Genomic DNA, 131,894 nt, shown 5'->3' on the forward strand with positions numbered 1-131,894 from the left:
CCCTGCTGCTGCGGAGCCGCTCCTGCTCCAGCACAAGCCCGGAGAGGGCTCCAGCTCCGCTCACAGCTGCTGTTCCCGGTGCGAGGCCGGCAGCGAGCGCCACGTGTGCCTGCGGCCACACGCCGCGACGCCCAGCGGAGAGGGGGTTCGCAGCGTTCCCGCCGGCCTCCAGCGGCGGCTGTTGCTCCTTGCGTCGGGGCTTGCTCTGCTTAGCTGCGGCTCGTCAATCGCCGCCGGTGGCGGCACACGGCCATGGCACACACGGCGGCGATCGTACACCCGGCGGCGACGGCACACACGGCGGCGATCGCACACAGCGCTAGCGCTGTCCCGGTCCCGGTCCCGGTCCCGGTCCCGGTCCCGGTCCCGGTCCCGGTCCCGGTCCCGGTCCCGCCCCTCAGCGCCCCGGCAGCTCTGCGCGGCTCCTTTAAGGGCGGCCCCGCCCCGAGCGCTCGGGCCGGCGGCGTGGGGCGGAGCCCGGCGCGCGGCGGCGGCCGGGGCGTTGGGCGGGCGAGACGCCGGGGCGGCCGTGGCGTGCGGCCGCCGACCTGCAGCGCCGGGACCGCCGGCACCGCCGCCCCCAGAGCCCGCCCGCCCGCCCGGTGAGCAGCAGCGCCGCGGGGCCGAGCCGGGGACTGCGCCGCGGAGGGGCCGGCGGGGCGCGGAGCTGGGCCCGCCGCCGGGGAGCCTGTGCTGGGCGGGGGCCGGGGCCGGGCGGCGAGGCAGGCGCCGGGCGAGGCGGAAGGTGTCGGCGGCCCTTCCCCGGGCGGCCCCCGCGGGGAGCAGGAAGAGCCCTGCGCGGCTGCGGCCCCGCACGGCGCTGGGAGTGCGGCGGGAGCCCTTCCCGGGCAGCTCCCTTACATAATGTCACCTGTGGTACCTGCGGCTCCCGCGTGTCACGACAGCGGGCGGTGGTGACGGCAGAGCCGGGCTTGCTCTGAGGTCAGCGGTCTTAAAGTGTGTGTTTTGGCGTGTGATTCTCTTGGTGCGGCGTGAACCTCTAGGATTTAAAACCCCCGAGAGTAACAGCAGATGAGCGTTCACTGCTGTCTTCTCTTTTTCCTGTAGCGGACCTTACGGGCGCGTAGGGAGACACAGGGAAAGTGGTGCCTGAGATGAAGGTGTTCATGGAGGCCCTGCTGCCGACCATTTAACGTGAGAAACTTTGTTAAGATTTCATCTTTGCTTTCTTCTTTATGGTGCTTTAACCGTGCCCAGAGGTCAGCCCTTCCCAAGCAGCTGCCTTTACACGTGTGCAGTGCTTAGGCTGAGCCTGCGCGGCTGCGTAAACAGATCTGTGGCAAATCCCCCGTGGAGGGGGACCTGGAACTCGAAAGTAGGCACGCTAGGCTTCTCAGAACTGAAAAGCAGTACTTCTTCTAAGTACTCCTAAAATTGGGTAGACTGTGAAAAAATACCATAATAAATAGCTCGTATTTCTAATATACTAATGGAAATAATGGCACAATTTTTCATCTTTGTCGTGTTCTTTTAAACAGATGAATGCAAATGCAGTAGTTTTAAGTGGGTGTTTTCTCAGGGGGGTTAAGTTATTGCGGGGAATGGACTCGATCTCAGTGTAGTAGTTACAGTAACACAGATTTTGTTGGGTGGAACGTAGTGAGAGGAAGTAAATATACAAATTGAAAATATCCTGAAGTTGTCTTTGGAATGGTCAGGAGCTAAGCTGAGCTGATGGGCAGAGAGGATTTTGCACTTGTCTGTGTGCGCTTCCTAGTGGCTTTTTGTGTGTGTTCCCATAAACGCTATTATGTAATGGTGCTCCTCTTGGCAGGAATGTATTGTCACCATAATGCCTGAGGTTTCTGGAGCAATGAAGCTTGTTAGGACGGTCGTGGTCAGAACAATGGGAAGAAAAGTCCTTAAGAAGAGGTTTTAACCTCTTTAATTTTTCATGCGGTAGGACTGAGCGCAGCACATCTGGATGTCTTCCAGACTGTCTTTGCTGTCCTCTGTTTGTTGTTCGACTCTCTTTCTCTTCTCCTGGGCTGCGCTGTAGCTGTTGGGCACCAGTTTTTACTGCTTACATCCTGCATCAGAGCTGGGAAAACATTGACTCTCTCCTTTAATAATATTTGTTTTACTTGGGTTTTGTTTTTTTTCCTTTTCCCCTCTGAACAGGAACAAAAGTGATACAGTTAGAGCACTTAACTGTTGCTTAGAAAAGAAAAATATCTAAGATAATGGAGAAAGGGGACTCTCCCAGTTCTCATCTCTAGTTCCAACTTGTCAGTGTACATCAAAGGGAGGCGAAACGCCTAAGCACAGAGGGAATTTACATATTAAATGCCAGTGCTCTTAAGGATCGGTGCTTTCCTGTCTGCAATTTATCGCTGATTTCATCCACCTCCTCTTCAAGTGTCTGCCATAGATCTCTTTGCAAGTCTACCTCCTTTTTTTCGCACCAGGCTATTTTTTTGTGGTACATTTCGATGCAGAGAGAATAATTCTTTCTAGTATTGTAATCTAGTGCCTGGTTGTGGCACTGGCAACTTTACAGATAACACTTTTGTCTCTTTGTAACTTTCATATTTTTTCTAATAGTGGTTCTGTAAGCAAAACCTGAGGAAGAAAAAAATTTTTTTCTGGCTTGGCGTTTCATCTGCCCTTCTGCATTGGCTTGTCCTGTTATTTAAATGCGTGTTTTATGGACCACTAGAGAAAAGAGTACCTACCATCTGAACGTAAGGAGGTGTGTTTCTTTAAGAGGCACTGGCTGAAGGAAATGTGCCTGAAAGACGTGCCTCCTAATCTAACTAGATTGTTAAATTTGAAGATCATTCTAAAGCACAGTACCACATGATAAGGGAGCCATAACTTCCTCTTAGACGAGTCATTGTCAAAAGCCAGGTACCTTTATATTCCCCCTTTAAAGGTTTTGGGTTTGTTAATATGTGGGTGATTCAGTGAAGTATGGGTCTGTGAAAGTACAGATGTTGAGGCACAAATTCCCCAACCACAAGTGGTTCTGTCCCCTTCTCTCTCTGCTTGTCATGCAAATGACCACCTGTAGTGTTTGAGGAGGGTCCAACGTCCTTGAGTTGTGCAGTGCACCGCTCACCGTGTCTCTGCTGAAACAGTTTCCGCACAGTTATCGGCAGTTCATATTTAGTGCAGGATATGAATGTGGAATGAAATGGCTGCTTGAGCTCACGAGCTGCCTGCGGAGTCAGCGAGCAATGATTGCTGAAGTCACTAAATGTGTGTTCTGCCAGTAGTGTAGTGGTTTTGATGGAATTAGTTCTCTTCTGTAATCATGGTTGTTTTCAGCTACTTTACCCCTCTTGGAAAATTGTTTCAACTCTCAGTAAGACAGCCTGCAATGGTCTTAACCTTAGCTGCGCAGCCTCATAGCTGCAGATTTGGGTGTCTGTGACTTTTCCTGTTGCATCACTTCTGCTTTTTTATCAGTGTACTTGCTCACACCACAGCCGTCTACTGCTCTACCACCCACATACGCCTCTTGCTTGCTCTGCTTTCGTGAGCAAGCAGATGTAAGTTGTTGGCCTCTGTCAGTCCCGGAAGGTTTGACAATATCTCAGAGTCTGTGTGAGGCCACTGCTGTCTTCTCTGTTTTTGTTTATTTTTGGCCCTTTGAAAATTGGATTTCATATTGCTAACCTGAGATACTCCTGGAGAAGCTCATTACCTACCAGTAAGTGCATGAAAGGTCAGTAGTTTGGAAGCCTTGCTCCACAGTTTGCCTACTGTGTCCTGTTGAGCACTTTGCTTGGCACAGGGACTCCCTGCAGCTGTCCTGTTCTCTGAGCCACCTGTCGCTGCTATAACCAGCTGATCCCAGCTGATCAGGCTTACCTGGGAGAGGGGCGTCTTTCACTGGCAACGTTGGTTCCACAACCTGCTTGCCTGAGGAACTGGGAGGAAGGGAGTAGAGGCAGCAGGGGTTGGATTCTTCTTTAGGAGTATGTAAATAGAAACATGAAGGTGTTTGCTAGAACAGGAAATGGGAAAAATTAACCCATGCATAGCAAAAGTGCTGATGTTGTGGTATTGGTTACAGTAGATTTCTTTTGCCAAAAATGCAGTAGTAATTGTGTTTATCTAGTCATCACAAATGTCATGTCCTTAGAAATGTCATCATACATGCTTAATCTCTGTCATGAAGCTAATCTGGGTACATACAGAATTACTCTAGATGTAACAATGTAGCCTCCAGCACAGTGGGGTCAGGTAGTTGTGGACGGGTAGGTGACTTCTGTGAAGCACTGTCTTTTAAGCTCATCTGTTCAAGTCATCTGGTTTTGCTGTTCTGAATTTACACAGATGGTATTTTCCTTGACTCTGCTAGAAGTCCTTTTTAAGCAGCTGCAAAAATTGATTTTAAGTTTAACCAGTAGGAATGCTTCCTATAAATGTCAGGAAGTGTGCTTTTGTATGTAGCAAAAACTGTGTTCATCTGCCATTCATATGCTGGCTCTTTTGTTACTGAGTAGTGGCAGCTACTGTTCTCTCACAGGACACTTAGTGCTCTCTCATGGCTTGCTGCCTAATGCAGTCTGCAAAGTGTATTTTCACACTAAGCCTGGTGATGCTAGTAAGGGACCAGTGAAAACCTGGCCTGTTGTTTGCTTGCTGATTATTTATTTTAAATGGATGATATTTGTATGTCAAAATTCAAGACTGTTTTTGAGGAACCTCGTGCTGAAGTGCTGCTGAACCAGAAGTTAGAGGTATAAAATCCCTACCTATTTCCCACTTGCCTGGATTGTCCCTTTCCCCCAGTTTCTGTCTCTCTCCCTGTGTGTTGAACAGTGGGCAGGCTCCAAAAGTGGAGCATACATTGAGAACCTTCTCTGCAGCACAAAGGATTGATGTGTCTCATGTCGCTCTGGTGATTCCCTGAGGGGTACTGCTATCCTGGCAACCAGCCCACCAGCAGTAAATTTGCTTCCTGGAATAAGTGAGTGTTGAGTGGAATGGGTTGGTCATCACCACTGCTGCAGTAACCTTGTGGGCAAGGTAAAAAGTACAGCTTTTGGAGCTGGTAGAGCAGGGTAAAGAGAAACTGGGTTCTGGAATCACTTTTATGTGGCAAATGTAACACTGCTTCATATTTGTGCTATAGACTAGAAGGGCTTTCATTCTTGCAGTGTACACTTGCCATAGAAATTACTTCCTTGTAGGTGATTGAACTTTACACGGCTGAAATGTGCACCATTTTAACCTCATGCTCAGAAGTGAACCAGTTTCAATACTCCGTGTCTGTCCACAGCTTCCTTAGCTTACACTTTAAAAGCACCAGAACCATTTTAAAAACTTCAAAGCTGTTTACATCTTTCCTCAACTAATTTTCCTCCCAGTTTGTAATTAAAAGTTGCTGTGATTTGCTGCTATTCCTGTTTTTTTCCCTGCATTGATTTAATGGAATTTTGTAATAAAATGAGTGGGAATTGAAAGAATCTCTGATCAAAACCAAGTTTGCATCTTGTTTGGGAATGAAGATAGAAAAGAAGTTGTTGACATATTGGGTCTCTTTCTGCAGGACTTTTATGGGAGCATAAGTTTTAAGAGAGCAAGCCTGTTGATATATTTATCTTTAAAAAAATGACCAAACAAACCAAAAACCACCTTTCTCAAACCCCAAATTTCTGTAAGTGAGCTTGAGAACTAGGCTCTTGCTCTGTATGAAAATACAGATCTCTAAATAGCTAAACTTGCAAATTGATGTCTAACAGTAGCTGTTAAAGGCTGTTTGCTTTGAAGGGAGCTGTAGTTTGTATACGTAGTGTTAAACATAAGTGAAATATTTTAATGACTCTGACGTATTTAAGCTGTTTGGGTTTTCTCTTCCCTATATACAACTTTTTAAAAGTCTTCAAGGATGATACATTAGTGTGTCCCACACTGATACAGTTATACTGGGGGATGTGCCAGAATCTCCTTTGGGTATTGGAGCCTATTTGTGCTGATCACTCTCAAAAGGCATTTTATTTATTAGACCCAGTAAGGGGCTCTGATGTTAATTAAAACACCTTCCTCACTGCCCCTTTTAAAGGAAAGGATACATACTGGGTGTGTGTTGCTCTCTAATGAGCCCAAACCTGCTGATGTGCAGTGAAGAAAACTCAGCGGTCATTGACCATTCTCTGCTGTGTGGATTCATTATATTTGAAGGTTAAGACAGAAACAGCCTGCAAAATAGTCTGTGTAGGTTATCCTTTGGTTTTGGTATGCACACAGAGAAGAATCCCTTCTGTGCCAAAATACCAGCCTGGAAGGGTGATTGACATCTCAGCTTTTCAAGGGAAATGTCAGAGTTGCAGAGCATTGCTCAGAGGGTATGAAACCTTCACTTCTCCATCTGCCGCCGCATATGCCACTGGTGAGCCAGTGGCTGTATGTGTGATCATCCTGAAAGCTTTAAAGCTAGCTTTTCTCCAAGGGCGTCTCACTCCTTCTGGAAGTCCAAAAAGGGCATGCTGGTGGCTTCAGGAGAAGGAGGCTCCCATTTTCCTCTTAGGAAAATTGAGTCTTTATAAAGATTAAGCATTATTGCAAAGAGCTGTGTGATCCTGAAATGCTGCAAACTGCTTCTGTGATGTGCAATAGGAGTGTGCTGGAGACTCATTGCAGGCTTTGCCTGGGTTTAGGAGTAGACTACAAAACCATACAGGCTCACTAACAGAGAGGTCTGTTAAAAAGCATTTCCTGGGCATGGGGAGCGAGGTTGTAAGATGAGGGGTTATGTCATATGAGAGATGCAAAGAGCAGCTTGCTGGGTTTACTTTTCATTTCATTAGCTGTGAGAACCTCCATCTCAAGTCTGTTTCTGGTTTCCTGTTTTGCAGGCCTTGTGCATGTCTGAGACTTAAAAAGCTGACATTTAAGTGTGACAATGAAATATTTAGCAACAAAGGATATCTTTAAGCAGGCTAGACAAAAATTCCTTTCAGCTGCATGGCTTTTACTTTCACTTGGATGACCAGTTTGCCCAGTTCTCAGTTTGTTGTTGTACCTTCCAAAATGGAGAAGGTTACCTTATTAATAACCATCTTTTTAAGTACTGGAATTTTTAGTACTAATGCTGAATAAAGAAGGTATATGGGGTGATAAGACAATAAAACATACCCATGCATTTTGGCACTGCAGAAATCCATTTCCTTTCTCCTGTGCTTATTTGGGAAGTTTGTAGTATTTGCACTCTCCAAAAGTTTATATGTGTGTATCTGATGGCTGGACCTAATGCAGTTTTAATGTGTGTATTTCAGGTAACTTTAGGGAAGTTTCTGTCCCATTTAAAAAAACCCAACAACAAAGCTTGAGTGCTGCTGCAAAATTATTTTAGTAACACTCTGCTTTGCTTGAAACTGTTCCCTTCTTATACTTGAGATTTTTCAATGGAGTATATGAGGGTAGTTTGCATGTTCTTTGATTTTGAGTAACTTCTGTAGTATATCTCAGACCCAGCTCTGAATTTTGTGGGTAATTTCAGTACCTGAAGCATAGCTGTGTGCCTATGTCCTAAAAATGTAAGAGAGCTACTTCTACCCCCTGAACCTCTTGCTCTTTTATTTGACAGTGCCATTCTCACCCTCTATATGATCACAGCTAATAGTTACTTTTTTGTGTAGTCCTAGATGTGTGAATCAACCTGTCCTCACTGAATCATCAGTTTAATCTCGCTAACTTGACAACCCTTGTATGCCAGCCTGTGTCAACACCAGGTAAGATGAATGCTGATACTGTTATATTGTTTTTCCTGAGACTTTACTTTTTAAAATCGCATTTTGTTCAAATGCCACGACTCTTCTGTGAACTAAAGCCAGCAAATGCTGCCTTCCATGTTCTCCACCTGCACAGAGACAGCCACTTGTGTTAGCATCTCTGGCTTCTTAAACAGGAAAAAATCTCAAGTGTTCTTAGGGTCTGATTCCTTTGTAGCCATGCCTTAGCATTGTCCCTTACACCTCTGTTAACCTCATTTTGTAGTGTTCCAATAACTCAAGCTGTGGTATTCTTCACTCCCTTACCTCTTGCCTGGTTTTGATGTAGAAACTGTTGGAAGTCCTTCCTGCCTTCCAGAGTTAAGCATGCATGAGTCACCTGCATTTGACCTTTTCTCTTGAACAGAAAATGTTTTTTGTTTTGATTTTTTTCCCATACCTGCTCCCAAATGTTACCTTTGAAAACCCATCACAGAGGGATCTTACCTTGTGTGTTTTAGAGATGGGATGTAGGCTGGAGGGGGGTGAAGCAGGGAGGAAATCCCTTTAATGCTTTCAACAAGGTTATTATCCACTGCTCTGAGGGAGTCCCAGTGCTGACAAACTAATGTGAGCCTTTGTTCTGATGCTAATCAAGATAAAGATTATTCTTCTGACTATGCCCCCTTCTCCTCAGATCCCTTTAGCAGTGATAAGGCATTAAGCTCCTTTGCTACTTCTCTTTTTGCTGTGTCTGCCTGTTGTCTTTGTTTTCTGTAACTGCTACCATGAGTGCAAAGGCTCTAGTTTTAAGAAGTTCTCATTGAGAATAATCATTTAAATATTTTGAGATTTTTGTGGGTGCTCCTGGGTGGTACTTGTACCTTTCAGTTTAATATATAACTTGGTGGCTCTGTGTGTGTTTACTTTTTGTATCATTACATAAACGCCCCCAATTTTCTGTTGGTCCAAGACACATTGGACTTGAATATAGTGGCATCTTTTGTAGCATGTTGGGACATGTCACCGAAAATTAGAAAGCATTTTTCATTCTGTTGCTTCTTGACCAAAGCAAACAAATACTGTTTCTCAGATGCTTTTGAATACTTCTTAAGAGACTAACTTCTGATCACTAGGCCAAAGAGCTCAGTAAGTTTACTAGGGTGTGTGCAACCTACATATTGTTTTGATTTATGCTGACGATGTGCTCTCAGTCTAAAGACAGTCTGCACAGCAGCAGCAGGGAGATGCACTGGAAGCCTGGATATATAGTGAAATATGACTCTGCATGTGGTATAACACAAAAAATAGAGCCTCTTCGCTGAATCTTAATTGTAGTTACAAGGAAAGGGAGTGAAAGTATGACTAGGTCTGATGTAAAATGCTTGTATGAGACAAAGCTGTTAAAAATGTCATGCAGATCAAGAAGAGAAGGGAAGGATTGTTCTGAGTGAGCCTCTTGAGCCTTTCCTTACCTGTAAGAAGCTCGTCCTTGTCTTTCTAAAAGCAGGTGTGCTAGTATAGCAGTGTGGTTTGTGATAGTGGGGCCTCTGAGGATAGATGGTGGCAATCCTTTTGGATAATCTGTCCTGGGTCTGGCTGAGCTGGCCTTCTGGTGAATTAGTAAGAAAGTTTGCTGTCTTTCACCTGTTCTCTGCAGGGTGGTTTGAGACCTTCTTTAGTATCCGTGCAGAATAAAGGGATAGGAGGGATTTAGACAAGTTAAAGATCTTCTCAAGAAGACAGAGATTGAGTGTGTCTACACATCTGGTGTGTGCATAACGGCACAATACTCTCATGTTTCACTTTGGTGGAGAGTGTGTTTTCCTAATGCACAATTGGAAAAGTCCTACAGTGATGATATAAAAGTCTGATCTCTTTGCAAACTGCATGATTTTTGCCTACATAGACATATATAATGTCCAGATAAGGTGAGCTGAAAAATGTGTGCAAAAAGGTAATCATGTGGAGGGAGAAAGGCTCCGTCAGAAGCCACTCATCTGAGGAGAGTGACTTGAAGTGCTTTTTGCCAGTGACTGTGCACAGATGGGGAGTGTGCATTTCAAAGGTAATCCAGTGTGGCTCCTTGATGGGAACCTGCATGGAAACATTAGCTGTGGAAGGGATTCATCAGCACCTCCCAACACTTCCAGTGTTGTTTTTTAAGGTTGATTATGTTGACAATATCCAGAAGAGACATCACTACCAGATGCAGTGTGACACATTTTATGTGGGTAGATTTATGGGCTAGGCATAACTGCCTTTGCCTTGTACTATTAACCCAACAAATGTCAAATCCCAGAAATGCTCATTTTCAGAGTGATGATTGCTTTTATGACCTGAAAGTAAAAATGGGAAGATGTAGGTGGTGTTGGTTTTATCTTTTCTCTACCCTTGATTTGCTTATGCCAGATATTTCCTGCAAATGGGTGCACTGTATTTAGTTACTCGTATTCTATCACTTTGCAACATCCTCCTTATCTTCTGAGATTGGAAACAGTGAATATTTTTACTGTCTTAGGTTTGGGGGGCATTTTTTGGGTTTGGGTTTTTTTTTTGGTCTGGGTTAGTGTGCAATTTTCATGTGGTGTGCTGTAGCATGAAACTCCAGGTGCATGTGGCATTTTTGGTACTAAAAATTAAGGAAATGGTACAGAATATTCAAAATGGGTGCTTTTCTCCACAAATACTTTCTTTCTGGTCCACTGATAGGAGGCCAGAGGGAACTTCCTTTGCCTGTTTCTTTATGTGTGGCCTGAGGTGTTGTGGTGTCTAGATGACAGTAGTTTGGGTTTTTAGTGGGAATTTTTGATGTTCCTTTTAAAGTAATTTGTAGGCCAGTTTTTAGCCCATGTGAGTATTTGGTTTAATCTCTGGTAGAGAGGAAGGAATTTGGGTTTTCGCCAGTCACCATATCCTGGAGACATCATATTTTTGCATTGAAGTGATGACAATTGCTTCTTTCCACCTCCCCCCAGCATTTTGTGAAACAGACACTTGTTGATTTATCCCTTATTGTGAAGGCAGAGGTTTAATTAGCATAGCTTAGTCATCAACTCACACATTGCAGAAAAGCTCTTTGACTTTTGATGTGACAAACAACTTGCTGTGTATTAGACTGGGAAGAAGATTCCCTCCTGCCCCACAGCCTTGTGCTCTGTGGCTGATTCCCCTCTGACTGGGTTACCTTAACAGCCAGCTGTGTTTACAGATAGATCTGAGCATCTTGGGGAGTGCTTGTGTCAAACCAGCTGGTGATCGGGTATCTCACCTCACCTTGGAGTGGCAGGCTGGAATACAGCACTGTGTGTGCACTGTGTTCCCTCTGACTGTGGTAGAGGATCAGGCTCTGACCATACGCTCCTAAAACAGTAGTTCAATGTGTCAAGCTTGATCAAACTGGGATGTATAGATTGAGGTATTCCTTCTTTGGATGGATCCTTCAGATGAAAATGAAGGCTTGCTTTAGGGAATGGGTGTTGCCAATGTCCTTAGTGTGGCTGTTTGAGGAAACTGGCAGTATAACTTCTCTGCTATCACACTTGCTGAAGTCCTCTCTTGTCTTTGCCTTTCCAACAGGAAAGACTGCAGTTTGTGACAGAAAGCAGCCTTTTCCAGTAAAACAAGACTATTTCAAGAGTCACAAGAAAAGCGTAATTTGTGGGCATTAGAACTGTTGATATATAACTTAGTTCTGAGACAGGAACTTGGGTTGGTAAAGTTGCAGTTTTATGTCAGCAAGAACCTGGGGTGAACTCATCAATATGAAATATTCATCTGAAAAAGAATTCACAGGTATGTCACCTGAAGATAGCCTAGTTGTAGTATAGGTTAGAATCTGTCAGTGCTTATTTTTTAAGTTTTAAATTATCCACAGAAATCGTCTAAATTTATCAGAACTGTTTGAGTGTGGAGTTTTTAAATCTAGAAACAGAGTGACCTTCATGAAGTGAACCAGAACAGGAAGTTGGGAAAGGAGATGTGTATTGTACTTTCAAGGCTTTTGGAAGGGCCTGAACACTGAATTTGGAAGAAATTGAAGCATTTAGGAGAGTGAATGTTAAGAGTTGGCACCAATATATTTCTGACCTCTGGCAATATGGCTGAGAAAATTGTTGCAGTTACCCGTTGTAAGTCAAACACTGTTGCCCTGGTTGAAATGAGTATGCCCAGTGTTTTTTTTCCACCATCTCTGACTGTGTACTGGTGTGTTGGTTGATGCTGACAAAGTGAGGACTTAAGTCAGAAATACTGCTTCTTACAGAGTGATGAACAGGCTGCAGCCTTTCCAGGCATTGTTCCAGGTTAGCCCTGCTGAATTTGAGATATGTGGTAAGATTTTTTTTCTCTGGGGTACTTGGTGACAGGCAACTGTGCCTGGTAAAGCAAGCTGGTATTTTATAGTCCTCCTCCACTGTGCATTTAGTTTCTGCATAACTGATTCCCACTGTGTCAAGCATATATTGATTTTGGTTTTTCATGCCAATTGTTTAACAGGCTCCCAGTACACAGGGGAATTTTGCACCATCTTTCTACTTAGTGTAGTACTTGGAGCAGTTGAGAGGGATTAGTCAGCTTAGACAACATAGTACTGTGTCTTAACCAGTGCATATCCTGACCTCTGTGAAGATACAGCTGGGCACTGTCTGGCTGCTCAGAGCAGTTCAAGGTAACTTTGTTCCCTTTTGGCACCTCACACTGACTGTTCAATTTGTTTAATCCCCATGAGTGGTGAATTTTATAGGATGAGTACAGTAACAGTGGGGATTTTTTGTCTTCCATGCCATGAAGATCAATATTAAATGTAGAATATGTAAATTTTGTCTAGATGTTTTTTCCTCTAGGACTCACAATTATCTTAGTCTTTCTTGTCTTAGAGTTCTTCTGTGCCACTCTTGGCTATGGAGCCAAAATGTACATGATAACGGTAAAATTTTCTCAAAGTGTAGAAGGTAGCCTGTTTTTCAAATTGAAAAAAGATATTTGGATGTAAATAAGGTTCAGGAGAAGCCAATAAGATATTTTAAGCAGGATTTTTGAAGCTGGCTTGATACATTAGTGTATGGGGATGATCCCATGAATTCAGTAGTTACTTCAGACTTGCACCATAAGGGTGATTGTTGTAACCCTCTATACCTGATGTTTGGAAGACTGCTGCAGAGATCTCCCCATTTTGGTGAAGAGAGGGAAAATAGCTCAAGAGTGTGTGCAATCCCTTGCAGAGTGTGACACTGTGCCTGCTACCTGGGAAGTGGGTACTGAGAAAGGTATTTGACTTGCACTGCCTGTGAGAACAGAGACTGATGGCTCTGGAGGCTGAGGCTCTGTGAGTCTCTCAGGAAAAAAGCAGGAGGTTGAGAAAAGTGATTAGTGTAGGCAGCATTAATGTAAGCCTTGTATAGTGCCGTGAATGTTATGTAGTTGTTGCCTGGGCTTCTCTGTGTGCTTGCACCCTATCAGAACATCAGCAGGAAATGGCACAGTACACTAGATGAGCCTGTTTTGGTCACCTGTGAATTTTTGCAATATGTGTGCAGTTTTTGAGGGTAGATCAGTTTCCTCAGCATGTGTTTGTCTGTAGTCGAGATGTAATCCACAGCGTGCTAGTCAGTGCTCCCAGGTGAGGACACAAATTGCAGTCAGAGGCTGGTAAGATGCAATGGAAGATGATGTGGTGAGGGAAAAAAGCACATAAAAACTTCATTAAAATCAAATTAGCTTGTTTCTTTTATGTGAAGTTATGCTTAAGAAGTTGATGATCTGAGTACCTTTGGGAAGACAAACTTTGCAACAATCTACCCGTCTCCTGGTGTCCAGGAACTAGTTCTTGGAATGAGATGAAGTCACTTAGCTTCTGTAAGGAAGAATTATTTGGCCATAGGTTTTTGCCTTTAGGCTGTGTTTGGCAGAAAAATGTTTTAGGTAAATTCAATCTATTGTGCTTTGTATTAGTATTAAAAGCTTAAGTCCCATTCTTTCTCCTGAGTCTTTCTGTGAAAAAGACACTGGAATAGTGAGACTTGCACTTGGATAACTTGTCTGTGTTCTATAGGTAACTCTCTGTAACAAAAGAGGTTTCTTTGATGTCTTCTGGAACAAGAAGAGCTGAAATAGCTAAGGTACAGAATCAAAAGCTCATAGAGTAAAAATTATATTTGGATTTTCTTCCACAATTAATGACTGTTTCCAGTGTAATGGAATGTAATGCAATGTGTGGCTGCTGCACGTCTTGTGCTGTGGTGTGCGACTTCATTATGTTGTGGTTTCTGCAGTGTGTGCCTGTAAGGTTGCCAAGCCTTGAGCTGCTGGTGCAGGGTTGTACCAGCCACACCTGGCACAAAGGGAGGTAGTGACCTTTTAAGTATGGGTGGGCCACAGAGAGGAAGAGAGTTTAGGTACTACATGGGGCAGGGTGGCAGGCCACTGTAGCTGGACACAGAAGCTTTGGTTCATTTAGTCATTCACTCTCAGGTAAGTGCCAAATATGGGAATACAGGGCTGCTACCTGGTAAAGAAAACAAAGTCTTAATGTGGAAATGCTATTCTCAGGTGGAAAATGTTAAGACAGAAAGAAACAGAGAGAGAGTCTCTGCTGTGAGATGTGTGGATCAGGACAATAATATACCTGGACTCAGACTAGAGTGTTTTAAAGGGATGGAGAGAGGAGGCTGGAACATACTGTGACCTGAGTGGATCTGGGAAGTAATGCTGGCAATAGTTAATCTGGCCTGTCATTTTCCATTTTATTTACTCCTGGCACTTGACTGTCAGAGTAGGCTTTTATACTGTGTTCTCTTTGTGCTTAGACTGCTCAGCACTGCTGCAAAATCCTTCTAATCCTTTTTGCTATCTGTCTCTTGCAACAAAAACTCTATTGACAGAGTGAATGCTTGAATTCCAGAGAGCAAGTGTGGATTCAGGCTTGGGGAAAAATGAAGAACCAGCAAACATGGCAAGATCTTATTGGGAATGAGGGACTCTTATAGAGGTGAATTAACACGTGTGCTATATCCTGACAGCTGTTGAGGGCCCTTGCTAGCACCAGGGTTTTTATCTGCTTTCACAACTAAATGGTACCCACCTACAGTTGTTCAAACAGAAAAAGACCTTACTGATCTGTTTGTTGTTTTTTTTTAAGAGAAAATGAGGATGTGTTAAGATTCTCCCTCTTGTCTTGTAACTTTGCTGCATGTCAGACTCATACTTGGAGTAGCATTGCTGAAGTGTAAGTTTTCTTAGCTAGTGTGCATGTGTTCTCCAGGATGTTAGAAAACATTGCTGCCATGTGTCTGGCCTCATATCTGTTGAAGAAAAATGTGTTTCTGTGTGTTCTGCCTGGAACCAACTGTGCTGGTTGCAGTTCTGAGCGGTGCATTCAGGGATTGAGGATGGCTTCACAACAATCGCAGCTGAGATTTACTGTGGTAACTGTGCTTACTGCTGCCAAATGCCTCGCAGCTCCAGAGTGTAACCGTAATCTGCTGGTGACAAAACTGGTCTTTCAGTGTTGCAGCTCTGACTGGGCTGTGGATAAACCAGGCTTAGGTTAGGACTAAGCAAAACTCCTACATGAGTGTTCTCATCCTCCTCTTTCTGGCATGAAAAGTGCCCTGAGCTTGACTGTCTGGGCCAGGATACTGACAGCACCAGTTCCTTGGAAAACCACATCTAGACAGGGAATGATGGGGCTGTAACAGGGAAGGGAACAGGCATTTTCCCTCTTAACTTGGAAGGAATGACCTATTACTTTTGCTTTTAAATATGAATGAACTCATTCTCCCTGCCTCAGATACTGACCATATGTTATTCCTGGTAAAAGTAACAGATGTTCCTCTCCTGCTGTGTTTTGCTTTGTTACACAAATTCTCTTTGTTTTCTTTCTATCCTGTCTACAGTGGGCTGTAATACTGTTTGTCTTCAGTCTATCAGGTTATTGCCCTGAATTTCTAAATGAATATTTACTAGTAAGTTAAGGGTGGCATGATATGTTGGTTGGGTGGTGGATCTAATGTATCTATGTGTATAGGTGGTAACTGAACCCTCTGTTCTGGTTCAGTATGCTCAGCTGAACAGCTTCTCTTTCTGTTTCACTTTACTTATGGCCTCTGCACTTTGTTCTTCATCATAAAACAGAATGTTCCACCCCACCTTCTTTGTAATAGTTTGCTTTGGTTTTGCTAGTGAATGCAGTTTCTTTGCAAATCTGCATCACTTTGTATCCCAGAGCAGTGTAGTTCTAATGAGAGAATGGGGAGATATTTGCATGTCAGTGGTTGTTTTCTTATGAGCCGCTGTTCCAGTTTGCTAAGGAAGAGTAGGCATATGGAGGTGGACTGCAGCAGACAGATGTCTGTGAGTGGTAGGGATTGCACCCATAAACAGTTGTCCTCTGTTGTGTCTTTGCATGGAATATGAAGGACATGACAAAATACTCAAACTTCAGTCCTTGCTGGTGATAATGACTCAGATGTTACTAACTCTCATTTCATGTATTCTTGGGAATCCTCCTGTGGAAAAGGGCACATTGTTTTGCCACTGGAGATCTGTTGCCCTAAGGCAGTGTCCGAGTCTGGCTGAGCCTGCACTGCCATGCTGACCAGTGTGTGTACTCTGTGCAGCTGCAACAGTCATGGTGATGAACCGAGCTGTTTTGTATGCTACTTGTCTGGGCATGGTTGAAAGGAGCTCCTTCCCTTTCCCTGTAAATGCCTATGGTCAAAATTCATTTCTTTCCCCTTTTCAGGGGTCCTGCCTGCTGGTTTTTTGTGTAAGTATAAGCACATGTCAGTATGGACGTGTTTACTAACAAGGGTTGCAAAGGGCAAGGTGGTAGTAGATTTTTTTAAGATTTGTATAATGAGAAGGATTTTCTGTTAGTATCAAGGAAGCTGCCATGATTTAGCAAACAAAATTTGTCCATAGTTCAGAGAGGTATATGTTCATCAGATTTCTTAAGATGAAGCAATTGTTAGCTTTGTCTTTCCTTTTTGAAAAATACAAATAGCAACTGTGGAACAGTTCAGAGTGTGTTTGGGTTTGTTGTGCTTCCTGGTTAATGCAGTAGTCACAAGAGGCACTAGCACAGGTCTTGTAACCAATCCGTGGATATATTGTCTTTTGCTTTACTTTGGGAGGCTTATCACAGTAATGTGGGTCAGTTGCCTTTTGGGGAAAGCCTGAGCCTCTAGAGGAGGGATTCTGTCCTTCTGCTGAAGAAAACCGAGGTGGGAGGTGCTGATCTCAGGGCTGGAGGGGTTTGCCTCACACTGTGCACTGAAGAACCCTGTGGTACAGAACTGCCCTTCCTGTGTTCAGAAACCACTAGGTCCTTTCTGGAAGACTTGTGGCTGAGTGCTCTTGGGCCTGTTTTCTGTTTGATGCTGTAAGTCACCTGTGATGGTGTGTTTGTCCTCTGTACTTAGCGTGTAAGGGCTTCTAGGTGCTACGTTCAGTGAGACAAGGTGGTCTCATAGGCAGCTGTAACTGCAAGAACTTAAGTGTGGTCCCTTGGCAGAGCCAGTCAACAAGTTCACTCTGTTTTAAGCATCTACTTGTGAAGGAGACTGAAACCTGGAGTACTCTGAGTGGTGGGAGGGAGGGTATGTTTGAGGACAGGAGGATTAATGGTAGAGTTATTCAGTCATGATTGATGGCTCTAAAATTTTAATACTGCTCTTAGTAGAAGACAAAGCCACAAGAGTGAAACCTGCTGATAGCTCTGTTTGGGAGCAGACCCAGGTTCCCTGAGAATCCCACTAGGCCCACTTACAAGGATGCAAGAAGGCAGTGTTTTCATCTTTATCTGGAATCAGGAGAGGAACAGTTGTACTGGGAGTGATAAAATGCAAGGAAGGACAGATAAATGCGAAGACATCAAGAAGAGCCAGGTTTCTTCATAATAGTCTCATTTGTATTTACAAAAGTTTCTACAGTCTTTGAGGTGCTTCCAGAATAGGCATCCTTTAAGCAACAACAAAAACAAGAATCTTAAACTCCAGTGGACAGGGTCAGTGCTCAGAATGACTGGAGTTGCTACATAGCAAACCTGTGTTCTCTGTCACACTGCTCTCAGTAGTTTACCCCACGCTGCCACTGCAGCACCGCATGGTCCGTGCTCCAGTAATGCTTTGGCTTAGTATGAAGCTCTGAAAGATATATTCAGCAGCAGCTCATGATCTCAGCCGAGGAGGGGATGTGTGCTTCTGTATAGGTTCTGTCTTAAGGAGGCATGACTAAACTGGGAACAGTTAAAAAAAATGACAAAATCAAAAAACTCCACACCACACTCCCACCCCTTCCCTCCCAAAACCAGTCTCCCCACCACAAAATCTGCACACTTCCTGAAAGTACATCTGGCATGGGAAAGGAGACAGTTTGCTGTTTTTCCTGGAGCAGGAGATTCCTGTGTTCCCAGTTGTGGTTGTTTCGAGAATGCTTTTGCAGGTATCTGTGGGGTGGTGATGGCCCCGTGCATGAACGAACACAGCTTCCCCTACCAGAATGCAGCTCTTCTCTACCCTGAGCTCTGCGAGGTGAGAGTGCTGCTCAGCCCTTGCTGTGCTGAGGGGGTGCTGTGCCCGCACAGGTCTCCTCACTGGATTGTGCTGTTGCTGCTGCTGCAGCCGCGCAGGACCTTACAAAATGCACAAAGTAACTGCCCTCAAAACCTTTAAACTCATTCCTGTCTGCCCAGGGGCGATTTTTCCCGTCATGAGCAGTCCTGCAGATATTGTTAATGAGTTCAGCTGAGGAAATAGCACAAGGAACTGTGGGAGGGGGAAGGCTCACTCTTCCCTGCGAAGTGTGAACTAGAATGTGTAAAGAGGGTAAGGAGGTGTGGTACTGACCTTAGGAGGGAATGAAAGAGGAATGGAAGCAGTGAGGTCATGTTAAGACTTGCAAACGAAGGGAAAGAGCTGAATACTGGAGAGTGTTCCTACTGGCAAAGAAAGTCTTAGTTTTTACTCCTTTCATAAATTTGGTTTTGTAAATCGGTAAGTATCAAGCTTATGTCAGTGTCACTACAAAAATAAAAAAGGGGTTAAATCTTTACTGATAAGAATCTGAGGGAAGCATGTGTTATGGGTTTTACCAAGTTGGCCAAGAAGTTAGGCTTTAAAGTTCAAACCAGGCCTGAAATTGTCAGCTGACTTCTTCTAGCCAATAATATTGTATTCCATACCATACTACATCATCTCAAAGGGTGTAAAATCCAGTGTGTGGAAGTGGCTTGGTTAGTTCCATCATGGCTGCACTAAGAGGAGGACATCTAGCAGCTCCTCTACTATGCTAGGCCCTGCTCCTGTTACCTCTGCTTGCATTTTGTTTGCATTCAGGGAAGTAGAAACATTTTTGTTGTTACTTTTTCTGTTTCTTGCTATGTGGCTCTTAGAGTACTTACAGATCTAGTGTGATAGACTTTGCTTTGTATTAATTGGGGAGTGGGAAGTTATTCCTTGTTATATATAACTTGTATGTGTGTTATATTGTAGTTTCCTCTTAATTTTCTCTTTTCTGTATAAACACATGTAGTTAGTTTCAGCATAAACCTGGTTTTGAGGGTTTTTCTTTCCTCTCCCTCTTCTTTTTCCCTTGGCTGGCTGGGGGGAGGAGGAACCCTTTCACCCTGTCCTGGACAGTTGGCGTTTTGCCAGCTCAACCCAGGACAGCATGTTTCTAAGCAGTTTTGCCCTTTGATTCTTGCTACTGAGCTAAATTATTGGCATGTTTAGGACAGGTCATGGATCTGAGTGACCTTTTAATTTCCTATTCAATCTTGTGAATCTACTGTAATGAGCAAAGAAAGCATTAAGAACAGACGTGGACCAGATTTTATTGTGTGTTTACAGTAGACTAAAGAGCTCTGGATTTCTCTGGGGGTGAGGTAGCAAGAACCCGCTGTGAGAGTTAGATACTGAGAACCAGTAGTGATTCAGATTAAAGAGGTGGTTTCTCTCCACGTAGTGGTAACTTGTGGTATATCCCTGTAGCAGTGGTCTTGTTTTGTTCTGTGTTTATAATCATCTAGCAGCATGGTCTGATTCGTAGATTTGTAGACTCCAGTTTTTGCCTCTTTGCCTTGCTAGTGCTAATGAGGCAATAAGTGCCTGTGAAGAGTTTTGTGGGGGTTTGTTTGTTTGTTTTTCTCCTGGTCACATAACCTGTCTGAAGCAAAAGTTTATCCTTTGGCATGTGCTCCAGGTTTCCTGTCTGCATCAATTCCCTTGCACAACTTCTGTAGTGAGTCACAACTACTAACTCTTATATATGCAAAAGGATGTAAAAAGCATGTGCTAAAGAGAAGGGCTAAGAAATGATCTTTTAGCCAAGAGGCTTTCGCTGAGTGAGGGGGATGAGGAAGGAGCATGCTGCGGAGGAGGAAGCAGCATGACGTCAGTGGGCTTTTTATGGCACAGCATGAAAAGATCCCACAACTAAAATCTAATCTAACCTTTGTTTCCTGTGTGTCTGACAAGAAATGTTGTCCATGTAAGGCAATGAGAGCCTGCTGTAAGGAAGCATGTGGCTGTCATTTATTTCAGAAAATGTGTCAGCATTCAACCATAGGAAAACAGACCAGAACGACCTGTGGTAGCTGCAGCCTTTATTCCTTGCCCACGTTTATGCTATTTAAAGACTAGTCTTTTCCAACTTGATTCTAGTGTAATAGCAGGCTTGACTTGCCTGAAGTCTACTGGCTGCTTGTAGGTGAGGAGACTAAGCCAAACGTTGCTGGGAATAGGCCTGATATTTCTCACGCCAACATACTCAGCTGATGGTGAACAGGCACCCTTCCAGAAGGCTTGTAAAGCTCTGGTTTGATTGTTGATAAACGATTTCTTATGCAAGTCACCTATACAAAGCCGCCTACAGTTCAGGTGTGGTTTTAAAAAGAAGTGTTGATTATGTTAATCACTTCTCTGAAGTTCTTCAAGACTGGTTTATTCCTAATACCCTTTTCCCCCTCATACTTCACTTGCAATACTGGAAGAAAAAAAATTCTATGTAGGAAATGTGGATTTAATAATTTCTTGGCTAAAGAAGCAAAGGATTCCTTTTGCATCTTGAAATGAAGGTGTTTGCAGACTTTGGGTTAATCTTAATATCTAAAAAATACTTTCAGCCCTTAACTTCAGCTAATTCCATGAACCAGACCCTTCTAGTATTGATGACATTAAGGCAGCAACACAGCATGTCTCCTGTTCCAGTCTCTTCCTCAGCTTTTTTTTAGGCTTGTAGAATTGAACTGGGACCCCCGTGCATGTTGTCATTTCTTGGTGATTGGTTTGTAGGAGAGCTCTGTAGGAATGTGGAGTGGGCATCGAATGTTGCTGTGTTCTGAAGTGACATGGCCCTCACAAGGCTGGTTCTTTCCTCTTTCTGCATTTCTTCATGCCAGTCAGATCACAAGTCCTTCTTGCAGTTAGGAAGTCAAGGTTATTTCCCCAGGAAAGAAAGCAAGAAAAAAATTTTGGTTTGGGCATCATGAAAGTGTCGATGACACAGACCATCACCTGCTCTGTGTTTCTCCTTGCAGGTGGGGGTACGTGCAGTGTTTACAAGGAATAATGTTCCCCTGATGATGGTGGTGTTGAGGGTGTATGTATAAATTCTCTTGAGTTTGGGAAGAGTAACTTTTTTTGGTCATGATTTCTGAGATTGAAACTTGCTATTGGTCTGGTGACATAATCCAACAGTTTTCTTTGGTTAGAAATAAAAATTTATCAATTGGAATGCTTCTTCAAGGAACTGAAAATCCTGCTCTATTACACCTATTTCGTAGCAAATATAAATAATAGCCTAAATATAATGAGCTTTTTCAGATTTGATTTGCCTGCAAGAAACTTGTGAAGGCTGTTGATGCCTTTGATGTAAATAAAGCACGGCTGTGCTTGGCAGAGATGATGAAACTTAACCTTGGTCTTTCAGAAGTGCATTGTTGGTCTCTGTTCTCACCAGCAGTAGCATTTCACTGGAATTTCTTTCCATTTGCAAAGGTGATGTGAAGCAGCCTTTGCCGTGATTTCCAGCAGCTATGCTCCAGTGCTTCTGAGGAGTGGTACTTGGAGGTGGTGGGGAGGCTGGAAAAGGAGGCAGAGGCTGTGACACTGTTGCTAGAGACAAAGGAAGGAGATGTGGGTATTGGAGAAAGCGCTTCTGATAGCTGTTGTGCTCTGTAGTGTGCTGTAAGGAGAGTGGTTTCCTCAAAATGTGCCTTGTAGCATCCTGTGGAGCCTCAGTGGAGCTATTTATTTTCCACAATTCAGGCTTCTCTTTGTCCTCCCCCACTTTCTGTGTGTGAAAGGGTGACTCTTGCTTCATGAGGATCGCACATCCTGAGGTGCAGAGGGAGGCAGGGGAGATAGTTTCTTGTCGAAAAGCAACTGTTGCTTAAGTCTGTTAAATGTCACGTTTGGCTTACCGGGAAAAGCAGTTTTAAATGAGTTACAATGTGTATAAAAGCAGGCAGAGGGTATCCTTTTCACAAAATGAAGCTTTTTTAGAAGATGCTGATGGAAGTCTGGATTGTTGCAAATGACAGATAACCAGCTCCTCTGGATACAGCCACTGTATATGACATTCACAATACAATCTTTTCCTCAGCTTTATAGGTGGAGCTACAGATGATATCTGATGTCTTGCTGGGTTTTTTAACTGTTGTTTCTCTGCTTTTAGTGAAGCGAGGTTATTAAAAATGGGTTTTGTTAGTTCCTGTGCAAGCAAAATTCTGAAAGCTCTGCATAATATTTTTTTCTTATGAATAAGAATGAGAAGCTCAGTTAACACGTGCATATGAGGCAGTTGATAGTCTGATGTTGATGTTTAGACCTCCCTGCAGGATACAGGGTTTTTTGTTTGTAAAGCATGCCTTAATTTAAATAGTTGCTCTGTCTCTGTTAAACAGTTGCACCAGTGTCATTTCTTTCCTGTTACTTCCTCTTGTCTCTTCAAGAGGTGACAGAGAATTGTTGAGCAAGTTTCTAATCCTGAGGTCAGACTGTTTGTGTTCCTCCACGTACATGAGGCATTTGTAGGAACTAATTTTATTTAAAATGTTTGGCTTTAGAGGAAAAGGAAATTGGTAACTCTGAAAGATGGTGCAAGTGGATTTACCCAGTTGTTTCACAGCAAAGTCTTAAACTGCAGAGGCTGAAGGAAAACAGCTTTGGTGAGGAGAACTGCTGACTCTTAAAAGACTAAATTGCATGTCAGATTGACCGAATGGGGAAAACAAGAGTACAGTAAAAAAGGGTGCATCCTGTTGGAGAAAGTCAGTTGAAAATAAATTAAATTATCATGAAAATCCTCTGCTGTTGAAAGTTTTAAATGATCTTCTTGATGTTTGGTGGGTCTTGCATATTAATTTCCTTATCCTCTAAGCTCTTGTAGCTGATCTCCTTGTGCTACTGCTTGGAGCGCTGTGTTACAGGTGAAAATGTGAAGAGCGTGATTGTTAAACTAGCTTGTTTTATACTAATTCTAATAACTTCTATTTAATCAATTCAGTCTGAGGGAACCTTGTTTCCAGAGACAGGAAATTGCTTGAGGATTACTGGCTGTCGCAGGACTTTCATATTTATTTGCAATATGTCTGGAAAAAAAATAATAATAGAATCAGACATCCCTTAAAGGCAGTTGAAACTGGAGTTGCTGTCCTTTCCCATGAGGCCGAGTAGAGGTCACTGTGAATTCTATGTTAGAGAATGTTTTTTTCTTGACAAATAGTTTTATGGCTTGGAGACGCATCAAAACCCCAAGAAAAGCAGAGTGACCTGTTTCCCAAGTGGATGTACTGTTCACTTAGCTGCTAATGGCTTGGCATTTCCTACCCTCAGATAGCAGAATTATATATGCCTGCTCTAAAATTCACTTTTTAGAAGGAATGGGGAAGATTTTCCACTTTTCAGCTCTGTGTGCAAGAGGAACATGGAGAAGAGGTGTCTGGCGAAGAAGCACGTGTGGTATCCTTCTTGGTCATGTGCCCAGCCTGTTGATATTTGAATAAAAGTAAAATGCAGAAATCCAGTGAAGACACTCTGTTCCTCTTCTTGCTTTTGTTTCATGGATGGTTGCCTGGTAGCTGGCCCATTCAGGAGTGGAGGACTGTGACTAGGACCAGTAGAGAGTCAGCCCCTGGGAGTGGGGGCTTGGCTGAGGGGGACAGTAGGCAGGGAGGCAGCTGCCCAGGTCACGAGCAGGATGCTTTATCTCGAGGTTCTGGACCCAGCTGTAAAGAGGTCTTGTCTGTGGCTTTATCCAGGGTTTGTCTTTGCACATCTGAGTATCATGAGGGAATCTGATCTTTGGAAGGGTTTTCCTTAGAGTTTTAAGGCAGACTGGGCAAAGCCCAGCTGTGCTTCTGCAGTCCTGCGTGATGTAGCAAAGCAGCCAAAGTGTAAGGTAGAAGGTTAAATCACCTGTATGCTCTGACTTTGGGTATATCCCCTTCTGACTTAGCGTTGGCATGTGTGAGATTCTTGCCTGTGGCAGCGCCACTTCGTAGTGTTTCTCCCTGTTGCACAAAATTGTAAGATATACTGCCAGAGCACTTTGCTGACTCTTGCTGTTCTGCTTTGTGTAACTGTTTCCCCTCTTTTGGCTTTGATTTCATTTTGACTTCCTCTAACCAAGCAAGCCTGTGTTACCTTTGGCTGTCATGGAGCATTCTCACCCAGCTTTCTGGCTTTTAATCTGCTTGGAGGCCAGGATACTGGAGCCATGATTATGGGGAAGGGTTTAGCTCTAGAGCATTTTTATGCATAGTACATTATTTCTTCCAACTTTAATGTGAATTGAAAATGGAGCTGGTTTCAGGAGCAAGAAGCCTGGGCAACTTCTTGGCCCAGCATGTTAGTCTGCTTGCTTAAGTCAGAGAGGAGTTTCACAAACTTAGGGCTTTGGCAGCAAAGCTGAGGTGGGAGTTACTTACCTTTCCCTGTCTGCTGCTTTCAGTGCCCCAGAGCTGTCCTGGTGCAGAGACCCAGTTTCCCTAAGAAGCTCCTGAAAGGTATATTGGCATTGTGGAGGGGATGTTTCACTATGAAGTGGGTGTGGCAGCAGCAGCGTGGGGTGTCCAGTCACCTGGGAGCAAGGAGTAATCCTTCAGCCAGGGTGGCAGCACAGTCTGTAAGTGCTTGGATGGTGGAGTGTCAGGCCTCAACCTCAGCTGGCTCTGCAAAGGGCAGATGTTGATGTACAAGAGGCAGACTATACTGCAGGTCAGTAAGGCTGAGGAACCATTGCTGCTATATAAACAAGGTGCTTAAAGCTGCTGGATGAGCAGTTACTATCAGGCACTGCTTCTTGGCTGTTGCCTCAGGGCCCTTTGCTTAACATCGTTTGAGTTTGGTAACAGCTGGGCAGAGGTTCCTCCTTGGGAAGCGAAGCAACGGCAAGTCCTCTGACACTTCAGGGGCAGTGCAGAAGATTGGTTGTGCTCCCCTTCCTGCTGCAGGTCAAAGCATCCTGGGTCCCACCTCTGGGTTACTCTAGTTCCAGATAACAGATTTATTTTTTTTAAATATTTTTCCACTAATAGCCCTGCTTTGTAAAGTCTAAATGTCACTGATTCAGGTGAGGGATAAGCTGAAGCTTCAAATTGACCCTCTGCTGAGATACAACTTACAGGTTTTATTTATGACAGGTTTTGTTCTGTGAACTCTTCCTTCTCTACACTTCTTTCTGGCATCCTTCTCTCCCACTCCAATTTAATGATGGAAATCTTAAGCACACAATCTAAATCTTTAGTACTGATTGATGGTTGTAGGTCTTGGGAAGGTGATCTGCCACTCTATTAGAAAGGGATCATCTCGGAGGTTCTGCTTGAAGCATTTGGTCTCCTCCTGGTGCCTGTGTACGTCCCCTTGTGACAGATAATGAGCCACCAGCCTTCTTGGAGTCTCCCTGGCTTGATGCTTCTAGCTTGTGCTGCTCCAATCGGAATGTAATTGTAACTGATCCCTTGTTAGAAAATCAAATTAGTCATAGCCTGTTGAGGGAAGCCAGTTAGAGGGAAAAAAACCTGCAAGGGTCTTCTGCATAATCATTTGTGCTCACTGTGAGATGGTATGTGAGAGTGATTTAAAAGCAAAGCAAACTCTTTGGCCTTCTGTTTCCCACCCCTTCTTCTCTTGGCCCTGGAGTACTGACTTTAGAGATTAATTTATGTCGCCTTGCCTGGAGTCTGAAATTCTCTGGTTGAGTGTTGGGACAGAGGCTGGTGTGCCCAGCTGGGGAACCTGCCTGAGACACCTCCTGCAGCTTCCCTGGGCTGCGGCCCCACAGAGCTGGGCTGTGTGCAGGCAGGGTGCTGGTCTGCTGAAGTTTCAATTGCAAGGGGGTTGAATGGGGATACAAAAATTTTCCTTTCTCACTTGTAACACTAACAAGAGTGATGTGATTCTGTGGGGTGAAATGTGCCCAATGCCACTGTGATGGGCCTGTGCCACCGTGAGTGTTTGGCAGTACATGTGCATCTGTGCCATTAGCACAGTGCATCTGAAATAGGAACAGCAAAAAAAAAAATCTAGTAACTTTGCAGCTACTGAAAAGCAAAGGTAAAGGGAAATAGTGAGCTAACAGGTAGCAAACTGAGCCATGGTGCTGAGACCTTTTGAAGGCTTGCTTTTTTATTTCACTCTAATTGAGATCTATTGAAGTCATTCTCCGCTGTGTTAGAATCCCAAATGCAATCTTGAAGTCAGAATCAGAATCTGAAACGGTGGCTTTTAACTTTCTCAGTTTGATCAATGATCTATGTTGTTGGAAGATGAAGTTTTATGAGGACTTAAGGGACAGTCTTATTTTTCAGAGTTTTTCTGTATTATGGGTTTATTTTTGAAAAGACCTTTGTACCAACAGGCATTCAGACATCAAGGATTTGTTAGCCTGAAATGCTCTGATACTACAACCTATCTCTTGCAGAGAACTTTCTGTATAAACTGTGATACAAATAACAAGCATGGTACTGCATTGGTTGTAATTTCTTGGAAGTGGCTGAGTAGGTGTTTTTGTATCTGGGAAACATAATCTTAAACCTGAGCTTTTTCTCACATCTCTGCTTTTAGGAATAAATGTAAGAGTTTCTCCGTCTTCTAGTATTGGTCCTTATTTAAATGTCAGACTGGTTCACTGAAGTTTATATTTTAGAGGAGTTTGATAGGAAGAAATCTTTCAAATTGATGTCCTCTTCAAATGGCTGTGCTGCCTGGTGGTGTTGCAGCTGTGTGTGTAGCAGGTGATGCTTTTAGCCACATGAGTTGAAATAAAAGCACAACAGATGTTTGGGATGGGGAGAAGCATGTTCTAGTAGTCAGGGATTATAAAGTAAGCCTTTCCTATACGTGGGCCTTGTGGGGCATACTCTGCAGCAGATTCACACAGCTGCATAAATGAGAATAGCACCCTGGATATACAAGTGACTTTACCAATCCAGTGCTGCTTTGTGAACTGTGTTATTGAAAGTAACATTTCAAGCTTGGATGTGGCTTCAAGAAGTTGTGCCTTTGCACAGCTTTTCTTTATTCTCCTTCCCTGAAGCAGTTTCAGTTTACTGTAAGTTTTCTTTTTTATGACTTATTATTTTTGGAAAGCGTTCTGGAACATTTTGTGCACATGGTCCTCTGTAAATGTGCTGTTGTACTCATTAAAGCTGAAAGTATGAAACCTAACTTTTCTGATGCAGTGTGGCAGGCAGGGGGAAATGCTGAAACAATAGTTTCCAAAGGGAATACTTTTCCAAATAAAGATGTTTAAAAAAATACCCAAACAACAAAAACTCACCCAAAAACAAAACTGGGAAAGATTGTGAGAGGTGTATTCTCCACAATCCTCCAGTCTCTACTTTCTTTCATAGATTGCATAGATGACAGTATATATAAAAGGAAAGAAAACCTTTAAACACATCCAGCAGGTTTTTTAATAACTGTTCTCATTCACTGCTAAGACCCTGCTGCTATAGGTGTTTTTGTAATAGTACAGAAATCTGCCATGCTTTAGAGTTGTGTGTGTTAACCTGTCTAACACTCCCCACTGCTCCTCCACAGCTCTGTTTTTCTTCTTACTGGTTCCTGGAAGTTCACAGTATGCTCATAACTAACTTCTCCTTCCTTGTTTGGAAGGACAGTTGGATTTTGATCTCTTATCTTCCTCTTCCCAAGTGAAACACAATAAGTTTCCAGTGAAATTCTGTGACTTTATAGGAAACTTGTTAAAATCTGGGGAGCTAATGATATTTAGGGGTTTTTCTTGGGCTTACTCAGGCAAGGAAAATCTGAATTTATTTGTTTTTAAAGTCATAAAATTCAAATCTTTTGTGACTGTGTCAGATGTGGCATGACAACCACTGTTTGTGGAAATGGGGAAGGATTGTTACAAAACTGAGACTTGTCTTTGATTCTGTTTCTAAAAGTATGAGTGATATTTGCAAGAATGAAAACCAAGCCCTGCTTGTTAGTTGTTGTTAATCCACAACTGAATTGAGTGTTTCCATCATGCAGTGGACAGTGAAAGGTCCTGAATGCCATCCCTTTTCCCCTTGGCCACTGTTATGGGTTTAGCCAGGTGGGCCTAAATTAGGCTTTAAAGTTCAGATTAGGCCTGAAATTGTCAGCTGACTTGAGCTGGGCTGAGCTAGCTAACAGCTGACTTCTTCTAGCCAATAATATTGTATTCCATACCATATTACATCATCTCAAAAGGGTAAGAGCTGGTGTGTGGGTGTGGCTTGTTCAGTTGCTTCACAGCTGTGGTGCCAGTAAGACACTCTGCTGTCCCAGGAGGGATGGGGAGGCCCAAGCCCAGAGCACCGGCTTAACATCATGTTATCTGAGGGAAGTAAAATGTTTGTTCTTAGCTTTTCTCTCTGCTTAAGTCTGTCTCTGAAGAACCAACTTCTCTAGAATGATTTGTAGTTAAAATGGTAGAATCTGTGTTTACTGGGAAGTGGGAAATTATTTGTTATACATGACCTGTGTAAGTGTGTGTTATATTGTAGTTTCCTCTTAATTTTCTCTTTTCTGTATAAATACATGTAGTTAGTTTCAGCATAGACCTGGCTTTGGAAGTTTTTTTTTTTCCTCTCTCCCTCTTCTTTACCCCTTAGCTGGTTGGGGGGAGGAGGAACCCTTTTCACTCTGTCCTGGACAGTTGGCGTTTTGCCTGCTCAACCCAGGACAGCCACCTTGCACCTCTTCTGTGCATTCCTTGAGAAGTCTGTTCCTTCCCTCCCACTTGCCTCTGAGGGTCTGTTGGAGTTGAAGGTTGTTTGGTCTGCTCAGGAAGACCTTTGAGCCTGCTGTCCTTTTGCTTTGGCCTGTAGCAGGGAAGAAGTTCATACATGTATAGGAGGGCTTGCACCAACTGCAGGCGTGGAAGGGGAGAAAATGGAAGAAGGAAGCGCTCCCTGCCTTTAGACCACAGGCTAAACACAGGATGACTTTTCAAGGAGCATCAAGTGGAGTAAGGATGCAATTAAGGGCAGAGTGCAGAAGCATGATATGGATACAAACAAGAGTTTAGACTGTGAGAGGAAGGATAGAGAAAAGGAAGATGGGGAATAAGCTCTGCAAATTGGTGAATCTTGAAGGATTATTCACTTGAAGTAGGAATGTTGGTGTGACTCCCAGTTGTAAGGGACTAGTTATCCAGTAGTGAAAAATCCAGTTCTCTGGTTTAAAGCTTGAGTGTGACTTAGTCAGAGATTAAAATGGAATTTCAGATTTCAGCCTGTCTACCAAGCTTCTCTCTGTGCAAACTCTAATGTTCCTTCCTGAAAATGGGAGTTCTGCATCACCCATAGTTGTTGTGTAACTGGGGGAGGGGGGTGTCTTTTTTTTTTTAAAAAGAAATGTTATAGAAACCTTCATGAGAGAGGAGGTAAAAGACATGTATGTGAAAGAGACAGCTGAATTTAGAAGTCATAGGCTAAACTTTTGTCACAGTTGGGGAATGAGGAAAGAAATTCAACAACTCAGGTTCCTCTTTATATTGCAGTGGGGTTGTTTGCACTCCAATGTCCAGAGTGAGCAGCTCAGTCTTTCTTAGTGATCCTTGTCTGTAGCTGGGAATACGTGCAGTTCAGTCCTCTGCTTTATGCTGGACTGTGCTATGCAGAAATCTGCCTTTCTATAATTCAAATAAGAAGGTGTAAAATGAAGCTACTAAGCACATCATCTGGTTACTGGGCAGGGAGTGGGGAGTGTCACATGGTGTTTGACTTTTCTTATTTCCTCTTTTCCAATTATCCTGAATAATTGAGAGTTGGCTGTGCTAAAGAGTCATTATTAAGATTTTTCTGAACTGCTTGCAGGTAACTTGGAAGGCTTTGGGTTTTTTACTGTGTGCCTGGTTTAACTGAACACTGTAACTGAGCTGTGATGCTAAGCAAAAATGTTAAAAATACAATTTTGTTTTTAAAAGCTTTCAATTAAACTGGTTTAACTACAGAAAGTAACTAGAATTAGGGGTTTCTTTGCTGACACTTGGACTTGATATTTCTGTGGGGTTTTTTATTTAGCATCCAAGAAGATTATGTCTTTGTTTTAAAGCTTAACTGCTCTTTGAAAGCAAACAAAATAAGGGTACAACAAAACCAGCAACGAAGGGTGAAGGTTAACTCCTCTGAACCACACTGCTTACATTCGATACCACTTTCAGTGTGACCATGAGGCAAGAACAGTGCTTTTGCTTAGCTTTTCAAAGGTGTGCACACCAATCACTCATTCCGTTGCTAAGATCTTTGCTGTGTGCATTCAAGAGTTAGCAAACAATTTTTGAGTATCATTCTGTGAGGGAGAAACTGTGTGGATAAAATACAGATTTCTGCTGTGCATGAGGATAGCTAATTTTCTTCTGGTAGGTTTCAAGTATGGTATTTAGAAACAGGCCAGTGGCATTCCAAACATACTGAACACTTTCCTAAATAAACTTTGAAGAATTCAGATTGAAGACCTGTTTTCCAGCAACAGTAACACAGGACATAGCTGTGCCAGGAATCTTGAGCCTTGGATTGTCCAGTCTCTGGTTCTCTTTCATGTCCTGAGCATGAGACTTCGAAAGGGCTTTTTCATGGGAGCCTGGGAGTCCAGCTGTGACAAAATAAGAAAAATAAGAAAATTAAGTCATAATCCTGTGAAAACTTGCACAGGCTTACAAAGGGATCTTGAATTGAGTTGGCAGCTTCTGAAGGTTTGGAAAATAAATGGTAAAGGTCTCCAAACAGCTTAGCTTGGAGGAAGTTCCTGCCATATGTGAGAGCATCATCTTTGGAAAGGGCTGATTGTGATTTAAGAGCAAGCAGGAGCTCTGGCCCCCATGCATGGTTTCAGTGGAAGCTTCAGGGAGTTCACATAGAAGCAAAGTGCTTGTAGTGCAAGCAGAGCTGGCTGTGCAGTGAGGGACTTGGGAAGTTTGCTTGATGCCGAGACTTGAAAAGAAGGAGCTGGGGATGGCTGTAACCTGGGAGCAGTGGGTACTTTTTTCCTGGTTCATAGCATCCCCTGAGAGGGTGTGTGACTATTGCCTTTGTGGATATAGAGGATGGTTTGTCTTATCCATATTTAGTAGGTGTTTTTCAAGGTTCACATTAAAAAGACAGCAAAAAACCCCCACCTTTACTGACCAACATACTTTCAACAGAGAAGAATCTCTTCTCCCCTGCTTACTCTATTTATGGGACATGCTGGCTATACTAAATATTATCTTTGAAAATATCTCTCTTTAGACTTAATCTTCACATAACCCTTCAGCCCAGGCTGTGGCATGTGAGATGGATCTGAAATGTGCTCGCTCTGCATGCTTGTGCCACGGGCAGCTTCTGCCTTGTTGTTTCTTGTAGCCAGCCCATTCCTTAATGCCGTGTGTACACGGGGTATTGCTTTGATCCTCGTGAACTCATGAATTGTTCAGCTGTGTCCCTGAAGAGTCTGTCTCTGACAAATGCCTGTGCTCTACAGTGCACTCAAGTTAACTTGCAGCAGTGGAGGCCTGGAGAGTTGTTAGGAAAGCTGCTTCCCCCTGAGCTGTAGGTATAAGGAATGGGTAAAAACAACAGTCAATTTTCAGAGTTGAATGTCTATCTAAATAGCTTCCAAACCATCATCTCTCCTCTGGTAAGAAAGTATCCTTTCTTATCTAGTCAGAATCTCTTTGCTCTTCTAATTTTGCCAAGTAACAGTAAAGGCTGGCAATAAGTTTTGTGACTTGGCTGAAGCCCAGGGGAGGATCCTCAAAAGCTGTGCTCGTGCCCATTGTCTGGTAACAATTCTGAGGGCTTTATCCATGCTGTTGTCCTTCGAATGGGCCAGCTGCCCTTGTGTCCCCTTCAGATCCCACACTGAACTGAATCAGTTTAGTGGGATGTTGCTGGAGGCACAGCAGAAGCAATTTACAGCATTCTTGGTGGAGCAGCCCTGGGCATCTGACAGACAGGATCCCTGATAACCTGGGATCTAAGTGACTTGGTAGCTGAAAAAAGATGGGGAAATCATGCCCACTTTTAAAAGACAGGAGAGAAACAGTGCTATGCTTTGGAGCAATCTGTTAGGGAGTTGAGAATAAGCAGTAATGGATTCCTTCTGAAGATGTTCTTGTTATCCAACTTGTTTGCTGTTCAGAGACCAGAACTGGACTGCTGAGTTACAGATGCAGTCTGTGGGAGAGGAAAACACCTCTGGGGCAAGGTAGGACACCTCAGGCTGCTCATGAAATTCTGTGATAATTGCATACCCTCTTCTCTACCTCTCCTGGCTGCTGCTATGTTGCCTGGCATGCACTGTTCCAAGGCCAGGGAGAGCCACCTTTAAAAGATACCTTGGCAAGATTTTCATAGTTTGTTATACTAATGATGCTTCATTAAATCGGAATGGGGAGGACAGACCTGTCTTGATCTAATCAGAAGAGCATTTGTTGAAGATGGTGCATTGCTTTGTGAGAGCTTTAATTTGGTATTGAGCAGTGACTCCTGGAAGAAAGCAGCCATCTGTTATCCTGGTGTATAGGACAGATGCTGGCTTCTTCCACTTGAATATGAACTTAAATTCCATGTGGGAGATCTGACTTGAGAGGAGGGGGCAGATGTACAGATTAACTGGCTTGGCTTTCTTTGCATAGAGTAGTTTTTCATTCCATGCTCTAATTGTTGCTAAAGGAATTCTAGCAGGTAAGTGAAAACATCCTTATTCTATTCTGTGTGGTGGGAGTTTAGTGAACAAAGCACTGGCTCCTTATCCATGGAAGGCATGAGAAATCTATAGGCCGTGCTACAGGCATAGTGGCATAGATTTGTTCCTTTTCTTCTCCCTCCAAATGAGGCAAGAAACAAAAGGGGCAGACAGAGTTTATTGTAGCAATAGCTCCAGACTTGCCACATGACACTTTAAATGTCATCTTGAAATGACATTTCAGGGCAGGATGTATGTAGACAAAGAATTCTTCTTTGATAGAGACTAATTGACTTGAAGGAGCCAAATTTTAAATATAACCCATTTGTGAAGTAAGTATGAGCATAGTAATGGCATGAACTAAGGAAAAATCCTCTTTTCACTAGGATGACTACCAGGTTTAATGACAAGTCTACACATTCCCTCCCGTAATGCAGCTCCTGTTTTGCCTGAGTAATTGGAAATGTGAGTTATGGTGGTTTGAGTGTGTGTTTCTCTGGTCAGTGGTGTTGTGCTACTTTCATCTCATAAGTACCTAAGAATGTGCAGGTCATACTGCCTTCCCCAGGTGTAGGAGTGCTAACCCAGGTGTCCCATCTGTTCTCACAGGGTGCAAAAGAGAACAGTATCCACCTCTGCCCTTCTTAAATCTGTTTGGAGTTATCCAGCAGTTTCTTTGGGAAACTTGTCCAAATAAAAAACCTAATCCCCCTTCAGTATGAATATTCTTTTCAGTGAAGAAGCTGGGGCTGAATGGGGTTTTCCTCAAAAGTAAATTATTCCTGTTGTCAAATGTAAAGAAACATTGATTTCTGCAACTTTGTTTTCACTTGAGAGCTTTAGATGTGTAGGGAATAACATGACAGAAGTGTTGAAATGTATTTCCATACGAGTTTTTGGGGGTTGGTTTTAGTTTGTTGGTTGATTTGTTTTTTAGTCTCAACTTGCTTTAATGGGTTTTGGATTTATGCATGGCATTGTTATTCATCCAGGTCCAAAGTTACCCCTGGAGGTCACGCAGGGTTGGTGGAATGTGTTCAGCTGGGCCTTCATTAAAAATAAGGGTTCAGCTTTGTGCTTTTGCTATTTCCCGCCTGTGCTTTGTTGTGTACGTGTCTGTTTATCCTGTGACAGTGTCTGTCAGGCTATTGGTGAATCCCTCAGTCCTCAGGTATGAGCAGTGTCATATCCTGCAATTTTAATTGCTGCACTCTGTACTGTCAGACATTATACCTGAGGTTTGCCAGTTGTTTTACATTCCTCCTCCTGAGTGTGTGTTTGCCTGCTGGTTGGCTCTCAGGTCTGCTGTACCTCTCCGGGTGGCTGAAGACTCATTTGATGTATTTATCCTACCTGTCTGGTACAGCCTGCTGTCTTGGAGACCTTCTGAAAAGTCATGGGGATGTAGGAAGACTGGCTCTCTTGCAGATATTTGGAGATAAATCCTCCAGATGCTATGTCCTCTGGGGCTGTCTTGAAAGGAAAAAATAAAATTAATTGTGAGGTAGGCAGTCTTCACAGCTGAAACATTAGAGGGTAAGTAAAAAGTCATAGTCTATAATGCAGCTCCTTTTAGTATTTCCTGTGTAGAAGATTCTTTCCTGCTCCTGTTACCTTATGAACTGTGAATACTTGATAAGATTCCTAAGTGCTAGAACATGTAAAAGGTTGCTTTTTGTTTCTAAATTTCCCTTTTCCCTCTCCAGGTATTGTAGGTGTTTGGCTCAATGCTTACTGTTTCTTGCTTTTCTTTGTTTTTTGTAGACCAAGGTGCTCTGATCAACCAGATCTTTCAGAATTTTTTTTTAAAAAGAAACTTTGGTGGGTAAAAGATGTGCCATGGAATGGTAGCACCAAAAAGCAACACAGGATCATCTCTTGCCTTGACTAGCCATGGGTTATTTCGTCTGCTAGTTCTCTTTGGTACCTTTATCTTGGAAGCACAGGCCACAGGTAAGTGAAACCTCTCTATATGCTGCAGGGGTGGGGAGACATATAAGTATAAAGATGGCCTTATGTTGTTTATGGGAAAGCTGGTGGTGGTTGGTACATTTGTACACATCTTTCAGTACTCACAGGAAAAAATTCCATCACTACTTGTTAAGCAGAATGTAGTGTCTGAACTGAACAAGTCTTGCATATTAGTAAGGAAATGCATGTCCTGTATCCCGTAGTTTTGATTCCCATGTCTTTTTTCCCCTTCTATTCTCATCCCTTCACTGTAGCTGGGGGCACTGGGACCATCTCAAGAGCACAGACCATGTTTAGGTTGAGTGAGATTCTCATGTAGGCAGTGTTATCTGTGTGCCCTGTAGCAACTGCTTATGTGAAGCAGTAGAAGCAGAGGCTGATTCAGCTCTTTGCACAGCTGATCGATGTTTCATGTTTCCTTGTGTGCAATCTTCTGACACCTCAATACCTGCTACCTGCACCCTTCTATTAGATCCTCTTTTCAGCTTAAGTGTGTCTTCTCTTTCTAAATTCTTGGTGTTCCTCTGATGGTTAAGTGTTGTGAAAAGTGTAAATAGCACTGGAATGGGATGATATGTAAAATGTCATCAGGGATGAGTTTTAGAAATGAGTGAAAGAAGAAAATATACTGGATACTTGAAAGGTAGTACATGATATGAAGTGTGTGCTCATTTACCAGTATATCCTAAGGTATGCCTTTTTTTTCCTCAGGCCAGCCATGATTTATTCTGTCTGTACACAGGTCACAGGTGGCATGAGATGGAAGGAATAACCTTGTGTGCTCTTACATACCCCAAAAGGCACATAGATTTGACTTCTGCAGCTGTTACAACGTGGAACAATAGCTTGACTTTGAGAAGAAAACCTCAGTTCTTGATGTAACTCTAAAAGGTCTTATTTATTTGATATATCATGACACCTGAAAAGGTTGCATGACCAACACTCTTCAACACCAGTGAAGATTGAATTGGCCTCTGTGTGGTAGAGCAGAATAAATGTCAACTGCCAGATGCACTCAAAGTTGAGGTGATCCTGTATGGAAAAGTCTGCTGGTGCTGAAAAGTGCTGGAGGTTGTTGATTTCTTTTAAGTATTTCTGAATCTTTGAGCTGGAAGGGAGAGGCTGCTGCAGTCAGATATCCCAGACTTGTGTGTCTTACTGGCCTGATTTTGGCTTTGTAGTGTTGAGGGATGGGAGAGACACACCTGGGAGAGTGACAAATTGGCATGAACAGTTTGTGAGAGTAGCAAAGGCACAAGGTCTTTTTGGATCTGATCTACCCTTGTTCTTTTTTCTAGCCATGCTGTTGTTGGTGCTGGTGTCTCTGCCTCACTTCAGGTGTAGGCCTGTCAGATATGCCTCCAAGCCTGGGGCTGGAGTGAACCCTCCACATCTCCCAGTACGTGCTGCAGCACCTTCAGTAGAGTCTGTAATCAGTATGCAAATACCTTGTGCTACATGTGGCTCCTGGGTGGGGAAACGCTGCCACAATTGGCAAGCCTTCTTAATATAATTTTTGAGGCATCTGGTCATATTACAAAAGCACTAGTTAAGCATGTCAGAAGACCTGAGAGTTATTCTTCCTTGTGTTTCCTTGGTGAACTGATCAAGACAGATCATCAGCTAAATAGGATTATAGTGGCCAGGCATGAACCACTTCCTGCAGGAGAAGTGAGAAAATGGAGGGGGGCAAGACTTGCGGGGGAAAAAGTCCCAGGGAAGGGCTTGCTGAGGGAGTGTTTCCATGTATGGGTTTTCTGAGGCTGGGAGGCAGCAACCCCAGCGCCAGTTGCTGGGAGGGATGGGGCGCTCAGCAATGCGTCACGGCCCGCAGAGCTGCACCTGCAGCAGCTCGCCAGCCATGAGTAACATTAATGAGCAGCCCAGAGCCAGATGGAGAAACAAAGAGTACTGTTGAGGCACTTGGAAAATCATCTCTCCCTCATCTTTGTCCCCCAGCCACCCTGCCATCCTCACTTTAGTACTTTACATAGCAGAGTCATTCAGAGCAAGCAGAGCAAAGCAATGTTAACATGAAGCAAGAGATTGTATTAAATCTCTTGGCAATAATGCCTATCTTGAATGTGGGGCCAATGTGACATGCTCAGAATTGCTACAAAAGCTGCAGAATGTTCTCATAAAAAGATAGACAAGCATGGAGACAATGGCTGGCTCAGCTCTGAGTGAGAAACCAGAACTTGTGATCTTATGTTATAAAACTAAATATTGTATTGCAATAATTTTGCTGATTAGAAATTCTATTGCTTGAGTTCCAGGAAGCTTAGAGATACATTCATGATCTGGGCAGGAACGTGTTCTCTTTGCTGTGTGGTTAATGCAGAGGGCACTCATTTTCAGTCAGCAAGCATCTGCTCTGTCCTCTGATAATGAACTGATTTTATTTATGCATGGATTTTTAAGAAAAATCCTCACCACTTTGTCTCAAGCAATCTATCCTAATATCCTCAAGTGCCATAAGTTGCTTAGTCACTGAACACACTGCAAAATTTGGGGAAACTACTTCCTTTTCACGGGAAGGTATCCACAAATATAAAAGTAACTGCTGCATATATTTTAACACAAAACAAATGCAGCATTTGGTGATGGGCAAGCAGTGAAGCTATGTCAGAAGAGAAGGATTTATAGAAACTTAAGTGCTGTTCAGAAATATTTTGAGCTTTATCACTATTGTATCTTTCGTCCCTGTCTGTCAAGTTCTCCAAAATTATTTGGGGGAAATACTGAAAGAATGAGCAGGCAAGGAGGCTTGAAAAACTTCTCAGTAATACTGAGGCTTAGTTCTTCACCTGCCTTTTCTGGTTTTTTTGAGGGTTCATCTGGAATGTAGCTAACAGCCAGGATGCTTAGTAGATAGAGATGGTGAAATTTTAAGTGTTACAGGCGCAGTGACAACCTTTTTGCCTGCATTTCCACAGATAATGCTTCTCCATTCTTTGTTGCTGTGATTTTTAAAAAAAAATTCCTCCCCGCCCCTCCCCACCTCCCTCCTGCCTCTGTCCCTTAAGGTTATTCTCAAACTCTCACAGGCCTTGTGTTTATATCTTATTCCCAATGAGATATATGTCTGGCCTGGCTATTTTTGGAAGAATGACAGTGGATCAGATGAAGTTGTTCATTAAATTTTAACATTTAGTCTCTAAAGTTCTGAATGCTTCCTATGATTTATGTTCCAAATGGTGTAATCTCTCTTGGATGCATAACCAGCTCTGTCAGAAATCTATCAAAACGTAGGTTGGACCCTTCATTATTGATAATAAAATCACCTGGTCCTGCAAAATGCAAGTAAATGGGTTGGTTAAAGTATTAAACATCCTGAATTAAGAAAATATCGATACCCATAAAGGAAAGAGTTTAAATATTAATCTTTAAAAAATAACAGTAATGCAGGCTTAGTGACTCTTAAGTCCATTTACAGTTTAGACACAGCCTGATTTTTGTTGACTGCACAGTTAGCTCTTTAATTTTTAGGTTTGCTGTGAAAGTCATAAACTGAGCTTGAATGAACTGAAACGACTTTGTTCCTGTGTGTTGTGTCTGACGCAAATGCAGCCAATCTGCTGCTTGCTGTTCTAAGGTCTTTTCAGTGCCAAGGTTATTCTTCACAGCAGCTCTTGGATACTGCTGGTATTTGTTTGCGTTGCATAGAACAGCTTGTTAGAGCACACTCCAGTCTTTGAGCAGATTCAGACTTGTTCCTATTCTCTGGGAATCTGTGCAAAGCAGAGGTTTTCTTTGTCTCTGATCATGCAGCTGAAAGGAAGGCATTAATACAGCTAGGGGCGAATTCAATGGTCATGAAAACAAGGACACTACAGCACTGGATGGCCAGACAGAAACGTGGGGAGGTGTCATGTGTGAACAGATCACGTTTCTAACTTGTGTGCTTCATATAAGTGTGGGTTTGGAGAAATTACAGGGTCAGCCCAAAGCAGTATGGTGTTCTCCACGGAGAGAATGGGGAGCATTTTCAGGTGCAATTCCTCTTTCCAGTCACTTTGGAGAGCTTAATAAGAGCAGAGTGGTATGGAAAAGCATGTTGAGGAACTGCAGAACAACAGCAAGGCCTAGAATTAGACTATTCAAATAATAATATTCACACTGCTACCACACTGATACAGGCAGTGTTATTTAACTATCTGCCTTGAAGGGAGTAATAGGAATCTCAAGAAGCCACATAACTTCTTTAATTTTAACCAGTTCTGGTAGTTGAAGGATGAATTAAATCTTTGTGATGCTTAGCTAACTGCTGGTTTAAGCCATGAGAGCAAAATAATAATCCTGAATTTTCCTTTTGTCTGTCCTAGATTGGCTCAGAAAATCCAAAGGACCTGCATGTGAGTAAACTTATATTCACTGCTGTACTGTGAGAAATGAGCGTGATATTTTACAGGTTAATGTAAGTGGCTGTGAGCAAGGATTTCCATTATACTTTGTGTTGGATAGGCTGAGATTCATCTCTGTGTCCCATTTCCATCTTTGACCCATGTACTTGGGAGGGGTGGCTGCCCTCAGTTTGAGAGGGAGATCAGCTTCATATGTTGCACTGTGCTTGAAGGAATCGCTGTGCTTTCTGTAGCTTTTACTTACAATGGCTCAAGAAAATAAATCGGAATAAATATTTCATTAAAATGGAGGGAGATGCTGCTTGTGAGAGTTTTTGAGGCCAGTAGAGTACTGAGAGGACAGGCAGGATAGGCTGAGGCAAAGAAAAAAGTTTTGTTTCCTTTAATCAGGAAAAGTGAGTATGTCATCACACACTGCGATTCTTGGTCTATTCCAGTGGATACTCCTGCTAACCTGTTGTTTCATGTGATCGGAAGAAGTCTAAAATATTTCCAGTGTCCATGTTATGGGTGTATGCAACTTTGGAAGGAGATTTGTTCTGTTTGGTCTGAACTTTCCCTCCTCCTCAAAAAAAGAAAAAAATGCAGGAATGAACTCTGAGGGGAATGGGTTCATAATGAGGAATTTAAAGGTGTGGGAAGGAAATAGGGAGATTTTAACACCTATCAAATTTTGGTCTTTAGAAAATGGGAGTTAAGAGCCGATCGAATCCTCTGAATCATTGATTTTTCTCCAGTGCCTGAATTTTACTCCTGAGAGAAAGAGTGGTATCACACACATGTAGTATTAAGGGACTTTGAATTTTTGGCCATGATTGCTTGCAGGAAAATAAGCTGGTTTTGGAAAACCCTCAAGAGTTGTCTAGTCCAATTACCATAGCTTTTTGGTTTAGACTGAGAATGATGGAAACTGCTAGGAGCTTCGTTGTGTAAAGAAGTAGGAGGGATGCTGAACATCATTTGTTCAAGAGGAACTACTTGTGAACTACAGTCCAGGTTCTGACTCATAGAATCATAGAATCGATTGAGTTGGAAAAGACCTCCAAGATCATAGAGTCCAACCCTTGGTCCAACTCTAGTCCATTTACTAGATCATGGCACTCAGCGCCACGTCCAATCTGCGTTTAAAAATCTCTAGGGATGGTGAATCCACCACCTCTCTGGGCAGCCCATTCCAATGCCTGATTACTCTCTCTGTAAAGAATTTTTTCTGATCTCCAACTTAAATGTCCCCTGGCAGAGCTTAAGCCCGTGCCCCCTTGTCCTATTGCTGAGTGCCTGGGAGAAGAGACCAGCCCCCACCTGGCTATAACTTCCCTTCAGGTAGTTATAGACAGTGATGAGGTCACTCATCACCATCCTGGTGTCCTTTGACTGCTGCCTGCAAGATTGAAGATGCAGACATTTGTCTTATGCTTCCTTCTTTCACTGAGGCCTTCCTCCTTATCTGCTTAAACCAATAATTTAGGAAGACTTTGAGTTTGTTCCTAATGTCATGGGAAAAGTTCTGCAGTGGGATAGAGGAAGGTTTGCTTGCTGTCACTTTCTGCCAATTGACCATTCTTTTCCTACTTCTGTTGCTTTTGATGCCTCCATTAGTTATCATTGGAACTGAGGCATTATGTTTTTAGGATCTATGGAATGTGTTTTATCTGTCTAACCCATGTCTGCTATTGCTTCTCCAGCCCTTATGTTTAGCTGTAGCACCACAAGCAGTGACCACCTCTTGTTTATGCCACCAACTGTTACTGACTCTGCAGCAGAGATGGCAGAGCAAGAGTTACATCTGCTCTGGGACTGTGGCAAACATCAGCCTGTGCTGAATACTGCTGGGGTAGCTGGTGTGTGGTGTGTAAAGCTGTGGATATGTCCTCATGCTGACATGGGTGATGAGGAAGAAACAAGTGGTAGGGCAAGGTGGGAAGCTGTAGGCTGTTGAGTCTTCAGCTTTTGTGGGTAAATCTGTGAAGGCTCTGTATTAAACCCAGCAATCTGTGTCCAGATGACAGTTCCTAAAACACAGCTGGTAACAAGCTGCTGATAGTCAGGAGTGAAAATAGGATACTAAAGGCTCTTGAACAGCAAGCTGTTTGTACCTTTCTGAGAGTAATTGGAACCCAGTGACAGGATTATGGCATTGTCTCAACAAGTTGTACCTACTTATCTGTGTGTGCTGATCTGCATCTAAAAACACACTTTGCTTTTAGTGAACTGAAACTTCTGGGGACTGCTTATCTTCCTCTGCAAACAGGAATTCCCCTGAGGCTCTGCTTCTGCAGTGTTGCATTGGAGGACTGTAGGTTTCTTGCTTCCAGATGTTGAAGGGATTTGAAGTAACCCTTTAGGTATGGGGCTGCTTAGATGAGTTACAGGATTTGCTGGGTGGATTGAGCTAGAGGGGGCTTGTTGCTAAACTCTTGAAGAATAAAGTGAGCTTTTGGCCCGGCCTGTTACAGTGATGTTTCTCTTATGGAAGAGGGAGAGGACCTTCTGTGCTGAGAAGACTCTGCCTGTTCTCAAGAGGTTGTGGGGTGCTCTCTCCTTGCTTGTGTACCTTGGTGTGGCTGGTGCTGGATGGAGATGCCTCCTGTGTTCTTTCTCTATAGGACCAATGCTGTGAATGCAAGGGTGAGTGTGTTTATCCACTCGGCATAATAAGAAGCATTTCAGTGTCAGCAGAACAACAGTAGGGGAACAAAAGAGCATCTTGAAATTTTGTGGGCTCAGCATTCTAAGTCTAGCCAGTCTTAAAATTCAACTGGGAAAAATCGTTATTGTTTGAGGGCAGAAACAAACGTTGCTGCTACTGCTATTGAGATACATATTTTATTTGTCAGTAAAGGGAGAAGTATGTCATACTTGAAAAATGTTACCTTGCTGTAGCGTGAGATAAGCATCTCTAGTGGATGTTGTCAGTTCTCAGCCTACAGCCAGGGAAGAAACATGGTAAACCATGACACAAGCAGAGTCACAACTAGAAAGTTAGAGGCTACTGCTGCTTTTCTGGCTAGAAAGAGTATTCATTTTCTGAGAACGAGATGTGTAAATAATTTTGTCTTAGACATACCCATAGGCACTCATAAAACTTTCCATCAGAAAGAGAATTAAACTTTTTTGTGATCTTATCAATTTTGTTGTTTAGGCAAATTTTTTCCTTTGCTTCTTTTTCAGCAGAGGTGTCAGCTGATGAGACAACAAGTGAAGTTTTTCTGGTTTAGGTAGAACTAGAATATTTTGAAGGAATGGGATCTATCTGGAGAGTCTGCAGGCATAGAAAAGGACTAGAAGCATATGGAAATTTGTAGGAAGATGGTAGAATAGACTGAAGGTGAATTAGGATTGGTAGAGAATAATATTCTAGGAAGGAGAACAGGGGAACAGGAGTGGTGAATGTTTCCAGAGGTGGAGTTGTGAAAAATATCCTGGTGGTTTGAAAAGCCAATTAGTGGCTTGGTGGTTAAGTGCAAATCCTAAAAGCAGGTAGTGTGGTAGTATTTTAGTTATGCAAGCAGATCAGAATGGATGAGAATAGTATGGCCTTGGAAGGGAAGACTCTAGTAGAAAAAAATGTATATATGTGTGTATATATATAGTTTTATATACATATATATAGGTATATGTATGTTTATATATGTGTGTGTATGTTTATTTTTAAGGGTTCTGTAGGGAGGATGCCTTTAACGCATCAAGGTTTTGAGGCTTTTCTATATGCAACAGGGCTGAGTAGTGAGACACTGACAGAGTTTTGGAACTTTAGGGTTACAAAGTGTGTGTTCCCTCCAGGGCCTGAAGCTTCAGTGCAGAAGTCTGAAGAACAGGGTGAAGATGGCAGTTACTGGAGCACTGACTGTGCCTGTCTATAAGTGCTCTAATATCATGGATGGTGATCTGAGGCCTGAGAAACTGTGAAAGGCCATATAGCAGTTGTGCGTGAAAGAAGATACAGGGAGGAATTTCAAGTGGAAATTGTTGCCATGTGTAGAGTAGTATCTGACTCTCAAAGTTCTGCTTGTCTTAGTGTATTTGGTTTTATAGTTAAAAGCTGCTTTGCTCTTCCCCCCATCCTGCATCTGTTTGGCTGTTTCACCCACTATAGGGGAACCCTTTTTGTAAAGATAAGCCTATTAAAGCTGCTTGACCCTGGTCGACACTTCTTGTTGATGGTGGGGTCTGTGTGTCGCTGTAGGGGTGAAGTGAAATTATATTAGAGAGGGTTAGGGACTTTGGGTGCTGCCTTTATTCTGGACCACCAACATCCTAGAGATTTATCTCCAGGAAACTTAACTGATGCTGCAGAGGCCTTTAGGAATGTGCTTCTAATGTGTCATACAAAACTCACAGCTATTGATTTATCTCTGGCTGGCAGGGGAGAAATGTGGATTTGTAGCAGTTCCCCTGGGCCCGTTGCACTTTTATCTTCAGAGGAGCCATCTTTGGAACTCAGAGACCTGGGGATACCCCTGCTGTGTAACCTGTCTCAGGTAGTTCAAGTTGTAGGTCTGTTGATGGGCTTCTTGAAAAGGACCAGTGCTGTAAGAGTTGAGCTGAGCCACACATGATGCTGCAGCACAGCTTTACTCCTCTTTTGCATAGGCAAAGTGTGTAGAGTAACTGTAGTGCTCAGTATTGTTGTAAAGCTTCCATTCTGTCACTCGTTTTGCTTTCCCTAGCAAAAGTAACAGTTGAATGCTCCTGGAGAACAACATTCAGGTTATATTACAAACACTTCCTTGGGTTTAATTAACTTAGTTTATAAAATACTAAGAAAAGATAAAGGGTTCACCATATGAGTGTTTAGGTTCAACTGTCACTTTTCTCTCAAATGAGGAAGTTACTAATTTTTTATATGTAAGCTGAAAAATCTGAACATAATCACAAAGCTGTGATATTTGCCTTTGAGTGTAAGTATTAATGAAACCCATGAATGTGAAAAGTTTGTTTTTCCAATTTTATTGTTTTATTCCTCTGCTTCATTGCCATTCCAAACAAGCTAGTCTTGCTGGAAATGTTATTGCCCTTACCCCAAAGCAGGATTGATCTTTGAGCCTTCCCACTTTGCCTCTCTTTACTTGCATTTACTTCTCAAAATTTTAAGTTGATAGCTTGTGCTTTGATGGTGACTGTTTCTTCCATAGCATTTAGTAAGCTAGACTCCACTTTTGGAATACTTGAGGGAGATGTACAGTGTTGAGAGAGCTGAGCTCTACTGGTACAGGATCCTTGTTCAGTTTTGTGACTGGAGCAGTAGTGAAGCAAATACAGGCAGATCACAAGACTGGCAGTCAGGCACTTGGCACACTTCTCCTCTGTGGGAGAGGATGTGTGTGCAGTGGGGGCCAGATCACTGTCTGCTGGCGTAAGGCCATGCCTCTGGTGGGTGAACACACTGAAGTGCAGTGTGGGTGCTGTGCTGAAAGAGGTGAGCTCCTGTGAGAAGTTCTGTCCCTGCTTAGCACCCTGGAGAACTGACTGCCTTTTGGCACATGCCTCCAGTTGTGGAGACTCCTCAGGGCTGAAGCACCTTTTCAGAGCACTGTTTTTGTGTTTTGTGTCCACCCCCCTATCCCCCCCCTTTATTTTTCCTGTCAGTTTTACCTTGGTCATGTTTGGTTTCATTTCAACCAGGTCTTTCTGACTCATGAGCTGACCCTATGTACGAGTTGAGTCCTTAAGCAGGCAGTGGTATGACAGCGTTGGGGAAAGGGAACATTGCAGAGTGTCATGTGGTACACAGGTAGGGCTGCTTTTAGCATCCTTGATTCTTGCTGTTAGTAAAACAAAAAGGGACTGGTGTAAGCTGCTAATTAGGGATAGTGTGAAGAGATTCATTCTCTGACTGCAGTCAAGGGGAACAAATCTGTAACTATTTTACTGTATACCTCTGGCCACTTGTCTGTGGCGGGTCAGGAGTATTTCATGCTTGGCTGCATCAGCTGCCGTGGAGAGATTTCAGAGGATGAAAATTAATGTCTGTTCTACATCCTCTGACAGCAGGGAAGCATCTTATCATTAAGTCTGTTTCCATCCACTGGACTCTTGACTTTAATAGTTGCTTCGGATGGAGGAAATTTTTCTCCTGACTTCAGTTAGTTAGCACCAGGGGAGAGTGGCCACAGAACTGGAGCTTTTGTGGTTTTCTTTTAAAAATGCTGCCACTGAAACCAGCATTTCAAAGCTGCTTGCCATGTGCACCGTGCACAAATGAAACCAAATACATCTCTTTTTCCAGAGTGACCTTTCTTCTTTCTATGACACTAGAGGCTGGCCTCCTCATTACATGCAGATGCTTCTTTATAAGTAGAAGTTCAAACACCTAGGCATCAGTGGGATGACTGAACTTGTAAGGTTTCTTTTCCAGAGGAGGAATTTTGGGCTCTCATGTATTATTTCATAGAATATGTGAGCTGGAAAGGATCTGTCAGGATCATCAAGTCCAACCAACTCCTGGCCCTGTGCAGGATACCAAGAGCCACACCATGTGCCTGAGAGTGTTGTCCAAACGCTTCTTGAACACAGACAGGCTTAGTGCTATGATCACTTCCCTGGGGAACCTGTTCCAGTGTCTAACCACCCTCTGGGTGAAGAGCCTTTTCCTGATATCCAACCTAAACCTCCCATGACATAGCTTGATGTTGTTTCCTTGAGATTGGTACTTTCCCCTCTGTTTATCCTCATGAGGTCTCGCTCAGTCTCTTCCCCAGGCTGAACAGGCCAAATGACTTCAGCTGCTTTTCATATGGCTTCCCTTCCAGACCCCTCACCATCCTCATGGCCCTCCTTTGGACGTTCTTTACTAGCTTGATGTCTTCTTTATATTCTGGTCTCCAAACCTGCACACAGTATTCAAGGTGAGGCTGCCCCAGTGCAGAGCACAGTGGGACAATCACTTCCTTTGATTGACTTTGTGGTGTTAGAGTAGCTTCATCCAATCTCATGGTGAAGTGGGAATTGCTGTAAGTGCAGCAGTGTTTCTGAATGGGATATATTTCAGTCTGTAGTTTGCTTTTCCAGTTAGTATGTTGGTGTAAAACTTAGCTTGATTTATTTCTCCTTTTTCACATGTAGGGGGAGGTTCTCTGGGAGATGGTAGGAAGTGGTAAGTTGCAGGAAACACTATTGCAGTAAATCCTGTAGTATTTACAACAGAATCATTACTTGAAGTTGGTTTTCCCAGTCGATTCCCTGACTGGTGTCAGGCAATGAAAACTGAACACTGAATTGAAAAAAAAGCTACAAAGCCCTCTGGTAACCATCTGTCAGTTGTAAGATAGCTTGTGGTGGCAGGATGAAACTTGTGGTGTCCGGTCTGGTCTCTCATCTCTCCACAGCAACTAGTTCCAGTTGCTTTTGCCAGGCAAGTTGACTGCTCTCTGTCCCTTTGGAGCAGCTTTCTCCAAGAGAGGGATTCCTCCCTGAGGCTGAGCTGCTTCCTGGGGTGGTAAGGATAGATGTGTTTAGGTTGATTAGTTTCTTTGAGCTGTGCTCTCCTATACCGATATTTGTTGTGCGCAGTTTAATGATCAGCTGTAATGATTTTTACTCTTTGCAATTGTTTAGCGGTAGGGAGAGCAGCTTTGTCTTTTTTCAGGTCTTCCCCAAGCCCATCTTTGTCCTGGTGTGCACGTTGGGATAACACAAGCCACCAGCCCCAGCCCTGCACGCGTGAATTCATCAGCTTGATCTTTGCACCCCTGCTCCTCGGGAGGGTCGGATGGCAGCTGCAGCTCCTGTCAAGCATGATGCTGGGGAGGGCGCTTGGGGTAGGAGAGTTACAAAAGGCCCAGCTTAAATCATCTGTGTAAGGGCACAGCGAAGGCTCTGTCACCCAGGCCCCTCCGGGCCCCACCGCTTGTCTTCTGCTGCTATGGTTGTAATGACATTAGCATTTCAAAAAGGGGATTACCACAACCCCCAGGTTCTGAGAGGGGGGGGTGTTTTGGCTTGTAAAGCTGCTTTCTGGTTATCCCTGCATATCCTCCTCTCCCCCCCCCCCCCCCCCCCCCCCCCCCCCCCCCCCCCCGCCTGTGCATCCAGAAGGGTTGCCGAAGGCATCCATGCCACGTTAAAAGTCAGTTGTTTTTGTGAGGAAGCTGGTTGTTTATTGCCTTAAATGCGGGCTGGCAGATATGAGGTTGTGGCTGATAGCATTCTTTCTAGCTGATTTGGAGTGAGTGCCTGAGAATTTCCTGATGGAAAAGTTAAAGGATCTGTATTGGGAACACAGCTGTATGCTAGAGAAGTATCCTGAAGTCATGTTTACAGGAAGGAGGTCATTATACTAGTTTGTCCAGTGTATTTCAATCAAGGGAAATGGGGACCACATGCATCCTATTCGTCATCTGCCTTCCACACCTCTTGTTGTGCCGAAAATCCCTTTTGGTGCCCAGGCACAGGATTTCAGGGCTAATTCCTTGGGAAAAATTACTACATTCTTACAAGGTCTTGTTTAGCAACAAAAATGCTGTGGTGAAACTTAACTCCTGACTCTCTTACTCTCTCTCCCTAACCTCTGATCACGATTCAGTTGATCATTTTTTACCAAGTTCACTTTGTCTTTCTGATGCTACTTGTGCTGGAAACTTGTGTTAAAGTCTCTAGATATGCTGGACTGTAGTGGAAAATCCCTGTGTTTGCTATCTCCTCTCCAGTTCCACTAGCTGTAGAAATGGCAGGTCAGGCCAGGCAGATTGGTTGTCTGGTCCCTGAGACAAGAGAACAAAGGGATTTGTCTTGTTTGCCTACCAGAGAGAGACAAGAATGTTTTATGCAGCCTCTCCAACCATGTCTGAGCAATAAAATTATTAGCTGACCCACAGGGTCCATTACAAGAGGCCCTTGGCTTGACTGAGCACAGTTGGAGGGTGTGCAGCCGAAGACACTGTGGTTACCTGAAGCAACATCTAAAGAGGTACTGCTATTGCTGTAGGCATTGTAGTGTTGAATAGGAAGGGAAGGTTGTGTTTTGAGGAGACATTATTGTATGTGTGGGGTTGAAGTGTTCACAGGCCTTAATCTTTGAGGATTTTTCCTACATGTTGACAGAGGTGAACCCCTCACCAAGAGGTTCTGCAAAGGAGTGCTGATGGAATCATGGATGTCCCTTGCACTGGGTACTGCTGAGAGCTGGGCCTTCTCTGGTGATTCACAGCTCCTGCATGGGGACACACAGGTAGAGCCTGGCTGGAAGAAATGCTGTAGCTCTTCCTGAGAGAGATAGCAGGCCTGAGCCATAGATGAGCTGTCCCTCTGGGCATCAGGGAGGAGCAAAAGCAGTTTCCTCTGTAAACACAGTACTGGGTGTTTGGTGTGCTGAGAAAGGGTGGCTCTTAACTTCTCTGTGTTGTGACTGCTGACAAGGTCTGTGTGTGCTTGTTAGTGTATTTCTAACTGCCAATCTCCAGGTCTGTTCTAATCTACTTGTTACTGTAGAGCACACTTCTGTCTATAAATTTCAACTAGGATGAAGTGTCTTAAACATGTTCAATTGAGCCTGCACTGTGGAACATGTGGGTGCCCTGTGCTGGACAGAAAGCACAGGGTAACAGAGTTTGAAGTCGCTGCTGCTGCTGTGGTCACTCTGTCTTTATTATGTTTCTGCAAATGCAGCAGCAGACACAGCCATGCAAATCTGCCAGCTGTCTCCTTAGGAAATTGGTCATTGAGGTGCTGTGCAACCAGCTCTAGTTGCACAGGCTTTTAGATTTGTAGTTAAACCTTGCTACTGTGCACGTGTGTGTGGATGCTTTTGCGATGTGTGAGTTTCTGCATCTTCTTTTCGAAACACTTTTTGTGGTAGTGATGATAGAAATGAATTATTCAGTATTATGATAGAAGCAGGCTGGAGAAAAAGTAACATTGTAAATCCAAATACTGTGAACTAAAAATCTAAGAACTAAAATAAAAATGCAAGAAACAACAAACAGCCTGTTTTTTGAGGGGCTTATCAAGTTTTATGTTTATTGTGGGGGGGAACTCTTTCATTCTTTCCAGTTTCAGGGCAATTACTGTTTTAAGGCTTGCAAGAGAAAGATAAGGGCAGCAAAATCCAGAATGAATAAGTGCTGGTCATAATATTTAGTGGGTTAAGAGCATTTATAATTATTATGGAGTAAGAGGAGGGGAAAAAGCACGAAGGAGAAAGTAGTTTTATTTCCCTTGGTCCCTGTTTGGATTAATGAATTTTAATTACTTGGAAATAGCTAGTAGCAAACTTGTGGCTTTTTTCAAATGTACTTTTAACAAGGCTGCAAATTTTAAAAGCAGAAGCAATACAGTAAAAATAATTGGAGACATAAGACCTTAACTGCTGTATCCCTCATTGGAAGTGCTTTGTGGCTGTAGATGTTGAGAACTGAATTAATATGCCTCTGATGTATTGAGAGGGGAGAAACCAGGACAATAAGATGCAATTCTAAATGTGGGGAAGCAAGTGAGATACTGACTTTCAAATAGATCCTTATAATAAAATTGTTCTTTCTTTCGTTCCTGTCAGCGTAAAATAGAGACAAATATGGGAAGGAAATAACTGCACAGAGTAATGGGATTCTGTATAACAAGCAGAAAGAGTGTATGAGATGGGAGAAAGGAGATGGGGGAGAATGCCAGAAAAGTCTTCCTTCAATTAACTTTGTGTCAAATTCCTCATTTCTTGATGATATAGTTTAGATTCCACTAAATTGTTAGTTCTTTTGTCAGCTTGAATGGTTTGTTATAAAGTGATACAGCAGCTAAGCAAGTAAATAGCAAAATAAAATAGCATTGCATCTTTAAATTAGGATGGTATCTGCTGGAATGACTTGATGTTGGGCACATTTACCATCAAATGAAATTTTCCAAAGTGCTTGGGTCCCACTGGTAATCAGTTGGGAGAGGATGTCTCAAGTCATACAAACACTGATAAAAATTTTGCCTAATGTGTTTACAATCTGAAAGAGGGATTTAGTATTCTGCTGCTTAAATTTGTAGGCAATACATTACTAAAGGAGAGCTGTAAAATTCCCATGAAAACTGAGTAATGTGAGATAACTGAGTAACAACTGGAAATCCATGAAGAGTCACTGAAGCTGGTTTTCTCAAAAGGTTACTTGACTGTAAGCAGATTGAGGGAGCATTTGGAAGAAGACACAAATCCATTCCCTTAAACAAATGGTAGCGGTGGCATCCTTTTCTGAATTGTTTCAGGTAGGCAAGGTAGTACCATAGGCCTTTTCTTTTCCTCTTTGTGGGTATATAACCCCAGGCAATACTAACTATCAGTACTAAAAGTGTACCAGCAGTACAAGAGAGCTTCATATTACCAGTTTGTCCAGCCCTGTGATGAGAACAGACATTGGCAGACCTGGCTAGGCCCTGAATACTGAGGAAGGGAAGCTTAATTGTCTAACTGCAGTTCTGCCTGGAAGGATGTATTCCCAGTGTTCCCAGTAAGCAACAGGCTCTTCTATTGTCTTCACCATTAGCAGGAGCCCCAGTGTGAGTGTCCCCCAGAGCACAATTTATTAGAAAATAGTATGCTGAATAAAGCAGTTTCATGCAGCAATGGTGAGGCACTTTCTTGTGGTTTCCTAAGGGATCCTTTTTGTCAAGTCATCAAGAGGAATGTGTGAAAGCAACATGCCATGTTTGGTCAGTCTCATCAGCTGCTCAGCCATGGAACAAGCATGGCCCCTGACTGTCACCAGTACAGATGCCATAGGGCAGAAGTAGCTGTGTGTACTTGTCCAAGGAGCACCTCTTGCAAACCCATCCTTCCTGTCCTAAAGACCACTGCAGCCCTGGAGGTCTTGACTGCAGTACAGCTCTGTCTGTGCAGGAACTCACTACAGTCTAGTAGACTGTGATTCTGCAAGGGGATTTCCATGTTATGTTCCCATTGCCACGATCCTTTCTTTTGACCACTTTTACCAAGGAGTGCAAGTCACTTAATGTCCTAATTTTGTACCTGCAGCCACATGACCTCATCTCAGAATGGAGCATTATGGGAAAACTACTTTCCTGGGAGCTTTTTGCAGAGTCTGGACTGGAAATCTGTTGCCAGTAAATGTGGTAGACTGGGACTAGAAGTTTCCAAGCAGTGGTCTTCAGAACACGTAATAATAGTTCATGTTGTTCTGCTTGCCACATGATGACAGCTTCTTACTTTCAAACTGCTTTAGTTATGTTAAAACAAGGCTGTGAATGTCTTTTGCTTTTCAGTGCAAGCAGTTTCTGTGATTGGCAGAAGTATGTGCCCCTGAACAAGAAGGTATATAATCACAAATTGCCTCTTGTTACAGGGGAGTTCTCTTTTTGAAGTGTGTTCTACCCACTGCAGTAACTCTCACTGCTGATGTGGTGTTTAAAAAGAGCAAGAAGAGAGAACTTCAAAAAGTACAGCTGTTAAGAAGAAAACACAGGTGCAGTTGGGTAGCTCTCTCTTCCCTGTGGAGTAACTGTAGAAAGGAGTCTAGGCCTGGCTGTGTGGTTTTTGCAGGGTGGTGTGGGATCTGTGTCCTTCCAGAGCAGCAGGAAAGATACTGTGATTTGGTTTCTGTTTACCCTGTGAGCTAAAGAGTAAATGTCAACTGTCTGGTTGTCTCTTCTATCCTGAGAGGAAGAGTGACAGTGACAGCTTTGATGTGCAATAACTAGGTTGCTGTGATTTGCATTCATGGCTTTAAGTTCTGATGCTTGTGGGGGCAGGGCTATGAAAGCAGAGCATGGCATATAAGCAAACATCTCCACCCTCCTTATTAATAAGGTCATACTGACTGGAAAGAAAAATGGGGGATAAGAGTCCAGTGTCATAATCCAAGTGATTTATCCCAATCCTTGGGAGGTCTTGCCCTTTTTTGTCCTTGGGCAAGATACCAGAAAAAGAGAATGCAGAAGAGCAGTGGGTCTATCTTCTGAGGAACATTCCAGTTTTCCAGACATTAAATTCTGTTTTCTATTTCTTGGGAAATCACTTTTACTCCTGGTGGGAGTTGACACAGCATAACTGTGTTTAGCCACAAAATGGCCTTTGCTCAATTGCAGCGTCAGGTTAAAAACTAAGACCCTATTCTGAGGTTTGTTGCTGGGTGACTGTGAGAGAATGAAAATCTGTATCGTGTCAGGTCTTGATCGTGTATTTTAGAACTAGTAACTTTGAAATGCCGGGGTCCTTGGTGAAAAGATCTGATCCAGAGGTTTTGGAATAGGGCTTTTCCTACTTTCGTACTAACATATCTCTTGTGAGATTTTAGAAGGCCCTTGTGTGCATGCACAGAAGGAATGTGGTGTTAGCTGGAGGACATGTCAAACTCCAGCTGAGTGCTCTGACCAGTAAGCAGTGACTTGGGAGGAGGGGGCACAGAGGAACTCACATGTTTAGGTTGTGCTCTTAGGTATTTCATGAATATCCTGATGAAAGATACAGATTATTATGAAGAAGTTCAGTTGGGAAGCAGGAACTTTTAACATTTCTCCCTTCTTTCCCAAACTTTGAGCAACTTTCCACTGAAGCTGAGCTGTCTCCTGGGAGCATTGTCCTCTGCTCTCCATGTCAGCTGCCAGAAAATAGCTGTTCCTGTGAGCAACATGCTCATGCTCACTGTAGCCTAAGTAGCCTTTTCTAAAAGTGAATAGAAAAGACAGGGGATGGACAAGTGTCAAAATAAAGGATGGTGCTGCAGGGTGTCTTAACATGACCAACACTGTGAAATTGAATGGAACAGCCTTTGGATAGTCTGACTATAATTGTGTTGACAACAGGAAGAGAGTTCTGATAGAGTCTGTCTGATATATCTGGTAAGAAAGAGTAACTCCTGTGTCTTGATTGAATTGTGTGGGGGCGGAGGAGATTGGAATTAAAGGCAAAATACCAGAAGTTTTAAAGAAGAGGCTGTGGCATTTTAATACTGCCTTTTGTTCTTGTAGCTCTCTTCTGCCTGCTGAACATGGTTCTGCAGTGCCTGTTGCTGCTATTTCCTTCTCCTAAAAGACTTCAAATATCATTTTCCCCAATCATATGGAGGAGATGGGGAAACAAACTAACAAAACCCAGGAAAGCTCTGAGTAAAGGTGCTCTCGGATTTCTGTTTACATTATTCGCCTATAATGCTTATTCTTTCTGATTAAATGCATGTGCTGTTCTCTGAAATTTTCTGTATTGGTATGAAAAAGAAATCAGTTACAGAACAGTAACTGATAGGTTTAGTAAATAGACTCCTGTTTTTCTCTGGGACTGTATTTTACAGTGGATGTTGATAAATTAACATCAAAATTACTTCCCTCTGAGCTGGTTTTTTCCCACTAGTTCTCAGACATAAGATGTTCTCAAGGAGACTGCACACACAGTTGGAAGAGTTCCCAAGTGTGCCTGTCTCTGGGGGGCGGCATTTTTTGCTATTTTTAGCATGATTTCTTTGAGTCTTCCATTTCCTTTGTGTGAGAAACTTTACAAACTGGAAAGAGGTTGAACCATACTGTAAATGGATCTCAAAGTTGTGTGGGAAGCTTTCAGTCCACTACCTAGAAAGCTGTAAGCACTGTCTGAGCATTTTTGCCAAACCTTCTGATAGACCAAGCTACCCTGAGCAGCTGAAGAGATGTCATGGTGTAGCCTGGCATAGACTTAGTACATCTTGGAAACAATTGGTGTAAGGACATTGTATGTGTACTGTTTATTTTCACTGTGTCTAGGATTTTAATTTTTGTCAACAAGTAGAATATGTCTGGCTATAATAACACTTGGTGGTTTCTTGCCTCTCTACTGAATTGCAATCCAGAAGGTGTGATGGGAGAAATTCAAACATCTACTGCAGAGAGAAAGAAAAACTGTATTAACTGGTGAATATTTAAATGAGGAGGAGATACTTCTTAGTTCAGTGAATTCATGGAGTGTAGAGGGGCCCTGAATTCTGTAGGGCACATGGAGGTGAGCCTGGATGATGGTCTTGGAATGATGGTAGGGATGTTGAATTAGTTAGCATGGCAAGTGTTCAGATGAAGACAAGGTGCCTGAGAGTGGCCTGAAGTCAGTGGCCTCACATCTGGCCTACCCTTCAGCTGCTCTTCTGAAGGGCACAGGGCTCCTGAAGGCCCTGTGACATATCTACCAGCTTTGTGTGGGTGTCTGGTGCCTCAGAACTAACTGAGCCTCAATTGAACCCTCTATCTGGGGAGTCTCACTGAGAATGTGACTTGGAAACATGCATAACATCAGCTCTTAGGATATGGGGTGCCTCATGTGTTGAGAGATCTTGTGTTTTCCTTGAAAGTGTCAGGTAATCTGGGTATGAGCTGCCTCCTCACAGACATGGGGCTTGCTGAATCAGTGGCCATGCCTGTAGTTGCCTGATGTCAGGATTGATAGGCAGAAGCCAGGTGAGGACCAGGAAAGTGTGTGTAAGGCTGGTTCAGCAGCTGGATCTGTAGAAGCAGGGAGCATAACCTCTGCCTTCCCCCATTTTAAACTTTTGTCATATAAGGACTCTCAGTGGGGAAAAAAACAGATGCAGCTTGTTTGTTTTCCCTGGGTTGAGGGAGGATTAGATGGGAGCACTGACATTGGGGAAGAGCTGGGATTTGGATGCTTGCTTCCTACCATTCTGCCACTGTATGTTCATGTGATGATGTGGGAGGCAGATCTGGGTCCATCTGTTGTGCGAGTGTGAGGGCTCCCCAGGGTGGTGTTCTCAGCATTCATCTGAGCTCTGGCCTCAGCTCTGAGGAAGCTGGGAATGCTCAGGAATTTTCCCCTTTTGTGCTCAGCAGAGCACTTCCTGTGGCATTTGGGCATGCTGCAACAGCTTCCTCTACTGCATTCTTCCCCAAGGAGCATCTGGAAGACCTTTTTCTGTGTGTGTGTGTAAGGAACTTGAAACTGCTTTGTTCTTGCGTGATTTGGGAAAGTTTATGTTACTGTTTTTAGCTGACAGGCTATAACTTCTCTTACTGTCTTGGTCGCTCTTGGTTGCTGTTTCCCTTCCAAAGCCCGAGTCAGGTGGTGGTTGTGAAATCTGTCTGCCAGATCAGTGTCTATACATACATATTCTGTGGTGACCAGGGTAGTATTTTGTGCTCTAAGGAATCATGAACCTACAAATATATCAGTCCTTTAAAGAGTTATGTGGGTTTTTTTGAATAATCTGGCTCTCCCACCTCATCCTCTTTCTCAGAATATCACAGAATTGAGCTACTATAATGACATAATGTAAAATTAGCATTTCATTCTCATAAGTCGTTCTGTGAAGATAAGATGGTTCTGCAGCTCTTGAAAACAAATTTAAAATGTTGTCCTGCTGGATTGACAATTTAGACAAAAAAGAGAATGTAGTGATATAGTGGATACTATTATTATCCATTAACATTCTACTTAAACATCACTGAAACATACAAAAGCTGTCCTTGCAGATAAATGCTTAAAAAGTCCCCCAAAACCTGCAATCTGAAACATCCATCCCAAACAAAACCAAAACATACCGCCTAAGCCCCAGCTAAGCCACTGTCTCTTTGATGGAGCTAGGAAGTTGAAATTACTGTCTAATGTGAGGGAATGCTTTAGCTGAGCAGGAATTTTCTTGTGTGCATTTGATGGAAGATGGCTGTGAGAAGGAGCAGTAGGACTTCAGAAAGGAGGAAGAAAAACTGTAAGAAGCTCAGGAGGAACTTGAAATTTTTCCAATTTGATGCTGTAAATGCTGGCTGGAAAGTGCATGGGACAACAAGCAAAATGATTTCATGTTTTGGTGCTTGTGGTATTCAAGGAAACAGGGTTTTGTAACAGCATCTGCAAATCAACTGAATTGTCTGGAAGAACGTAGCCTGCAATAGTCCCTTCCATAAGGCACTGTCCTAGACTCCGAGGTCTGGCTGGCAGAAAATGGTTACAGTGTCAATCATGCTTAGTCTGTCAGAGTCAAGAATGACCCAGGTAAAATGCAGTCACTGAGGTGTGATTCTTGGTACTCTCTGCAAGCAAAACTCAATCTAGCATTTTTGCGCTGTGGTTATCCTGTTAAATTAATTGCTGTGAGAAATACTCATGCTGGTTTAGCAAGAACTGCTCTGACATGACTTGTGATGCTGTATAGATAATATGTAGCTGAAGGAAGCCACTTGAGAATGCTGAACAAATAAGTGCCTCAGAACAACAAATGAAATTTAATGAAATGTCACAAATATTATAAAAAAAAAAACTGGGATGCAAGAAGCAGAAAAGGAAAAGAAAACAGGTGGTAGCACTGGAAGATGGTAATGCAGCATATGCATCTTTAGCCATGTGATAGTTCTATTTATGACAATATAGGCTTAAGTAAATTCCTGGCCAGAGACCTGTGTAGAACAACTACTGAACTGGGAAACCCTGTCTTCTGGGTTGGCTTTCTTAGTATAGTAAAGGAAGACATGAAGCAGTGAAATTAATCTCTAAGTCTTTGTCATTGAAATTAATTACATTGCTGACAAGAACCCTTAAATCATCACATCACATCAAACACTACAAACTAACTGAAACTCTGTATTCACAGGGGCAGACAGGAAAGCCCTCTGAAGGAACAAGCTGAGGCAGGGAGACAAAACCTCAGCTTTGGTACCGGTGGCACATGTCTCTAGGCCTAGGTCCCTTGTGCCTAGGCCTTAGTTCCAGCCATTGAGCTACAGTATCTCCCACTTGAAAATGTGAGCCTCTGGTGTAAGGATCCGTGATCTCAAAGTCAGCAATGGCATGCGTTTTGGCTGGCTCAGTGGCACTGTGCAGGAGCTGGAGTTGTGTGCTCCCAAGGCTCTTGAGCACCTGTGAGGCCAGCTGTGCTTCAAAAACACCAGAAAAGGAGAAAAATTGATTGAGAGAAGCCCTGAGAATAAGAGAAGGACTTAGGGGTGTTGGTTGATGAGAAGCTCAACGTGATCTAACAGTGCACACTTGCATCCCAGAAAGCCAACCCTGAGTTCCATCAAAAGCATCGTGGCGGGTTGGTGGAGGTGATTCTGCCCCTCTGCTCACTCTTCTGAAACCCCACTTGGAGTGCTACCTCCAGCTCTATGGCCCCCAACATGAAAAGGACATGGACCTGTTAGAGCAGGTCCAGAGGAGCCCATGAAGATGCCTGGGGGACTGAGGCATCTCTCCTATGAAGACAGGCTGACACAACTGGGGTTGTTCAGCCTGGAGAAGACAAGACTGTGAGGAGACCTCATTTCAACCTTCCAGTACCTAAACAGGGCTACAAAAGAGCTGGAGCGGGACCTTTTACAAGGGCATGTAGTGATAGGACAAGGGAGATAAGTTTAAAACTGAGAGTAGATTTAGGCTAGATATTGGGAAGAAATTCTTTACTGTGAGGGTGTTGAGGCACTGGAACAGGTTGCCCAGAGAAGTTGTTGAATGCCCCATCCCTGGAAGTGTTCAAGGCCAGGCTGGATGGAGCTCTGAGCTGGTCTAAGTGGAAGGTGTTCCTGCCCATGGCAGGATAGTTGGAACTAGATGATCTTTAAGGTACCTTCCAACTCAAACCATTCTATGACTCTATGAAAAGCAAGCCTATAATAAAACATTGTAAGACTCTTTTTTCTTTCCTTTTTTTTTTTCCTCCCAGAATCACAGAATAGTTAGGGTTGGAAGGGACCTCTGGAGATCACCTTGTCCAAGCCCCGTGCCGAGGCAGGGTCACCTAGAACAGGTTACACAGGACTGTGTCCAGGTGGGTTTTGAATGTCTCCAGAGAGGGAGACTCCATCACCTCCCTGGGCAGCGTTCCAGTGCTCTGCCACCCTCAATGAAGTTCTTCATGTTGAGGTGAAACTTTTTGGTTCAGTTTATGGATATTACTCCATGTCCTGTCACTGGGCACCAGGGCAGAGAGCCTGGCACTAGGACACCTGCCTTTGAGATATTTGTGGGTATTGATGAGATCCTCTCTGAGTCTTGAAGACTGGACAAAACAGGTCCAGCTCCCACAGTTTCCTCATAAGAGAGATCCTTCAGACCCCTAGTCATCTTTGTGGCTTTAACTTGACATTTTAATTGTTACAGAACAAAGAACCTGTCTGGGTTACCAGGGAATATAAATAAGAAGCAAAGAACATGTACAGTCTTGTATTTCCTGTTGCTTAAATGCAGCAAAGTGCAGAGAAATAAGACAGAGGTTTAGCAGTCCTTGAGGAGATCTATTTCCTGAAGATTCTGTTTTGAAAATAGTTACACTGTGGGGTTTTGGGTTGTATGTTTTATAGTTTCTTTTTATGTCAAATATGTTTTTGTGAGGCATTGAGGGCTACAAGGGGAGTTGTGTCTTGGCAGTTGCTATTTCTGACCTTTTTTCTTTTTACATGCTTTAATAAGCTGGATTTCTTTCTATTACATGCTTTTTCGAGCTGGATATTTTGACATTGGTGCTTTGATTCTAATGGCTATAGTGAAAGTGTCAAAGGACAAGTAGTATTTCAAAGGGCGAGAACTCCTTTTACACATCTCCTCTGAACACTTTTCCTACTAGCTGTGGAAGGATCTTGTTCTTGAACAGTTTCCCAATCCTGGCTCTTTTTTCAGTTTAACTGTGTTTATCCTATAGGTGTTTGGAGTGAGGAGTTGGAAAGACAGGAGGAATTCCTGTTTGCTGCTAGGTATGCTTTTGACAATTTGCTATTTCATAGCCTTTGATTTGCTTAGAGCTGTTGGTAGGAACTGAGAAAATGGAGATACAAAACCAAACTCTTTCAAGTAAGTACATTTGTATAGTAAGACAGTTGTCTCAAAGAAAACGGCTGAAAATTTGAATTCTTCTATTCATTGCATTTTTATACATAACAATAAGGTTACCATTTACTTTCCGTTTGCCATTTGATCCCCAGCAGACTCTGCATGGGTGAAATGTGTGACTTTGCCTGTTCTGCCAGAGCTGATGATTTCTTCTGTGACTGGTAAATCAAAGTAGCAGCAGCATCCCACTAGACCTTGATGCCTCCTGCTAGTCATGCTGCAGTCACAAAGGAAGCTACTGTGAGCTTCACTGGGTTTCCTCCCTTCTAGCCAAAACCCCACTCTAGTTACTTGTATTGCCAGTAAATAGAGAAGACCACTTACTGAGTAGGTGTTAACTTTCAGTGCGGGTTATGAGGGTCTGACACCACCTTTCCTAATACCACCTTGCTAGCTCTTAAATTGCCCAACATGTTAAAAGTACTAGGCAATTTAAAAAGGTGTATCCTATCTAGCTCTTCTCAGTAGAAGAAACTTGTTACTTTTCTTTGAAGATTGGTTCTTCAGCTTCGCTCTGTGTGTCTTACAGCTTTTGAGTTACTAGGGTGTGGATTGAGTCTGTGTCAGCTGATTGGTTCAAGAAAGTGTAGCTCAGAACGACTGAAGTTGCCTAAGTGGGAGTCTGTAAGACTTTGGGGTTTCTGGAAAAGCTGGGTTTGCCATGTGGAGTACTTCTGTCATTGCATAATCTGAGATGCCTCCCACTTTCAACAGGATGACTTGAAGAGTGTTCAAGTGGTTTGGTGGGGTTTTTTTCCTTCTGGACTCTGCAGAGAAGTTGTTTGTTGTGCTGAGGTCCTCTAAAGCCGGTTGAAAAGATAACTTAATACTTAGGCTAACCTAACCACATCTAGAGTGAAAATACAAAGTGTGCTTAAGAGAGGCTTTCCAGCGAGACAGGACTAATAAGTCTTTGCAGTTCTGCTCAGCCAGTGGTAAATTAACTGAGTGCTTGTTCTGATAAGTCCTCATATGAGTCATTCTCAAAGGATAAAAAACAATCCGCCCAGATATTAAATTCTGTTGTGTTTGATAGTGCTGAGCAGAGCCAAAAGGCAGAGGAGATACACCATGGCAGGATGAAAAAGTATTCTCCTGAGTGTGTTGATGTATCAGCCTGAGGTTTCAGGATTGTGTCCTCACCAACCTTTCCCTAGGAAAGCTGTCAGTAGACTTACTGCAGAGGGAAGCTTAGGTGACCTGGGGCTCTGAGCTTCCCAGTTCAGTTTCCACACAGATCAAAGTGGAACAATGTTTAGTGCACAGCAATCTCCTGTGTACATGCCATTACTAGATCAGCCTTGGCCAAACTTCTAAATTAGTACTTTTTGGATAGGCTGACTCAGAGGCAACAGCTGCTGCTGCTGAAAGGATGAAAAATGAATCAGCTGCAAAAGGCTCATTAGAGAATGAAGGAGGCCTACCAGGGCAGAGCTTTAAAGTGACTTGAATAGTGTATCTAAACTCCAAAATTCTTGCTTCAGAGATGTGCAAGTCCCGTTGGAGTTTAGCACTGCCTCTTGAGCAGATTCCTAACTCTGCAATGATCTGTATCAAGTCTCAGAACAAACCATAGTAGAACTGGAATTCAAAGGAGGGCATGCTGGTGGTGTCTGCCTGAGTTCCATCCCTCCAGCGGAAGGGAAGCAATTGGCTCCTACTGCTGTTAGTGCTACCAGCCGGGTAATAGGTGTCATCCAGATCTTGAGTGGCTGGAGTTCACAACAGGGAACTGCCATAACAAGAACTTCTAAGGCATTATTGAAGAAAGGAACCTGATTATTGTACTAGGTTGAAGTTACAGGAGTGGAAGTGTTTGATAGTCATTCACAAGTTAAGCCTCTTGAGGCACTGCTAAATTGAAGGCCTCCTGTTACTTGCTGGTAGAAATGAGTTTTGCTCTTCTGTATCCTGAAGGTCTGTCCTCACCTACTGTCAATTTATTTATAATAATACTGACTGTATTTATTTCAGTCAGGCCTTAACAGACCAGTCAGTGCAGATCAGTCACCTCTGTCCTATTAAAACCTGGTGTCCAAAATCATCATGAACATCATGTTATGCTCAACAACATAGTTAAGCTTTTTCCTGTACTGTCTCATTGGTTTTGCTGAAGTCAGATGTTTTTCATGATACCAAAGCCCCATAGTGTATGTTAGGCTTTTATCCTAACACACACACACCCCCACCCCCCTTTGGGGTATTACTGTAAGCAAATTGAAAACCTACCTAGGAACAGACAAGGAAACAACAGGGTTTATGTGCAGGTTACCCCTGGGACCAGTTTTTAATTTTGTAGGATTTTGGAAACAGGTGATCAGGACAAGATGAAAAATCAAAGCTGTGTGATGTAAGTAAGTTCCTGCACAGCTATCTGTTCCTTTTCTGTAAGACCATTAAATTATTTTGACAGTTCTTAATCTTTTTAAATAATCTCTTTCTTGTTGCAATATAAAGTAAGTTTTAGAATTGAAAGAGCTGTCAGTGAGAGGAAAAGGCCCTTGGTGAATGTTAGCTGCCTCTGTCCCATGTGTCAAGCACTTTTGGACTCCTTTTATTTCTTGATAATCAGAATTTCAAACAAAAACCCATATGCAACTTTCTTAGGGGGACTCTCTTAATCAAACTTTTGAAGGGGGAGGTACCCACAGGGCTACTTATGGTGGTGGGCTTTGGGTTTCAAAAGCAGAACCTGGGACCCCGCTGATTATACAAAGTGCTGTTAAAGCACTTGCTTAATTTCCTTCTTGGAACACGTGGAGGTAATTAGAGGGGTTGGAAGAAGGCACAGGGAGGCTGAAAGCAGCCTTGGAAAACAAAACCAGATGAAATAGGGGCCACTTGGAAAGCTGCACTGTGCCCATAGCTGAGAGCGCAGGTTTTGTATCCCATTGGCTTTTTGGAGCCACTATACTCCTGACTCCAACTGCAGCCTAGATGCAAACTACTGTCCTGGCAGTGTGGGATGCTGTAAAGTCCTGGTCATTTGGTCTTCATCTTTACTGGACCTGAGCAAGCTTCATGAGCATTCACATACATCACCACCAGTTTTAATTTATTTGTGTGCGTTTGTGTGCAACAATAAGATTACCTTATCAGACGATCTTAAAAGTACTTCTGCAGTTGTTCTTGGTCTGTTTCCTCCTCCTTGTTAATGTTTCTGGAATTAATTTATCAATCCTGGCTTTGTTTAAAAGGACCAGGTTTTTGTCTTACTGTTTGGTGTTACCCTGATGTCCAGAATGTCTGGTGTGGGTGAGAGCCCCACTGCAGCCAGCGTTGTACAACATAACACAGAGCCAAGTGTGAGAAACTTGTCAGTGTTAATCTTGGAGCTTGTTAGACTGAATCTTTTGGGAATGCATCTGAGGGGAGCATGTTACACGTGGGCCTATTACAGGGAAATAGTAAGCTGTCATAGTGAGTAGCATTCTTCTGGAGAAGCAGATCTGCTGCTGGAGTGCAGTTGGGTTTTGGTTGCTGCTTTCCATCACAGAAATCTTCCTTTTGTAGATGTGGTTTTTGTTAGCTCTGGAATTGGTGTCTTGGTTTTCCAACTGCCTAACATAGAGCGAAGTCTGTCCTGTTTCAGAGGGGGAAAGGAACCTGAAAGGTATAAATTTTATTTTTCTGCTAAAATTTCAGGGAGAGTGGGAGTTGCTTAACTGGAGCAAGGCTTTCTAGGGGGCAGAGAGAAGTACATTTTATATCCAGACAATCTGTAACACTGTAGAAGCACCACTGGCAGCTTCATATAGCCTAAACATTTTGACTCTTGTAAAATGTAAATATAATTTGCATTTTAGAGCAAGCTTTGATGCTAATGATTTTCTTTTTAGGAGGGAGATAAACTACTGGGGGAAAAAAATCATATTTCTAATAGAAAGACAGATAAGACCCATAATTAATGTTGCACTAGCAGGCTTCCTCCATGGTTGGCTAATCACAGCTGAGTGTTAATAAGCATAGAGTTTTTTTAAATACTGTTGTAACATGTTAATTAAGATAATTCAGCTCCATGTGTCTCTTGAATTACCAGATGGTGATTGCATTGGTGGAAGGCTGCAATTAGAGTCTTTTCTTTCTTGCTTTTCCTTCCCCTGCCCTAAGGAAAAAAAAAAAGAAAAAAAAGAAAAAAGGCAGCTTTGGTGTGTATGGGATGGCTGTGAGGGGTGTCTGTTACTGTACACATTGTAAGTGCTTGTATCTAATTATATAAATGCACAGCTATATGATTATATATACAAATCCCTTTGCTTTTGTTCATCTCATTTACTCGCATTATGACATAAAGAAAAATAAGCCTCCTCTTCAGAGTATGCCCTTGCTGGGGAAACTGTAATTTCCTTGGACTGGAGTCCTGCTCAGTTTGTTCCTCTGTCATTGACTTCAGAGTAAGCAGCATCTGGAGCCAGTAAAGACAGCTTATTTTTCAGTGGACTTTGGCCTCTGCTTAATAGATAGAGCCCCAAAGAGCGTTATGTTTTGCAGTATGTTTTAAGGGAGGCTTAAAATATTTTAGGGCCAGGGTCAGTCAGAAGTATGTGCGCTCACAATGAGGCCTTTTATTGACTTCTGCCTCCTGTAAGTTAAATATAAAGAGGTCCTTTAAGCCTCAGCTGTTGTGACTGGGCCCTGGCAGCAGCTGCTGTATTGGGTTTGTCCCTCTGGAAAATGACCCATCTGCTCATGTGCTAGAGAAAGCCAGAGTGCTGAAAAGGGGAAGGTTCAAAATCTGTTCTCCTGCTTCCAGTCCCCATCTCCACCCCAGAAATTACAGAGCAGTGGAAAACCTGGGCATCTGGTAATCTGTCTTTTATGGATTGAGTGCTGTCTCTGGCTAGAAACACACCAAGTTCTCAACTGTTGCCAGCTGGCAGAGGACGGCTTCAGTCTGAGTCTCTTTTCAGATGTTGTATCTGCAGTTACTGTATTTACATAGTTAAAATGCAAAGGTTAGCACACTTGTGGGCAATAAACAAAAAAACCTCCACCAACACCTTGAGCTACCTGAAAGGGGAGTAAAGCATGCCTCACCTCAGCCAGGAGAGACCCACTTGTCCTCTAGTGAGAAGGCTTTCTAATGACTGCAGGAGACATTTGTTTTGGGGCCAAAAAATGTCCCCAAGATGCTGGAAGAGGGTAAAATCTTAAATATTCCCAGAGCAGGTCATTGTTGTGCTTCTCAGAGCCAGCCTGCCCAGAGAATTTCCGGTCTAACCATGTGGCCCTTTGTGTTCAGCACAAACCTGCTATTCCAGGCAGTGACTGTCCCTGAAATTACTTGATAAACCATTTTCTAGCCTAATAATTCATGCTCTCTACCCAGGGAGGACAATGCAGGAGCTGAGGGTGCATAGTGGGAAGTTGCTGTGCTGAAAACTTTTGAGTGCATCCAGGCAAACCTGGTTAGTTGGAAACCTTAAGGTATTTAGCACTCAGAAATAGAGCTGGCACTGCTGCTCGAGAATGTGGGTGGAGGTTGATTGCTTCTATCTGCCACTAAAGCACATCGCCCTGTCGTTGCTTTCTCAACAGGAAGGAAGGTGTGGGTGGGAAGTAGCAGTGCTGTTGATCAAAGCTTATGAAGATGCTTTTTCTCCACAGACCAGCTTGCTTGGGAAGTGGTTTTTGCTTTGGGTTAAAGATGGTGTTTAGTTGACATAACTAGTCTAAAAGGGGTATGAAATGGTAACAGACTTGCTTCTTACTAAAACCAAATTGCTGCTGAGGGAGTGGCTGCCAAAAGCGGTTTCTGCTGTTTATAGACTGGTTTGTGTGCACAAGGGAAGAGAGGAAAATCAAGGCTGTTGCCTGTCTGGATTTCACACTGAAAGCGAAGCTGGCTAGTCATCATCCCCCATCATCTCCCTCTGCAGAAAACTCGTGGAGCCAAACACCAGTCCTTCCTTCTCCTCAAAGAATCTGATATGTTACTGAAGGCCCTGGTTTCAGGAGAAAAATTTCTGACTGAAAGAGAAGCTTGGGGAAGTTTTTGTTCTGCAGTCATGGTGCCACTGCAGCCACGGTGTTTTTGCTCCCCTGGAGAATGACACAGCAGGAGGACTGGGTTACAGGGACATGACAGGTAGCTGCATGTTCTTTGAATAAAGTAAGTGTGTATTTTTTTAAATGTTTTTCTCCTCGAGGCAACAAACCACCTTTAGCCTAGACTCTTCAGAGTGTAGTGGATGAAGTTGACGTGAGAAAAGCAGTTAACTTGGACAGTGAATTTCCTGTCTGCTAATTGAGAAGGGTTTATAAAATAAGTGCTTGCTGCTGAAAATTATGTGTGTGCCAGTTATATGTGTGCCTTTAGTTTTGGTGCTACTTTTCAGTGGGTTTTTCTCAGTGGGTACATAGTGGGATTTGAGTTCATCCTGTGCTAGGTAGGGATCTGTCCTGTCCTAGCAAATGTGGAAAGGTCTGAGACAGCCTCTTCTCTAGGAGGAAAAGCTAAGTTAAAAAAATTAATTAAAACCAAACAAAATCCAAATATAGAAAACAAAGACCAAAACAAACACAAAAAAGTCCCCAGACTAACAAATAAAAGGGTTAATTGCATAAAAACTTGAACTGTGTGTTCTCCTAGGTTTGAGCTGAGGCACTGTAGCCTGTCTGCAGCCCTGGGAGGCTGATGTGTTGTCTTTGTTACTGCTCTAGAAGCTACTAAGTCAGCTTTGCACTGTGGCTGCTGTGGGTAAGGACAGTAGTGACCCTGTTACCTAGTTGGGTCACATTTGTGCTTCTCTGAGTACCAGTGACAGAGGTTGGGTGTATATCCCATAACTGGGCAGAGGGAGGGGTAAATTCTTTCCTTATTGGTTTACTAAACAACCAGCAGATCAGTGAACAGGTTGGGTGGAGAGGTCTTGTCCTGCTGGCAAGAACTGAAATTCTGCAAGGAGAGAAAACAGTGTCTCTTCTCCTACTAGCAAATATGGCCAGAGCTCTTGCTAGCAGATTCATTCAATTGCTTCCTAAGGCCAAACCAATGTTTGGTATCACCCCTGAATGGGATCCATGGGCAGCACTCTGCTAGAAGTGCCAGACCCTGTAGAAGCTGAAGTGAGCATTCTTGTTCTCTCAGACTTGCACTTCTAGCCTGCCCACTGTGTCAGGCAGTCACATTTTTATTGTGAAAAAGCATTTTGTAAAAAAGATAAAGCCCTCTATATGAATTTACATGCAAGCAACAAATGGTAAAAAACCCCCACTATTGTCAAGCCTGTTCAGGATACTAGCTGGACAGGAACTGTGAAAACCTGGCTCTGTTGTTTCCAGCATGGTTAATTAAACCTGAACCGCAGGTCTCAGATGCTGAAACTGCACAGATTCTGCAGAAGGTTTCAGATGGAGCTGCTGTTTCAGACCACCCATTTAGCTGTGGGAGGACCCAGATTGAAGGTGGGAGTAGAGAGGGAGGATTACTCTCAAGGGTGCCCTAGAGAGTTCAGGACTGTTTGTAAGGTGCTTACCAGAAATCAGTAATAACTTTTGCAGTTCCCTCTGCTGTACTGAAGTGATGCACACTCGAATTATCCAAGTTGAAAATCAAAGTCTCCATAGCAGGGACAAGTCATTGGAAGATGGGCATATCTTGTGTTTATTTTGGATGCTTTTCTGGATGTGCTATTTCTAAGGCTAGTGGCAAGTCCTGTCTGAGAGAATAAAGGTGGCAATGTTTGGGACAACTGTAGACTTGGACAAGAGAAGTGCTCCTTCCCACTGTGGAATGTGCTGAAGCACAGCTTGGAAGAGAGTGAATAGACAAAGGCAGTGACTGTGACCAAGAAGGAAATCTTTTTATGTGAAAGGAGATACAAGAAGAGATAAAAAGGTATACTTTGAGGCAAGCTAATTCTTCTAAGCTCCTCCACAGAAAACTCTCTTTAGGGCAATCAAGGTAGTGCAAAAAAAAGTTATAATGAGGCTTAAGAGGGAACAGCATGAAATAAGGGGTATGGTTTTTAGCACTGGGACCATTTAACTGAGTGCTTGTGTGTTCTGCTTCACAAAGATGTTTGCTCGCCAGGGAGGTCATGCTGGCTTGAGACAATCATAGCAAGTGTAACCAGACTAGCCAGGGGCATGTTCAGTTTGATCCCGAGGGTAGGTTTTGTTTGTAGGATGTTTTTCCTCTATGAGTCTTGATAGTATATGTTAAATGGTTTAAATCCTGTAGATGAAGAAAGAGAATACTGAGCTTAAGATCTCCTATTTCCAGTCTTCATATCCCACAAAAGTTGTTGTATATCTAAAAGGCTGGGTGGGAGGTGTTAATAACATCCAAATAGGGCACGTGTTCAGGGCATCCAGCAGAGCAGCTGTAAATCCAAATGGTTTCCAAAGTGCTTCAGCACTGGCATGTTAAGGTTCCTCTGACACTGCACTGAGGAGGGTTAAACCTGCTGGAGCACTTGTGTAGTCAGTGAGGAATTTACCTGAGGCCAAGTCCAACTTCTTCTTGACATTGCTGGGATTTGGGCCTGACTCATATGAAGAGTAACTTTAATTTGTCAAAACTCCTGTCCTGGCTTTAGTGACCTTTGTGCCCTGTTGTGGAGAAGAAGAAATGTTACTGGGTGTTCAGTCCAAAACATCCCTTCGTTAAGCAATGCTATACCCAGTTGTCTGCCCATGTAAGGTGAGCAATGCCATGGTTTGTTCTCCCTGTTACTAACCTGCAGTTACACACTAGCAATTGTGATTAGAAGTTGTCCTGTTGTGGGTTGTTTTGTTGGTTTTTTTTCTTTTAAGAATGCATTTTGTTATGGATTTGGTTTTCATTTCTGTGTAGTCAGACTGCCCAACAAAACAGGTGAGTGACCAAAATACAGTTCAGTTACTTGGTGCAGAAAAAAGGGCTTTGAGTGCCCTATCAGAGTCCATGAATCTTACTAGTTGAAAAAAGAAAGACAAAAAAGATTAGAGAGAGGTCTTAGACTCCTGTTTGGTGTTGTGCCTGGGCAAAGAAGGTTAGTACTGGGGAGCTTTTGTAATTCTGTAGCAATTATCCAGTCAGATTAAAGTATGCTTTAATCTTTCGTTGCATGTATAAGTGGAGTGTATTGTGCTTGATCCTTGCCACAACAGGCTCATCCTGCTTGAGCTTTGGAAATCATCTGCTTATCTGTGAATGTCACTCTTGGTGTTGGGGGCTCAGCTGTGCTGTGGGAGTGTCCGAGTGTCTAAGCTCCTCACTTTTGTGTCAGCACACAACATACCACGTATTTTATCTGTGGCATTATATATGACCGTGGCATTATATATGACCATGGCATAGATTTGTGCCTTTATTACCTTATGTTGGAAATACTTTGTAGTTCTGCATCAGGTTAGCAATTCAGGACCATGGCTCAGCCTGGACAAGGAGGGTTCATTTCATGCTTTGGTGATTAGGTTGATCAATTTGGCCAACTGACATCTCCTACTGTCTCTAAAAGAAGCTGGGATCCAACCCCTCACAGCTGTCTGAGAATCTCGTGGGAGAGGAAGCAAGGGGAGCTTGCTGCTGTTGGCAGAGCCAAGGAGAAGGGAGCCGGTGAAGGTACAATGTGATGATGCTGTCACTGCAACAAAGACCTTCCTTAGTGTTGTGGTGATTCCTGTCAAGTTGGTAACAACTATTCAAAGAACATAAAAGCACCTAACACTCCTTGAAGAAGGACAGTATTTTCTCATGTGACCTAAACAGAGAAAAATACAGTGCTGGCAGGTGGTTTGGTGGGAAACTGGGTGGAGGTGCATACTGGCTTAGTATTTTTTTCATTTGTGTATGAAAAAGTTGTCTGTATGTTAAATACATAGTGGTTTGGAATGGCATTTGCAGTGCACAACTTAATTTCTGCCAGTCAATCTGGAAATGACTGCTTCTTTACCTCAGGACAGAGTTCAAGTGATGTTCAAAGTGTTTGGACCTCTATGCAGTTATGTCCTTCCTGTTTTCCAGCAGTGTATGCTGGCAAAGAACCAGATCTTCCCAGAGTTGTCATAATATTCAGTACCACTTAGAGCCTTTGGGAGCAGAGTTTTGCCCCCTCTGCACACAGCACAGCAATGTTTAAGGCCCTGTTTCTGTGCATCTTCAAAGCTTGATGAATCAAGGTGCTGGCAATAGCTTTGCAAGCCTGGAATGTCAGTAAGTAGGAGGTTGGTAACTTCTATAACTTGGCTCACTTGCTTTTTCCCTGCCTGGCATGAACGTTTGTTTTAAGATGTCTCACAAGCTCTGGGATACATTCAAAAACATGTGTTTCAGTGTGGGAGTTGATGAAATTCCTGCATGTTTCTTTCTATTTTGAATATGCCAGTGCCACTATGAATCTAGGCTGATGCTATTGGCAAGGAGATGATTGTACTTACTGTCATACAAATTTAAAGGAATTTTTGTAACTCTTTTTGGGAAGCTTTAATGTGTCCACTGTGTCACACACCCTTGAAACTTGGGAGGGGTAAATCCTTGGGGGGATGAGGGGCAGGGGAAGGGAGGATGTCACAGTTCTGCTGTGTCCCTTGAAATCTGCTCAGCTTTTACTGGGGATGAAATAATGAAAAACCATCCTCTGTGGTTTAGTTCACGTGCCTGAAAAAGTGTCAGTGTGCCAAAGTAATATCCAGCCAACAATGCTTCAGCCTGGAGCTTGACCACACAGCAGCATGCAAATACTGCTGAGGGTTGAATGTGACCAGCCCACTGGGAAGCGTGAGCTGGAAGCAGAGCTGGGTCAGGCTGCTCCCAAACCCAGTACTGAGCCATCATGGCACGGCCATGCTGTGGAATGCCAATAAACAGTTCACACAGCAGCTATTCCCGTCCGTCCGAACCTTCTGGCTGCAAACTGCATTTCAGCAATCGGCACCCAGCTTTTTTCACCCCTGATGTGTCAGTGCTTTATTCTGTGGAAACCAGTAAATGGGATGCTCTGCCTGGTTCTGTATTGCTGTGGTTATAACAGTGCTGCAAACTTGGGGCATAAGCTTTGCTGCTGGTGATATAAAGGGTTGTGCTGAATCAGACTTACACCCTTTCTTCTATTGGCCCCAGTTTAAAGTGCACATACAGAGGCAATTGAAGAAACCCATCATGGATCATATGAAAGCTGAGGGTACTTAGGACCTTAGGAACAGGTTGGTGCGGTTTAAAGCTGCGTTGTCTGTCTCAGGCATTCTGGGTGCCTGTGTTACACTGTACTGCGCCCTTATTTGCAAAGATGCTGTGTTCTGTCAGAGATGCCAGGTCCAGCAGGAAGCAGAGGTGTTTGACTTTGTTTTTCAGGCACCACCAGTCTATCATTGTACCCATCCCAGCCTTGCCTGGGTCATCTTCAGCAATTTTTGATGCCATCACCACTGTCTAGTAGACCTCCCCAAAGCTGGAAGCTCTGAGATGCTTTGTTCCCTTGAGGCGGCCTTGCAAAAGACAGTTCAGGATCAGTTTGCTCATGTTGAGGATGGGAGGTGTTGATGTTCTGGCTGCCTGCTCCAGACCTTTTTTATCTGTTTCCCCAGCACATAAGCAGTGTTCTTCCATCACAGTGAAGGTGACATTTTAAAATACTTGTGACACTCTTGCGTATGCTGTGATGACAAATGAAAGCTGGGAGCGAGTGGAAGGGGAGGTGACTAATTCTGCAGTCTCTTCCCTGTGAAGGGAAGTCAAGGACAACTGCCTGAACACACCTATCAGCTGCTTCTTTCCTTTGCTTGCCAAGTGGCCTGTGGAGATGAGGAGGAAGCCTGTTTGCAGTTGCATAGCTGTGCATCTCCTGAAGCCCTTGTGTGAGGAGGCCAAGTCAGGGTTCTGCAAGTGCCTGACGTGGTGGTATTTCCAAGCTTTTGAGAGTGCTATGCAGTGTAAACGAGTGCCTGTTTCTTGTTGGCTGCTGATTTTCATACATAACTCAGAAACCTCATCAGTGGAGGTGGTACTTTACGATAGAAGGGGAACCAAACAGTGGAGCTGCTCCTGGCAGAGTGGCCAGGCTTACACATGGGTGCAGCTCAGGAGAAGGGGAAACAGAGGGAATGAGCTGTTTGCTGAGATCAGTTAGCATGAAGATGCTGTGCGTGACTCCCAAGCAATTCCAGGTACCTGCTGTGGTATAAAAAAGTGTAGGGACATTGGGGAAGTTGTCCTCTCTGCTCTTGAGTTTTGTCAACTGCTGTGACAAACCATGGCTTTTACCCACAGCTCTCTACCATTGCCTAGAGAAGTACGTGTTGAACTGCTAAAAATATCTCTGGTGCTCAAATGGGTCCTTGCAATTTAGCAAGAAACTTCTCTCTGCAAATGAACCAAGGCATTTGTCTGTGCCTGAACATGAAATGTGCCATTAATTTGTTGCTTAGGCTGATCTCAGCTACCCCAAAGTGTTGGACACAGGCTTAAAAGTGACAGCAAGTTTTAGCCTCATGGTGAAAGGTTAAAACAGTGGTTAAAAATTATTGAAGAAAGAAAATGTGAAGAAACACAGAAGAGGTAACAGTTAATACTCCTGAGGCACAGGGCAGTGGCTTCTCTGAAGTTTATTTAAGAACAAATTGCCTCAAGAACAGTGTCTTCTTGAAAAGCTACTGCTTAGACCTCTGTTAACCTTTTCTCAAGAAGCAAATTGAATTGCAGTTATAAAGCTGGTAGAACTCATACCAGAGGGTTTTTGGCTTTGCTCAGCACTTCCTCTCGATGTTTATTGGCGTTTACAAGGCACTACCTGTGCTGCATTCACACATGATTAGGTTCAAAGGTCACTTGCAATGTGGCAGTGTAGCAAATTTTTCCACAGTGAATGAATCTCAAGTTTTCTTTTGCTTCTTAAATCTTACTTGAGCTTTGCTCAGCTATTTCTGTAGTTTGTCCCACAGTAAGTGGCAACATGGCATCTATTCTAGGATCTAAGGTTGGAAAAGACCTTTTGAGATCACGGAGTTCAGCTTTTGACTGAGCACCACCATGTAATTAAGCCATAGCACTAAGTGCCATGTTCAGTCATTTCCTGAACACGTCTAGGGATGATGACTCCACACTTCCCTGGGCAATCCATTCCAATGCCTGACCACCCCTTCAGTGAAGAAATTCTTCCTACTGCAGCAAAGCTCTGTTCCCCATATTGGTGGCGCTATATCTGTGTAAAATAGCCAAAATCAGTGTGCTTTTACAGACTTCCAGGGTGCCTTGTGGTGGGGTAGCTCTGTACCTTAACACTGTACCCATAGTACAGAAGGGTTCTTGCATTCTTCATTCATTTCAGTAGGAGGTCTCATGTTTTTTCCATGTCAGGCTAATAGGAAAGCCTGATTGTTAAGTTCCCCCCAGTCTCGAGGGAAAAGATAGCACCAAGGCTTTTCTGGGCCTCTTTCATGTGGAGTCTCCGTGTCACTGTTCGAAAGTATCACTAGTTTGGTGCCTACCGAGTAGATTGTACTACTGGGGTAACAAGCAGGATTTAGCAATCACAGAAGACATATCAGAGGTGAAACTGAGCAGTGTTCTCTGCCATTGTGTAACAGTTTTTCTCCTTGGTTTAAGTAGTTTCTTAATTTAGTGGGTGCTCCTAGGTGGAAGTCTGCCTATGTGTCATATATATATATAATGTAACATGTGTCTTCTTCTGAGATGTCCTTCATGATACTTTCTTTTTTTCTAGATTGTCCCCAGCCACCACAACCTGAGAATGGAGGCTACAAATGCCACCCTAGTCCCTGCAACAACCCTCTGACTTCAGGCAGTGTCATAGAGTATCTGTGTGTTGAAGGCTACATGCTGAAAGGAGACTATAAATACTTGACTTGCAAGAATGGAGAGTGGAACCCAGCCATGGAAGTCAGCTGCAGGCTCAGCCCAGGTGAGTGCTCCCTGACTCTAGAATTACCCTTACACTGACTTCAGATTATCCTTAAATGCTGCTTCACAGTGTGATACAGAGGAAGTCCATAGGCTATCCTCATTGCTCCAACAATTTCATAGATGCAGCTCATGATCAGAGATCCTTATTAAAAATGTCTCTTCAGTAGCAGCCTGTCAGATGCAGACTTAGAGCCTCTAATAAAAGGAAACAACCCATGGAAAGGAGTATAAAGGAGGCAACTTGTTACTTACATGGGGCCTCTTATTTTGATGGCTATCATCCCAGAAATGGTGGAAGCCCTAATTGAAGCATTTTCCTTGCTGTCTGGTTTTGCTTGATGGGTTTGACAGTACATCTTCCTCAGTGGTGTACCCAACTGTCCACATGTGCACATGTGTGTGAGGATGTAGAGTCTATCTTCTGTGCAAACAGGTTAAGTAACTATTGGCTTCTTGTGGCAAGGAGCTCAGTGGTGCTGCTTTTCACTGTACTGGCAGGAAAGGATATTGCTGGCAAATGATTTCTGCTTCCCTCCAAATGGAAGTGGACAGCTTTTGTTTTGTGTGTCTCTTGAAGCTGAACAGGAATGCCTATCAAAGCAGGAAAGCAAAAAGGTTTCAAGGGAAATGTTTATAACTTTCTCTTAGTTTGCCTCTTCAGGATTTACATAAAGCAAAATGTATTAGCTTAATTGAAAGGAGACAGAAAAATACTTTCTTCAAGCTCTTTATGGAGCTCACTGCATATCTGATCTCTGGAACATCCTGTCCTGTTCCAAAGACACTTGTCTTCTCAGTGTGTCTGCCACAGACACTCCATTAGCCCCTTCCTGTGATGTGTAAGGAAGGGATCTGGGAGTGCACCTGCCAGCAACCAAATCCTGAAGAGGCTCTTCAAATTCGACATAAGCTTCCTTTCCACAGGGATGCCCCTTCCTGTTGCTGAACCCGAGCTGGAGAACAAAGCTGTGCTATTGCAGGTGGTATTCCCTGGGTGGCATTCCTGCGTGGTGGCACTTGGTCTAGCTGATGGATTGTGTTGTGACGAGGAGAAATCCCTCAGACTTCTTTAGCATCTTGAAGGATCAGTGGCCTAACCAAAAATACGGTGCCTCAAAAGTCTGACACAGTGAAAAAGCCATGGGTTTCACAAGTCAAGCTTTTAACCAACTGGTCAAGGTTTGAGACAGCTGAGTCTTAACTAGGGGGTATCTTTCACAGGACTCAAAGGAGGAGGAGGGGAGGAGATGGGAGATTCTAGAGAGAAAGACAGTAGGTCTTGAAATGATTGGTAGTGGTAAGGATAAGATTACACCTGCTCCATATGGAATAAATGAGATCACAAGCAGTTACCACGTTTTGTGTAGCTCTGAGCCTGTCAGCCCCATAGCTTTTTGGCAGTTTATTGTATGACTTAGCATTTTTTTGGCATATGAGATGGTGAATGTTCTGAAGTGTACCCTAGGTAATGAGCAATTTGACAGCATCATGTACTGATGGTGAAAGTGGGGCATCTCTATTAGCCTACCCTCATTCATGTTAGCATACTCAAAGTACCCTGAGTAATGCTGAAAATAAAAATCCTTACTCAACCCTATTTGCCATAGGGAAAAATGTGCCAGTCCCTGCTTTTCCCTGGGGAGAGGTCAGGCTACTTCTAATACATTTCAGAGAAATAAGTTTACAACAACTAAGCCAGTAGGATTGACCCCCAAAGGACGATGCAGAAAATTGCACACTGGCTTTGGGCATAGATTTCAGTTTGTAGGCTTAAAAAACAACAGTTCTCCAGCTTTTTTATTTTTTTCCTTCTGTTTACCTGTTGCTCTTCCCCTCATCCTTCCTTGCATGTGTCTTGAATTCCCTCTGCAGTTTGAGACCTGTGTTCCTGAAGAATGTGTTGAATGTAATAAAAAAGGAATTGCATAAATGGGAATGTCCTGAATGTGAAATGGACAATAGTATTTGCTGTTGGGTAGGTGAGGCTTTTCAGATCTCTACCAAAGACATAAATTAGGGACAGAAGCAACACATACAGACAGTTATTTCCTCTAGGGAGGTGAAAGGACTAGTATAGCCTTCTAGGCATGGCATGCAGTGCTCAGCAGTACTTTCAGGGCATTCTCTTTCTGCTCCCAGTTTATTCCAGCACAGATCCTTTAAAAGCCAAATTGGTTCCCACACAGCCAGGCAGTACAGCTGCAAAAGGGTAGGAAGGAGTAATGTGAACAGTATCTAACACTGAAAACTCAGCATCCAGAACTAATATCTGCCTTCCCTCTCTGTTCTCTGGCATATGTTTGTGTGAGAGATAAACTGAATACTTGCTGTGTCTTAATTCTGCCCAGCCAGGTAATTCCACCCTGCTTTCTGAGTCGTTACATTAGTCAAGAAAAATTATTATTTGGAACTTTTTCTATTGTTTGGCTTAAAATATCCTGCTTATTGTGCTAGACAATTATTTGCCTTGCTGGTGACATCGGGACAATTTTTTAGCTTTTGCTCATCCACATCTATATATAACATGACCCTAGGCACCATGTGTCAGTTGCCATGGCCTGCTTGTACTACTTTCTGTTTGCCCTGTTTTTCCAAGGGAAAAACACGTGCATGTTTTATTTTAGGTTCCCTTTACAGCTGATGGAGAGATGTCAGCTGGAGCTCTGAACTGAGATAGTTGGTGTGTCTTGACTGTGTAGGAAACTTGGGCTCCTCACATGTGCACCCAGGTGTAACTCCTGAGAGCAGGCGATGTGGATGTTTTTCCTTGTCTATGGCAGTTATTTAAGGGAGCGGATCATTTTACCTTGTGTTCCCCTTGGTTTTGTAGAAAAGGATTCTCCTCCAACAATTGGAGTACCCACACTGTCCATAGTAGCCTCCACAGCAAGCTCCGTTGCCCTGATTCTGCTGTTAGTTGTGCTGTTTGTTTTGCTGCAGCCAAAGCTGAAGTCGTTCCATCACAGCAGGTAAGTGTAGCTAGTGTTTGGAGGGGCTCAGAGGTACCTGTTTCCTTGCAACAGAAACCCATTAAGGTATTTGGGTTAGGCTTTCATTTTTGAGCAACTTACCTTCTTGCTTCCCTGTTCCTATTTTAATTGCCTCAATGACATCTCTATCCCATACTATTGGACTTACTTTACCATACTACTGGTCCAGCAGTAGTCTGAAATGCTGGTCTGCGATACCCACCTGCAGTACCCATTCTTATGTGTCACCCACGGTGTGGCTTCCTTATATTTTTCCCTTAGCTTTGAATGGAAAAAGTTCAATCCTCACTAGCCTGGCTATAGATCAATTGCCTGCCTCTTCTAGCCTTGGATGGTTACTGAAGTATGTGTCTGGGTGTGTGCATCTCCCCCAGTCTGTTTGAGGTCCTATGGACCTGAATTCAGGCAGTACTGCTCATTAGATACACATGCAAGTCTGCCATCCTTCCTTGCTGTGGGAAGACAACCCTCCTGGCCTGGGTTTGTGAATAAGGGGAGGGATATAGCCATAACACTGCTGACAGCTGAGGTCAGCAAAGCCACTGCAGACACTCCAGCCATGGGTAGGTTGAGAGGTGGAGCCCTGGAGTCTGCCCTTTTCTGAAAAAGTCCGATCCACTGGAAAAAAAAAATTATTCTCAGGTCTCTGCCTCATGAGGCTTGTGATTCCTGCTGTGCCAGAGCTGTCTTCCCCACCCCACCAGACATTATCTCGCCAGCAGCAGAGGTGGCAGAACAGACAGTGCTGGGTGTTGTGGAATAAAGTGGTGTACCAAGCTGAAATTAACAGTGGTCAGAGCTCTTTGCCAACAGCACAGAGCTCTGAGTCATGACCTTTGTCAAATTTAGCTATGAAGGTAGGTGAGGGTGAAAGCATTGTAACCTTTTCAGCTCTTGCTGCTGAATCCATCGGGCACTGTGAATTACAGCCTCTGCTTGTGTTTAATGTCAATTCACAGTAGGGCTACAAGACTATGCTTGCTTGACCTTGTTAAACCACCATTCCTGTTTGTCTGTTTTTCCCTAAATAAGTCAATGGTGAGAATTAGAGTTCTGCTGTGGGAGGTTACTGGAGTTCTTGTTAACATATATATATATATATACACAATAATAAATGCTCAACTTGATTTATTTTTTCTCCTTCCTGCTCTTCCTTTTTGAGGAGAGACCAAGGTGTGTCTGGAGATCAGGTCTCTATCATGGTGGATGGTGTCCAAGTGGCCTTGCCATCCTATGAAGAGGCGGTGTATGGCAGCACAGGCAACTGCATTCCACCGTCGGACTCCCGGGTGCAGATTGTGCTCTCGGAGGGAGCTGGACCGAATGGACCCAGAGAGATGCAGCAGCCAGACCAAGGGGTTCACAATAGCTTTGAAAGAGAAGATGAAGCCCCTGGACATTCTGAACTGTGTGAAGCCAGTGGCTCTCAGCACTCTGAAACTGTTCTTGTGCATCAGGCTGCTACCTCTTCCTGGGTAGCTGGCATGGCTAGCAGTAGACCTGTACACAAAGAGGTCCAAGATTCAGAAAGCAGTGACATACAGAGCCTTTTATCACTCACTTCCTCTGAGGAATACACAGACGGTACGTGACTTGGGCAAGAAACACTAAATGAGACCCTGTTGAGACCAGGCTCTGCAGGAGAGTACCTAGGACAGGAGTAGTCCCATGGTGTAAAGCAGAGCACTCTGGACTTTGAATCCCAAGGACTTGAGTTTGAGTCTCAGTGGGACTATCCACTGGCAGTTCAATGCCTCCCTGCCATCCCATCCCCTCAGATCTCAGATGCTGAGCAGGGTCAGCACTGGTTAGTACCGGGTGCTGTGACAGTCCCGAGGACTTCACTGTCACTGTCCAAGCTCGCTCGGCTGTGGCAAATGGACCTCAGGACTTAAACGGTGGGGCCAGTTCTGCACACGCTGAGCCTCACCTAAAAAATCCACTGCGCAGGCTGGAAGGGCTCACCCACATGGGGAGAGCCCTTCCCAAATCTGCGTTTGCGAAGTCTGGCCATACATAGAGTACCTAGGAATGCCCCTGTGTGTGTTTGCCACTCGAGCAGCTTCTGAAAAGTGACCAGTGACCATGGCATGTTTCACAACGTAGACATACAAGGAGTATTTAATACCTTCCTTTGAAGAATTTGGTGTTCTAAGACTGGGAGACCAGGGTAGTCTGAAAGAAAGAAAGATTACCTGCTGCTCACTCTTGCTTTAACAAAGGTTTTGCAGAGAAATCCAGCCTCCAGCATCACAGTACAAAAGCAATAAAATAACTGTGTTTGTGGAAACCAGGTTGATGGAAGTAGGAGCACATGCTTGGAATACAAACCCTTTGTGATGTTTGGGCTTCATTTTTAGACTGTTTTAGTGAGCGGCTAGTGCCACAGCGTATGCAGTGCTGCAGCCTTAGCAGGCGAGAAGACCTATAAGGAATGTGCTTGAACTTACTGTACCAGGCAGAGGGACAGGTCTGTTAAACAGTTGGTACATCCTACTTTTCTCACTTCTGTGCTGCCTTGAAGGAGTGGCTTTGCACTGCCACAGCTCATGTGAAGGTACTGGTGTGTCTTAGGCAAGAAATGTAACTGGCTTGTAAATAGCCATTTTCTATGGTGTCAAGCCCTATAGCCATAGTAATGTCATCCAGAACCCTGGCAGTAAAAACAGTTAAAGGGTATTTCTGCTTAAGGGCAGAAATAGCAACATGTCTCAAGATGGGCATTAAACCTTAAGTGCATAAGCTGCAGATATCCAACAGGTGAAGCTTGACAAAAATGTCTGCAGTGTAGAAACTAGAGGATGTTTCCTACGCCACTGTGTCATTTTTATCTCTGCTTGGAAATGTGTATTGTTTCTAAGGCTTGTTGTGCTGTAACAGATTGCCCCTTCCAGCAGACACCATAAAACTTGTGCTTGTGGCTCAGAGAGGAGGAAGCTGTAGCTATTGGAGGAGTTTACATTTTCTCAAGTTAGATAAGGGCAAGTGTGATCCTTCTATTTCCAACCATCCTTGTTACAGTAAGAAATATATATTTGGTATTTTAAGGAACTATAAGATTGATAAGGTCATGGGAAAGAGAGAAACTGTCATTCTTAAGGGAAGTGATTACCTTCCCCTAAGGCAGCATTGATGAAGCTTTACTGACTCCTCACTTCAAGAAATATGTGAAGAAACTGGGCAGGCTCTGTTGGAAGCCTGCCAAGATAGCCAGGGGCTTGTGGGGAGTACGTGAGGGAAGTGGGCTTATTTCATCTGGTGAAGAAGCAGCTGAGGGCCAGAACAAGAATTAACTACAATTACTTTGTGTGGAGTTGAAAAGACTGTGGAGCTAAGCCCTTCTCAGGCAGATGATGTAACATGGGGCAATGGCCACAGACTGTAACTTGACAGGTTCACATATTAAGAAAATACTAATATTCAATATTAATTCAATATTAAGAAAATACTTTGTGCTAGGAGGGTAATGCAGGACCAGATGGACACCTAGTGTGGTGATGAAGTCTCTGTCCTTAGAGTTTCTCCAGGCTGGAGCTGGTGACAATCCCATTTGCAAGGGCAGGTTGGACCAGAGTCCTCCGGAGTTCCCTTCTGCTGTGTTGTGGTGACAGGGAGACATCTGCATTAGCATGTTACGGAAGTGAGAACCTGTCTTGCTTTCAACAGTAGTTTTTCTGGTGTGTTTTGGAACTGCAGAGGTTTAACTATTCTTTTTTTTTTTCTTCTCTCCCTACCATTCAGATATTCCGTTATTGAAGGAAGCATGAGGTCTGCTGTTTGTCTAGCCTTCTCCATCTTGGATTTCTTCCTCTTTCCCTACCCCTGCCTTTGGGACAGAAGCACTCTGTGCGGTCTTCCCTGTCCTCGCAAGCTGTACCCTGGATACCTCCAAGAAGAGACACCCTCAGCTGAAGATCCAAAGGATGTCGCCAGGTTGCCTCCTGGATGCACCAGTGGAGTTGGTGCAGTGCTGGCTTCCCCATTCCATCAGCATCAGGGGCTCAAGAAATAGGAGTGGATTGGAGCTCTCCTCTCCTCTTCCCCAGCCAGATGTTTGACAGCAGTCTCTGAAGAGCTGCTCTTTTCTTGTGCCTTTCTCCTTCTCACACCGGCTTGTTGCAGCTTATCAGCCTTTCTAGCCCTCCTGCTGCCCACAGAGCAGGGGCTAAACCCGCTTGCTTGCTGGGTGCAGACACAGTTTAAATATACATGTTATATATGTTATATAGGCTCTTCTTCCAGCATCCCCTTTGTGATAGGGCAGGACAAAATGCCTCACTGGGACTGAGGTGAGGCTTGGGAGGGATCCCAGTTAAAGGGCAGCTTGTGATGTCCAGAAGCATCTCAGATGAGATGGGCTGTGTGACAACTTAGCCATGCAGTAACAGTTCACTGAGAATTGCTAGAGCGCTGAAGGCTGAGAAGTCCAGCATGTAGGAATGCCCTCTGTCCCCATCTCTGCAGGAGTCCATTTCTGAAGATTACTTTTGTCTCCTCCTTCCTTCTCTACAGGTGTAGCACACTGGGAGTGGTTCAGGTCTTTGAAAATGTTAAGACAAAAGAGTACCTGTAGGTAGTGAATGCCTAGTGCCATTGGTGCAATCCCAAATTCCCTTTCTAGCCACAGTAGGTACATTGGTACTTGAATCCTGGGTAGTTGCCATCTCAGAGGCTCATGTGTCTTCCTACTTCAAGGGTGTGCTGTTTTTATCCTATAGGGCTCCAGTGGGCCCACAGGGAAGGGCTCCTTCTTTGTGACTAGGGGTAAGCAGTATTTGTAAAGTCTCTCCAAAATACAGTGCCAGCTGGTGTGAGGGAGGGTCAACTACATTGACAGAAGTGCTAGATGACTCCATACCTTATTCTTGAACCTAAGTTTTGAGGATCATTTTCAAGTTCTGGTAGTAGGGAAAAGAAAATTCAAAAATATGTATACCTCTGCCCCGCCCCCCATTATCTACATCAGGTCAGAATATCCTGGTTGCTGTTAACAAGACTCTTTCTGCATGAAGCCACATTTATCTGGGGCACATGGGCCGATCATAAAAGCATTGTGGTAGTTGTAAGGTTCTTCACGGGGGAGGTCTGAACACTGTTTCATGGGATTGGCTTCAGCAAGAAGAGTTGGCTTCTTAGGTGCATGTACCTTGTCATAATTGTTTTAAAGTAACCAGGGAAATGTTTGCCCTGTGAGAAGCTGCTAAATTTTTTAGTTGAAGGAGCAAAATGTCATGGCCTTACACGTCATGTGGTAATGTACAGGTAAATAGGGATGCTGTCTTTGCTGCTTTGCTTTTGGTTTATGGTCTTCACCATCTTCATCCTCGTTGCTACAGGAACAAACCATTACAGCACTTGATGAAAGTGACACGACATCTTTACCTATAAAATCGCTGTGGCTTAGCTCCAGTTCCTGGAAATGGGGATTGGCTATAGTTTCCAGTTATGTATCTGCTGTTTCTCTTCCTAAATAGCTGTTATATCCCAGGTCACATGGGACAGTGTGTGCTTGTGGATGGAAAATTTTTTTCCCTATCCTTGTACAGAGGGATGTTGATTTAAAAATACAGTATTTTAAACTTGCTTTCCTACTGCTCATGTTACCTTGCATTAACACAAGGATTTGACAAATTCCCTTTGGGTGGTTTAGGTATTTTTTGTTCAGTTTGAATGGTGAAAATCCCATGCAATTTTACAGTGGGTTGTGGTGTCTCAGCTTTAATCACTGTAGAGGTCAAATGTAGTTTATACATCTGCTTTTGGAATCTTAGAAAATAAGCATGGGAATGATTATATTTAGGTTTTTTTGCTCCCGTGTTGGAAGTGGTCTAAGCTTGACCAAATTCTCATTCATTGGTCTATCAGGGATTGAGTGAGAGTAGTGGTACGGGAGCATGGAGAAAAGACTATGTGACATCTTTTCTGCTGAATAACCAGCTCAGCACAGGAGTTGCTCTCCATGCATTCAAGGTCCTGTCTGCTCAAATTGACCCTCAGCAGTTCAAGGTATAGATGTTGAGAATGTGCTACCTTCCTGCTCTAACCCAGTGTTAGCACCGGGGTGGGGCAGAAGGTAGAAACTGATCTCAAGGCCTGGCCTTGCTGTGGACAAGCACCTGTACCACGAGCAGAAAACACCTACTGTGTGGCCCTGCCTGCTCTCTGCTGTTGTAAAGCAGGCAGCTGCCCCTTTGGGAGAGGAAATTCAGTTTGGGTGAAGAAAAAGAAGCAAGCTGCACAAAGAGGGAGTGCTTCAATTTTGTTTTGTTTCATTTATAAAAATTGTTGGAAATGGCTTTACTAAGGAGCAGGGAGAATGTAGAGGTGGAGGGAAATATGCAAGTGTAGCTCTTGTGATCAGACATAAACAGGCAGCATCTGTTTTCTTGCTGAGGGTAAACCAGCAGCTCCCAGGCCAGTCTCTGTTGTGCTGGCTGGTAATACCATCTGATGATTCCAGCTTCTGCAGAAGAGCTTTGTGCAAGACAGGACATAGAAAACAGTTTGGGGGCATCACGTTACTGTTGCTCACAACCCCAGTTTTAGAGTTAATTTTCATATTAAATGAGGTAAAATAGCTGGGGAGGAACCTGAGAGATGTCTGACAGTTTTTCCAAGGCCATAGGAGAGCAAGGCCTCACTTTACTGATTATCAAGTGATCATTACTTATTCATGTGTTTAATTCTGCAGAGGCTGAAGGATTGGGAAGTCTTTGGGGCAGAGAATAGGAAAACCTACTTTGCACAGTCCTGTCTTTACTTATGGGAGGAAGAGCTGAAGCTAAAGATTCCTCAGACATGAACTCCACTCTTGTCTCAGGAGTGTTCATTATCCCTGAGCAAAGAATGTGTTCTCTTTGGATTTTGCCATAGGTAGATGTGGCCTGGATCTCAGCATGGTGGATGGGGAGCTCAGCGGCTCAGCCTTGCAAGATGTAACTCAGTACACCTTTTTTCCCCGACCCACATCTGGAAAAACATTTCAAAGGGAGAGGTTGTTACTTATTTAACACTCCCAACATAATCATCTCATGCTCTGTCATACATCCTGGATCCTGTGATATTGAAGAACATTGAAATGATTTAATTTTATTCAGAAAAGTAAAAATAGCACTTATTTTAAAGGTTTCTGTTATTTTTGGAATCTGATAGGTTGGGCTTAAAAAAGGGCATTTCAGAAATTCAGGATATTATGTGCAATAGAGAAACCTTGCTCCCTTTCAGTTGCATAGTTTTATTAAAAAAATAAATGCAGCCTATCACACTGCTTACAGCCTGAGTGTTGCAGAACTGGACCAGCCTGAGAACCAGAGAGTGAAGCTGGCAGTGATCCTTGGGGAAGTGGAGCAGTCTCCTGTCAGGATCTGCAGCATGAAGCTCCCCTGTAAGGATGAGATGGTTTGAATTGTCAGAGACTCCTGACAACTTGAAGGGCATCAGCAGCATTGGTGAGAGAGAGAGAGAGGGGTTTGTGCATCCTGGTTTTTGAATAGCATGCATCTCCCCACTATTAACTGCAGAAGAGGTAAAAATGAATTCAGGAGGAGAGATGTGCTGCAACGTGAGCCAGGAGTTTGGGAGGAAGAACTTAACGTGTTTTTATCCTTAACCACCAGGAAAGTTGCTGTATAGCAGAATCCTTACTCAGCAAGCAGGCTGCTTTTCATCCCTTGGACATCTCCCCTGAGGTTTCTCCTTGGCCTTTCAGCTCCAGTGTGGTGAATCATGTCATGCATCTGGAGCCTTTATTTGGCCTTTCTACGTATGAAGAACTCAGGTGTTTTAGGAAGAAATCTCTTCCATGTGTTTTGGGAGGAAACATTCTAAGGTGCTCCCAGAGGTGGGTGACTTGGGTCTATACTGGGAGTGGGGCCAAGAGAGCAACAACCTCAGCCATTGGAAATAATCTGGTATGGTTAAGTCATTTGCAGCAAAGAAAAGGGAACACAAGGAGGGGTCTAAGTAGGAGCTGGACTGAAAACAGAGGTATGCTGCAGGCTAATGAGCTAATACAACCAAGACCAGATTTTAAGGAAGCTTGTGCTTTGTTAGATGATTGAGCATACACCAGCAGGCTTGCTGTATGAAAAAAAAAAAGTTCAATGTTTGGACACATTGAGATGTCCTTGCTGACCTTTTTAGAACGTATTTGCAAAATGTGGTTTTACTGTTCTGATAGCAGTTTAAAAAAAAAAATCTGCCTTATTACTCTATCCAGAAAACTATTTAAATAAATTTCACTTTGATTATTTTGTATATAAATGCAATAAATTCCATTCATTTTGCACATCCTGCCTCACCCCATCCTCACCTTTCAGTCCTTAACCAGAGAATGGCAGATGGAATTTGCTCGTTGTGAAAACCTTTGCAGAAGAACTTCACTAGAAAACATCTATTCTCTACAATATGCTATGAAAGTATGAAGAGGTTTCCTAGAGCAGGCTTCATATTAAGATGTATTTTTATACAGGAAATAAGCCTTTTTCCAATCCTACCACACCAGGACAGAGCATGCCACTTCCCACACTTCAGGGCCCTGTGTTCAGCACTGCTTCCAAACTCGACCCTCTGCAGAGGATGTTCAGATCTGTGTACCCACCAGAATGTGTTCAACTGATGCTCTGCATATGCTTTCCATAAGCTGTGCTTTTGCTTCTGTCCTCGAGTGAGCAAGGACAGAGGCAACTGAGTTGTGCTGGGAAATGTTTTAGCTCAGATTCTCAAATTTGCTTCCTTCCAACAGAAAACAAAGTGAAGTTGTCTGTGAAGCAGATGTCCTATGATGTGGTGGGTAGACTGCTGGTGGTTGCTAATGCAAGTGCAAGGGGGGCTTGATTGCATTTGTGCATTAATCCTTTCTTATTTCCTGTATATTTTCTTTGTATCTGCATTGCACCACTATGGAATTATTTGCAAAATGGTACTCCATATATATATGTGGGACGTAAAAACCATAATTGATGCTGTGCAGGATGTCACTCAATCAGTTTTATTTTGCTTTATTTTATATGTATTTTCTGGTATCCTGTACATTGCAGTGGGTGTGAAGATAGTATTTTAATATTTGTATAAAGTTTAATTTAATTGTTCTATGTATATAACTGCATTTCTAAATTAAAAAATTCTTTTGAAGTGAAGCTATAATTTTGTGGGGGTTTTTTGTTTGGTTTTTTTTAACTGCTTAGGCCTTGTGGACTGGAAATCTAGCACATCATTGATGAATGTGTGAAGATCGATATGAAGCCTAAAGCTAAGGATGCTCAAATGGCTTGGGGAAGGGAGGTACAGAGTGGGTGGGGCCTTAGAATGATCATCTGTTTCCAAATTCAAAAGCAAAGGCTGCCCTTGGTGTGCTTGCATAGAAGGTATGAGGAATGAAGCCAGGCTGGTTCAAGGGCTGTTCTGGGAGGGATGTGGTCACTCAAGAGCCCCCTGTCCCTGTTGTCTTGTCTGGACTGATCTTCACAGCAGTTGTTTTTAGCAGATGCTCCTCGGCCTGCCTGAGAAGTCTCCTGACCTGATGTGCAGACTTGCTGTGTGAGACTAGGTCAGGTATTTTTTGCCTTTACTTTCTATGGCCCTGTGTGAATGCAGAGAAAGAAGTTCACTGAGATGCTGCAGAAAGTCTCCCCCCATGTCTGCACGGTTCTCTCAGTCCCTCTTGGCTGGGCTCGGAACCCGCACTGATGGCTGTGGCAGCAGGAGCTGACAGCTGCTGCCCTGTCCCCATCCACTGCCGGGGCCTTTGGGAACAATAAGACAAGGGAGACTGGCCAAGTTGTTAACATTGGGAAAGGGCAGGGGTAGAAAGCTTCAAAAAGATCTTGTATGGTATGAGTAGATTTCCCAGGGGAAGAAGGGGCAAATATAAACGACTAATTAATATTAGAGTCTATATAAGGAGAACAGTATGTATAGCAAGAGGATGCTATTTTTAGAGGGAAGATGGCTCTCACTGGTAAAATAATAATCCAAAGTGGATAGTAGGACAGACATTAAATCTTACAGACACATGGGTGTAGACAGTGCAAGTCTGAGTGCAGAGGTGAGGCTGGGTGCAGCTGTGCTCTTTTCTGGGTGTCTGTGCTGCACTGGGAGGATGGCAGAAGTTCTATTAGTGCAATATACAGTGAATTACTATTGTTATTAATGATTGCTTTCCTTGAAAGACTTAAGGTAGCATTGCCCTTTGAGGCAAGTGTACTAATGAATGGTCCTTTCTTTAAATGAAATCTATTGGTAGTGTAATAGGGAACAGAAGGAAAGAGGATATCCTGTTGACCAACTTGTTCAAATCAAGTCCTTGAAGAGGTGAGATTTTTGTATACTCACATACATGATTTTTATCCTCTGTGGAGAAACAGCCAGGTTAAAGAGACGGGAAAGGGTAACATCTACATTACACCCATTTCCATTTGTTGCTAAAATTATTCCCACACAGCAAGCTGATCTTACTGTGATTTTACCACTGAAGCTGGAACTCTGTGGCCTGTGCATGCCCTCCTGTAACAGACAGTTTGCATGTGGAATTCACTGGTCTCCAGGAATTGTTTTTAAATTACTACTGTTATTCGCTGGGCCATGGTGTGCCACAGCAATTCTGGTAGCCAGGAACATGCCCTTCTTGATAGCTGGAAATTATTTGTCACCTCAGGTTTGTGCTGGCAGTGAGAAATGACTGTGGAAGGCAAGCCTGAGGGAAACCAGCCTGAGGTGGGTGGTCTGGCCAATCTTCCTTACCATCTGGCCCTTTGGCTGAAGGCAGAAGGGCCCAGGGCACGCAGAAACATCTCTGCTTCCAGAAAAACAGCCTCACCACAAAAGCTGACCCTGCCACAAAGCCACCTTGAGGAACTTGCTCAGGAAAGGGCATAGATGGACTCCTGCCCTCACCAGGCGTCCTGCCAGCCGGGCAACGGCACTGCTCGGCCCCCAAACAGGATGTTCTGTACGGGTGGATTTCCCAGGAACACAAAGCCGTGAACACACCAGCCCCGGTACAACCATGTGCCTTAACCCTTGAGCAGGACAGAGTGCATCGGTCCTTGCTGTGGGACGCAGCGCCACCGTTGGAAAGCTTTGTGGAAGGATTGCCTTATCAAATCATCCCTTGATGCACTGCACCTTTGCCCCTGCCGGGACCCTCCCCTGCATTAACAGCTCCCCCAGCGGCTGATCTGTTTTTAAGGGTGTCATGAAATGCAGATTCCCCCTCCCTAAAGCAGAAAAATGCCAGCAGGCTACATGCCAACGAGCCCTGTGCTTTGCAAAGCCAGTGTTTGCGCACTTCCACTCACCAGCCAGGGCCTTACAGAGGGCCCCTCACAGTGCTGTCACGGGAGAGGAGAGCAGGATTTGGCCAGCACACACCGCCAGCCCCCGTTCCTCATCGGCTGTGGTACTTGGCAAAACTGCAATGGTCTCTCTCAGCACCAAGAGGGGTGCAGGGGAAGGGATGGGCAAGCACACACAATGGACTTCCTGATTGTCTTTGTTCTCTTCTGCAGAAGGATGACGTTTACCAGCAAACTCCTCACCTTAACCTTCAGTGAGATGCAGGCTGAGTTGAGTAGCCCAAAGGGTACCTCAGCATAAGGTGGTTGTTCTTTGACAGCTCTTTCTCAAGGCCCACACTGAGCCCATGGTGGATCTGTGGGACACAGCTAGGCTTATGTTACATCCATGAGAAAAAACAGACTTTGGGGGAAGAGGGCACAGACAAGGATCACCAAGTCCAACTCCTGGCCCTGTGCAGAACCATCCCAAAGAGTCACACCTGGTGTCTGAAAGTATTGTCAAAACACTTGTACTTTGTCAAACTCAGCTTCCTGGGGAGCCTGTTCCAGTGCCCAACAACGTTCTGGGTGAAGAAATTTTTCATGATATCCAACCTAAATGTCCCCTGACACAACTTCAGGCCATTCCCTTGGGTCCTGTCACTGGTCACCACAGAGAAGAGATCAGTGCCTGCCTCTCCTCTTCCCCTTATGAGGAACTTTGTAGACTGTGATGAGGTCTCCCCTCACTCCTCCCTTCTCCAACAGACCAAGTGATTTCAGCCACTCCTCATATGGCTTCCCCTTGAGGCCCTTCACCATCTTTGTAGCCCTCCTTTGGACACTCTCTAACAGCTTGTCTTTCCTATATTGCAGTGCCCAAAACTGCACACAATATTCAAGGGGAGGCCATCCCAGTGCAGAGCAGAGTGGGACAATCCCCTCCCTCGACTGGCTGGTGATGCTGTGCCTGATGTCCCCCAGGACACAGTTGGCCCTCCTGGCTGTCAGGGCACTGATGACTCATATTCAGCTTGCCATCCACCAGGACTCCCAGGTCCCTTTCCATGGCACTGCTTTCCAGCATCTCATTCCCCAGTCTGTACAAACATCCAGAGTTGCCCCATCCCAGGTCCAGAATCTGGCACTTTCCCTCATTGATCTTCATATGGTGTGTGATTGCCCAGTCCTCTGATATGCTGATGTCTCTCTGCAGGGCCTCCCTGCCTTCAAAAGAGTCAACAGCTCCTTCAGTTTTGTGTCATCTGCAAGTTGCTCAGTGTCCCTTCCAGTCCTGTGTGCAAGTTATTTATGAAGATGTGAAGAGCACAGGGCTTAAGACAGAGCCCTGTCGATCCAGTAGTGACAGCTCACCAGTCTGGTGTCACCCCATTCATGATTATGATCCTGGGTTCCGTTCTGCAGGCAGAGTTTATTACCATCTTACAGTCTGTGTTTCCCCCGTCCTAGTTATAAGTGGCCAGGACCAGTTTATCACTATATGGGTATAATCAAACTGTGTATTCTATACCCGCTATGTAATTTCTCATGAACTGTTAACAATGGACCATTTGCAGCAGCTGCCCAGGACACACCTGACTCCTCAGGCTGTAAGCTGGGTGTTAAAGAAACCTGTGAGACAGGAGCTGAGGTAACTCCCCTCCAGGGAGTTGTTAGTGCCTTCACACCCAGCCTGAGGGGTCATGTCTGCTAATGGGTCAGCAAGAAATACCCCATGACTCACAGAGGTAAATCACCCATTATGGAACTCCCCTCCCTGGGGGAGGTACTGGGCATTCCACCTGAATGTGAGTGTTTATATAATCTTGGGGGGCTTGAGGCTTCTGGTACCACTTGTTGGATTCAGAGGAGCACCAGAACCTCAACAGGACTGCAACTGCCACTCTTGACTAGGCTGTGACCATCATCCTCACCAACAGGTTTTCCTTTCCTTTTACTTTGTATTCGGGGAGACCACATGGTGCTCAGCACAGGGGCTGTTCTGTTTGTGTCCCAGGGTGCTGGGTTATACTTCTGGGGGTTTGTGGGTTAAAACAAATTTTATTTTGTACCATTGTATTTGTTATAATCTTTTTAGTAAATTTTAACTCTGACTTACAAACTCTTTTGAGTTGGGTTCATTTCTCCTGCTGGTTTACTTTTAAACCAGCACACCCCCATAAATGTAACCTGGGTCCAAATAATTGTTTCCTCCAGGAAGCTTTAAAATAGTTGACTTGTTACTGAAACTGTTCAGAAATTCTCTTACACTTCTCTAGTGCTTTTTTTCAACAGCCTTACAAGTAACAGAATTTTATCTTTGTGGCATCATGGTGGGAAGCCCCATGCTGTCCCTATTGATGGAGGGGAAAAAACAAAGCACAGAAACTGAAGTAACCTTCTCCAGAGGCTGTGTTGCAGGCAGGGAAACAAAAGTTTTTAATGACACCTTCTACATGTCTTCTTCCAGACCTCTGATTTAGCTGTGAGCTCCTCTTTGTCCTGCACATTGAGATCCAGCTGTCACCCTGAGGGCAGCCCCTTTATTCCAGAGCAGGCTGTGCCTGAAGGGAATGACTGAAATGGTGATTCAGAGATATTGATTCTTCTCATGGTGTAATGCCAAGGGTACCACCTGCTACATAATCACTCTCTTCTTATTCTACCCTGTGGCTAATAGGTTTGAGATAAACCAGTCAGGGCCTGGGCTGTGCCCCAGGGTATCAAATGGAGGCCCTGCTGTTCCCAGCATAAGAAAAATCAGTGGGGACTCTGGAAGAGGGCAGGGAGATTCGCTTTCTTCCTTGCTGTCTTTTGGCAGCAAAATTAGGAATTTCAGAACAAGGTGGTAAAAATCCAATTGAATGGAGTGCGGGAATGGTCTGGATACAGGGGCACATGGTGCTGGGATACCTCTGGGGCACTGGAATAAGGTTTTCTTGCTTGCTAGTGCCAGTGAAGAATAATCTGTTTTGGTTGATTTATCACTTGCTGGGCTGGTCCTGGTCCCTGTGAGTTGAGAAGTAAGGATTAATGCCTTGTAGTTCCCCCTGAAATTGGCCAAGACAATTATGAGAGATCCAAGGAGATGAAATGTTTATTTCTTCACTTCTCCCGCTGTTCAGCGTTTGTATGAAGTCATCTTCATTTTACACTGGGCATTACTTTTTGTTGTTTTGGAGGATGTCACTCTCCATTGCAATTTGACCCTTCCCACGGGAGCACAGTCCCAGCCAGCAGCATCTTACTGCTAACCCCAAGCCAAGGGGGTAAGGAAGGGATGTAAACAGGCAAAGGGAAAGCAGTCTTTCTGGTCTCCCTCCAGCAGGGGCAGGGGTGACATGCTGCAACCCAAATGTGATCTTTCAGGGCACAGGGGAGGTGCTTTGCCACGCACATTACCTCTGTCTAATGATTGAGGTAAATAAATTCTAATAAATTTTCCAGATATGATGCCTTGCTGGGCAATTGATGTAGTTTCCTTTGAAATTTTGAAAAACACAAAATATGATATTTTTAGTTTTTAAAGTCCTAAGACCAATTTTTTTTTAAATTGAATTCCATGACCAAGGAAAAGAAGTTTTTATGTGTCTCCTTTTTAGTCTGGTGAGGGAGCAGGAAGATATTGCTACTTGAGGGGGATTCCCTCCCATCCTTCTCAAAGAAAGCTTGCCTTGTTTTCCTTTTTCCTGTCTCCATAGAAAATATTAGGGATATGGGGTCTGGTATTCATTATAAGCTCCCAGCAGGGCACAATTAATGAAACTTTAAACAAAGCAGCTGTGAGCCATATTTAGCTGTTGAAGTTAAAAACATGCTTAACAAAAATGTAACGTAATTCCTTGGTGAGGGTCTTTGTTCTCTCTTCAGAAGCCTGTGTGATGTTGTCTTGTGGCTGATGCTTCATAATCACCCAAGCTTGCCTGAATTTTTATCTGTGTACCTATCTCCTAGAGCATGGAGCCTAGATCATGAAGCACTCAGCTATTACATAGCCATGGCTACTTTAACCTTTGAAATCAGGGGTGTCTGACAGTTTTAAGTAAAAAGTCACCCTTTTCCCCCTTGAATGTGAAAAGAATTTGGTAAAACAAAAACACCTTAAAAATAGGGAGTGCATTTTTTTAAAAAGTAGTTTATTTTTTTTCTTCTTTTACTTTTCTAGCTTTGGAAAAAATGCACACCCAAAACAGAGCCAAAGGAAGCCCCACTGCAGCTGTGTGGAACACTTCAAGTTTCCCGGTACAGTTTGGTCACTGCACATTACACTCTGAGTACAGAGCTTGGCAGTGTTTTCCTCAAGTCACTATTCCCCTCTGCCACGAAAGCTGCCTGGAGAGCCAGTGTTTTATGTCCATACTTCCATCTCAGGCAGACAGCTGAGCCAGGGTCACAGGGAGCACTTCCACCAGACTGGGAGTTAATTTTCCTTTCTCTCTGAGCAGCACAGCCACACGCGGCAGAGGTTGATGAGGCCAGCCTTGTAACATGAATTCAGCCCTGCTTGAAAAAAAGTCCTCTCGGCTGTCAGGAGATACCCTCCTACCAACAGATAAGGCGGAGGGGTGGGAGACACCCATGGGAACAGCAACATATTTAAGCATTGTGATACTTATAGTTTTTATCAGCTGTTATTACAGTTGAGTCTAAGACATAAGAAAAACAGAGGAAAGGTCACACAAGAGCACACAAACAATGAAGTGATCAGAGACTGGAAGGCCTTCCAAGAAAAGATGAGAAATTATTAATATGTGTATCTCATCTGTGCAGGGATGGTTAAGGAGAGTTGATATTAGCATCCGAAAGGAACAGTCCCCAGGGAGGAAAGAGACTCTTTAGCCTACTTCAAGGGCTTGTAACTCAATGTGACGACAGGACGTATTTTGAAACATAAATATGGGTTAAACAGACAACCCTGCCCGCCAATGTCATTTGTTAAACCGGAGGGATTTCCCACAAGGAGCAGCAGAAGTCTTAAGTTTTTGGCTTGTCTGTATGCTGGGGAGAGGCAGTGATGAGACAGGGCAAGTACTGAGCAATGAACTGACATGCCAGACTTTGTCTTCCAGCTTTCTACCTGTCAGAAATAATGGCCTGTGCCTGTTACTTATCCTATGTGCCATTCAATGCTTGAATAGTAACAAAAGAAAACTCTTCTGCTTGTAGAAGTGCTGGGAATGAGCAAACTGGGGATGTTGGAGGGTTGTGTTGCAGTATCAGACCCTTGGAAAAGCTGATATGGCTTTATTTAACGCACTGCACCTCAGGAGGCTGCATGAGAGATGCCTTGGATGTTTCAGAGCTGCAGAAGTGGTGCCAAATAGAATAGAGATCTGCACAAACATGTCTCTTGTTACTGGCAGGCACGCAGTCAGGACACTATAGTGGCCAAATGCTTAATTCTAGAGCAGTAAGTGCAGTATGTGCTTCTGAATAGTCAGGGTTGGGGGGGTGGGTGTGCTTATTCCCCAAAACGCTTCATCTTACTAAAACAATTTAAAATGTAATTGAAACAGTAGACTTTCTGGCTGTTTCTTTTGTGAGGAAAGCCCAAAAAATATCAGATCAAAGAATTTGTCTTCACCAGAAGGGATGTCCTCAGTTCAGTGCTGAAAACAGTAGCCCAGTCAGTGATCTGAGTGCAGCATTTGAGAAGGCTGCTGCACAGTCCACATTTTCTTACAGGAGATGGCACCAATTCCTGTGCCAAGTGAGCAGGCATTTTGGACCAAATACTGCGGAAGGAGCAGCGTTAGTGCAAACAGATTCACTGGCAGGACCAGACACCAGCACTCCTGGCCTTGTCCTCTGCAGGGTCCCAACAACCCCAGGCTAAGATACCAAGCCACTCCATGTGAATCTAATGTATATGTATGGCCAGGCTTCTCAACGCAGATTTGGGCAGGGCTCTCCCCACGTGGGTGTGCCCTTCCAGCCTGCGCAGTGGATTTTTTAGGTGAGGCTCAGCGTGCGCAGAACTGGCCCCACCGTTTAAGTCCTGAGGTTCATCTGCCACAGCCGAGTGAGCTTGGACAGTGACAGTGAAGTCCTCGGGACTGTCACAGCACCCAGTACTAACCGGGGCTGACCCTGCTGAGCATCCGAGATCTGAGGGGATGGGATGGCAGGGAGGCATTGAACTGCCAGTGGATAGTCCCACTGAGACTCGAACTCAGGTCCGTGGGATTCAGAGTCCAGAGTGCTCTCCATTACACCACGGGACCGCCTGTGAACCTAGTACCTGGCTAGAAACTCACTGTCCAATCTAACTAACCGTATTAGTAAACTGCTGAAGGAGGCAAAGGTTTGATAATGCTGGTGAGCTCTGTGTGCTCCCTGTGCTTCCCTGGCCCCAGCTGGGTGACAACCTGCCCTCAGATGCCCACTGAGGTGACTGAAAAGGGAGTAACCTTGGGTTACTGCGGCTTTGCACAGTGATGTCAGGGCTGAGATTAAACTTGGTATGAGCTGACCCTACGAAGAGATTAGGATTGTTCAAACAAATCCTCATTGCATAACAATTAGGAAGTGCATGTGAAGTCTTCCCCTGAGCCTTCCAGCTATTGCACTGTAGCGATTGTCCCACCTTGGCCTCTGTATTTGCTGGTGTTGATGACTCCTTAATGCCTGCAGATGAGAGCACTTTGTAGCACCAAACACCCCTTTGCTGATGGAATGCTTCTTGCAGAAAGAGTTATGTCTAGGATAATATGAGCCAAAATCTGCTGAATTTTTTCTAAACAACCTTTCCAGCACTTGTGTCTGTAAGGGAAATACTCAGAGAATTAATTGTCTTCTTGAGGGCTTGGCTGGCTAGCATTATGGGTTTGGGGAAGGGTGGACTCCAGTATCTTCATTAATTATTCTAGCTTTGTGTTGTTATACTTGTCACATAGATCATGGTATGGTTTAAAGCTCAAGGGCCTGATGTTACATGGTGGATGGTGCTCAGCAGGGAAAGAGCACTTCAGATTAAATTCTCTGGTGTGGATAGGATGAGATGTGGATCTCATTAGTACCCCTCTGACAGCAGAGCCCTGTGAAGGGGAAGGAATGATAGTTTTAGTTAAACTAGAGTAGTTGCTATTACAGTAGCTCTAAAAGTTGGGTTGGTAAAACAGAAGACAGAGCAGAAAGTGTGAGAAGCTGTGAGCAGAAGCCTCCTGAAACAAGTCTGACACTGAATTGACTGTAGCATCAAATCATATCTTATAGGAAGATCATATATTCCTGTATCTTTAGGCAATATGAAAAGACAGAGCTCTGTATCAGCATGAGTACTTTCAAAGAGCTATGATGCTTATCCATATGCATTTTCAAAGTAATTATACTGGCATAAAAATTCCATTCAAGCTAGACAGAATTGCTGGATGGTCACTGAAATTACAGCCTGCTTTACAGCAACATCTATCAGAAGGCTGGAGGAGCCAGGATGTCATATAACTATGCAAGATTTGTCCTGAGTTAAGAAACAATCAAATCCAGTAGAACAAAATTCTCCACCAAAGACATGTTCAATGAGATTTTTGTGTTTTCAGGTTTATGTACTTAGTTACCACTGATAACCCCTCCCCAAAGTTAAGCAGTATCTTTTGGGTGACTTTTAACAGATCTAATGGGCTGCTCTTATCTCTGCAGCCCTGTTATTTCCTTTGAACTAAATGTTACAGCTGCAAGCCTCAGCCTAGACAGGTTTTCTGATTTATTTTGTACACTTAAGCCTCTAATTTAAACAAGGTTTTGGTTTATTTCTTAAAGTTCGGCTTACAGCTACAGGGTTAAATTCCTCTTTGTCTAAAGCTATGCATGGTTAAGATCACTGACAAACTAAGCTACAAGCTAAAATTAAAATTAATATAAAATACAAAGTTAGTGCAGGTCTGATTAAAAGTTAGTAAAGACCATTATGATTTTATGGAAAAGTGATAAAATCCATTTTCTTGAGGGGTCCCTGTATCATTCCTTTCTGTGTTTCAACCTGTGTAATGTGATTACAGTCTCCTGTGATTACAGCTTAGTGACAGTTGTCCTGGACTGTGCAAGTATATGGTATAATGTTTTAATGTTGTTTTTCCTTAGTGTAACAGTTGCCTAAAAATAAGAAATAAAACTACCAGTAATGGGATGATTACCATCCTCCCCAGACTTGAAAAACACGTGAAAAGTAGGTGAGGTGAACACAAGACCCTTAGAGCATTGATAACACTTCAGCCTTCCACAGTGGCTTGATCTCTATTCCTTACAGACAGCACAGAGCAACATATACTGCTCTTCATGAACTGCGTGGCTTTGTGTGCTAGGGAAACCAAGGTTGTTGCTAAATCTTACTTACCTTACTGTCATTCTGCCACTCACTTCATAACTTAGCCCTTAACTATCACACCCTCTGTTGCTACATCCTACAGTAGTTTTACCTGTTTCTGCAATGTCACTGTATTTACTGAGTAATTTTCAGACTGCAGTGTGCTTTAGCTCAAGCCCTTACAGACAGTGCTGCTTCCTAAATGGGTATTTCTGGTTTGTACTAGTGGATCAGACTTCCTACACAAGTCTGCCCTCGTTGAAATCCTTTGGGTTCTGAGAATCACTTTGAATTTCTGTTCTTGTATGCAGAGTGTTTGAAACTCTTCCCAGGCTGATTCATTTGCATGTTTTAACACTGCATACTCCAATCTGTTTAACAAACCTTCAATGCAGGTGTTGAATGATCCTGTGCTGAGGTCCCTGAATCCCCAAAGAAATTGTCCCCAGGTTTGTCAAGGAGGTCTTTTGAATGCTAACTCTGAAAAAGTTGTACTTTCAGCTTATGATGAATTTTACCTTGGCATTTTCCTACTTGCTAAAAAATTAAAAAGAACTGAAATATTTATTATAGTCAGATCTAACACTTCTCTGTTTTTCCCACTTGCATGATAGTTTAGTTATTCCAGTAAGGAGTATTGGATTAATTTGAAAGAGCTTGTTCTTGACTGCCTGCTTTGTTGGCATGATCAGCTTACTAGTTTGCTGAATGAAAATGTGCATAAATTGCTGATTTAATCTTTTGTTCCACTGCCTTTCTGACCTTTGAAGTCTGCCAATCGAAAAATCACTGCACCACCAGGAAATTAGGCATTTGGTATGGTGCTAGAGATTTCTCAGACATGGTTCATTAGTTACTTCATGGAGTTTAAGGATTAAAAGTGCTATCTGCTTGAGAAAATGTGAACTTTCTTCATTCTGTTTTTCCCCTATTACGACTTCTGTTTTTCATACTGTTTTCAAGGCAAACACTGTCTCAGTTAAGCAAAAGGTAAAGATGACATTACATGATCAGTGCTTGCAATCTGCTTTCTGCTGAAAACAAAAACTGTTGCCAATGCCAGTCCCTGGGTCTGTGTAAACAAAGGAGATCGTTTGTCAAAACAAAGACATAGTATGATTTAAGCTGCTTGGAAATGTAATGGCAGACTATGGCCATAAGTGCTGTAGTTGCATTTAGGGGTACATCTGACATTAAGTCAAATCATAAAGGGGCTCAGGTGGCTTTTAGGAAAGATCTGAAAGAGCCAGGCAAAGATGGGCACATGATCCTGCAGATCTCCTGTTACCCTCTGAAGGTTTATAAATAGGTTTGACCTCATAAGGTGTTTTTGTAGCAGTCTACAGCTTGCTCTTACAGTGCTGTGAGATTTCCTCACATGTTCACATTCTAAACACACTGACCTTGGTGTGAACTTGTTCTGATCATTGAAATATTAACCCAAGGAGAAAAAAAAACACCTTTTCAACTTTGTATCTGTAATCTTCATGTTGGACCAGGTTCCAGCTGTGTCTGCAGCTGGCATAAATTCTTCATGAAAGCTAACCCAACCTTTGTTGCATTACTGGATAATGTAAAAGCTGGGGTGCTGTGTAATGCCTTATCATTATCAAATCTCTCCTGGGATGTGATCTGATGGGATGATGCATACTCTGATGTCAGTCTGCCTTAATTGCTTTGCACAGTGGCAAACTCCAGAGTCACAGGCAGTGCCTGCTCCATATTCTGGAGGGGTGATCAGTTCTTGCCTCTACTGCTTTATTCCTGAGCCACAGCCACTGGCACAGCCCAGAACACACACACCGGAACTCAAAGGTAAAATCTGCAACTTCTGTGATGAGCTACAGATCTCCCTGTAAAGTACTTCCAGGACTAACTACATATTGCTGCTGAGGCACAATTAATAGGATGTTAGTTATTATGTTTGGCTAGGAAAGATAAGCATGATGAACTGCATCCAAGGGTTCTAGCAGGAGTGAGCTGCAACGAGGCCGGTTAGGCAGAAAGGATTTGTTTGGATGGTGGAAGAGCAGCCCTCAGTCACACTCCCCAACGCTCCTGGCTGCTCAGTAACACAGCACCAGGGCAGCACATTTCACCCTGAAGTACAGGGTTCATAGAATCATAGAATCGATTGGGTTGGAAAAGACCTCCGAGATCATCGAGTCCAACCCTTGGTCCAACTCCAGTCCATTTACCAGATCATGGCACTCAGTGCCATGTCCAATCTGTGTTTAAAAATCTCTAGGGATGGTGAATCCACCACCTCTCTGGGCAGCCCATTCCAATGCCTGATTACTCTCTCTGTAAAGAATTTTTTTCTGATCTCCAACTTAAATTTCCCCTGGCAGAGCTTAAGCCCGTGCCCCCTTGTCCTATTGCTGAGTGCCTGGAGAAGAGACCAGCCCCCACCTGGCTATAACTTCCCTTCAGGTAGTTATAGACAGTGATGATGCTAAATATATTTTTGGGTGGTAGGCAAGGACTCTCAGCCTGACACAAACATATAAGAAATCTATGGGTTTAGATTTGAGTAATTTGAAAAGCTTCGTTTTCCTGAAAAGCAAAAAACAGGAAAAAAACCTGTGACAAATTTATTTCTGAATGTGTGTTATTCTACTATTTCTAGGTCAATTTCGATTTTCTTCCTCCAAATATTTTGAAAAAAAGCAATTGTTGCCCAAAGATTAAATTCCCTGTTTAGTTTTTGCCATCTCCTTGACAGCAGCTCTTGAGCCCTCATTGCTGCTACTTTTAAGAAAGCTGAGCTCAGTGTAGCAGTAACAGAAATGTTAGTTACTCATGCAGCCTTGGCAAAAAAAGGACATAGAATGCATAGGTGTGCAGTAAAGGAGAAAGTAAAGAAAGGCAGAGGGGGTTAACACGGATAATCTTTGTGAAAGAAGTAACAAATATATTCACTAGGAGCAGGTGAGGATGCAAGCTACGTTTCTGCTTCCCTTCACAGCCCTCTTGCAAAACTGGGCAAGTGCTGGATCTTTGGCTACATGGCTTATATCAGCAACTTCACCGTGCATCTGAGGGACAGCAGTATTTTGCAGAGGATCTTCAGCAATGGCAGGTAGAGTCTCTGAACTGCAGCCTCTCTTTTTTCTTCACTATTCCTTTTTTTCCCCTGCTTCCTCCTCTCCCCAACTTAAAGCTTTCTGTAGGATGCAACCATGTAAGTTGCTTGTATCCAGAGTATCCTCCAGCAAGTTGTGCCAGAGGTCTACCATTAGTCAGTGAAGAACCACCTTCTTTTACATGCTTTGACTTGGACTTCATTGGTTTCACTTCAGGACTTTTTTTTTTTAATTTGGAAGAGACAGCAAAGAGTTAATCCCTATCAACTGTTTTCCACAAGCAGTACAGACATTAGTGGTGTCTGGCTGGGACCTTTGTTTCTGCTTTCATTTTGTCTTCTGCTGCCTCATGACCATGTCACTTCCAAACTCTATTTACCTAGTTACCATGATGAATTAATTAGAAAGATTTTAGCATGCTTGTGTGGCTTTCAACAACCCAGAATGCAGGAAAGGTAGGAGTGTGGATAGTGGGTTAGCCAGAAGCAATAATATTAACAAGTCCTAGGTGGTCTTCAACCAACCTCAAGCCAAAGGAAGAAACACTCTTGCCCGTTAACATAAAACTTGGAGAGACTGGGTAGGAACCAGATGTACCTGCTCATGACCCTCACATGAGAAGTCCACGTGAGTAAAGGAGTGTGACCTTTATGCCACTAACAGACTGGGGTAACAGGAACGTTTTAAAGAGTGATTGTTGTGCATCTTTTCTCCTGGTGTTCAGATAATGACATGCAGAGAGGAAATTACTGCTTTGCAGTAACAAGGACAAAGTCTTCTAGGCTGCAGTTTTGCACTGCTAAAATGAACAGCTATTTCTTAAAAGGGCACCCCTGCCCCTTCCTCTCCTCTGTTCAATGCTAACCCTTGTTTTCATCTCACTACAAGCTGGTTTTCAGGGAGTTAAACATTCAGATATCTGCTTGTTGCCTTTTCCAGTACCACTTTTTGCTGGTTTAGCTTTGTGCACCAGCTCCCTGTGCTCCCAGTGTTGACAGGAATAGAACTGCCTGTTTCCATGGTGGAACCTGTTAAAGCGCTGTAACTCATTGTGAAATCAGCACTGCTAAATGTCAGCACATCAGAATGTCTCTTCCTCAGCAGGCAAAGGCTACAATCCACAGGGATAATCACAAGCACTGTCTTTCATTGCTCCAGGTCCTCCCCGTACTGCAGATTCTGTTGTGTGTGCATCATCCTGGCTTTTCTCATGGATGCAGCTGCTCTGCAGTATGGAAATACACATCCCTGTAACACAAGAGACAAAAGCGATGCTGACAGTTGCCCTTGCCAAACACTGCAGCCTCTCATCATTGCCGTGTGCAGCAGAAATAACTCTCCCAGTTTGGTGACTCTGTGTGCTGTTGCAGTTTCAGGAGAGAGTGTGGGGGCAGTCATGTAAAGCTATGACGTCAGTGGCATCATATGCAGTATTGTTCCAGGGAAATTTATGTCCGTGACTAAGCATTATGAAGGAGAAAATTCATCCCATGGAGGTCATTAATAAGACCGCAGATACACCAAAGGAGGTCCACAAGGGGAAGGGGCAGGAGATAGGACTGGGGGCAGCAGGGGACCAAGTCAGGGAAATGCTATCAAAAGGATCATACTATCATCATCAAAAAGGGGCAGTCTAACGCAGCTGTAACTGCTGGTTCTTCGTGTAAAGCCGGCTGATCCAGCACACTAATCCAGCAAGGACAGTGACAGAACCAACCTGTCACACCTCCATGTGTACTGGAAAACTAGTGGGTATTATCTTCAACTTCCAGATGTGTTCAGCATTTCAAATAGCCCTTGGGATAACCCACTGCCTTTACTGCAACGGCCCAGAAACTGCAGAATTATGTAACACAGAGATGAAACTCAGCTGTCTACCTTATCGGTACACACTTGGTTCCAAAGGAGGCTGCAAAGAGGTCAGGAGGTCCTTACATATTTGTCTCCCCTCATTATTTTCTCATCACAGCCTGTCCCTGCAAGACCTTGCCAGCTCTCGCAGGCACCTGGCACTCAAGCTCAGCGCAGCCTTTAGCCCGCTGTGCCTGTATAAGACCCCGATGGATGTGTTTACCCCTCCACCCCCCCCTTTGCCCTCCTCCGCGGGTTGTTTACGGCGGCACCGCCGCCCCAAGATGGCTGCCGGGGCGCGCGCGGGGCCGACCCGGGGGGGGGCCGGGGGCGGGGCCGGCGCGCGGGCCAATGGCGGCGCGGGGCGGTGTGACGCGATGGTGACGCGGCACCGCCTCCATTTCGCGGCTCGGCCCCGGCGTTGCGCAGCAGTCGGAGCCGCTCGCCGCCCGGGAAGGACGTGCCCGCTCGCCGAGCGCCCGTCACACCGTACCGCGCACCCGCCCATCTTGCTCCGCACCGAGACCCACAGCCCAGGTTCGTGACAGCCCCGGGGGCTTCCCTGTCGAGCGGGATCCCGGGGGAGCGCAGCGGGCGGGGTGGTGTGCAGGGCGCTCGCGGGGCGCTCCCACGGCGTGCCCGGCCAGCCCCCAGCCGGTGTTCTCGCCGCGCTGTGCCGCTCGGTGCGCGCCACGGCACCGTCGGAGCCAGAGGCGGGTGCGGCACGGCCGCCATTTTGTGGCAGAGCGATGGCGTTCTCTTTTCTTCTCTGATCCTGAGGGGGCGGGGCCGCACCGGGCCCAGGGCTCCCATTGGCGCGGGCTGGGGCGGGGCCCACCCGACGCGCTCCTATTGGCCCGCGGCGGGGGCGGGCGGGGCCGACGCAGTGCGGCAGCGGCGGGCGGTGCTGCTGCTGAGTCACCGCGGGCCGACGCGTCCTGTCCCCCCACAGCGCCGCTACCACCACCACACAGCCATGAGCGGCTGCCGCGTCTTCATCGGGAGGCTGAACCCGGCCGCCAGGGAGAAGGATGTGGAGAGGTTTTTCAAAGGATACGGACGCATCCGCGACATCGATCTCAAGAGAGGGTTCGGGTTTGTGGTGAGTGCACCCACCTCCCCCCTACCCGTCCCGCAGGGCCCCGCGCCCTCGGTGCACGCTCGGCGTTTGGTGCACGCGAAGCTGCTTGTAAAGAAAACCCAATAATGTACCCGCAGGAGCACACTGTATGACACATAAGTATCTGTTCGGTTATTGGAGATGTAACTTTTCATCTTAGGCTTTTGGTGTGGTTTTGCAGGAATTTGAAGATCCGAGGGATGCAGATGATGCCGTCTATGAATTGGATGGAAAGGAGCTTTGCAGTGAGAGGTGAGGTATCACATTTCATGGATTTACGAGTTTGGATATGTGGAATAAGCAGTGAGTGAATTTTAGCTTACGTTGTGTAATCAGTACTGTTCAAACCATTTTGTGTTCGTTTGGGTTTCCTCTCCCCCCCCTTTAGTGTAACGGGATCCGTAAGGGAAAAAAAGGTAAACATGTATGGTTTTCCATGTTTTTATTTTCCCAGGGTGACAATTGAGCATGCCAGAGCACGCTCAAGGGGCAGAGGCAGAGGGAGGTACTCTGACCGTTTCAGTAGCCGCCGGCCACGCAGTGACAGGAGGTACGTGCAGCTTTCAACCCAGGCAGGTTGAAAAAGGAGCACTGTGGCTCATCCCGTCCAAGAACTTGAGCTGGAATGAGTTAGTAGAGGGTGTTATTTGCCTTTTTTAATGGGTCTTTGATGTGGCAGCAGGAGATTAAAGATTATGGAATGTCTCACAATATGCTTCTCATCGTCATGTTCCCTCACAAAGCTACTTGCATGTGCTAGGTTGCCTGGGGCATTGCATGGTTAAGATTGTGGTGCTAATGATGATGGCTGATATCAGATTTTGGTGGACCATTTGTTAATATTTATGTGGCTATATTTTGTTTACTAATAAAAGTCAAAATTGTTTTCAAACAGAAATGCCCCACCTTTAAGAACAGAAAATCGCCTCATAGTGGAAAACTTGTCTTCCCGAGTCAGCTGGCAGGTTTGTTGAAACATGATTAACTATTTTGATTTCATTTAATGGATGTGTAATGTAATGTAGTTATGGTTTAAAATAATGAATTAAATTAATTCTGACTTACTAAAGTGTTTATGTAATTCATATGATTTTTAACATAATGTAAATATTTTGAATGAAAGCTAGTTAATTTAAATTTATAATAATAATAAATTTATATGTTTGAGGATATATATTTATTTTTTCTTGTTTTTAAAATCCATTTTAACCACGTATTAAACCCTTTATTTGCCAGCCTATCTGTGTCGTTGGCCTTATGACGAGGAGTGCCTGTGGGTTATCCTAATCGTTCTGTCTTGGTCACTCTTGGTCGGGCCTGGTTGACTTTCCAGTCAGCTCCTACAATGTCACTTGGCCACCTCTAGATCTGTGTTTGCCGGTCTAGACGTAATCGATGCACTCCTTAAAGTGCCACATTGCAGCGATCCCAGAGCGTTAACGAGATCTGATTCCTAAGTTGAGAGCTGTTCCTCCTGTAACGCTTCCGAATAACGAGGTCCTGGTCGAAAAGAGTTCAAAGATACGAAATTAGGTGGTCGTTGGAATCCTGATCGCAGTAAAGTGGTCCTTGGTGACATCAAGCATAGAGAATGTCTGGATCCTCCATAGTCTCCTGATAGGGAGGGCAGTGCGATTAATGGCTTCCATCGACTGGGTAGTGTTCGTCAAGTGGGTGGCGAAGAGCCAGTCGGGCATATGTCATGACGGTATCTCCGGTCGCTTAATGCAGTTTGCTGCTTGGCTAGCCTAGGGAATTGTTAATGAAGGTAAAGTAAACTATATTTTTAATGACATACGGGGCACAAAATAATTGGTGTTATGTAAATGTAATTCTGTATTGATATAAGATCTGTAACGTAAATGGAGACTGAAGTAGTCCAAAAATATAAGGGTAATACTTCACACTCAGTCCACTATATATGCAAATGTGCCTTTATATTTCTTTCTCTCTCTCTTTCTCTCTCTTTGTTATTTAATTTGTAGATCATTGTAGACTAACATTAATGTTAAGACACTTTATTAGCATTTTGCTTAGAGCAATATGCTTTTTTTTTTCATTTATTTCGTGCCCTGATCTAGATAATTCAGTTTTGATAGAATACAAGTATGGCAGTTTGCCATGTTTGTGATTTATCTAACATCTTCTCTTTCAGTAGTCGTAAGTTGTTTGTTTTAAACTATTTGTGTATAGATAAGTATTAATTTCACTGCTTTGCATAACATAAGTGGTCTTGTGTTAGGATCTCAAAGACTTCATGAGACAAGCTGGGGAAGTAACCTTTGCAGATGCACACAGACCTAAATTAAATGAAGGGTAAGCTTCTCAAACCAGCTTTTGAAACTGTAGAGTAATACCTGTATGTGTAATATTGGGAAGGGAGGCTGGCTGCTTTCAGTGTCGGCAGCTGTTCATGGTTTAATTTAGTTACCCTTTGAAAATGCACTCAGTATTTGGGGGTTTTTTCATGCTTAAGTGATAACATTTAACAGTTAAATGCCTCCCTGACATCCGATCCCATCAGATCTTGGAAGCTAAGCAGGGTCAGCCCTGGATTAGTACTTGGATGGGAGACCTCCTGGGAAATGCCGGGTGCTGTAGGTTCTAGTCCTGAGGACTTCACTGGCACTGTCCAAGCTCGCTCGGCCGTGGCAGATGAACCTCAGGACTTAAACGGTGGGGCCAGTTCTGCGCATGCTGTGCCCCACCTAAAAAATCCACTGCGCAGGCTGGAAGGGCACACCCACGTGGGGACAGCCCTTCCCAAATCTTCGTTCGTGAAGCCGAGCGACCCACACACACACACAAGTGATAACAAGGGATAGTGACACTGAGCAGTGTGTGTTTTGGGGGTTGGTCATTTGGGGGTTTTGTTGACTTTTTTTCCCCCCAATGTAAATTTAGCATATGTTTGTAAATACAGCTCATAATAGTGAGATTTGTGTTTAGGATTTTTTTTCTTTTTCTGTAGGGTGGTTGAATTCGCCTCTTACAGTGATTTAAAGAATGCTATTGAAAAGCTTTCGGGTAAAGAAATTAATGGAAGGAAAATCAAACTAATCGAAGGCAGCAAAAGGCACAGGTATGGAGTTCTCTTAAATAATGCTTAAGTATTCACAGAGAAAGCTTTGAAGTCAGTGACCAGGCAACCAAACTGGAGACCAGTGGATTGCCTGGTTATTGCTGTGGCCCCTGGTGTTTAGTTGCTCACACTGGTACTCTTTGTTCCCTTAGTAGGTCCAGAAGCAGGTCAAGGTCACGGAGCAGAAGCTCATCTGGGTCTCGCAGCCGTTCCCGTTCTCGCAGCCGCAAGTCTTACAGCAGGTCACGGAGCAGGAGCCATAGCAAGTCTCGATCAGTCAGTCGATCTCCAGTGCCAGACAAGAGCCAGAAACGTCGTTCTTCCAGTAGATCAAAATCTCCATCTGTGGATCGGCAGAGGTCTAGATCAAGGTCCAGATCTGTTGACAGTGGCAACTGAACTATAAGTAACTTTCCTTTTTTAAGGAAGGGGCCCTTTTTTAAACCATACTTGCTAAAACTCATGGTAAGTATGTGACTTTCTGCGGGGAGGGGTTTGGATGGGGAGGGGGGAGGAATGGGGGAACTTTGTAGATGTGGACCATGGTGGGAAGGGTTATTGACTAATTGTATTAAATGTTTTTTGATAACCCTTTTCTTGCTGACATTTTTTGTGAATGTCTGAAGTGTATAGTTTGTGTATATTGGCAGAGCTCTTTATAACTAAAGCAGACGAATTTTTTTGTACTCAAGTCATCCGAAAGCCTAATTCTCAGTATTCAAGTGTGTGAATAGCAAGTCAAAAACGTGAATTTAGTATCAAACTAGTAGCTTTAGGCATCTAAGAGCTCTATATGTGCTGTACATAAAGCTTTATTTCAGAGGGTATTTTTTTGTGCTTTTGAGATACTGTTTCAGTTAGAGGTCAGCAGATTAAGTGCTGGTCGGTACTGGAAATAAAACTTTATTTTAAAATATTTTCATTTAATACGACTTGCACTACATTAAGAAAATGCCCATTTCACTGCCCTGTGGTAATAATATTCTATAAAGCAGTCTAATTCTTGATACCTAAGAGTGAAATAGCTCAAATAAAGTATAAAGAAACATTTCTGTGTCTGGTTTGTTCTTAGTGTTAATAAAGTGTGAGTGTGTTCAAATGTTTCTTAAGGATGGGCCTGTGGCAGAGTGATGATTGTTCTGGGTGTGGGGGTAAACTGGCATCCTAAATACATCATGCTGTCACAGTATGTGTCTGTGTTCTGAAAGAACAATCATGCTGTCAGTTCATAGCAAAAAGTGGATGAGTCATTCAGCTTTTAATCACTCTGGATAATTAGCATGAAGTGTTGAAGATGGATGTAGTCAGCTTTTTTCATTAGTGTGTTTGTGCACATGCTTATGAGAACATTGTAGATAAACAATTTTTATAGGCATTAGTTCTTGTTCTGGGGGAGTGGCATTTTAAGGTTGGTGGGTTGGAAGTACAGCCGTGGTACCCTGAAGTTCTCTTAGTATTCATGCCTTCCAGGGGCAGCAGTCCTCTACAATCCCTGGGTTCCTCAAGGCCTCACCTACAAGAGCTTTAGAATTTAATTTTAAAAAAATGTTATCTTTATCAAGTGCTTTAGAAAGCTATTCTAGTAATGTGCTGAAACCTTTAAAGATCTTTGTAGCCTAGGCTGGGATTTGGGTAGATCATAGGGAAATGCAAGGGGGTTCCCCTCAGAGTGAGGTCTGTCCCTCTCTGCAGCCCTGCTGCATTCTCTTCCCTGCTGTTGCAGTTATTTGTACCGGTGGATCAGATGTTGGATCACTCCCAAGACATGTGGAAGAAGACAGCTTTTAACTTCTGGGGGTAAAGGTGGCATTGACAGGTGAAAGGTTAGCTGTGTTGAGATCTTGAGTCAGTTGATCGTGGGTACTTAAGTGATGATGGGCATCTGTGTCTGATTGAGTGAGATAAGGCTTCACCTGCAACCCAGGTGGCTGTAGGCACCTGATGATGGGAAAGGGGTGGGATATTCTTTCTCTCAGGCTAAGCATGAGGTACTACCTGCTCTATGAATAGTTGTTCTGAGTTCTGTTTCTAAACCGCAGTGCTTCTGTGCCTTGCAAACAGCATGAGTAGGTGTCCGTGTTTCCCTGGGGAGCTGGCTGTTGAGGAGCTTTCATTTTAAAACAAACTCCCAGGCTTTGCATTAAGGGGGATTATGTTGACTTCTGACCAGAAATGATTCTGTGTTACTGAGTGTAGGTTCTTGATAGGAGCCTGTTTATCCGTAGTTAAGATGGATTACTTGAGGTTCTTCGGACAGTAGAGGTGTTAATGCCAATCTTTGTTGTGTGTATGGTGTGACCATAGCTGGGTGGTGTCCTGAACAGGCATGTTGAGTTCCCTGACTCCAGTAAAAGAAGGCGGCATATTCATGGTTCATCTGTTTTCAGAGGTACAGCTTGCTGGGCCCAGACTTGACATGCTAAGGCTGCCATGGTGATGGTTTTTGTGGCCTTGGCTGTGTGGAGAGCATGGTGCTTGGGATTTGGAAAATGGGAGCAACCAGCAGTCCATGGGCTGCTTAGCTGTGTCAGAGTGTTGGCTGGTTTCTGCACAGAGAAACTTCCACATTTCATTTTGGGTCTTTGTTAGAGAAGTGACATTAATCTTCAAGGATGTCTTCAGCACCCCATTCTAATGTGTGCCAGTGGACAGTTACAGGTAAGTGAAATTAAAAAGGGGAACGGATGTGGGCAGTGACCTTTTTGTATGGGCAAAACTGGGGGCAGTCACAGGGGACCATGGCCCTAAGCTATCTTAAAGGAAGGATTGTCACAATGACTTGGAAGTCACTGGATGTCTCCCTTCTGGACTGGCAAAGAGAGGGTTAGTCTGGAGAAAGGTCTTCAGGAATTAACATGGTGGGTGCAGATAGCTCTGTGGCAGTCCCTTTGGCTGGTGTAAAATGAGCAGACAGATGAAAGTCCTACACAGATTACTTTTGCTACATCTGAAAAAAAAATGAGAATAGGCATGAAGGCAGAAGATCCCAGGAGGAATGTTTGAGAAGACAGCAATGATACTGCTTCCCACGTTGGCCACAGAGAGAACAGTTACTGCAGCAGATGACAGTAGAAGCACAACCATTCCTGCCTAAAATAAAAGTGGTTAAGGCATTGACAACAGAGAAATCCCCAGCAAAATTTGCCTCAGCTTTTGGAAGCAGCTGTACCCAGTTACCTGTCCATCACGTGTAAGTATATAGTGAGAGTGTGTAAGTGCCTTTCATGGACATAAATATTACAAGTAATCAACAAGAGACCATCCTGGGGTGTTAAACTAGAGGGATCTTAAACAGCCAAATAGCTTTATATGATCGTGGTTTATGTAGTCCATATGTAAAATGGCTGGTGCTTGCCCAAAGTGAAAACTGAAGCAAACAAAGGAGAGCAAAATAGGAAGTTGGCTACAAAATATCTGCCTGGAAAAGATGTAGGACTGGTCTTTGGGCAAATATTTGAATGAATGTTGTGGTGAAGTGGATGTCTTGAGTTGTATCCTCAACCCTTTTACTGATTTGTGACATGCCATTAAAGAAGTTAATATGCCTGCCCCTCTGTTTTCGAAAACTTCCTGAAGGTCCCTGAAAGGCAACTAGCACAGGATACTTCTTACCTCGGTGGTAATGCCAGTGTACTGTGGTTTCTTCTCATTCCAAGTGATGGGGATGGCACACGGGATTAGCATCAGTAGCAGGGAGGTGATTATTCATTCCTTTGTCAGGTACCTTGCCCTCCAAATCACCCTCTTGTAATCCTCCTCAGTAAAGGCACAGAAGCAGTGGCTTTAGTCCAATTGCCAGGGGCATTGAGCATGTGGTCATTACAATAATGAGATGAAGAAAGGACCCCTCAGTGGAAGAACAACAGGGTTTTTAATGGATGTGCTAATTTTATTACTTACACAGACGTGGTTTTACTATAAGACTTGTCACTGAGATTTCCCCAACATCATTGTCAGATTGTAGAAGGATGTGATAAGAATAGAGAAGGAAGGAGATGACTCAAGTTTATACAAGCTCAGAAAGGACCCTTGTCATGGGTGCAGTTCACGTTTCAGAAATTCACAATGGACAGAAAAAGTAATAATTTGTATTTTCATGCTGGATCTTGTTTTATTGCTAGGGCTTGTTGGAGAATGGTGTTCTGCTAGCTCAATGTTTGTCACTGATGCAGCATCTTCAGGCAGTGTGATCAGTTTACACAGAACTATATGGATAGATAGAGCATATATATGCTAAATGTACTGCTATGTGGAGATGAAAAAGTGTTCCTGTACTAATGTCATCAAAAGCAGCATGCCATATGCTTTAGAGAAAGGTAAAAAAATCGCATTTTGTTGTAAAACTAGAACCAATTTACTCACTGAGCAATATGGGTGCTTTAAAAATGTTTTGGATTTAGTATTTCAGTCTTTGACAAGCTTCCTGGGGCCTGCTAATGTTGATTAAACTAGTTTCTGAACCAGTCATAGGACTAGATTGGCCTGGACAATGAAGAAGTGCTTAGCTTTCCTTACCTGAGGTTCATGTTCCCTCTCAGTGCCGGGCTAAGATGATGGAGAGGTTTCCCCCTGGGCAGCAGCTGCAGATGATGACCAAGCTGGAAGAGCTTGCCCAACATGAATGGCATCAAGGGCATGATACCATACTGAGCTATTACATCAATTGCTGCACCTTTGAGTTTCCTGAGGCAAGTTGTGATCTCGGCTATCTCCATTGCACACCCCAGAGACACCAAGATGAGGAAGAGGACCACAATAAGGATTGCATTCAGGGCTTTGTCCAAGGCCTGCTGGTAAAATGCAAACAGTGGTGCTTTGCATGCAACCTGGGCTCCAAAGCTCCGGGCTCTCAAAAGCTCCCTTAGTCTTGCTGATCCTACTGAAGGGTTTAGAGGTCCCTTCTGTAAGTGACTGGGAAAGTGAAGGAGAGATTGATTCAAAAGTCAAAATAACATTCAGTTAAAGCAAGAAAAACATGAGCTCTCTTTCAGGACACTGCTTTTACTCTTCAGCAGCTGTTGAAACAAATCCATGTTTTGAGCAATCAGCTGTGAACCCCATTCACTTCAGAAATATGCTGTGCAGTTGATGTAGCTTCTGCTCTGGCCCCTCACTTCTTCCAGCATCCATCCTCACATTGAGAACAAGGAGAGAGCTGGTGGGAGCAAGAAGGAAACTTGTTCAGGAGTTGGACACTTCATACAAAGGAAAATCAATCAACTTTCATCCACAAGACATTGTTAAGGCCAATGCTTAAAAACATAATGCATCCATGGTACTTTTTTTTAATGAGACTTATGAAATACTTACTCTTCTGGCCATAAATCAATTTCTTGATAGCAGGTCTAGGAAGAAATTTCTTCCATGGGTGGAACTAATAATTCTACTATTCTACTAAGTAGTAACTCTGGTAACTCTTAGGAGCCTTCATGTCTCTTTTCCTGATGTGCTAAGTCTGACACTGTCTAGAAATTTTTTAGGAATTAATTCTTCAAGCTGTAACATCTGAAATACTATTCCCTCTTCAGCACTGAGGAGAGGTTCTGCATAGTGGGAGCCTCAACTGACCTCTGCAGTGCAAGGCTGTGCTCAATGGGCACAGCAGTGCTGCCTTCAGGACCTGAGGTGTTCTGCACATGATCCAGCTGGGGCTGCAGACATCCCCCAAGCTCTCCAAGCAATTCCAAATAGGCAGCTTTTTCCCTCCCTGACTGGTACCTGCCTTGTGCTTTCACTACAAGGCTGCACAGCACATCATGCTTTCCGTGCAGGGAAGTAGAAGCTGGGCAGCTGGTGCTGGGGCAGGAAGGGAGACTGGAAAGGTGATTGATCCACAAGCTGCTGGAAGGGTGACTGCTGTTCATCCTGCCATTGCTCTATCCTTGGCTGCACAAGGGACGTACTTCCCTATGCCTGCTGGGGAAGAGTATATTGCCTGCCTTGCCCTCTGGTGCCATGCTTCCTGATCCCTCCCTCCAGATTTTGCTTTCATTTAAGACATTTATTGCCTTCAAATTGACCTGAGCCATCCCTTAGGTCCAGGGAGGGACTTTAGAAACAGAGAGAGCTGAACACATTAGCAAAGTGAATGCTGTTACCTTACGTGCCTGTGGATGCAGCTGTGTGAGACTTTGGTCAGATCACCTGCTACTGCATCCCTTCCTGCCCAAACTTGGTAAGTGATAGGACTCTTCAGTCCTGCTTCAAGAAAGTATTTCCCCTCTGGTAGAATCCTGTCCTCTGGTTGCAGAATATAAAGCCTGGGTCTAAAAGAGCCTCATAGATAGGGAAGTTGTTATAGGATAGTTGTGTTACAAGACTGGGGAAGGGATTTTAATCACAGAGGTTTGCTGCACTATGGCTGAGCTCTAATCCCTTTGCTGAAGGGCATTATAACACTGCAATAGCATGTTCATGACTCTTGTTCGTCTGGGAGCTCAGTAGGCTTAGCCTCTCCAGCCCTATTGCTCTGGAAACGCTGTTGGCAGCAGGCAGGAATGTTGGAGCTATTCTCCCGTTCTTTCCCCGTTGCTCTTGCTTTGGTTTGGAACTTTATTTTCCAGGCTGGCAGCCAGGCTGGAAAAGCACCAGCAATAGCTCAGAAGCCCAGCATGGGCAACCTCCATGGAGTGGGGAGGAGCAGTGCCTGCAGCTCCCAGTGGTTCTGCATATCCATGCCCTACACCTCTGTGAGTACCACACTGCCATGTCTGGAGGCAAGGGCCCTTCCCATAAATCACTGACTACTGCTTAGCCTCATTGCCAGGCCCTGGCTGAGCAAGCAGGATGAGGTGGCCTACAGCAATGCATCTGTTTTGTTTTCCCTTGGGCATCTGCAAGATTTCCAGATGCAAGCAAGAGCTGCCAAAGTAGCACATGAGCAATATCCATAGGAATTAATAGAAAATGTGGGAGCAAACCTCACAGCAATTTCTTATCTCTTCCTATCCCTCTCTTCAGGTTTTTCTTTCCTGCAAATTCTGAGCCTTCTTAAGGAAATACTTGTTTTTCATTGCATTTGTCTTTTAGCTGTGCACCCAATTTTCTAAGAGATGCAGAGAGGGTCAAGACAAGCAATTAAAAGGTTATAAAGAGGGTCACTGCCTCGGCAGCACCCAGAGCCCCCTCCTTCCCTAAACTCAGTGCAGATCAGGATTTTAGAAAAGACAATGTTCTAACACTCTCACCCTTTGTCTTTGGAGGCCTGTAGAAGAATGTTTCAACAACTCTAATAGTTGAAAAAATGCCTACTAGTTTTTCATTGTCCAAGCATTCCCAGGACTTAATGGAGGAAATGCCATGGGAACCAAGGGAGAGACTGGTCGAGAGAAGCAGAATAAATTAGGATCATTGTTTCACCCTGGCTCGTTCTGGGACATCCAGTTTTTTCTCATGGGCACTGGAGCTGGGGGTTTGCATTCAGGTGTGGCCGGAGAGCTACATCTCAGCTCTAAAGCTGCTGCTCTACTCACCGTGACCTGGGAGGTGGGATGGCTACAGGGCAGGACTGGAGGAAGGAACACACTCCCATGCCAAGATGCAATGGGCCTGGGTGTTGCATGGCCATGCTGCTGGTAGCCTGCCAGGGCTGCTGCTGGCCTGGTGGCCATGGAACTAACTCTGTTCAGAGGAGGCTTTGACCTCGGAGAAGTGCCTGCTTCATCCCTGGGCAAAGCGTGCCTTTTCCTTCCTTCCTGGAAGGGCTCAGTTCCAGAAAGGTAAACTTCCAGCTGTTCTTCAAGTGTTCTCCACATTTTGTCTCTCCGTTTCTGTGTCTTGCAGCTGGCTGGCACCGGCACGGTGTCCCTGCGGGCGCTCCCGCCCCGCTCCCGCCGCTGGAGGGCAGTGGCCGCACGTCCGGCGCGGCCCCGGCGGAACGCGCCGTCTGCAGCCCCTGAGTCTCACCGGGATGGATGGCTTAGACCGCCTTTATGAAGCCAGATACTCCCGGATTCAGAGCTATGGTCTACTACAACAGCCATCACGGGATACTTAACAAGCCGCAGGCAATAAAGGAGGTGTTTAAAAACAGAATAAGAAAAGGTATGCAAGTTTTTAGACTTCCTATTCGGGCTCCAAACGAGCTGTGTGGTGGGTTTATTTTTTTTCCTTTTTTTTTTGAAGGAGTTAGCAGTTCATGCTTTCATGATACAGCTTTATAAATTCATCTGTTAAATATAAAATGGCTTATGTGTTCCTTTCAGTGGTGGGGAGCTGAAGCCCAGTTTCTTAGTTTGCAGCTGCAATCATTATCTCTTCTCTGATTTTACAGAATTTAACATAAATTGAGCTCAGTCCAGTGGTTGCCCAAAGGCCTTATTTTAGCACATGTGCCTAACAGGAGCAGTGGTGCTTGATTTATGTCAGATTTCACATCCTGTTGAAGATATGACTGACAATACAATACAAGATACAGTACAAGATATGACTGACATCTTGTGTCTATATTTTGCTCAGGTAAGATCTAAGAAAACAGTGTGAACTGTACAGTTATGTGCTTGGCTAATCAGTTTGCTCATTTCTGTGGGATTTTGAGGCAATTTGCACACCACATCTCTGCCCATATGTGTGCACTATGCTGGAATGGCTGTCAGGGGATGGAACAAGGAGAGCTTCTTCAGGGACAATCATGACTTGTGACCTGGGACTTGTCATGATTGTTCCAGCTGTGGCTCCCTCACACCACAGTTTTCTTACTCTCCATATTTTTTCACTTGTGTCATCACCTGAGGATGTGTTCCACTTGGGAATTCTTCCAATCAAAATCTAGGTCTGTTCTGCCCTGTCACAGGAAAAGTTCTATGCTTGAGGGGTGGTGGTTAGCTCTGCTTGTGTCTGAGCTCCTCACAGTAGGGTCAGAAATGAGAAAAAATTGAATGGGCTTGTGTTGAGATGCAAACCATTCACCACCTGGCATGGAGCAGTCCGGGCACAAGCTGCCATGTAGCACTGGCCAGGTCAGCTGTAGCTTGATGCCATGGTGATGGCCACATTCCCCTCTCTTCTCATCCCCATGCTGGGTGCTAGTGTCTTGCCATGCCAACTCCATGATAGGGGTGACTATCCAGCATATCACAGGGAAAGGGCACATATGGAGGGGGACTGGAGAGGCTCCCCCAACTCTGCATGGTCCTGCTAGGCTGCAAGGCTGAAGGCCGTGTCATGATAGCAGGAGCACACCCTGGAGACATCCTGCAGCTGCTTGGAAATGCCAGGGATAGGCAGCACTGTGATCCACAGTTCACTGCCCAGCTGTGCCTGCTGCGGCACTGGCATGGATGGTGGCCCCATCTGGCACTGAGTGGCAGGGTGGCTGGGACCTTGTATTCCTGCCTTCCTGGTGGCAGCCATGCCCTGTTCCCCACTGCTAGGCATTTGCTGGCTCCCTGCTCTAGGGGTGCTACTCTCAGCAGTCCTGAGCGTAGGCAGGAGTCAAGGTTATTTTTATTTATTCAAATCCCATTTAGCATCCATCAGGCTTTAAAATCCTGTGACTACTTCTTAAACAATTTTGTTTCATAGGAAAATAATTAATTTTGCCATTAAGCTGTGCCCAGGACAAATGATGTAAGAGCACTCTGTAAGGGCTGAGACGCAGTGCCAGTATCTTATCTGGTTTAGTGACACTTATTTTAAACAGTCAGAGGAGAAGATGCTTCACCCTGTGTAATTTTACCGATGGCTTCATCCCAGCCAGAGACCCAGAGCGGACTCAGTGGTGTCAGTTGGAGCATGCTCCATTTGGTCAGCAGTGAAAAAGAAGCTTACTCTGATGCCTCTTCTCTGTGATAGGGAGATTGTTTCAAAATTGGTTTTGCTGGCCAGGTGGGCATTGTTTATACCTCAAGCAGTGTGGGAAGCTCTGGAGAAAAAAATGCTGGCTCCCAAGAGTGTGAGGCACTTCAACCATTTAGACCAATGTTTCTGTCATATCAGTGCACTGGAGAATGGTGATTTTTATGGTAGGCAAACACAGGTTGCCATGGATTTCTGGCTGCTGTGGTAGATTCTCCGTTTCCCTAAGGAGTCTGTAGCAGTGGGAAATGTGGTGATTCATTGTAAAGACTCTACTTTCCCTCGGTGGGAAGCAGGGTGCAAGTCTGGGGCAGAAACCACCCTGCTGATGGGTTGAGGGGAGTACTGGGGGCACCCCATATTCCTGGATACAGAGAGGGTGTTTCTATTTTTGCTGCCCTTGCTTGTAGGAAGAGTCAGCATGGTGGTGGAGCAGGTTCACCTCAAAGGCAGTTTTTTGTGAGGAAATTCTATAGAAGGAAGAGGGTTCATATCTGTGATGCTTACTATTCTCAGTAGAAAAAGAGATACTGTTTATTGTCTAATGTAGTTAGTTGTTAACTATGTATTTAAGTGGGTCTAGTTAATCTTGACTGTTTCATTTCTTAGAGACCAGATTTCAAAGACAGCTTCAGAAAAATTTGACAGCTTAAGTTTCCTTGCAACTCTGATAAAATGTTGTCAGGAGGATTGCGGGTGTTCCTTAAGCCTGTCTCCAATCTGTATAGCCCTGACTACTGCTCTTAGTTTCATGGGAGAAATGAGCCTTGTGTACTTTTCATTTAACCTTTGAGGTGTGATAACTATACAGAGAATGCTGTGTTCTCTCTGGGTCACTTGAGAAGACTCTTTGCATGAGCTTGGGAGAGCTGATCTGGGCAGCAGAAGGTTGTCCAGTCCCTTGCCTAGCTTCCAGCTGTGGATGCTGTACACCTACAAAGGGCAATTGCACATTGACCTGAGGTGAGTGTGCTTCATTTATATCAAAGCTTATATTTTGAACATTTCCATTGGGTTGGTTATGGTCACATCTCCTGCTAATCCCTAAGCTCCCATACGAAGGGCAGCCAAATTGCCTTTATAAGTGAGAGAAAATTCCATGTCAAGGAGAAAACATGGAAAATACCACTAGGGTTAATCTTAGAAATGAGTCCCCAGGTGGCTGTGCAAAACATTTCTGAAAAGCATAAGGAAGAAAAGTCTTTCTTTGAAAAAAAAAGAAGATTAAGTAATGCAGTCCAAACCAGAGCTATGTTTAAGTGCATACCTGATCTTGTAGGACCAAGCTGGCCCTTTGGAGTTACAAGGATAATAAAGAACAAAATGGTGCTGCCACTGTGGAGGCCATGGCTTTGCCTGGTATTTGTCTGTTTCTTCGGGACTTTTGCATCATTGACTGTGGTGCCTGGAAATTACCTTGTCTCTCTTCTCTCTTGCACTTGTGGTTGCTTGTGGACTTTGCAGGCAAGCCATAGACTGTGTGTATTAGAAATTTAGACTTCTCTCTCTCCCATAGGTGTTAAGAGCTTAAAGAAGAGAACATATTAGTTTGCTTAGCAGCTAAGAGCTCCCTGAGAGGCAGAAATGGATGGAGCCACACTGCACTCTCATGAGGACCAAAAAAGTCATTGACGGGACATCTGGGGTCAGTCCGGCTCTTTCTCCTTCTCTATAGCCATCTCTTGTGTGGGAAAAGCAGTGGGGGAAGCTCCTGAAACAATTTGAGCTTAATAAGAGGTAAGCATAGCACATTCTTGCTACTAGAAAGGTTTTCTTTTGTTTCCATTTTCAGCATCCACAGAATGGCTGGTGTGAAAGCCTGACTCCCATAGCCCATTGGAGCACGCCAAGTGTGCCAGCCTGAGGGACAACCCTAAGGGTGTATGGGGATCAGCAGAAATTCACAAGGCAGCACCACAGCTGTGGTGGGGCACCTGAAACCACATCCCAATGGATGTTTGAAGTCTGGTCATCCCTGGGTAGTCCTTGGACTACTGGCCAAGCTCTTGTGATCAACAATCCTTCAGTGGAGTAAACCTAAAAAAATATTTGTAAGTACAGGAGTACTTGGGTACAGTCACCTGTGTATTTACAGGACAAGCTCTGTGAGTGCTCAGTGGTGTTGCTGTGCCACTGTTTTTAGTTTGGATTTCTGAAGGCTTTTTTTCTTTATTCCCCTCACTTAGTTTGTTGTCTTTTTGTTCAATTTGCACCTGTTGTGATTGGGTCCTGATTCAGACTGAAAAGGCAGCATGGGCAGAGTTTATGGTGTTCACTTGCAAAGAAAGAGAGCTTGACCTATTTCCTTGCTTAGTGTCCTCCTCTAGGACACAGGCAAGCCAATTTCTGCCTCTCTTCCACCATTCTGCTAAAGCTGTTACCTTCTACCTGAAGTGAGCTATTGGCCTTTCTGTATGATGCAGATGTGCCATGAAAAGTTCAAGAGGACTGTTGAAAAACCTTTGATAATTTGTGTACTTACCCATCTATCATCACCTCTGGCATCTCCTTAGGCCCACATGGGCTGACCTTTGCCTAGAGCAGGAGCCTTTAGGAAGCTGAGGCCAGTTTGGGTGTCAAACATATTCCTGGTCCTCGTGAATGTTTTGCTGAGTTTCTGGGCTGGTGGAAACCTCATGGGTTTGAGTTCCGCTGAAGTATTAGGCACTGCTGTGTTTTGGTTACTGGCATTCCTGTGGACAGTGCCTTTGCCTGGGGCTTGTCCAGGCACCCAGGCCATGGCAAACCAAACCCAGCAGTGCTGTGCTTTTGTCTTGCTTCAGTTAGAGTAGGACTTAATTATTAGCAGCATGTTTTTGTTTCCCATTTGCTCATTCTGACAGTAACCAAAGGAAGCCATTATCTCTACAAGAGGATGTTTCGGCACGTGTCATGGGTAAATAAAGCTAACAGGATCAGTGCAAAGAGAGCAGCATGTTCTCTTAAGGACAGCAATTGATAATGCCAAATCCTTTCAAGAGGCAAGATAGCGAGTTTGCACTCAGATCAGCCTTTAATCTTGGAGGATCATTGAGCTGTTTACTGGCTGATATATTTCCCACAGTCTATCAACCCTGTAACCCAGATCTCTCTGTAAGACATGCAGCAGTTCCTTCAGTGCCTTTGGAGACAAAGAAAGTAAGTTGATGGCACCTACTTGTCCCTTTAGAGAAATACATTTCTGTAAGGATAAGGCTAAAGATGTAAGGTCAGGTCTGGGTTTGACCCTGGATAATGTTTCACAACCTTCCCTGCTCCATGAAGAGCAGCAACCGTGAGCACATGTGTTCATGGAAAGTGTGTGCTCCTTTGGTCCCCTTAGCCAGGGACAGCAGCCTCAGTTTTAACTTTTCTGCAGCCTTTGGCTGCAAACAACATTATTCTTGGAAGCAAAATGCCACTGAAGACCTGCTCTTCATGCTGGCAAATAAAGTACTCAAGCAATGTGATGTTTGTTAAAACAGCAAAATATCTTCTAAAAGTTTTTTGTGCGGCACTGGAGAAAAACGATGAGACGTATGTTGCAGGGTGTTCATTCTTGAGATCTCCAGTGTTTTCTATACTCCTCATTTTAGTATGTCTTTTGATCTTTGCTGTTTGCCCCAAAGCTGTGGGCACTAAGTGAGCTCCTCAATTTTATTTTATTTTATAAAGAAAAAAGACCTTTGTAGCCCTCAGGGATTTGCAGAAAAGTTTGAAAACACAATCATAAACTTCAGGAAACCAGAGTGCAATTAGGAAAAGCTCAAACATTTATAATTTTCTTTAAAAACCAGAACAAACTCCCTTGCAATTTTAAAACTGATTCTCTGGAGCCTGATGCATAATTTTTGAGTATGTGAGGTTGGCAGTGCTGGAAAGGATGCTTTTCTCTGCCGAGATCATGGGTTTTTTTCTGCTGGCAATTTTATTTACCAGCTACTTTAACTGTTTCTGCACCTTTATGTTGGCTGGCCTCTCCTGCAGCTGAGGAGCCCTCTCCATCTCTGGGGGCTTGGAAGAGATGGTGGCAGTGGTCAGGATCACCCCAGTGGCAGATGCCAGGCTGCTCTGCATGGGTTCATCTGGCCATGTGCTTCAGATTTGCTGGGCAGAAAAGCCTCTCCAAGGTCTTGAAGCTTGCTGTCCTGGTGGGGAGGGTCCTGGGGAGCTCACCAGGGACAGCAGCACCTCTTGTCCACCTCTCAGTTGCAGCCATGTATGTGGCTCCTCATTTGTAAGCCAACAGCCTGGCTTAGAGGATTGTCTGCAGCCTGCAAAGCTTGCTGTAGGGATGTGATCATCACCGAGGGCTCATGGAGCAATGGGGTTCTTTCCTTTAGTGGCTTGTTTGCACGGTGTGGGGACTGCTGTGAGTGGGCCCCCCAACGTGACCCTGCTCTCTGCAGGGCATGAAAGGGCAGTGTCTTCCCAGAAATCCTGTAGGAATGCAGCAACACTGTTGGGCTCTTCCCTCTGCTTCTTCCTTCCCAAGCCACCCTCCCTTGGGCACTGCTCGTTCATATTTTTAGAAAACACAGTTGATGTTTTTCAGCACTGACTTTGCATGTCAGCAGCCATTGCACAATGAACTCTCAGGGGCCCGTTTATTTTTCAATCAAGGGTTGTACCCTGCAAGTGTTTTCCACCACATCACCAAGAGCACCCTGGGCTTTAGCTGCTCCAAAATGGCTCCAAATTGTTTGGTGTCCCACATCCTGCTTTAAACCAAGCCTCCCCTGAACCTGTTTTAACCGCTCTTCTCTGTGATCTATTTATCCCCATTTGCTTTCAGGGGGAGTGGGAATGGGCTCATTCCTCTTTTAAGGGACCAATGCAGCAATGAGCGGCAAGAACCTCCTTTTCTGCCTCCCTCACACGTTTTTGAGGTAGTCCTACTTTAATCCAGCATGAGTCCCTTGCAAACTGGAGGGTCTGGAGGCTGGCCACACTTGCTACACGAAGCTCTGTGCTGAGTGGGCACAGCCCATAGCATCCTTTGCAGAATGATGCCCACAATAGGGAAATTAGCTTTGGCCTGCTCAGTCAAAGATTTCAATTTATAAAAAGTAAAGTATCAGCCCTCTGGATAGAGAAGGATAATGGTGAGCAGGGCTTTGTTTCACAGCTAGAGGGTAACTATGGAGATGGGAGGAGCTGTTTATCACCTTTGGTCAGAGAAGATGGCAGGACCAGCAGGAAACTTCAGAGGCTACACCCTGGCTGGGCCAAGTCCAGACCTCCTCCCTCACTGGCTGGGCTTGGGGATTCTGTGTGTTAATATGGCATACCTGTGTTAACATTGCATGCCCATCATTTCCCACAAAAATAGCTTATTACAGGGAGTTTGTTTCTCCACTCCACTATTGTAAGCACCTGTGGGTTGTGTGGATCCTCTGAAACCATCCTTAGCTAACTTGTGTCATCTCCAACTAACCTTTCAGGGCTCTGAGTGTTTTCACATTTTCCTAGCTGGGCTGAGTGCCCTTCCAAATTATCAGCCTGATGCTGCCCATGCAGATTTATGTTCTCTGAGAAATGTAACAGTAATTATTCGAATTACAAGAGCCTTCAAAAGTGTAAATATCTCCAAAGTAGGGAAGAATGCCTCAATCTGGAACTGAAATGACCCTGGCTCCCTAAAATTTGCCCATTATTTTTGTTAGTTTGTCTGTATCCGATGTTTTATCTAGAATGGTATTCTTACTTCCAGCATGTGCACATGTGCAAGGCACACTGTCTGCTTACTCTGACATGGTGCCCATACTTCCAGACTCAACCAGGACTCCTTTCTCCCACTAAGGCTTCTCCCCTAGGTTAACAACTCTTTTAGTTTGTCCTGTTCCTTCCTGTATTTGCTCATCCACTTTGCAAATAAGCTCTCCATAACCCAGGATTTTATTTGTGTTTATTTTGGGCTTGTTTAGGGTTTTGCTAGGAAAGAGGGCACAATTCTTGAATGGTTCTTAGGACAATGTACTTTGTTTCAGACACAAGCAAACTCTAGTCACACTTGGCATGTGTAAGTGGCTGTGCAGTGCTGCATTCACATACAGTGGTATATAAAGGGTAATGATAATGTTGCCCAGAAGGCTAACACATCAAAGGCCAAGGAGCAGTTAAAATGTATTACGAGCTGTTGGCAGTGATTGTGGGGGGTATTTGTGTGCTGCTGATTTGGACAGCCCAAGTAAATGAAACCCCTCTGGATTAATTGGTACACCAAAGGGATTTGGAAGAAAATGGAGGTTGATGGAAAATGACAAACAAGGGAAAACATAGATAGCTGGGTATGTTGACCTGTGGTGAGGCACTTCTGATTAACTTGCAGCTCCCTGCTGTGCCCTGGGAAGCCAAGCAGAGCTGGGGGTGCCCTGCCAGCAGCTCGCCTACTGCTTTGGTGGAAACGGACTGAGCCCCACCAGCAGCATCTGCAGTGCTGCTATTGCAACATATCCAAGTGTGTAGTTAGAAGTGAGACTTACCAGGTGTCTTGTGACACCTGGACACAGGGCAAGAGTTTAATTAGTTTAATTACTTTTAATGACATGGGGTACTGGAGGAGGAAGAGGAGGCCGTGTGGTGCCTGGTGTCACAGAGTGACTGAAGCTGGGAACTTGAAGATTGATATGCACAGAGACTGCTGGCTGAATCAGATGACAACCAGCATGGGGAATATTGAATGATACACTCCCATCTTTTACCAGGATACCTGTATTACAACTACTACTATTATGTGGTTTATTATTAATGTTTCAATTTTTCGTAAACGACATCTAACCTAAGGGTTACACTGACAGTTGTATAGACTCCAGTTGTACAGGCTCACTCATGTGTTAGTTGACCAGCTGGAGCAGGACCAGTGAACACAGCATGCCCTTGCAGACCTACCTGCCTGGTTGTTGGGGCAGGATACTCATGCTGGTGACAGTGGGCAACTGGTGCTGACCTGAGGGTCTTTCACACATCCACAGTGGGGCTGCAAAAGAGGGTCCTAGTCTTTTCCCTGATCAGCAGCTGTGTTTACCAATGAGTTTCCAAAAGAATTTCACCAAAGCCAACAGGCCATGACCTGTGCTGGTATTGGTGATCTCTCATCTGGACATCACATAGTTCATCCTATTGAGTACTTCCTCAGTCCTCTTGTCATGGTCTTACCTCCTCATTGCTGACTCTGGTAGAGACACTTTTTTACTGCTAGTCTTGATGAGACACCTCACAGTTTGGGTGGTTTCCTGTTCCGTTACACCGGTTTCCCTGCAGCTCAAGAGTTTGCTTCATTCTCGTACCCAATGCTGTGCTCCCCATATTTCTCTCTTGCAGACTTCAGGAATCCTTGCAATGGGACAAAAAGCACAGAAGATGCTTCTGGTCACCTGGTGATTCACAAGATCTCTTTCTTCTCACATTGCCCTTTCCGTGCATGGGTGAAAGGAAGGAAAAGGCTGCTCAAACTGGCAGGCTCTGCCAACCTCGTGTCCTTCTGGCAGCTGTGTGGGTGTGATGGGGATGGAAGGTAAAACAACACAATTCCAGAGGGGCCTTTCTCTGTCCTTTTCCTAAGCATACTTATGAGAATAATAGAGTAAAGCTGGCAGAAAGAGAAGGAAATCACGTTATTGTATGCACAGGTACGATTGATCATCTCCCCAAGACCTGGACCCAAGTCTGTCAGGCTCCTGTCTTGTCTCCCAGCTCATTGTCACAGATGATTTAAAGCATGGCTCAGCTCTGCAGCCTCCATCACTACCTATCCCACTGTCCTGCTGGCATGTCCTCCTTCACTCTGTAGGTATCCCAGGAAAACCCTTGCTTTCTGCTTGTAGCAGGGTGGGAGAAGCAGCAGTCTTCTGCACATATTTAATATAGTGAGGCCATAAGAATGAGCACCACCAACTTATTTCTGACACGTTTCTGAAAAATTCCTTGTTTCTCCCATAAATCCAAGTCATATATATAAAGAATCTGTTTTCAATTGTAAAGCTAAAGAAAAGCATCAGTTTTAAAATCTACTTTTAAAGCAAATTGCATTGTAATTGATAATGTTAAACTGAAGTTTTTAAAGTGCTCTCATCCCTGAAAAAATAGAACACTTCATTTTCTGGTGAGTAATGATGAAGTGTTTTCTAAAGGTGACTGGGCATAGCACAAAGAGTCCTAAATGTAGTTATTAGCTTATTAAACATAATTAATCTAATCTGGTTGTTAATATTGGCTATGACTCTGCACGTGAAACGCACTTTGGTTTAGCTAGACAGTTCCTTATGAAAGAACAAAAATTCAGCATTAAAACTTATGCAGCTTACTGAATAATCATGTTATTTGTCAGACAAGCAGAAGAATCATCATTGAAGTGCTCCCAAAGTGCCAAATTGGGTAATATACATAATTAGGCTCCATTTGATTCGATATGTGCCCATGGTAACAGCCACACTCAAGATCCAGGTATTAGTACAGCCTTGAAATAATCTTCAAAGGGGTTGATGGCATCAGAGCACATCTGAAGCTTCACTGTGGAGACGTTTGGAACATAACCTACACACCAATTTTCTCTGTTCCTGTGGTTATTCTTTATTTTATCTTATTATCTTCTATTTTTAAAACAATGCATGCCTTGGTTCTCAAAGGTGATATACTGCTTCCAAGAAGTGTCACTACACTTTTATCCCTAAAAGGAAGATCTCTTACTCATCTGCATCACATTTTAAAGTCTAGAGCTTTCCTATATTTAGGGATGAAACCCGACAACTGGCAAGACTGCTGCAAGCTGTTTCTAGGAGGTGGCAACAATCATCACCTGGCAGACAGCCCATCTCAGATCTACTGGGACAGCCCAGTGATGGATATGGTCTTCTGAATGCTCTTTGAGGCTTTTGAAAAGCCTTGTGAAGAAACTGCAAGGTCTCAGCAAGAAGACTGATTTTGCATCCAGTCCAAGCCTCAGAGAGCCTGCAAGGCCTGAGCTACTGCCAACCCACAGGGAATGAATCCGGATGGTACTATTTGGGCAACAGTGGAACTCAAGGGAGTGTTTAGCTGTAGATGCAATATGAATTGTTCCTGCAGTTTATTTTTACGTGCTTAGAGGGTGAATGAGTTTGGAAGAGTTGGAGAGAATCAGAGAATTAGCAGAATGAATTATTATTATGGGTTATTTATACAAAATGAGAGAAATAGATCTCCTGGTACAACATTGTATATCCAGGGATTATGAGAGGTGCTTTTAGAGAAATGCTGGTGGGGAAATATTTAAAAGATTCCCCCCCCCCCTCCAATAAGGAAGAGACCAAGATACAGAAAAGTTTCCACAGATGAAGGCAACAGGGAAAGACTGATCTGTAGCAGGGAAACCGAGGGAGGGGGTGCTGAGGGTCTGCTGGAAGAGGAGCATGGAGCTCCAGTCCTGGCCAGTTTGGTTTGGAGGGCTAAGGTGTCTGTGGCTAATCTGGTCATGTTAGCTATCCCATCAGTGCAAGAGAGACACAGTGTACCCCTGTGTGGACAGCTCACTCTGTAGAAACAAAATAGTATCTGGCATCAAGGGGCCTCTTTGCAGACACATGATGGAGAGGAAATCAACACTGAAAGACCGTGAAAATAAATGTAAAAAGATGTTTTAGGATGTCTTTTAACTTTTTGGAAGAAGAGGGCTATCTGAAGCCAGTGGGAAACCAGAACAGCTAGAAAGTTTTGGTGAAGATGAGGGGAGCATAGGGGAAGGCTTTATTCCATAGTTTAGCTGTTACTTGGCACCAAAAATGGGAGCACTTTCTCCAAAGGGCCAGTGACACAACCAGCCACGTTTGTAGCCTTCATCTGGATGGCAAGAACACTGTAAGTAGTGTCCACACAAAGTCATCAAACTGGTACTGGTACTGGATGCAGTGTTAAGGGTCACACCTAATGAGACAAAAATAGACATGTGGATCCACCTTGGGCATGCAGTACATGATTAGGAGCATGTCACCTTCCTCCATATTAGCATGTTCTTAACCATGCTCAGCAGACAGGATCATCAGAACATAAATTAACATCACTGGTCAAATTTTACTAAAGTTGTGAAATTTCTAAACTCTTCCCCCTCTTCTCTAAGTAAGTGCTGTTTTCAAACTGTTTTCTCGTTTTTCACATCATCACCAAACTATGAGGTCTGAAACAAGTCAGACAAGCCCTGCGTCTGCCCTGGCTCAGAGCAGGAGGACTCTAAAAGGACCAAAGTTGTGTGTGAGCCCTGTGGTGACAGTAGTGATGGCTGTGCCAGCTCTAACCATTCAATTTTTAGGGTATTTTGTGGACATTCACCACTTGTGTTTTGACAGTGCACTTGCACCAAGTATTCCCAGGCACATGGGACCTCCTACAGACTGAAGGGCATCCTCAGGTCATGGGGCTGGAGGCCTAGCTGCTGTATGGGGAGTGAAACCAGCCTGAAGAGAGTTCTGGGGTGTCACTGAGAGGCACAGCTGATGTGCTGTGTGTGCGAGTGAGAGTGTTTGCACACACATGCGTGTATACACAGTACTGGTCCATCCTGTGATAAAGGGCTCTAAGTAGAGCTTTGTGAAATTTTGAATTTCTGTTTTTCAGAACAGAGCAAACTGTGGCCAAAAACCAGGAAAAATTGTTTCCTGGAATTAAAGCAGTCATGTTCAGAAATGTTTCCATGTTCCGTTTTGACATTTTTTGGATCAAAGTGAAGCATTTTGACATTTCTGAGGTAGGAGTGTTTTGTTTCAATTTGTTGAACTGACATGAAACATTTAGTTTTGAGTCTGCTTAACATTAAAAGAGGCAGTGCCTTTCCTTGGGTTTGGGTCCCATTCTTTCCTCTCAGCTGTGCTCCCTGGGAGTTCTGCCCAGCTCCCATAAAGCTTGGGCTAGGTTCATGTTGTTCTCACTGAATGCAGTGCAGCCACAAGCCCCATGCACAGGAAAGAAGAGAGGCCTTTTCGGGAAAATTCATTTTGAAGCTAAATTCAGTTGAAATGAAAAATTTTGGGAGAGTTGAAGCAAAGCACTCCATTCGGGATCACCTCCACAAAACACCATTTCTTGTCTGCAGCATCCCTGAATTCCCACAGGCATTTTTGTGTTGCAGAATCTGTTTTCTGATTCAAAAAAATCTCCCAGTGAGTGCCTGCACAGATGTTTATGTGATCTACACCAATAAGCTCCCGAGGTCTGCGGACTGGACCCCTGGACTTAGCAGCAGAGCTGCCCTTTAGTGTTGATAGGTTTCCCGACAAGCTACAGATCCCCACTCATCCTTTTGGAGGTGGCGGAGGTTGGGGCAGACTCTGGCTTGGCTGTCCCCAAAGGAGGTGAGGGCCCTGCAATAGGGTCAGGAGTTTCTCTTGGAAATGCGGCAGATTCTACTCTTTTCTGGAAGTGGCTGTGGGGTCTTCCTGGGATTTCTGAGGATTTTTATCTAAAAGTCAATTCAAAAATTGCTTTGGTTAATTCACAACAGCTCTCTGTAGGACCTGGCAGATCCTACCACTTTCTGTGAGGGATAATTGAATCCCTTACCCTCCCCCTTTCCTGGGCGACAGCTTCAAAAGATCTCTGATTTTGCTCAGCAATCAAGCAATCTCATTTGCAAAACAACTGCAATGGCCCTGCAAAAGCAGAAGGACAGCTCCTTTGTTAAATAGTGCCTTTTGGTGACACAAAGGAGCTATAAAGGTGATGAAACTGCAGCCTGGACAGCCGGGTTTCCTGGACTGCGCAGCAGCCTGGCCTCCCTCCCCCTCCCAGCTGTAATTTCAGACCCCGAGTCTAAGGATTATGCAGGGCTCAAGCCCAAGGAGAACAAGGTGCATTGCAACTATTCTTAGCTCAAAAAATTATTCCTGGCTTTGCTTTGAAATCTGAACCAGGGTTAATGTCTCTCCCCCTTCCCCCAGTCTGTTTCCTCTCCTCTTTTATGTACCTATTTGCATAGACTGTCATCGTAAGAATCTCCATTAAAATTGAAAGCCTCCTTCCTGCATGTCACCTCTCACAGCCCCCTTCCGCTTGCCCTGCATGACTTTTGGAGGGCTGGAGAGCAAAGGTCCTGTGCTAGCATTGCCTCCTGAGCCCTGCATTCCCCCTGCCCTCAGTCCTGCTTCTCCGTTGCTATAGGAACATCCATCAGCTTGGGAGTGCCAGAGAAAAAGAACAGAGAGTTATCTTAATTATTTAATGATTGATTAATATATGTTTATAGAGTACTTCAAAACCGTGCATAATTTTGTGAATTGTTTATTAACTGGGCAAGTAGGATAATTTGCTGAACATCCTCCACTCTCGTTGATTTCAGTGGGAGGAAAAGGTGGTAGGCAGCTTGTAGATTTTGTGATAGTTATATTACTAAGGCTACAACCAGTTCTGCTTCAGGAAAATAATTTAAATATGAGCCTTTGCGTCAAGTTTTTGTAGGCAGGGCTGCTCCCAACACCTGCCACTGAGGTTATTCAAATGCCTCCATCATAAAGACCTATGTTCAGCTGTTCTTTGGCAGGTTTTACCCACCTGGAAAAATGGATTGGGCTTGCTCCTCCTTGAGGCTGAATACAGAGAGGAGGCAGAGTGCCTGCAGCTTGTGATGCAGCATGGCTGGTTAGTATAGGGAGACTCCTGTCTCAGTTGCTCCTCTCTGCTGAGTGACAGTGCCTTGAAGGCCTGGAGGCTGTTGCTGAAGTTTGTGTTCTTTGTGCCTGTAGTATCAGGTTGGAAGGACTATATAAGCAGGGTCTGTTGCCTAGGTGAGGAAGGGTGGAAGGAGAAGCATGGTGATGGTGTTGTGTGTGTTTCTTTGTTCCCATGTCCAGCCGAGGATGCCAGCTAGACCGACACTTCCTGCCCATGCTGGTTGCAAATCCTGATGTCTGTCCGCCCTGACCCAGGTAAGTTGCTGAAGTAACCCTGTCTCTGCTCTCTCCTGCCTCACCAGCAGACTGGTGCCCCTGGTGCTGGACTGCTCTTTGCCTTCCTCCCTCTCCTGCTAACAAGCTGAGACTATCCCACAGTGGGATGCAAGGTAAATGCAGACTGACCACCTTGAAGAGCTCTGCATCACCAAACATGGGGAGAGTCTAGGACATGCAACACACACTGCCATACGTGCTTGAGAACTGAGACTTGCCCTCAGAATGCCTTTGCTGTGAGCTGTCATGCACCTTGCAGACCTGTAGGGCTGCCATGACCTCGGTGTCAGGCCTGACTGTCCTTGTAGAACGTGAGACAGGATGATGCAGCTCGAAAGCTGGTGCTCCCTGCCTGACTTGCTCAGGTTCCTTACTAGACTAAGGCCTGCAAGACCATGGCTGCTGTGAAGGAGGATGATTGGGAGGGTAGTAACTATATCTGGTGCTTCTGGAGGGGCTGCTTTCCGAAAGTAATGCTTATTATGAAGCACTAAAGACCCATGGGATAGGTGTTGATCAGGTGTGTGATTTGTACAGCTCCTTCGTTTTTCAGAGGAAGTGCAAAATTAATAAGAAGACTTGCAAAACAGAACAGATTTACTCTGGATTCACACTGTTATTTAGGAAGTTTTAAAGCCTTGTTCATTTTAAGGACTCCTGAACTTCTTAGCCCCTGTGAATCCATCTTCTGTACAGCAATCATCCCTCAAAGATGACTTTGTATGCGGCTGCCATCCTTCAGGTTTGTTTATGGGGTTTATTTATGAATTGCTACAGAAAACTCTCTGCTCCACTTGAGGAAAGCAGTAGCAGGATTAGGTTGTTATTCTGTTGTAGTTCAGCACTAGAGGGGGATGTAGCATGTGCTTTCCAGCACATTTCATACATGCATGCAACAATATTTTACAGTGGTATTTTTGAGGAAGCTGTTTCTTTAATTGACAACATGAAGAGTTTTGTCTTGCAGGGGCAATTTTCTTGTACAGGATAAAAATCAGAGAGGCTGCTATTTGCCAAGACTTAAAAGACTGTGTTCATACTCAATTAATTTACTTATGTATTGTGTGCATCTTGGATATTGGGGCTTCAGAACTTAAGGCAATTCTCAGGAGTTTTTTGCTTGGTTGGGGTTTTTTTGTTTTGGGGTGTGTGTGTCTGTGTCTGTGTGTCTGTGTGTGTCTGACATGAGCAAACAGAGGCTGTGCTTTAGCTTGGCTGTAGCTCTAGTCCAGGCTGTTGGCTGAAAGGGTCTGAGCTCTGCCCTTCTCATCATTGTAGTGCCCTTCTTGCCTGTGGTAGCGAGTTCCGTGAGCAGCTGAGCAAAGATGTAAAGCCAAATCCACCCAACTTCACTTGCTCGGAAAGCTGCGTGTTTCTGCTCTCAGCAAAAATGGCTCTCTAACTTTGAAGACATCCCAGTAATAAAACCCAGTTGTCCACAGGCAAAACACTTGGCAAAAAAACCTGCTGCCTTGAGGTTTTGCAGAAGCTGGTCAAATTCCTATCCTCTTCTCTTGTTTTCCTCCTCATCTCCAGTGAGAGATTCTCATTCCATGTTTTACTCAACAGTGCAGAACTGTGAGGAGACTTGCCAGCCTGTTAGCCCAGGGAATTACTCCTGGAGCATTTGGGTATGGTATCTTGGGAGAAAAGCAGCCTGGCTGGTGTATGCTATGTATATACACAAACATGGCTGTAGTAGAAGGTGAGAATGTTATTGCTGAAGAAAATCCATATTCAGGCCAGTGGGTAAGGACTCACAGATCCGAATTTTGCCCATTTGCTCTGTGGGAGATCTTCGTGTGCGTCCCTGTGCCCTCCTCTCTTCCTCGTACCCTGGACATTGCGTGGGGCTGTGGTTCCCACCTCACACTGAGGGCAATGTTGGCTAGCCAGAAAAGATGTCCCCATTCACATTTCCACATAGAAATTTTTCTTTCCCTACTTTTGGTGCCTGTAATTACCTCTTTACTCCAGTGCCAGCAATCTTCCATCAGGCATCATTATTAACAGAGAGAAAAGAGAAGGGGAGGGAGGGCGAGAGAGCGCCACAAAACTTAATTTAATCGCAGTACCCCATGCTCAATTTAACAGACACAACAGCTCAGAATGGGGTCCCTGTGCAACGGGAGGGCAGGCAGTGGAGCGTCCCTGGAAAGAATTAATTGTGGATGACAATGTGTAAACAGTGCAGATGAATAGGGCATGCAGGTGTGAGGCACCGGGGCCATCCCAGGGACTTTTTCACACGAATTTCAGCTCCTTCACTGCTGACCTGCTCCTAAAAACGTGATTAGTGTCGGCGTTGGGAAACCATTCAGGGTGTCAGGATTTGGCACATATTAACTAGCCCTGGGGGAGAGGGGAGGGAGGGCATGGGGGCTATGAAAGGAGGAAGTCTGGCGGACAAGGGGATTGTTAAAGGGCCAGAAAATCCTCATTGCTCCGAGGTGCCCTTGCTACTTGGAGGAAAATGGAAGGGAGCTGAAGCAGAATAGAACTTTGAGGCAACCTAGCCCTTACTGAGCTATGTGGAAAACAAGGCAATTGTGGAATATTTTTCTCTGGATGTCAGTCATAAATATTAGTGGCATTCATATTAATGACTTTTTCTTAGTGGTGGCTTGCACAGTTCTCAACACTTCAGCTTGAGAGATAAACAGTCAAAACAAGGAGGAAAGTTAATGACACAGCAGCACTGAGAACAGGAAAGATGTCTTGGGTATTATATGGATGTCACTCAGGCTGCTTCATCAATATGTGCTCTGTATGTACAGTGATACAGACAGGGTTGTAGAATGGGCCCAATTTACCAAGCATGAGGTTAGATGCTCTCAGGTTATGTTCTCTGTCCCAGTCTGACCCTCTGCATCCAAACATGGGAATTACCTGCAGAGAGCAGACAACATTAGTGATGTCTTTTCCTAATCAAGAGAACTTGATGAGGACTACCATGAATACCAGTGCCTCTGCTGGACTCTGTTATGCTTTTTCTTCCTTGCTGGGAATCCTTTCCCTGGCTGGCTTGTGACTTGGGCAGCACGGCAGGGATGCTGCGTAGGTGCCTGTTAAGATTCTCAACTGTGCACTCCCTAGACCACTGCAGCCCAAAGGCTTGGGCCTTACATAATACAACAAGAATAAAAGTTATTGTAACTGCAAATAGACCTGTGGATGTGAAGGGGGGTTGAATTCTTACTGGCCTGGTGATGAAAAAGGGTATTGCCTTTGGTGCTGGTTTGGCAGTGCAGATATCTTTGTGGGAGGCAGGGTGGACCAGCCCCTTCCTAGGCTGTTTCAGCTCGGAGAGATTGAAGAGGTGGTGAGAAGGGGATGTGAAATATCTTCACAGAAACCATGAAGACCAGTATACCCAGTAGAAATCCCACCTCAAACTCAGAGTTGCACAGAGTTAGTCGCTGTTAGAAAGCTGGTTAATTATTTTGCTCACTAGCCTACACAATGTGACAGACTAGTTCAGCATCCTTTTGAGATAAGAGTGGTGGTGGCTATTGCTGCCTTCAAGGGGTATTCTGGGGCTGAGGTCACACAGGGAATTTCCATACTCAGGGAGTGGAAGTTATGCCTTTGGTCCCGATTGCGGCAACTGTAGATGATTTCTCTGGTAAATCACAGCAATGACTATGTGGGAAAGGTTCTCCATAAGTACTAAAGTGACCTGGCAATGCTTGTATGCACAGTTAAATTGTTAGCAGAAGGGCAAAATTTGTTTGTTGTTAAGGCCAGTTATATCTAGACAAATAAGAAACAAGAAATAATGGCACAGGCTTTATGTAGTGCAATTCTGCAGGTCTTGAGATAGGCCCCTCCCTGCCTAACAAGCTTCACAAAAGCTGGATACCCAGCTGAAGCCATTCATCTCAACTCTCTCTGGCACTCCAGAGGGTGCAGCACCTCACTTATCTGGCATGCCATAGGCAGGGATGAACAACACTTGTTTCATTGCCATCTGCTTGACTGACTGCTGTTTCCAAAAATGATGTTACTACAGTTTCTTCCCCTGGTCTGCTCCCCAGTCAAATGTTCCTGCCTCCCCACACCAAGATATCTGCCATCTCAGAGTGCAGCTATCCTTGGGAAATTGTATGCTGAAAGGACTTTCTTCCTATGAATTGTACAAGATAGTTATTTTAAAAACCATCAGAAATAAGTTAATTCTGTAATGGCTGTTCTTGCCAAGATGAATGTGATGTTTTTCAGTAGAGAGAGTTATCTTTATTGCCCTAGAAAAATTCCAAGATACTGTCTTTCTGTGGTTTTCAGGAAAGGGTGATGCATTTGCTGCAATATGGATGTTTGTCAGTGTGATGCCTCAGAGGTGTTTTGATTCTTGATTTTTAATTTTTCATAGATTTTTAAAGTAGTTATAGTGAATGTAGATTTTAATGTACTAAATGCTGCTCAACCTTTTAAAGTTCTTTTTTGTTTGTGGTTTGGGTTTTTTTAATAGTTATTTGGAGAGGTATTTGCTCATCTTTCCAATATTGCTTTTCATTGAGGAAGAATAATGTGCTAGAAATCTCACTAGTTACATAGCTGATAACTTATTCACTGAAAGGGAGAGGGCTGCAGGAGCCAAAGAAAGCAGCTCCACAGACACCTGACCTAGGGACTCTTGCAGGACTGTCTCCAGGCAAGCTCTCAGTATGAGCTAACTGAATCCTAACCAACATACCAACAAAGACTGGTTTCTTGGAAAGGCTGCAACACTTCATCAGCTAGGGGACCCAAC

At 44.1% G+C, this 131,894-nt stretch overlaps 3 protein-coding genes across 12 annotated transcripts; 2 read left to right on the forward strand and 1 right to left on the reverse strand.

The window, feature by feature from the left end:
- The first annotated feature begins 482 nt into the window (after positions 1-482).
- Positions 483-84,876, forward strand: SUSD6 (sushi domain containing 6). 8 transcript variants are annotated; one of them, XM_071558185.1, is made up of 9 exons: positions 483-602; positions 1,069-1,155; positions 7,614-7,706; positions 34,610-34,798; positions 39,142-39,171; positions 72,550-72,747; positions 75,580-75,718; positions 76,902-77,323; positions 79,481-84,876. In XM_071558185.1, exons 4-9 carry the CDS (start codon positions 34,678-34,680, stop codon positions 79,504-79,506), a joined length of 936 nt encoding a protein of 311 aa, XP_071414286.1. In that variant the 5' UTR covers positions 483-602; positions 1,069-1,155; positions 7,614-7,706; positions 34,610-34,677; the 3' UTR covers positions 79,507-84,876. The 8 variants fall into 8 exon arrangements, with proteins under 8 accessions (XP_071414286.1, XP_071414288.1, XP_071414293.1 ...); XM_071558184.1 differs by lacking the exon at positions 483-602 and adding an exon at positions 663-942; XM_071558187.1 differs by lacking the exon at positions 1,069-1,155.
- A 15,777-nt stretch (positions 84,877-100,653) lies between these two features.
- SRSF5 (serine and arginine rich splicing factor 5) lies at positions 100,654-105,504 on the forward strand. Of its 3 annotated transcripts, none has more exons than XM_071558194.1 (8): positions 100,657-100,791; positions 101,207-101,356; positions 101,556-101,626; positions 101,829-101,924; positions 102,270-102,339; positions 103,617-103,690; positions 104,346-104,456; positions 104,612-105,504. In XM_071558194.1, the coding sequence occupies exons 2-8, from the start codon at positions 101,231-101,233 to the stop codon at positions 104,853-104,855; spliced, it is 792 nt and encodes a 263-aa protein (XP_071414295.1). In that variant the 5' UTR covers positions 100,657-100,791; positions 101,207-101,230; the 3' UTR covers positions 104,856-105,504. The 3 variants fall into 3 exon arrangements, with proteins under 3 accessions (XP_071414296.1, XP_071414295.1, XP_071414294.1); XM_071558193.1 differs by having other exon boundaries at positions 100,659-100,791; positions 104,609-105,504; XM_071558195.1 differs by lacking the exons at positions 104,346-104,456; positions 104,612-105,504 and having other exon boundaries at positions 100,654-100,791; positions 102,611-103,627.
- A 1,795-nt stretch (positions 105,505-107,299) lies between these two features.
- Positions 107,300-112,210, reverse strand: SLC10A1 (solute carrier family 10 member 1). The gene is given in 9 exon segments (XM_071559303.1): positions 107,300-107,455; positions 107,457-107,546; positions 108,069-108,161; positions 108,163-108,283; positions 108,972-109,005; positions 109,008-109,048; positions 109,050-109,262; positions 109,264-109,367; positions 111,929-112,210. Coding segments are annotated over 9 exon segments (1,134 nt in total).
- Between the last annotated feature and the right edge of the window lie 19,684 nt (positions 112,211-131,894).

The sequence above is a fragment of the Pithys albifrons genome, chromosome 6 (genome assembly GCF_047495875.1).
Source record: "Pithys albifrons albifrons isolate INPA30051 chromosome 6, PitAlb_v1, whole genome shotgun sequence".
NCBI classification, from domain to species: Eukaryota; Metazoa; Chordata; class Aves; order Passeriformes; family Thamnophilidae; genus Pithys; species Pithys albifrons.

What these genes read in the sequence shown, in the direction of transcription:
- SUSD6 (XM_071558185.1), top strand. Translation starts at nt 34,678, where the DNA reads ATGTGCCATGGAATGGTAGCACCAAAAAGCAACACAGGATCATCTCTT. An exon ending in CAGCTGCAGGCTCAGCCCAG is followed by an intron (nt 72,748 to 75,579) that starts GTGAGTGCTCCC and finishes TTGGTTTTGTAG; the next exon opens with AAAAGGATTCTCCTCCAACA. An exon ending in AAGTCGTTCCATCACAGCAG is followed by an intron (nt 75,719 to 76,901) that starts GTAAGTGTAGCT and finishes TTCCTTTTTGAG; the next exon opens with GAGAGACCAAGGTGTGTCTG.
- SRSF5 (XM_071558193.1), top strand. Translation starts at nt 101,231, where the DNA reads ATGAGCGGCTGCCGCGTCTTCATCGGGAGGCTGAACCCGGCCGCCAGG. An exon ending in CGGCCACGCAGTGACAGGAG is followed by an intron (nt 101,925 to 102,269) that starts GTACGTGCAGCT and finishes GTTTTCAAACAG; the next exon opens with AAATGCCCCACCTTTAAGAA. An exon ending in GAAGGCAGCAAAAGGCACAG is followed by an intron (nt 104,457 to 104,608) that starts GTATGGAGTTCT and finishes TTGTTCCCTTAG; the next exon opens with TAGGTCCAGAAGCAGGTCAA.